This window comes from Calypte anna, chromosome 4A (genome assembly GCF_003957555.1).
Source record: "Calypte anna isolate BGI_N300 chromosome 4A, bCalAnn1_v1.p, whole genome shotgun sequence".
Taxonomy (NCBI): domain Eukaryota; kingdom Metazoa; phylum Chordata; class Aves; order Apodiformes; family Trochilidae; genus Calypte; species Calypte anna.
Window position 1 is genome coordinate 20,217,349 of NC_044248.1, and position 121,896 is coordinate 20,339,244.

The 121,896-nt window shown below is 38.3% G+C and overlaps 3 protein-coding genes and 1 long non-coding RNA gene across 5 annotated transcripts; 2 read left to right on the forward strand and 2 right to left on the reverse strand.

Moving 5' to 3' along the window:
• Positions 1 to 16,013: 16,013 nt before the first annotated feature.
• On the reverse strand, positions 16,014 to 19,635 carry FGF20 (fibroblast growth factor 20). Its single transcript, XM_030450028.1, has 3 exons — positions 19,077 to 19,635; positions 16,654 to 16,757; positions 16,014 to 16,259 (listed from the first exon to the last, which is right to left on the reverse strand). Exons 1-3 carry the CDS (start codon positions 19,633 to 19,635, stop codon positions 16,014 to 16,016), a joined length of 909 nt encoding a protein of 302 aa, XP_030305888.1.
• Positions 19,636 to 25,345: 5,710 nt separating this feature from the next.
• Positions 25,346 to 72,450, forward strand: MICU3 (mitochondrial calcium uptake family member 3). 2 transcript variants are annotated; one of them, XM_030449906.1, is made up of 15 exons: positions 25,347 to 25,660; positions 37,861 to 38,014; positions 41,751 to 41,782; positions 42,632 to 42,710; positions 45,672 to 45,719; positions 46,208 to 46,290; positions 50,683 to 50,754; positions 51,926 to 51,964; positions 55,185 to 55,280; positions 60,128 to 60,228; positions 61,521 to 61,689; positions 62,494 to 62,602; positions 63,524 to 63,681; positions 66,574 to 66,648; positions 69,943 to 72,450. In XM_030449906.1, the coding sequence occupies exons 1-14, from the start codon at positions 25,379 to 25,381 to the stop codon at positions 66,640 to 66,642; spliced, it is 1,491 nt and encodes a 496-aa protein (XP_030305766.1). In that variant the 5' UTR covers positions 25,347 to 25,378; the 3' UTR covers positions 66,643 to 66,648; positions 69,943 to 72,450. The 2 variants fall into 2 exon arrangements, with proteins under 2 accessions (XP_030305767.1, XP_030305766.1); XM_030449907.1 differs by lacking the exon at positions 55,185 to 55,280 and having other exon boundaries at positions 25,346 to 25,660.
• Positions 72,451 to 74,837: 2,387 nt separating this feature from the next.
• Positions 74,838 to 80,119, reverse strand: LOC115598292. Its single transcript, XR_003987552.1, has 3 exons — positions 80,045 to 80,119; positions 78,164 to 78,283; positions 74,838 to 74,930 (listed from the first exon to the last, which is right to left on the reverse strand). It is a non-coding gene; the product is annotated as an uncharacterized LOC115598292 (long non-coding RNA).
• Positions 80,120 to 80,291: 172 nt separating this feature from the next.
• On the forward strand, positions 80,292 to 116,310 carry ZDHHC2 (zinc finger DHHC-type containing 2). Its single transcript, XM_030449985.1, has 13 exons — positions 80,292 to 80,483; positions 91,596 to 91,622; positions 93,956 to 94,050; positions 97,425 to 97,545; positions 98,441 to 98,510; positions 100,050 to 100,082; positions 104,391 to 104,511; positions 105,229 to 105,361; positions 107,729 to 107,855; positions 108,142 to 108,234; positions 109,450 to 109,559; positions 110,023 to 110,100; positions 112,929 to 116,310. The coding sequence occupies exons 1-12, from the start codon at positions 80,318 to 80,320 to the stop codon at positions 110,061 to 110,063; spliced, it is 1,137 nt and encodes a 378-aa protein (XP_030305845.1). The 5' UTR covers positions 80,292 to 80,317; the 3' UTR covers positions 110,064 to 110,100; positions 112,929 to 116,310.
• The last annotated feature ends 5,586 nt before the right edge of the window (positions 116,311 to 121,896 follow it).

Sequence of the window (121,896 nt, forward strand, 5' to 3'; positions counted from 1 at the left end):
GTGGCCTCATCCCCAAAACCCATTTAGGCCCATACAAGCACTAATTGGTGAAAACAACCTCTGGCATTGTAAGCATTGTGTGCAGGATAGTCTGAAACTCAGGAGGAAAAAATCTATTATGACATGTGAAATGAAATTTCATTTAACTTATTTTTTTCTTCATGTCTTCAGAGCAAACCTTATTTACTTCATTAGTTCACAGTTTTCTTTAGATATCATCAGTAAGATGAGTTTTTTTCTGGCTCCTTGGCATATCATCTGTTAACTATATTATAATTCTACTAATTAATAAAGTTCATCTTTTCCTATTATTATAAATGCTAGTAATATTGAAGTTATATCCTGTATTATGCCATCTACTTCCAAAAGAGATGACAAAACCATGAAAAGTTTTCATGTAATTTACAGTTATCTCATTAGATGGCAGTGTAACATTCAAAACAAATGTTTATTTTTATTAGTATGTATAGTATGTTCACCAAAAAAAAAGTGAGCTTTATGTTAGGTCATAAATCTAATGTTTTTCTAAAGACAAATCTACTTTTGCATTTTGGAATGCTCAAAGCTAACATCTGGAAGCGTATCTTAACATTAAATGATAAGTGTTGATAACTGAATCAAGATATTTTTCTTCTTGCCAAAAGTTTGTAACTTTTTAATAAATATTATATACTTTTATCATTTAACTTTTAGGGCCTAGTCAAGAAATTTGTGCTGCAGGAGTCTATGCATTGAGAGGAATGATTTTTTTAAACAATCTTTATATCTGTTCTATCTTTAGGTCAGCAGAGGCCAAAGTCAGCTCCAGATATAAGTTTGGAATTTAATATGTTTTCCCCAGAAGAAAGAACCTTTACAATGCCAAGGATCATTAGGGAAATATTCCTCTTGTATCACAGATACCTACGCTATGTACCTCGTACAATAAAATCTGATTTGTGCTGATTTAAAGTCTTGCTATCTTACTTTTCAGAAAATATTATTTTTCTAGAACAGAAAGTATATCTGAAGACTTTTTTTTTCTTTCATATTTCCCTTATATTCCTTTCCTGCCTTGATATATCTATTAAGGAATAAGAAGCGTTAAAATAGAAAAAAAAAAGATCTGCATTAAGGGAGGCTAAATCTAAGAAAGACATCATTAAAGTAATTGACATGACTGGTGGTGAAGTAAATCAAGTATGTTCATATACCTAGTGAACCTTCAGATTCTCCTGTATTAACAATTTTTAATGTACCAAGGCAGCCAGTCTTGGAATGGGTTTGCAGAAGTGGGAACTGATAACTTTCTGGTTCTGAAGAAGCATCTTGTCTTGAAATCAATTTAATAATTCTCACGTGAGTAGAAAGCACAAGACCTCTTCCCTAGACTACTACTTATTGCTTACAATTTATTCCCAGCATGATAGAATTCATACATTGGACCTTAAAAGCTTTATACATGACAACTCATAGTACTGAAGGAGGCACAGATACCTTCCCTGGAACACGTTGGTTTATTTCAAATTGGTGACAAAAAATATCACCTTGATGTGATGAAAGCCAGCCTTCTATTGTATTCAACTGAGTAACATTGTTTTGTATGGAAAAACACTATTAAATACAAAAGCCATATGCAAAGAGGTGCAGAAGGGTATTTTTTTTACCTAGTGACCAGGTAACTGAAATGACTTATGAAATTCAATATAAAAAAGCACATGGAAAAAGCTATTTCACACAATAGTGGGCCCTGAACTAGGAAATAAAACAAAGAAAAAAGGTCTTAGTGTTAGAGAAATTTCATGTGTTAGAACTAGTGTTAGAAGATTCCATGAAAATAGAATTCATCTCTGTTCTCTGGAGTGGTCCAGAAAAAACAGCCAAGGAAAATGATAGGGCTTATATTACATTAATTCATTCTTAGAACACAAAACAAAACCCACCCTCATACTACTGCATACCTGTAATAAACCTATGTTATTGGTTTAGTAGACAGTTTCATCACTGATGATAAATAGAGCAAAATTAAACTAGAAGCTGCAATTAGGATGTTCAAAGATACCCATATGAGGCATGAGTCCAATGGGGAGAGAAAGAAAGAAAGAGAGAAAGAAAGAGATTAGGAAAGATAAAAAGAGAGATTTCCACACTGAATGTGTAATTACATTGTGGAAAGCACAGGCAGATTTAAGTGGTAAAATTTTACATAAGCTCAGAGAAGTTTATACACATAATCTGAAGACAAAGAGCATGTAAAAACATACATCTGAATACAAAGGAGCTGGAGGATGGAATATGCTGGGCAATTGTCACTATATTTTTGTCTTGGTCCTCTCTTCTGTCCTTTACATCTGGCATCAGACATTAGATAAAACACTAAGAGATTAACTAACAGACCCTCTGTTCCAACCTAGTACCCTTGTTCATAGGCAAAACACTTCATAAAAATTATTCATGTTGTATGTAAGCTTCTCTTCATGAATCTAATTGTTCTCAAGTGGCACATCCTCTAGATGACATCTCTTTTTTTGCAGTTTTTTTTTCCTGAGAATGAATTCTGCCACTTTAACATAGCAGACAAATTTCGCCTACAATGTATTTTCAGCATCTTGGGTAATTCTAGCCATGCAGAGCTATACTCTTATACCTTTTGGAAACCAACAGCATTTCAGTCTTGCTGGGGAAAAATTGTAGTAAAGAACTAAACTAAATCTTCAGCAGATCTTTATTGTCAGCTGCTCTGATAGCAGGAGAACTTCTGGGAAAAAAATAATTAAATAATTATTAGTTTAAAACTGAAGTTTACATCTCTCTTCATGATATACATGCCACCAGCAAGTTTACTGATGTACTGTTTCTTTTGATTGTATTTTTCAAGGTTTCAGACCTAGTACTGCAGGTGTCTGACACAAGACAGCAACCTCCTTACTGTTGCACTATCTTCAATGTACAGAATTCTCAGGCAGTATGCTAAAGGGAACTGCTTTTGCCACACAGTATTCCTTGAAGAATTTCTGGTTTTCAAATAATGTCTGATGTGATAAGAATTTTAAGAATCTCTGATTCTTTAAAATTTCATCTCTTCTTCTGGAAAGGGATACTATGCAATTGCCATGTCCTTCACTGGCATTTACCCTGAAGGCTAGGGAAGCATTTCTGTGAAAGGTGGAGTTCTGAGGCTACAGGGGATGTTTTGCAAAGCTCCACTTCATGCTCGTTGTTATTTTTGCATAATATCAAATAGAAGAGAAAGGATCATGCCCCCGTACTCAGCATTGGTGAGGCCGCACCTTGAGCACTGTGTTCAGTTGAGTATTGAGTTGCTTTAGTTCAGAGAAGGACAACCAGGCTGGTGAAGGGTCTGGAGAACAAACCTTATGTGGAGAGGCTGAAGAAATAGTTAATGTTTAGTTTGGAGAAGAGGAGGCTTAGAGGAGACCTTATTGCTCTCTACAGCTGCCTGAAAGGAGGTTGCAATGAGGTGGGTGCTGGCCTCTCCTCTCAAGTGAATAATGGTAGGATAGAAGAAATGGCCTGAAGTGTGACCTGCTGAGCCTCTGGGATCCTCACAAGTCTATGGGACCAGACAGGATCCACCCCAGGGTGATGAAGGAGCTGGCAGAAGAGCTTGCCAAGCCCCTCTCCATCATTTACCAACAGTCCTGGATCACTGGGGAGGTCCCAGATGATTGGAAGCTGGTGAATGTCACACCAATCCACAAAAAGGGATGAAAGGAGGACTCAGGAAACTCCAGGCCTGACAGCCTGACCTCAGTGCCTGGCAAGGTTATGGAGCAGATCATCATGGGGGCAATCACACAGCACCTACAGGATGGACAGGGGATCAGACCCAGCCAGGATGGGGTTAGGAAGGGCAGGTTCTGATCTACCTGATCTCCTTTTATCATCAGGTGACCCACCTGGTGGATGAGGGGAAGGCTGTGGATGTGGTCTACTGGACTGCAGCAAGGCCTTTGACACCATCTCCCGCAGCATCCTCTTGAAAAAGCTGTCAGCCCACAGCTTGGACAGGGGCACTCTGTGCTGGGTTAGGAACTGCTGGAGGCCCCCAGAGAGTGGTGCTGAATGGTGCTGATCCAATTGGCAGCTGCTCACCAGTGGTGTCCCCCAGGGATCAGTGCTGGGCCCAGTTCTGTTTAATATCTTCATTGATGATTTAGATGAGGGGATTGAGTCCACAATTAGCAAATTTGCAGATGACATGAAATTGGGGGGGTGAGTGTGGATCAGCTGGAAGACAGGAGGGCTCTGCAGAGGGACCTGGACAGACTGGAGAGTTCGGCTGATTCCAGTGGGATGAGGTTCAACACGGCCAAGTGCCGGGTCCTGCACTTTGGCCACAACAACCCCATGAGGAGCTCCAGGCTGGGCACCGAGTGGCTGGAGAGCAGCCAGACAGAAAGGGATCTGGGAGTTTGGATTGACAGGAAGCTGAACATGAGCCAGCAGTGTGCCCAGGTGGCCAAGAAGGCCAATGGCATCCTGGCCTGTATCAGGAACAGTGTGGCCAGCAGGTCCAGGGAAGGGATTCTGCCCCTGTACTCAGCCTTGGTGAGGCCACACCTCGAGTACTGTGTCCAGTTCTGGGCCCCTCAGTTCAGGAAGGAGATTGAGGTGCTGGAGCAGGTCCAGAGAAGAGCAAGGAGGCTGTGAAGGGATCCAGCACAAGTCCTGTGAGGAAGGGCTGAGGGAGCTGGGGGTGTTCAGTCTAGAGAAGAAGGAGGCTCAGGGGAGACCTCATCACTCTCTACAACTCCCTGAAAGGAGGTTGGAGCCAGGGGGGAGTCGGGCTCTTCTCCCAGGCAGCTACCAGTAAGACAAGAGGGCATGGACTTAAGCTCTGCCAGGGGAGGTTTAGGTTAGATATTAGGAAGAAATTCTTGACAGAGAGGGTGATCAGGCATTGGAGTGGGCTGCCCAGAGAGGTGGTGGATTCTCCATCCCTGGAGGTTTTAGAAAGAGACTGATGTGGCACTCAGAGCCATGGTCTGGTAACCACGGTGGCAGTGGATTAAGGGTTGGACTTGATGACCTCAGAGGTCCTTTCCAACCTGGCTGATTCTTTGATTCCGTGAAGTATTTAAGAATTTAAAAACTGTGAAGGTGAGGCACTTCAGAACATGCTCTAGTGGGTGATACGGATATCGATTTTCCATTTTATTCAGGAGAGGGGATATTTACAGTTAGATGCAGTGATCTTAGAGGTCTTTTCCAACTGTGACAATTCTGTGATTCTGATTGAATTTTCCCATCTGACTAAAACTGTCATGTTTTCACTGTTTTGGGTTTTTTGGGTTTTTTTGCCCTGTGCTGTACACCGGTATAAGCATAACACAGATGGGACCATAAGATTTTGCCTCTGATAAAAATATCTCTTTGATGCCCTGTCTTGGTTTTTGCTATACTTAAAATGGCATGATCATTTACCCCTCTGCTTTTCAAACTTCATTAAGAATATAGGATTCTCTTAATTTAATATTCTGCTTCACTTTATCAGTAAGTTGCACAGTTCCAGGAAATTGGAAAGCATCAAAATGATGTTATCATTGGGCCCTTGGGAGCAGGAAGACTACACATAATGTGATGAGATAACATAAGTCTGCTAAAAGTAAAAGGAAAGAACACAGGCAAAATAAAATAGTTATCTCAGCAATGTTAAAATATGAAAAAAATATTGTTTTCCAGTCATTTCCTGTGTTTTATCATCTACTGTGCTAGAAACTGGTGGGGGTTTTTTCTATAATAGCATTAATTTAGCAAGCAGAAATTTAACTTTTAAACTGAGGTGTTTAAAAATAAATCCAGGAATATTATTATTATTTACTATTATTGCAAAAAGATGTTGTAGATAGTGTTTTATGAGTCATTGAGATGTATCACAAGTGGCTAGAGTTCCCAGTGAGGCTGAAGCACTCACTAACAGCTCTGCAGTATGTGTCCTATCATGCCTTCATGCTGAAATGCCTTCTGGCAAAATTTTTCTTGTCGTTGGACACAATCAGATATTAATTCAGATTTGAAACATAACATTCTCACATTCATGTTTATCAGTACAATAATATTTCGATTTTATAACAATTTATTGGAAAGAATATATTTTTTAAATGCTAGAAAACCCTTAATGTGCTATAGAGCCATCAAAGTGATTTAGGAAATTTTAAGTGTAAACTGTAGACATGAAAAGCTGCAGAGGTAAATATGAGTACATAACTCTAATAAAATGTTTTATCTGTGAGTGAATGTACCAGACCTGTACAGAACAGGTAGTCGAAGTCTTTTAGATTTTTGTATCATCAGTCATTGGCAAAAAAAAAAAAAATGTTACAACCAAAGTTTCATCAGCATTTCCTAACAAATAAATTCATGCTCCCCATTCAGTTTGTTGAGTGTGAGAAAAACACTGCTATGTTTGCCAGTAATCATCCTTGTTTGACTATAAAGCTGGCCAATAAAATACACAATGCTCAGGGATATGAAAACCTGTATGTAACACAAGAGGCCTCAGGTGCCACAGTTCAGAGAGAATGGAAAGTGGTGTGTGAGTCTACTGAAAGTTTTAAAAGAAAAAAGTGTATCTGCTTTTTAAGGACAGACAGCCAATGAGATCTGCTGCAAACCAGAAGGTTTCTGATGCTGCTTCCCAGCTATACACCAAGGGCTAAATGCTAGCAAAACAGTTTGATCTCAGACTGCTGCTGCCTCCCTTCCCTGCACACACAGCTTTGCTGCTCCTCACACCCCCAGTGTGCTGCCTGCACTCAGGGACTCCTATGCACTTCCTGGCCTCACTCCTTCATCAGTCTCAGTTGCTCCTCTTCCCACAGAAGCACATGGGTGTCAGTGCTGTAGCCACACTGGGTGAAGGATTTGGCATCTCTTGGGAGGCAAGGCAATTGTTTTTCCCTCCCTGGAAGTGTTAAAGGCCAGGCTGGGTGGGGTTTTGAGCAACCTGATCTAGTGGAAGGTGTCTCTGCTCATGCAGGGATGTTGGAACTATATAATCTTTAACCAAATCTCTCAACCCAAACCACTCTGATTCTATGAGCCCTTGGGATCAGGAAGAGATGCTTCTTTTTAAAAGCAGGGTCAGTGCTTCAAAATCCAGAGCTGCTTCTGATAGTAAAGAGTAAACAATGCAATACAAGCATCTTTCTCATCAGAACAGTCCAGCTCTCTCCAACAAAACATGAGATATTGATTGACAAAGGAGTTCAGGCTATAGTTCCTAAAAATGTGACTGTAATTAGAAAGACTTGATTTCCTCATTAAGCTGAGCATGGCTTGTGAAGGGTAGGTAGGAGCCTGTGTACACAGAAGAAGAATGAATGACTGACAGATCAGCTTTTGGAAGCCATCAGTCACCTATATGGAGAGCACAGTTTGTACAAATATGCAGGGACATGGGACTGGGAAATGTTCAGAATATGTTAACTCCATCCTGCCATTCTCAGCACTTGGGATCTCTGTCTATTTGTGTCTCAGAAAAGCAAAAGCAGAAATGTTAGCCAATTATGATTTGATTAGCTGAGTATTCTCATATATTTCCAACAGACTTAAAAGACATTAATTTCCTGCTAAACTGTATATATATATACTTTGTGGTAGCATTAAAAATAAATGTTATACCTCATAAGTCAGTACCAACATACATTAATTGTAATAGCATTAGACAGGAATTTTGTACAGAAAAACAGAACACAAGCCAATTTCCTTCTCTTTCAGCTGTGTGAAGGAAAAGCTGAACAAAAAAATAAAGTTCAAATAAACTCAAAGATCAAAAATATATCTCTTTTGATTAGTTTTCCTTTACTATCAGATCTCTTCTGCTGATTTGAATAGGTTACCTAGAAGAAACAATGTATGAAAGCCTGTCTTCAGATCTCTGATAGGAAATCCCCTCTGCAGCAATAAATATTATATCTATGGCAGGCAATTGGCAAGCTACCTTGATCATGATAGTCCCTGGCTGACAATCACACAAAAGTGAGACCAGAAAGTATATCTTAAATGTTTCAGCACTTGGATTTTCCTAACTACTCCTTTCAAGTTCCTTATGAACAACTTGTATATAGATCAAAACATGCTAATTTCATCATTGCTGGCCAGCATCATAAAAGAATTGTATGAGAACATATGGGCACACTCACCAACATTTTAAGCAACCAAATCTTTCATATAACTATTGAAGCTTCTTCATGAGATAAAAGAGTTTTGCTGTTTTGAAACAATAGTGCCTCTTTTTTTTTTTTAGATGAAAACACATGAGAGTTCTATGTGTCATCCATCATCTGTCTCCTTTTCATTTGAAATGCTGTCAAAGGGCTGCCTAAATATGTTAAGATAGCAAAGGCTAGTGCACTGCATGACCAGGAAAGTTTTGGGTTTTGACCCTGAATGTGCAAATGTTCCAAAGCAACAAGAACAAAATATAAAAAAACAGTTCCTGTACCTGGTTATGAGATTTACCTTATTTCTACTGTCTTGCAACAGACTTTGAAGGAGCATTGATAAGCTTCAAATGATCAGTTCTCAGTGATGCTCAAGAATAGATCAATCCTAAAAAGTGACCAAAAGAAAGTAAGAGAGGGTAAAAGCACGAAGGCAATACAGACTCACCGTATGAAAAATTGTCAACAGAGCAGATAGAATGGCTCATGGCAAAGGCTGCCAATGACCTAGAATTAGATTAATTGAGATTTTCAAGGTGTATTTGTCACAAAGAAAACCTACAGAAACATCAACATATTCCTTATTCCAGTTGTTTGCCTAGGATCATCATCAGAGTGGAGAGCCCTTCACATAGCTGAGATTAGCAGACACATTCCTAGATAAAAAAAATATCTGCTCATTACTGTAAACCCTATTCAACTGAGGCTATAGGCCACAAGACCACAACCACTACACAATTGTGTGTATCTTAGTCCAAATTTTTCACTATAAGTCAGGTGCGATGTGATGGTTCTTGAATACAGCCATGAGAGATTTCTAATTTTGTGAAAAACTTTATACTGCATTTTACAGTGTTCAGCAATCACAAAGCACAAAACTCAACTCAGGGGACTCTATGATTTCTGAATAGATACCCTTGGCACCCATGACCAAAAAGAGAAAGTGCAAATGACAAGATACTACGCTACACAGAGTTTAGGGATTAGTGTATGACAGTTTTGAGTTTAGACATAAAGATAAAAGCATAAAATTAAGAGCATTTGCTGACCACTTGGTGACTATGAAGTAATGGATTCCAGCTCACTAAGGAAAGTTCAGATAATGCAGTCTTCTCACAGTAAAAATCTACTGACTGTTTAGTCAGAGAGCAATAAGACTGTAGTGCAAGTAAGAGTTTACTTTGATTGGTTAGAAATAGTATTAAAAAAATTATCCATAGTGAGTAGCTAAGGTGGTTTTTTGGGGGGGAAATAAAAAAACAACAAAAACCCAGCCTCTGATCTGATCTATCTATTAAGAACTACAATTCTGAAAGTTTGACTGGAGGGTCAGCAGCACAGCTTTGTAGAACCATGGCAAGGAATTTACTGAGCAGGTAAAAGCTACTATCCAACATTTTAAATATCAAAACCTGCTCTAAATCCTACCTAGAATACATTACTCTACAAGCATGCAGCCAGTTATTTGTGCTAAAAGTTACCACAGGTAACTTTAATAGGCCCACTCTGCAGCAGGTCAAAGTTCTTGACAAATTTACATAGTTATATATGTTAGAAGAATTTTCTGCATTTATTTAGCTTAAGGATTAATTAGAGATATAATCCCCTTGGAGGTGGTGAATTTGATATATAAAGACTTAGATAGTCCCAAGGTTGAATAGATAGAGGGAAAGGCAGAGCAAAAAGCAGAATGAAGCTCTGACTCTTCATACTGTCATTAGATTATGCTACTTTTCAGAAAGAGTGGACAGCCAAAGTGGTGCTAAATCTAAGAGAAGAAGACAAAGTCTTATACCATCTGAAAAAAAAAAAATTCTGGCTGGAGTTCAAAACCTGATAACCAACCTGATCAGAAGGCTATTTAGTAAGGAAGAATTGCTAATTGTGAAAATCATCTTGGAATTTGCAAAAAGTCCTGAGACCATTCTCCTTCCTATCATTTCACCTCCATCATGTTCATGCCAAGCTCCAGCCAACTGGCTTCTATGCCTCTACCCACTTTGAGACCCATGTTCAAGTCTAAATCACATTATAGCCACTGGAATTAGAGGTGGATGTAAAATGAGTAATACAGACAAACACGTTCCCTGGAACAACCAACCACTGAGACTTCTGCCGGAAGCCAAGTAGAGACTTGTAATTAATGTGAAAAGCATCTTTCATAAATATATGTTAGTGTAGATATGTATAAATGACAGATGGCATTTGGGAAACAAATGTGACTTAACTAGAGCTCTATTCATAATCAAGTAAAAGTCATGACTTGAATATACCCACTAAAGTAGATTATGTGGTTTGTGATATTTTAAGTGTGAATATAGTATGATTCATTTTTCCTATAATTACACAAAATATATGAACTAGGACTTTACCACAGTAGGATATTTATTAAGCTCATTCTCAGAAGGTGGCCCTTCTAGTGCTCTTACTCCTTTCCTTATGAATTGCATTTACCAGAGATTTGCTATATAAAGAGAAAAACACCGGTAGCATCTTGGATGTGTTCAAAATACAGAGAGCTACTTTCACCACTGCTTTAATTCAGTATTTTCTTTTTTTCCTGAACTTCCAGAATGGTTCCAGTGTCTGATCATGTTGCAGGTGAAGTAGTTGTTTTGGCAAGCTGCCAACCAATTTCTGTTTGAAACTTAATATCCCCCCCGACTGGCAATAGAAATTAACTGTTTGACCTCTTCCCTGTTTGGGGTTGGTTTTGGTTTTTTTTCCTACTTGTGCACAACATATTCATAAAGATGTCACAATTAAGTATGTTCCACCTGAGAAGCTTTTACACCTCTCTGGTTTTCTGCCCATGAATCTCTGACTATTAGAAACCCACACAATATTGTCAAAACTTCTTATCAAAAACTTAATTAAAACTAACCCCATAAACCAAACTTGCCTGATAAACATTTTGAAAATATATAACAAACTCAGGGTGTTCTCTTTCTCTAGTACTACGTTCAATGCCTTGTACTGAGATAATAATATGTACATCCATATGTATGCTGACACCAAGTGCAGGAACAGCAAGGATTTCACCACAGCAGCTGAATATGCCCATGGAAAGGAAAGTGTTTCAGCAGAAATGTCTGACAAAGCAATACAGACCTCTGGGAAGCGTAGAATTCCACCTCTATGTTCTTCAGCACCGTGAAATGTTTGCTTCACTTTTCTGCCTCAGAAATGGAAATAACTCAGAAGAGAATTGACCCCCCCATCCGGGGTTCTACAATGAATTCCCTTAATATACACCTGTCTTGTTCTGAATCTCTTCCCCATGCAGTGGAGACACAGTGCAGTCTGATCTCATGCAGCCATTATGGTCATATAAGTTGAGTCTTCAAATGGTTGCACTACTCAATAAACTCACCAAATAATTGCAATACTTTCCCTCACATAAAAAACAAAAGGAGCAAATGCAGAGATTTCCAAAAAGCCTCCTTAGTGATAGTATCTTCATGAAGTGTGGAACAAGATGAGCAAAATGTGAGCATCTTACCACAGTGTCCTCAGGCTTGGTACAGTACATAAAGGCTATACCTTTATATAAAGATGTGCCCATGGCATATACAGAAAAAGAAGTAAGACAAACCTAATGACTTGTAATGATACAATTAAAACCATGGTAGTAAAGCTAATAGTATAATTATGTAAACTGGGGAAAAAATATTATCACACTTGTACCTCACAACCCAGGTAAATACCTGTGTTTAAGTAAAACTTCACTGTTACTGAACCAAGATTGGATGGCTGCAAAAATGAGTTTAAAAAGCACACCAAGAAATAAAAATCACTGTGAATGAAAGCTAGTATGAAAATGTACTTGCTAAATGACTCTCACATGTCAGAAAGCAGATTTTGCACAATGCTGGAGTGCTATCACAGTGCATGGCTATACCAGTGATGTGAACTTTCAGACGGAATCATTGAAGCTGCTGTCACTCCTGAAGGATAACACCAATAAGCTTGAGACACAAAACAGGCAGATACAGACAGGACCAAATTGCTCCATGCAAATATTGATTGTTCAGATCAATGTGTCTTTTTATACTAGCTGCCCACTTTTTCTGAGTAGATCAGTTCATCCCATAATATACAGCCACTTTCAGAGGCACTTGTATTCTCCTGTCTTGTAATTATTACAACTAGAAAACTACCACAGAAGACTGGTAAAAATTCTACCTTCTGCGTTCTGACCCAGAGCTCAAAGACTGCTCAAAGTAGCAATGTCACTTCAAATATGCCCAGAAGTCAAGGTTATTCCTGGATTTCATAAAATCTTCCATATAGCTGAAATATTGTTTCTGATACAACTTGGAAAAGAGAAAAAAAATGTGAAGAAATACAGAACTGGCACGGAGCACTCCATTTCCAGCCAGGTGAGATCAAAGGATCAAGTTTTACAGATACTGGGAGGATCAGTAGAAAGAAAAAGTGGAGCTGCATCTGCTATACAAACCACGTAAAGACTGTGAATGGGTCTTCCCTGGAAAAAAGAAAAGCCAGAAACAGGGCAGCCAGGCATGAAGGGATTTATTTCAAGATGTGACATTTTCTCTGCTTTCAGAGATTTCTCCTGAACCTTGAACAATGTCATCTCCTTTAGATTACTCTCATTGCCTTAAAGCAGCCCACAGCTTTCGGATTATTAGGGTTATGCAGAATGTAATGGATGGTAAACTAGATCATTAATTCTACTGATTAAACAGGACCAAGCCTCTCACTTGGGCTTTATGAAGCAAGAGTGAAAACCACACACACACACAAAAAAAAAAAAAAAAAAAAAAAAACACACAAAAAAAAAAAACCACAAAAAAAAAAAAAAAAAAAAAAAAAAAAAAAAACACAACCAAACAAAAAACCTGACCCTGACATCTACTGACAACTAAAGCTATTGGTCTAATGACATGAAAATAGATATTTTGAGGTGTTGTTTTTGCAACCACTATTTTCAAACTAGAAAAACATTAATGTCATCTGAGGATCATGATAGACAGAATGTAATAGGGTGAAAATAAATGCTACAAGGAGAAGTTTTAGCTATATATTCAATTCAGTCAGTGCTCTGGACTATATCATTATCTATGGAAAAAAGAGGCACAATAACAATACCAAGGACTATTACAGTCCCTGCCTTCTTCAAAGTACTTTTGAGGTGGCTGGACTAAAATAAACTACTAATCCAAAGAGAGATAATTCTTTTATTGGTATGATTTAAACATGGAGTGGTTTTGCCAGCAGTGCATAGAAATTGTGTTCTGAGCAGCAGCCACTCTTTTTTTGCACAATTTTCATGAAATAAATTACATTTCAACAAGCAGAGGCAATTTTTTTCTGTTTAAAGCATAGATTTCTGTGTTCAGCTATTGAGCTGAATAGCAGGGCTGAATAATAGGGCTCAGTGTCACCCATAAAACCATTATTTTAGGGTAAGCTGAAGTCCATTACAACATTATTTCACTAAACCGCATTCTGTGCACTGTAGATCTTCCCCTGCCTGTTATTCAGAAAATCTTAACAAATCCATTAGCCCTAGTAAGTTACTTTTTGCCAGTCACAAAGTGCTGAAACACCTTTTTCTTTACCTCCACTCAATTTCTATTTGTCAGATAGTAAAATCATTTTGTCCACAGTCCACCAGTAATCTATGCTTATCCACATCTCATTACAGACTGGAAGAAGTTCTGATACAGGTGCTTTATATACTGATTTTTTTGGTTTTGTTTTTGTTAATACCTTGATTTGATAGCAAGTATCCATGTGCAGTACTTGAACCATTTATCTTTTCACAAAAGAGGAGAGGCTGAGGGAGCTGGGGCTGTTCAGCCTAAGGAAGAGGCAGCTCAGGGGAGACCTCATTGCTCTCTACAACTACCTGAAAGGAGGGTGTAGCTGGGTGGGCGTTGGTCTCTTTTGCCAGACGACTTTCAACAAGAGGGCATGGTCTTAAGTTGTGCCGAGGTTTAGGTTAGATATTAGAAAGAATTTCTTTATGGAGAGGGTGATCAGGCATTGGAATGGGCTGCCCAGGGAAGTAGTGGATTCTCCATCCCTGGAGATATTTAAGAAGAGACTGGATGTGGCACTCAGTGCCATGGTCTAGCAACCGCAACGGTGGATCAAGGGTTGGACTCGATGATCTCTGAGGTCCCTTCCAACCCAGCCAATTCTATGAAACCAAATTCAAATGACTTATATTGAGCTGCAGCTCACTGGAAGCATTGGTACCTGAAACAAGAAAACAACTCTGGTAGAATACAAATATTGCTGTCCTCTCCTGCAGTTCTTTTCCTGGTGGAGGTGGCAATCTCCTAACAACAAATTTCAGCAGGTTTACTTCAAAAACCTGCATGGTCTGACACCAACTTTTGGTATTCTTACGGAGAGCAGAGAACTTCCCTTCAGCCAATGTACTGAAGAGTTTGTGCTTCACCACTGACAGTCCCAAATTAAATTAGTATAAGCTACTGCAATCTACCTGTTTTGTAGCTGTAACTAGCCTAGAGACATCAAAATTTACACTGAGAATACACCCTAGAGGAGAATTTATGATAGGCAGTGTCTTTAGGCTCCTCTGTACTCATTAGAGAAACAACTTCTACTCCCAGAAGCTTTTTATTCAGCAGTGTCAGACTTCTTACTCTGATACTGTTTCCCCTTAAACAAATCAATAGGGAATGTCATTAAAATATCTTGTATAGAGATGAGAATTATACACAAAAAATTTAAATAATACAGACAATAGTAATTTGTGAGATAGCAGTTATATTAGGAAGAGTTTCGCAAATAAACAAAGAAAAAAAAGAAAAAAAAAAAAGAAAAAAAACTAACAAAAACCCCCAAAACATCAAGTACACTGTGATTTGAATCCAGATTCAAATCCTCACATCTGTTGCAGGTTTGAAACATTACACACAGAGTGTTTTAAGAGACTCTCAATTTAAAAATGACAGTAAACCAAATAAAGTGAAATATTTTTTAATTTCCTTTTTAAATGTGCACTTGAATTCAATACAGATCTGTAAGGCACTCTCATAGGTCAAAAAAATTTTAGAATTCTTTCCAAAATAAGGATAGTCACAAGGCAATGGTATGTGCATAAAATAAAACCTTATCTGTTACAGATAAACAATGGCATGTGAACATGTCCAGGTTTTGGATGCATAGCAATGTAATGTCACTTCTGTACCATGACACTACTCAGAGTAAATACTGGCACTGTAAATTAATTCTTATTAGGGTTAGGGTCTTGTATTCTCTTCATATCCCAGTAAAAAATAAACTCTTTAATAAATAAATATATAAAATAAATATATGCTATCTGGAGATGTATAAATAAGTCCATCCTGAAGAAAAGTTCCAGCTCTGACTATGATGCATCAACATTTAAGGTCCACTACTGAGGTGGAGCCTCTGCATACACAGTTCTCAGGATTTATTGCTATTTTACAGTCCACTTCTTTCTGTTTCTTCCAGCTTTTGTGTCATCCATGTGATGTAGGTAGTTCTTTGCTAATTTATGGACCACAGGTAATCCAGACAATATTGCCAATAGTTTGTTACTTTTTAAAAAGTCACATTCCAACTCCCCTATGAAACCACACTCCAACTCTCCTCTGGTTACTGGCTACCAAACAGTCCAGCAAGCTTCCAGGAGGCTGGTACACTCTCAGCTTTTATTTTCTCTGCTAAATCCAAAGGTCAGAAAGCCAAGGCTTGCCTATCACAAAGTAGCTTCTCCCAGTTGGGCATCCTAGACCTCTGCAGGTTCCTCATCCTGGTATTGCCATGGAAACAGGGGCAACAGCTCAAGTATGGTTTTTCCCAAAGTTGCCTCCTTCCTCAGCTGTATCCTAACACATCCTTGTACAGTTCTGGAACTCTTTCAGGATCTACAGGCCGGGGCAGGAAATGTGTGAATTTTTGGTGTCTTTTGGACCTTGCCCCGTCTCTGGGAGTACCGTCCTTGTTAAGTGCTACAAAGTATCGACGCCCCGAATCTCCGTGTTTGTACACATTGGATGAGTAAGTGTTATACCAGTTCTCCTCAAACTGTTCCCTGAAGATGCATTCAGGAGTTAGTTTCTCCTAGAGAAAGAAACAGCAAAGAAAAATAAGTCAAGCTGTCACTTGGCATCTGAACACACATGAAAGAAGTATGATAAAACCAAAGTCTTTTAGGCTGTTGTTTGAATATCTGGTTTAGTTAGCTATTTTTGTCATAATTTAAGTGAAATGTTTCTTTTCAATTCTTCCCATCAAGGACAGAGAAACTTTTCCCACCACATCTTTAGTATCCAAGGCTATATCATGTACTTTAAAAATACATTATACATTTCAGCAGTGTTTTAATAGCTAATAATAATACTTAAAAAGCTAATTAAAAGCTAATAATAATACAGATAGCTGCTTGAGGGCTTTGCATAGTGATAAGTGAATCAAAACCTCAACATGTATGAGCTGACATCAAAGTTGTACTTACAGAACCATAGAGTTCTCCCTTCTCATTCATTCCTAGGTAAAGGCCACTGTCCACACCTCTGATACTGACCAGTCCCACTGCCACACTGATGAATTCAAGGATACCTGAACATATAGAAGAAGAAAAAAAAAAAAAAAAAAGTGAGAGAGATTGCTTTAAGTCAACTTGTAACAAAAATCAATAAAACCATCCAAAATGTAGCTGAAAGCCAATGAAAAATGTACATAACATAATATATACAGTCTCCTTTTTTTCCTGAAATTTCAAGTCTTGTATGGAAATTTAGTCAACATTCCCAGGAAAGCAGTCTGAGAAGCCTCATCTAGGAACAGGAATGCTTCTATCTAACAAAGGTGTGTGTATGTGAGTGTTGCATATGAAAGGATTTTATTAAGCACTGAGACCAAAGCCTTCAGTACTATGCAGTTGCAATCTATAACTATTATACACTATTTGCTGAACTCCTTTCTCAAACATTGGAAGATAGGTTTGAACCACCTGAAAATATACTTCACTTTCTCTATAGCATAATCTTGAAAAAACACTTCCATTATTAGATCATTTGAATGGAAATCAAAGTACAGATAGAAATTTTATATAACAGAATCTACCCACAGGAAAAAAAAGTATTTCCCAGCCATCTTATCTAGCACATGGGCCCACACCTCTTGACACAACTTACTATCTTCAGTGCAGGCTTTTTATGTTCATGAAATATGCTGTTTATTTGCTCATGTTTGGACTATAGCATTATTTATATTACATTTGCCCAAAAATGTAATATATATTAATAATACAAAGTATTCAGGAGATGAGGCACTGTATGAAGCCTGAAGCTGGCAAGACTATGCCAACATATTTAACCAATTGATATGCAGAGATTACAGTACATATAAAACATGAAAGAAAGGGAATGTGTGAACTGGCTTTTTGGGAGTTGTTAGCAATGTAAACAAAGCCTTAAAAAGGGTTGTTCTAGAATCATATCTAAGATTTTGCTGTGCAGCAGCAAAACCACAAAACATTTTAAAAGATCTGAATCTAAGGTAAGTGGTTTTAAATAGTGCATTTTATTTTGATTATGACTTTTTGTCTATTTGCTGCATATATGATTACTCTTTTTCATTCAGGACCATTTTTCACTCTCAGACTGTCTGGATGGACTGTCGGGACTATACAATAATTTAAAATGGTTTATATTTTAATTGAGCCTTGGCAGGTTTCCTATTTTTGTTATCAAGCAGCAGAGAAAAGAAATCTCTTACAAAGAGTAAGCATTAGAAACTCTATTTCATGTAAATTATCCTAGTTTTCCAGTTCCTTAAGCACAAAGTCCTATAAAAAGAGGTGGAGATATTTTGCCTTTCTGGTATAATTTTCAAAGCCACCCTTTTTCCAAAATATAATAAGCAGGTGATCCAACCCACAAAGCAACCACATCAGACATTCCTGCCAAGAACAGTGGTAGAATAAAGGAAGAATATTTCTCAAAAGCCTAGCAAATGTTTGATCTGGGGCTAACTTTTTTTCTTTTCGAGCAAAGATTTATTTCATGTTTACACGCTGTAGGAAATCTTCCTTCTGAGAAGAACTGTCTGTTTAACTACTGCTCTTTCACTTTTGAAAACATCCATGTGTTATAAAAGCAATTAAGAGCCACTCCAGCACATTGTTTTGACTATAGGGAGGATGATAGGAAACTCTTTAATCACTTTTTTTTACGACTGTTCAATCAATACACACAAAACTCCTACAAAGCTGTCAACAGCAGGTCTGTCCAGATGTCCAGTTCCTACAGCTGCTACTTAAGATTTGCTCTTATATTACAGGAATTAGTTAGTTACATTTTGGGGTTGTCATCATTTTGGTTTATTAACAGAAAGTTGATTGGAAAGCACTTTAAGTATTTGATCAAAGAGGCATTTTACACCCCTTTGCTTTAACTTTCTGTCCGGCAGAAACCAAGCAGTTTCATGCAGCCTAAGGTTCAGCATGCCCAAGTCCATGCACGATACTGTCCTAAAGACTCAGGATGCTTCCTGACAGTGAATATAAAAAAGAATGGGTCACTTTCAAACTTTCCCACTAAACCTGTATGCCTGCACTTTTAAGCTCCCAGAATAGCCTGAACAAGGCCTGCGAGCCAACCTCCTGGCTGGCAGGAGATGTGCAGCCCCCATGCTTTAAGGCCGAAGGGTTACGAGGGCACCAAGACGTCCCCCCCCCCAGCATCGCACCTCCGCCCCACGCGTGCGACTACTCACGCCCAGGGTACACGCACACGCACATAGGTACACACACACCACGCAGACAAGCACGCACTCATCCACCCGCACCCCCGTCAGCGCGCACAGGAGCGGACAGCACACGCACACGCCCGCGGGCAGAGCGCGGCCAGACCGGACCGGGCCGCAGCTGCCTACCGAAGAGGCTGTGGTCCTGACGGGTGCCGCGTACGCTGCCGTCGGGCAGGATCTGCAGGTGGAAGCCGGTGCGGCAGTATAGCTGCCGCCGCCGCAGGATGCCCTGCAAGTGCGCCAGGTCTGCCGCTGCCGCCGCTGCCGCCGCCGCCCCCGCCGCTCCGCCGAGAGCCGCCCGCTCCGCCGGGACCCGGCGATCTCCGAGCAGAGCCGGGCGCTCCCCGGAGGGAGGCAGCAGGAAGTGGGCGCCCACCGGCTGCCCCAGGCCGTCCAGGCCGCCCAGGAAGCCCCCCACCTCGGCCAGCGGAGCCATCGGGGTGCGGGGCGAGCGGGCTAGGGCGCAGCGGCAGAGAGCGGCTGCCAGCCTCTCCCGGAGGGCATGTGGGGGTGCGCGGCAGGGCCCCAAGCATGGGGAGCCGGCAGGGCCGGACCGAGCCAAGCCGTGCCGTGCCGTGCTGAGCTGAGCCGAAACGAGCCGAGCCGTGCCGGAGTTAGCCAGGAGGCAGGTGGTGTTTATACGCCCTGCGTGTGTGTATATATATACGGCGGTCCCCCCTGACATATGCTAATGAATCCCTCTGCGGGGAGGCTGCGTTTGAAATTGTAAACCAGCTCCCCCTCTCTTCGCACCTTCCTCTGATCTGAGATGACGGCGGGGAGGGAGCTCCGGGTGCGCACCCCGCGCCCCGCCGCCCGCAGCCGCTCCTGCGAGCCACGGGCGGGGCACAGGCGGGCCGGGGGGGAGGCAGGGGCGGGGAGCGGGGGTGCAGCCCTTGCGCTGAGCGGAGCGGGCAGCGAGGGGCGGGCAGCGGGCAGGAGGGAGCGGGGCCCGGGCGGGGGCTGCCGAAGCATTACGTGGACAGGTGCAAGGAGAGGCAGGAGGGAAGGAGGAGAAAGGGTGTTACCTGAGGGTTAGACCTGCCCAGACACACATGAAAGAAAAAAACTAAAGATCTGACAGTTTTACTCCCTGTTTCTAAAACGCTAATAAAATGTACATGCATTACCCTTCCCTTTTATCACTTCAGCTACAAGAAGGGGAATTTCTAAAGAAATTGGCATAGTCAGGGAGGTGTTTTCCCCTCTGCAAATGCTCGCTCATATTTAATTTATCATTAACATGACATGGAACTGATCTATAGCATTTGGATGTCAATGCAACATCTTGAAAACATAAATGGGCAGGCCCATAGTTTGGGATAAATATTTTCAAAACTTGCAGAGAAGAAGAAAGAAAGATTGAGAGATGGCTCACCTAATCCTGCTTGTTTGGTGTTTTGCATTGGGCTCGCCACCAAAGTCTGTGAGCACACCAAATTAGCAATAATATCATCTACTGAAAGACCTTGGTTGTCCTTCTACATACTTTTAAACCAATTTAGGACTTTGCTGTCCTGTTCCAGATTAGCATAGACATTTTTTTTCATCCCTGAAGTACAATGGTTTATACATGCAAATGCATTGGTGGAATACCTGTTTGTTATCAGCAAAGATAGAACAATTAAAACTCAAAGCTTGACTTTTGCCTTCATTCCTGCTTTTTCCGTAAAGGCCAGAGAATTTTAGGTCTCAAAGTACATGACCCATCAGCGCTGAAGATGCACAGTGTAGTTCCTTGGCAATGTTAAAACATGGTAGTAGAGTACAAAATACAAAGTTCTTTCATAGCTAATTCTCTCAAAAGTTTGATAGAATACTCAGTCGTTTAAAGTTTCTTTAAGACAAAAAAGTTGCAGAGAATCATGAGAGATTAGTTCTCCCATCTTGCTCCATGGTCTTTTCAGTCACAGTCTAAATCTGAGAGATCAAATGGATTTGACTGCTTGGCTTTACTTGCTATGGAGAGTAGAGGGCTAATTAATTGGCAGGTGCTTTAAAGCAGGTAATGCTACACCTTTTCATCATTGCAGTCCTAAGTACTGCCCCTGTGTGCACCTGAATTATAAAAAGGCTGCTTTAAAGCAAGTGATTTACTGTGGATGGATTTAAAACTGAAAAAACTAACACTAAATACAATGATCAGATAAATCACCTCAGAAGAGAGCAGAGGCAGACCTGCTCTGGAGGCAGTTACAGATAGATGTTATTTTACCTTTCAGATAACAGGAGCTTGTCATGTGGCGGGTCCCAAAAATCCACCATAATCGAGATTTCAAAGCACATCTGTGTAAACATTATCACATCAGTGTAAAACATCAACCAATGAGCTTTCTCTTTGAACCAAGTCTTCTTAATTGCAGTGCTAAATCAAAGAAATAGATCAAAGTTGAATAATCTATATGGCACCTATTTCTCAAGTAGCCTATGCACTGATTACTCAAATGCACACAAAACGTTTGAAACACGCATCAAATATTTTTATTGACATTACTGACAGGTCCAGATCACACTGTTCTCCACAGATGCTGAGTTGCAGGACATGCACTAGTATGGTACAGCTAAGTGAAGGAGGTATATTCCTCTAAGCCTAAAGATGGTCCAGTAAGGATAATGTCACCAGGTCCAAGCAGGACTCTCCAATCCTACAAACAGTAGAGGGGTCTTCTGGTTAGGTGGTACCACTGCACCCTGTAGGTAAGAGGGGGTTTTATTTAAAAAATCCTTAGTCATCACACACTGGAAGACCCTTATGGCTGTATCTTTCCTGTCACATAATGGAAACATTTAACACTGAGTGGAATATGTAACATTGATCTTTTCTGAGTGGTGTCTTTAATGTCTGGGCACTAAAACGGATATACTGTTCTATAAAGTACCAGAAAAGAAACAGAAAAGATAAGAAATTTTTTTTGTTGTTTGCACTAGTCATGTGACAGGAAAAGATAACACTAAAGATTTTTTTTTTTTTGCACGTTCTGAGACTATACCATGGGAAGTTAAATAATTTTGAAGAGTGTTTTTACAAGAGTACATAATTTAACTTAAAGTATACAGTGCAATCTAATCAACTCTACGTATACTTCCTAGAGACTGCACTCTCAGTGTCATTGAACAAATACATATGAGTAGTCAAGTTTTTATTTCCATAGCAAGCAGTTAGGACCTCTATAGACAATATAATTACTGCCTTATAATTATAATTACCTTTCCACATGTATCAATATTCAAATGCCTCATCTGGTAGTTTTTATATTAGTTCTGTAAGAAAATCACCGGATAAAAAATGTATTTATTTAAATTACATGGTTTCTGAATCTGCATACAAAAGATGTGCAGACAGTATATGTTTTTTGACTTGCTGCACAAATAAACTGCACTCATGTTCCTAAGCAAATGCCTCACCAGGGAAGTCTTAACATACCCAGGTGTAAGTAGTTACAGATGTTTTGAAGTGAAAAAAGGATTAGCCTAAAGGTGTTACTGAAAAGTCATTAAAATGTGGCTAACCAATTTCAGGGGAAGCAATGTGAATAGGAAGATAACTCATGGCTTATGTCTACACTTTAGGTGACTGATGTGTCATATAGCAAACAGGTTTACTTGGGGGCACTACTACTTTGGCTTCTTTTCCAATCAAATGGAAAAATGAGACTATTTTTAAAAGATAGTTGTATTGTTGAATGATGTCTCCTAATGAGGCAACTAGAACCTAAAAGATGCAGGAGCTGTGTTCTACAAGATTTTTCAGATTGTATACTTAGTCATGTAATTGTAGGAGAAATGCTTGAGTTTCAGTCATGCTAAGCATCTGAGACTATTGTCTTGACATCCAAACATTGGTCTTTATACTGGCCTTTTGTCATTTAGTACAGAGATGTAGCTCAGATTTGAAGACAAGACTTTTGGTTGTGAAGCATACATATAGAGTATTTATAAATAAAGCAGTACACACAAAAAATGAACAGAAGTGATCGTTTTTAACAGACAGCAATTATGAGCTCAAGGGAATTACTTGAGTTATTCTGGAATATTGAAAGGAATACAATAACTCATAACATCATTCACCTCAGATGCTTGCCTTTCCAGCCATAGCTCTGAGTTAACTTGACCTTGGCCATGCTTACAGTCATATGAGTTGTCACATTGTCACTTGACCAACATGGCCACACTTCTTCCTTGATATAGTATCATAACCACTGAGAAGTTTCTTAGAAATTGAAAATGCATGGGAATGTCAGAAACCTTCTACAGTGAGTTATGATTTTATATTTTCTGAAATCTTGTTAATAATAACATACAGTCACAAAAGATTTTGGATGAAAAAAAACAAGTAAACTCTCTGAAACTTGGAAAGAATATAAATAATTTATATTAAGAGGAAAAGAGTGAGGCTGCACCTGACCATTGCAAATAATGCCATAAGGTGTGCTGTGATCTGACATCTTTGTGTACAGCTTATTAAGTTTCAAGGTAACATAGGTGGCAATGCAGATTTTACCATAGAGAATGCCATAACATGCCATGCCTGACAAGGCCTGTTGCCCACCAGCACCAGGCAGGGACAGAAGAACCTGCACATTTTTAACAACTGGTCTTTAACTAGTGCTTGGCTAGGCTAAGGAGGGTGCCTGGAGCCATCCTAAGAATACTTGTCAGAGGAGATCTGGCTCACAAATGTCTGTTGTTTCCCAACGAAAAGGCCTCAACACAAGAATATAAAAGGGTAGGAGACAACACAATCTGAGATCATTATGCAATGTTACATGGACAAGACAAGGGGCAATGGGCACAAGTTGCTCCTGGGGAGACTCTGCTTGAATATAAGAGGAAGATTTTTCACTATGCGGACAGTCAGACATTGGAATGGTCTCCCAAGGGAAGTGCTGGATTCCCCCACTTTGGAAAGTTTGAATTCTCAGCTCAACGGGGTGCTGAGACATATCATACAAACAATAATATTAGAAGGGTTGGACCAGATGATCCTTGGGGTCCCTTCCAACCTGGCATTATATGATTCTGTGATTCTATGAAGAGCAAATAAGCTTGAAATAGGGACCAGGAGAATCCCTCTTCTCTGGGAACTTGAGGTGCTGTGAGAGGTACTGGAGGGAGAGGTCAGGTGGACCTGGGGAAAGCAGAAGTTTCTAGACTACTGGTACTTAGGGAATCAGGTACTTAAATGTGGTCCCAATGCAACTATGCAGTAACCGATTAAACAGCAGGCTCACTGAGCAACCTGATCTAGTGGCAGATGTCCCTCCCTGCCCATGCAGGGGGTTTAGAACTGGATAATCTCTCAGGTCCCTTCCAACCCTAGCCATGATTATCTAGATCAAAGAATGGTAATGGAAAGCATTACTCTGTCTTGGTATGATGTTTAGCTCCCTGTTTCACATTTAGTTTCTAAAAACTGATCCACATGGGACAAAAGTGCCTCTTATGGACACTTTACAGCACAGTTCAAAAATAATGGAATAGTCCATCAAGATATAGTGAGCTTTCAGGAAATTTAAAAATCAAAATATTTAACTTGCCAAATGTCAGTATAATGGACACTGCTGTTGAATTTCACTTTATCTGAAACAATGATTTTAGTTTCAGTTGCATATTGAGTAAGCACCAAGAGACTGGGAGGCTTTGGAAATGGGCTGGGATATTACCAGATTTTACAGGACTGATGGAGTTGCAAAAATCTTAATTCTAAGTAAGGATAACTAGGATCAATTGATGCCTTTAATAAAGCCTTAGAAGTAAAACAGCGAGCAATCTTGATGCTGCAGTCACCTCCAGCCTTCAGGATTTTGTGTTAAACGAGGTGTGGTGGGAAGCTCTTCCTTACCCTAAGCTACGGCTTCCAGGTTTCTGCAAATACTTGTTACTGGAGGGTGTAGATCCACTCCCCTGGGAGCAGGACTACGAAATTACAGGGTTAGGCTCTGGAACACGGCTCTGAGCACACACAAACTGCAGCGAGGCCCACGGACCAGGTTCAGGTTCAAAGCATCACACTTCGCAGGCACTTTCTCTGACACTGCCGGATTCAGCTCCGTGCCCGTTCTCTACATTTGGTCCAACCACTCCGTATCTCCGCTACCTTGCCTGCAGCCCGCTACGTCCCGCTGCCTGCTGCTGCCTGTCCCGAGGGCTGGGCGCGACGCACGGTTGCTCTCGGAGACAACCCGGCGGTGCCGCCTGCCGCACTCAGGCCAGGACCCGGTACCCCCACCCTCGCCTGGGGGACATTGGTCGGGCTGCAGGGACGCAGCACCCGTTGGGCCGGCGGTTCCGGGTCGGCGGTGCCGGTGGTGCGGGGCGGGGACTGGAGGGGGCCTCTCGCTTCCCCACCCCTGCCCCGCTTCTCGCGAGGCTTCTGCCGGCCCCCCCCGGGGGCTCCGTCCGTCTGGCGCTGGGGCGGAGCGGCGGCCATGGCCGCTCTGCGCACCCTCTTGCGTTGGCGTCGCCGTTTGGGCCCCGCGCCCGGTGCGCAGCCGACGCGGAGGCTGTGGGCCGGTTGCGGGACCGGGGCGGCGGGGCTGAGGCGCTGGCGGCGGGAGCTAGGCTGGGCGGCGGGGGGAGCTCTGGTCGGCTACATGGGGTACCGGCTGTCCGACCGGCGGCGGGAGCCCTCCCGGGAGCCGGCAGCCACCGAGCTGAGCAGGGCACGGGCGCTGCTCCCCATCCCCGTGGCGGCCGCTGCCAAGGAGACGGTAGGTGTGAGTGCGCCGCGTCCTCCTGACCGAAGGCCCGGCGGCCTCTCGCCCCCACCCCGAGGCCTCCTTCCCTCTCTCCCTCCCTGCCTCGCTCGGCGCTGCCCGGTGCTCCGCCGGGCGGTGTCAGGTGGCCGGGTAGCCGGCGGGGATGGAGCAGCGTCGCTCCCCGCCCTTTCGCTGTGGAGATGTCGCTGCGTGGCGGCGGCGCGGGCTGTCTCCCAGAGGTGACCCTGTGTGGAGCCGGCCCTTGGGCTGGGAGGCCAGGCAGGCTGAGCGGGTAGGGCCCCCGGGGGCAGAGGCAGGAGTCTGTCACCTGTCCTGTATCGGGAGAGCTGTCACTGAAGCGTCGTGGTAGGCAGCGTCATTGCAGGCCTGCGCTGCGCCTCAGCATGTAAACTGTGGGTTTCTCGCTCAGCTTTTCCCCTCTAGAGCTGCCCCAATCAAGTCTTTCTTTAATAGAAAATGTTATTTTGCAAATTGAGCTCCTACTGATAATGTAAACCTCAGCTTCTTTGTATGTAGTACTGTTATCTTTCTAATATGAAAACTTACGTAGAGTGAAAGGTTTATGCAGAGCTTCATAAGAAGTGATGGTGTGGCACCTAGTGCAAATAAGTAATGCTTCAGTTGTACTAATTTGGTAAAAATGGTGCTTGGTGAACTATGGGTATCAAAAGTAGTTGATGGGGACCTGAAAAATGAAGTTTCTGGTGACAGGGAGGAACTTCTACACAGTGCCAAATGTAACATATGGTAACAGCAGGGGTGTTTCAATAAAAAATTAGGTAGTTTTAAAAACGTCAATAGCCATGGTTAGGCGTATGTTAAGATGGTATCTGCCAGGACTGGAAATGTGTGGTGCAAACGGCCTGATTTCTGTAGATAAAGTTTATCTTATGTATGGAAGAGGATCTACATTTTTGCAATGAAGACCTTGAGCTTTAGGATGAATCCTGTTATCCCTTTTGCCCAGTTGTTAGCCACAAGACAGATTATGTTGGTGGCATACTTTATGAAGGGAAATTTAGTCAGATAGTTTTCATTATCCAGTTATTTGTTGTCTTGCAAGTGTTACTATGGCCCAGAGCACCACACACAAACTTTCAGCCTTTCAATCTGTTTTGATTTGGCATAACTTTACACTGTTTTAATTACTGAGTCTTAGTTCTCAGTCTTCTTTCAAGGGAAATATGGCTGCTGCAGCCTTGTAAAGTCAATAAATTTAGTGTGATGTGTAACCCTTAATTTTCACACACCACTCTAAAAGTGTTGAGGTTGCAGAGTCAGGATTGAGGTTATATTTGAATAAATGTTTAATAAAACTTATCTTCTGTGTATAAGCAGGCTATTTTTCAAAGGCAAACACCAGGGGAAAAAAGAGAAAGAAAAGGAATACCATACTTGGCTTCATGTTTTTATGTGGAAAAGGGCTCTAATTAATTAATTTTTCCATTTACACAGTAGAAAATTTGAAATATGTCCACTCAGTTTTTGTGGTCAGACTAAGTGCACAGGCTGACATCTCGGAATGCTAACTTTATGTTGCAAGTTTTTGGTTTTGAACAAGTGGTCTCACTGATTTCAAATTGCAGATCTGAACACTTGGCATTCTTGGAAAAATTTTTCTGGTTGAAGCTCCCCAGAACTTCTAGCTGTAGAAATTTTGGTCTGAGGTAGTGGTTTCCTGTGCTTTTTTTTATTACTGACTGCTGTGCTGGAGAAAGGCTTGTGTGACAAAAGGGAGAGACTGTAGTTTGGTTTTGAATCTAGCCTGTGAACTACCAAAAGTACTTTGACCATGACCTCCACCTGTGATCTGTACTCCATTTATGTGACCTGTGGTGAGCACCAACTCTTCCATTACAGATTTCTGAAATACCCCTAGAGGTGTCTTCCAAGGGAAGAAAAGGATGCAAATACTGTGTTCAAATCATATTGTATGGTATTCATAGTATTCTGCAATGATACTGTATAGTAATGTCCTTTATTGAAAAGCTGAATTAATGTTGCCTGAGTGACAATAGCTTTTTGAATTCCTGATTTTAAGTGCTGGGCTTAACACCCTAATAGTGTCTAACAGTTTAGAAGACATGGTAACCTTTGAAGTAGAAAACTGTTTCATGAAAAGCCATATAAGTGTCAGTGTCATTAGGATCAAGGTAGGAGCTCTTGGATCTGCTGCAGAGTGTGTTTAGATTAATGTCTGGAGAATGACTATCTGCTGTTTCTATATACATGAGTTTGATTAAAATGTGATGCACCTCTTGCTAGGAGGCTTTTAGGATTCTGTCATGTACTGACCAACAAGAATGATGAGGCTCAAGTATTGTGGGATCTTCTTCATCTACTTTTGGAAGGTCAAGGAGAAGTTGAAGGCATTTCTGCTTTATTCCTGATGCATAAATTTAACAGCGTTTCTTGGGGCTTTCTAGGTTTGTCATTCCCCCTCTTCCCTTGGCTCCCCATTTCATTTCCAGTCTCAGTCTGCTTTTCATTCTACCCAGCCAAATCATGCAACATCTTTTTTTTCCTTCCTTCCATTCAATCCAGACTTTTCTATTTCATCTTAATATTTTCATTTGCATGCTGCTTCTTTATTCTTCTGTCCAGCAGGATGCTTTCTCCAGATAATATTTTCTTGGAATATTGGAAGCATCTCTGCTCTCAGTTTATTGCTATAGAGATACTGGTGGAAGCAGTTGCACAGAATGTTTCTTACATCACCCTGATCTGGAGTGACCATTATTGCAGGTTGAAATTTTGGGGTACTTGGCTAAGAAAAGGAGTATTTCGGGGTGGCAGTTTGCACAGGCTCATAACTTACTTCTTATCAGAACAACACTAAAAACACAACAGCCCTGACACTGAAGACTATTGTGACCAGCCTTTGCAAATCCTGAAATCTTTTCCTTTACAAAGTGGAATTTTAAAGAATTTTAAAATGTTCAAATGTGAGCAAAGCAAAATATATCTCCTTCCACATTTTTTGTTCCATTCAGAAAATCCACTGTGAAATATTAATTGATAATGAATAAATTCATTTTTCATGGTTAATACATGATGAATTTATAACTGAAAACAGCATTATAATGTAAAATATTCAGATATTGAAAATTTTCAAGAATATTCAAGATAGCTTTGGCTGTCTAATCCATATTTTTGGGGTTTAACCCTGGCCAGCAGCCACCCCACAGTCCCACACAGCCACTTGCTCACCCCCTCACTGTAGAATAGGAGAGAATTGGAAGGGTAAAAGTGATACAGCTCATGGTTTGAGATAACCCCTGGTTATCTGGAAGAAGGGACACATTACACCCATTTTTAAAAAGGGTACTAAGGTGGACCCTGGGAACTACCAACCTGTCAGCCTCAACTCTGTGCCTGAGAAGATCACGGAGCATATTCTCCTAGAAGGCACATGGAAGGTGATCCAAGACAGCCAAAATGGCTTCACTAAGGGTAAATCCTGCCTGACAAATCTAGTAGCTTTCTATGATAGGGTAACTACATCCGTGGACAAGGGACCTGTACTGTTTAATAGTTTTATCAATGATATAGACAGTGGCATTGAGTGCATCATCAGAAAGCTTGCAGATGAACCCAAGCTGAGTGGTGCTGTCAATAAGCCAGAGGGATGGGATATCATCTAGAAGGACCTGGACAGACTGGAGGGGTGGGCCCAGGTGAAACTCATGAAATTCAACAAGACCAAGAGCAGGGACCCACACATGTGTCAGAACAATACACACTATCAGTGCAGGCTTGGGGATGAGGTTTTATAAAGCAGCCCTGCAGGAAAAGACTTGGAGTGCTGGTGGATGAAAAGCTGGACAGGAGCCAAGAGTGTGTCCTTGCAGCCCAGAGGTGAAAAGCTGGACATGGGCCAACAGTGCATGTTTGTAGCCCAGAAGGCCAGTGGCATCCTGGGCTGCATCAAAAGAAGCGTGGCCAGCAGAGCAAGAGAGGTGATTCTGCCACTTTGTGCTGGTGAGATCTCACCTCCATCCAGCTCTGGAGCCTTTAATACAAGAAGGATATGGACCTAATGGAGTGGGGCTAGAGGAGGACTATGAAAATGGTCAGGGGGCTGAAACTTCTCTCCTAGGAAGACAGGCTGAGGGAGGTGGGGTTGTTCAGCCTGGAGAAGAGGAGGCTCTGGGGATACCTCACAGCACTGTCAGGAAGGCTGGAGGTGGACTGTCTGCAAGAACTTGTAGTGATAGGGTGAGGGGCAATAGTTTTAAATTAGAGAAGAGCAGTTTTAGATTATGTTAGGGAAAAGTTCTTTACCAAGGGAGGTAGTGGCAAAATGGAACAGGTTGCTCAGGGGGGTAGTTGAGGCCTCATCCCTGGTGATATGCAAGGTGAGGCTTGACATGACTCTGAGCAACCTGATGTAGCTGAGTATGTCCCTGCTTACTGCAGGGGGGTTGGACTAGGTGACCTTTAGAGGTCCCTTCTAAGCCAAATTATTTTATGATTCTATAAAGATAGTTTAACAGATGAAGCAAAAGCTTCATGAGCAAGCAAAGCAAAACAAGGTATTCATTCACTGCTTCTCATCAGCAGTCAGGTTTCAGCCTTTTCCAGGGAAGCAAAGGCGCCATCACACATAAGGGTGACTTTGAAAGACAAATGCCATCACTCTGAATGTCCCCCTCTGAATGTCCTCAGGACCAACACTGATGATTACACAGATGGGGTGGGACACCTTCCCATTCTTGACCAGTTCAGAAATGAGGGACATCATTTGAGAGTATCTGAAAAAAACCTATGAGGCTCTTACATAAACAGCGTCAGAATGTTCTGCAGATCTTTCTCCCTGTCCTGTGAAACAGTGGGAAGCCTGATGAGCAACACACTTGGGAATTTATATACAGGTGAATAATAAGAAGTTTCCATTTGCTAGAAGTGTAAGCTATGGTACATATCAGCAATATGGGGTCATGGTGTGGGAAACTTTTTGAACAGATAAGTGTCATGTGGTCTGTACAAATATTCTTGCTTGAGCAAGCATACTATTGGAGATGTGCTGCTAAAGAGTATGATTTTTTACAGAAGCAGCATGAAGCTAAGCTACCTATAGGATTCCCTTTTCCCAGGTGCTTTCTCAGAACAATTCAGTCCTAACAACCAGGGGTTTATATGTGATTACTTGGAGCAACATTATAATAACACAACAGTTTTGATTTTAGCATTGCTGCTGCATAACATTTCAGAACAACAGTAAAATTCTGCACTCAGAGCTGCTTTTTTTTTTTTTTCTGTCTGAAGGTTTTGGAGAACTCCACCAACAGACAGCTCCTTTAAAGTCTAGGAGATGCTTATGTAGAGCAGGAAGCTCTTTGAAAGAGCTGTGACTTTGATACAGATTCTCTGTACTGACAACTGAGAACAGTATTGACCCAAGAATAGTCCTTATCCAATATACTTCTTATGAAGTGTTTACCTTGTCAAAACAGCTGTGTATTGTGGTTTTTTCCCAGAGGAATACAGAAATTTCAGAAAAAACATAATCCAGTGTCAGAATTCCTAAGAATAATTTAAAAATATAATAATATTTGTCTTCTGGTTCCTTGCTTCCATGTTCCTTACTTCCAAAATTCCAGTGTCATTTGTAAATCTTATTAAAATGGTCTGGAAAATACCAGTGATGCCTCTGTGTTACAAGATCTTTTCTAGAACCATGTTGTCATTGTGTAAAGGTAGTGAATTCCAGGTCTTTATTTTTATGAAATATTGTCTGCGAGTCACTTCCTTCAGAGGTGATGTCCCCATTGAAAGGGAGACAGGGAGGGGCAGACACAGGATATGGACTTTATCACATTTCTTGAAGGCACACTCATTTCCAGGAAAAGGAAGCTGCATAGTTTGGATGTTTCCAGAGGTTTTTTTTTTCTAATATCTCAGCAGTACCGTCAAACTCTCTCTTTGTGAAAATACACAAAAGGTCAAGTTTGTTTGTAGCAGCACTTTTCGAAGTGGATTACATCATGTATTGCCAGCTCTGTGAAATGAAGAACGGGGCTTTAACTCCAAAAAAGTAAGGCAAGCTCCCCTAGGGAGGAGGCTGTCCTGCCTGCTCAAAGAAGATGCCCTTCCACAAGGTGCATAAAGGATCTTTTTTAAAGAAACTGCAAAAGCGTATTTCACATCACAGGTCAATTGCCAAATGTAGGAAGATGGTTTGCTCTTTGGCTGTTGACATCTGAAGATCACTGTCATGGTCCTTAAAAAGAATGCTTGCCAGACAGCTGTAGTGAGAGGCACACTGAAGGGGAAGTAAGTTTTACCTCTCAGCATTCATGCTGTGTTCCTTGGGACATGAGAAAAGGATGATACGTGTTTGAGGGAGACAGATCCAACCATTGGCATGTTTTAGTCTTATGCAGTGAAGTATTGGACCTGTATAGAGGGATATACACCATGACTGAAGCTTACTGAAGAACTGCTAGAGGTTAAGTAACTTCCTTGTGAAACTAATGGAAGAAGGACTTTTGAAAAATATTTTAGCATAGTAGTTATTTTGGAGGTTTTCTGGAATAGCTGTGCTTACAGATAAACTTTGTCAAGGTTTTCCTGGATTTCCTGTAACAGAATTTTATTTAACAAGGCCCTTTTTACAGCATTTTAAACACATTCCGTGTTCCTATACTTGTAAATGTTTTGATACAATAATGTCCTTATCTTAGTGAAGCAGAATCAACTAACAGAATTGTTGGCTGCACTACATCTAAGTAGTCTGCTAGAAATATAACTTCTGTAAGCATCAAAACAGTTTCGTCTGCTTTGGGATTTTCCCACACTGGGAACTTGACGTTTAACCTTTTGGCCACCCAGCATGAAAACAAAATTCTGCTACTTTTATCTACATGGGAGCATATTAAATAAGCCTGAAGTCAAATATAAACGAAGGAAGTACGGAACAGCATTGCTTTGAAAACCTTTTTTATTTTAATCATTTGCACAGATTCTCATTGATGGAAGACAGATTACTTTGCAAGCAAAAATTCAAAGAAACTCACTCACTTGAAATAAATTAGTTAGAGATTAAACTACTGTAACAACATATTTTTGACTGCAAGCAAAAGGGACTTTTAGTAGTAGATGTTGGCCTCCTTAGCAAAAATAGTCTCAACTTTATTTCAGTTGGAAAAGCAAGAGAGTACTGATTTGACTTGGAACACATCAAAGTTGTGGGGTTTTATGTGATACTGTTGGATCTTTTTATCTTACATGCATGCACACACAGCATGTATATTTCTACCTATGTGTTTTGTAAAATATTTTGTATTATTTGTAGATATCCTCAGAATCTGGAAGTTGGAGTTTTTTCTGTGTTTTGATAATGAACTCTCACAGATGAGTTCTGAGGAGCCTTATGAGCTTGAAAGCATCAGTTTTTATAATTTTCAAGAGAAAAAATGCATCTAGAATTTCATAGAATCATAGAATTGGCTGGGTTGGAAGGGACCTCAGAGATCATCGAGTCCAACCCTTGAACATTTAAGCATATCTCTATGGGAAACTAAATCTTTTGTCATAGAATAAAACTACCATGTTACTGACTTAATGTAATATCAGAGTTAATACTTGAGTGTTTCTTCTGTGTTTTTTAATAGAAAGGGTAATGATGTCATGTGTTATCTTCTGCACTTTACTTCCACTGAACCTGAGCCATATCATTACCACTTATGGATGTTTTCAAATAGTTTGGGGTCATAACTACTGCAAAAGATTAGTTATTTTAGTGTAACTTTCTGAGCTTATTTCCTGTGTTAGGCCATGTCCTGGCACTGGATAGTTATTGCAAGGATTTCACTGGAAGGCCATACATACTGGAAGGGCATGACAAACATGGGGTCAGGAATGGAGGTTAACCCATGCTTCAGGGAAGTTTGAGCAGTATGTGGAAGCCTTTGGTGAGAGCACCAGATTTTGGGGACCTTTTGAATTTTCTACACTGATAGACACAATACATGAAAGATTAACCCACAATGACAGTGAGTTTTGAACACTAGTTTTGCTCAATAGATCTTCTTCACCCAAGTTTTTGCTGTGAATAGAGGAAGAAAGTAAGAAGAAGTGTCATGCTAGAAGAGGGTCTGCACAGAATACTTTCAAAGTTGATTGAATTAAAATTGTTGAGTGCCCATAAAAATGACTTTCATCTAAAGGGCTGCTACTCTGTAAGGCACATGGTGGTGTTATTGTACCTTTGAGGGGCCCTCTCTAAATGCAGTATTTTGAGAAAATAGTTTTTAAGGATTAAGGATTAAGTCCTTGAAATGTGTTCATGAGAGAGCATTATTAATTTATTTTCATTTCTACAATAAATATGAAAGTTTGGAGGCTTTTTCCAGATATTTTAGACTGTCTTAATGAAGGCTTGCAGCACTGATTTATAGAAGAATCACACATAATAAATGCAATGCTCTTCATTCAGAGAGTTACCCTGCCAAATTACTAGATTGTCTACAAGTTTATTTTTACTTACCTTCTTTTGATAAGATAATGTTAAAATGGACTTTCTTATGGGAAATGTTTCCCTCTGTTTCCTTTTTCTCATGGAGGTTGGCATGTAAGTGCAGAATCCATTTAATCCATTTTAGAAAGTGCTTTGAAATATCTCCCATGTGAGAATTAGGTATGTGTATATACATTTCTGTATTGGGGAACAGCAAGAAAATGGGCCATTATTTTAACCTAGGAGGTTAGGAGAGTCTCTTGGTTTTGCTGAAAGCAGACGGAAGCCAAGACTGTGAATAAAAGCGTCCCAAAAAGGTGTTGCGTTCCCTCTGCATTGCTTCTGCACAGGGGGACAGGGGATGGGAGGTGAAATAGAGCAACAAGGTACCAGAGTTCTAGGGAGGAAGGGCAGAAGGATGATAACCATCAGCTGTTTGATTACAGCTAATAATCCTGATTTTTTTTTAAACTAGGAAAAAGATAATATAATGTCCATGAATGCTGATGGTCTTCTACCTTGACTGGTTTTATTCACTTCATGAGTTGCGAACTTGGCAGGATGAAAATTCTGGCTGCCAGCTAGCTTCTTGGTTTCACCTATGAAGTGTTTTTTTTCACCCTAAAAGTTGTACTTGTAAAGTGGGTTGGTGTCCTGCTATGCTTAAAACTAAGATAATACTGCTGCTGGGAGATTTCTGAAATTCTGTGTGAAGAAAATGGCCCTGTCCAGTTTTCAAAAGGCAGAGAACCATGACATAATACAAGATCATAGCAATTTGTAGGCAGGATTGCCAGAAGGATTAGTAAACAGAAGCATAAAAAAATCTCCTCTTTTGTTTGTCAAAGAGATTTACTTTCATGAAAGTTTTTAAGAATGTTGATAATTACAGAGAGACTTAGTCTGGAAAAAAGTTTCTTTTGAAGCTTCAAATAGAAATTGAAATCTTCTTGAATCCTGTTCCTTCCCTCAGGTATTATTCAGCATCTGCTTTCTCTCTGTCTTGTTCATATGTCCATTGGAGCTGACACTAATGCTGATACAATAAGATTGCCTAACGTGGACATAAATATGAAATGAATCTATTTAGACCAATTGGTATCACTAAGATTCTCATACTTGCCTCACTGAGTTGTGATCTGATGACGTTAGGAAAAACAGGAGGTGTTCCATAGTTTTGTGTTGAGATGAGTTTTTTAAATTAATAAGGAGGTGCAAATTGAGGTCATAATTTGGAAGGGCTCAGCTTTTCATTGATTAGTTCCTAATAATTAAAGTTTTTACACAAGAAGATTAAAAGTTGCTGTATGTTACATAGATTGGTAAGCAGTAATGGAAGAAGGAAAGCTGTGGATAAGAAAATTAGACAAAAATAACATTACTCCCAAATTTGGTTTTGTCACTTTGCTGAAGTGTGTGCCTGGAGTCTTCTGCAGCCTCCTTCATATTTGGGCATGTAGTGCATGAATCAGTGATCTAATACACGTTAACTCCTGTGTACTTTTGTTTGAAAATACATTTGGTCATCAGCAGAAACAACTTGTTTTGATTATTTCAGGTGAAACCCAGGAGTTAAAAAAAAGTTGTATTTGTAAGAATAAAACTATGCTTAAGCCTGCAGTTTTCTGATCACTTGAAGAAGGTGGAGCCTGCTGCTGGAGCAGGTGATATTTTCTTTTCTGTGAGCTGCAAATTCCTGTGCTCTAGGTTTTGAAACAAATAACAGCTCTTGTGGGGTAGATCCAGGCACTTTCCTGGCTAAAGAATAACACCACCAAGACAAAAAGTTCTCAGTCACATCAGGTGCTTTGTCTGGTGCTTGGAAAAATGAGCATAAACTACCAGAGGGTGAAATACTGGCATTGCTGTATAATCAGAGGAAACTATATTAGCTAAAACGAGGTAGAAATTAAGGGTTTTATTCCTGAGTACTGGCATGAACTAAGTTTAAGCATGTCTTGAAAATTCCATGTTTGTGGTATTTTATTTTATACTTAGAGTACCCTTGAGTACTTAAGATAATGTTGTAATATGTGTCTGAGAATTTAGCAAATGCTTTTGTAAGCGTCTCAAGCACAGTATTAAGCAGAAGTACCTGAGACAGCATGAGTTTCTTGAGAGCATAGAATCTCAACATGCTCTTCAAATAGTAAGTGATCAAAACTAAGATGATGTTTCTTGAGTGATACATTATCTACAGGTTCTCCTGATCATGTATGATTGATTATGACTGATTACAATTCATTATACATACTACACATGTAGTACGGCCTTGAAGCAGTTTCTTTTCTGAAATTGACTTTCCAGAAGTACTGCTGTATTACTCATGCTTGCTACCTGCATGTATTCAAAAGCATGTTTGTAATAGTGATAAAATAACATGTATATCAAAAACAAGATAGATTATATTGCATTCAAGTACAGGGATAATCAGTTATGTTGTTACAAGCTCTGCCAAAACAATTGAGTTGTGTAAATCCCACATGAAGGCATAACTTGAATGCCACTGGACTGCTGAAGGATATAGTAGGACCATAATATTTAAACAGAGAGATAGGACACAAATATTTTGGCTTGAGCAAAATCGGTTATGTCAGAAGAGAATACAGCTTTTTCCTGTCATTCTGAGATGAGCGTGTAAATCTGGCTGGTAGGTGTTGTTTTTTCCTCCCCATATTTAATTTGGTAATCATTTGAAAACTATAAAAAAGTTCCCATATATAAAATGAAGAACTTGTAAGTCTTCCCTTACATTGTGTTTATACGTAATTTTTTTTTTTTTCCAAAGCCAAAGTGTTTGGCTTTTCTGAACACATTCACTTTTGATGCAACTGTTTTACAAACATAATTTCTTAGCTATGACTGAGTCCATAACATTTTGTTTCACTGTGGTAGTCTTACAAATGTTTTATATTTAAAGGACTTTGTTTAGAAAGCAGAAGGAAAGTGAACCTAGATTTTTGACTGCCTTTGCTCCTAATTGCTGAAATCTGAAACCTATTCTTAGAAAGGCTTTGGAAAACCAATTTCCATTTCTAGTTGAGGACTGTTATCCTTTAGAGAACAGAAACTGCAGAGATCTCCCAACTTCTCTTTCTATTGAGATGCTTCTCTGAAAAGCAAAATGTCTTTGGCTGTTTTTATAGTTTTTAAAAGAAAACAGACATTAGTTAAACCATGTACTACTTGTTGCCTTTCATTAGGCAACTTGAATTGGGATACTTGAAATAGGAGTATCCACAGAAGATTTGTACTGGAGTATATTAAGCAGGTTTTTTCCCTATTGTTGTCAACAGCTGCACTCTACACTAAAAAGCAGTATTAAAAACGAGCTATTCCATTATCTTCTGGAAATGCCAGTCAACTGAAATAATCTTAGAAGAGTTGTTTAAAAGATAAGTGATAAAATTACATAGCCTTCCTTGAGCTGAAGTGGCTCCTTTTTCTGTGATTCGGGAGCCCAGGTTCTCTTTGGATAGTTGGTTGGTTAGTTTGCTTTTTCCTGAGCTTGAGTAGTGTCAGTAATTTCAATACATAAAGATTCATTGCTACAATTGTAGAAGACTGTAAAGCACAGCAGTGAAGTCCTGATTGTAGTTTCAGCTCTTACCATACAAAAATATTTGGCTGCATTCGACTTCATGAATTAACATCTTTACATTTGCAGTTTCTTTATGGTGAATGACAGTGGCAATTGTAAACCAAAACTTTTTTCCTTCTGTCTTTGCAGGTTACAGAAGAGAGATCAGACCTTGAAGATTTACACCTTTATGCAACTCCTCGGGAGCAACGGTTTCGTACGTTTGCCAGTTTAGAATTTGAAGGACAGCTGTATATGACTCCATATGACTTCATTCAGGCAGTCACAAGTGATGAACCCAAACGTAAGCAGGAGTTTTATATTCATAAAATTCCTAGAGAAAATGCCAGTGACATATGCTACTTTTCCATTTGCTTTTCATCAGTACTTCTGTTTCTGATTGTGGTAAAAAAGTTCTGCATCTTCTAGAATTTTTTTAGTGGGATCCAAGTGCATATAATCAGTATCCTGGTTGTTATTAGATTGAAAACATCTGTATACTAGTCATTAGTTAAGCATTATCTTAGAGGCCACAGACATCTCAACAGGCATGGAAGACAAGAAGTTTATTTGTAGTATTTGCATTGATAGTTAAAGTTACATTTTCTTTCTGAGTGAGCCAATGTCACTGTAAAACTTTTAGCTTCTCTGTCTAGTTTCTGTGTAAAGAAGCAGGCAAGATATGAGTTCTCTAAATTAACATTGTTTGCCAATTTTTGCCATCTTAAATTGTCATCTACTGTGGTGTTTGGTTTTGGGGGGGGGGGTTTTTTTGCCCTACAGAGATTTTATAACCATATCATAGCTTTCTAAATAACATACTTTGAGTAAGAATTTCAGTCCCCCAGGGGATCCACTTTCTGCACTTAAAAGTTGCCAGACTTAGCACTGTGTGTTAATTATATTAATGAAAAATAAACTGTACTTTAGTTCACTTAATGTAGAAACTTTTCCCTAAGAATCAAAGTGACTAAATAGTAAGGTGATCCAATAAGTAAGGTGATTTCTGATCTAGTTTGATTTCCTGGCCCCCAGGCTTGCAGTGCATGGGTAGAAGCACACAACTGCTGGGGAAAGTTTTCTTTGCTCAGGTGTGATATGTATAATAACTCACCTTAGGTCTTTCTTCCTGAAGTCTACACCACAAAGGTAGTATAGAGAAGAGTCAAGCAGCTAAAACAGGAGAGCTTAAAGCTCTGTGCAGATGCTAGATTTTGTTTTCTTCTTTGTTCTCTTAACAGTAATGAAACAGAGGGAAAGAATTCAGTCCAGGCACAGCCATGATCAAAACTTCTCTAACTTTTGAATAAAAATACAATCTCATTGTAAGAGTGAAGACAGAAGATAGAGTTTAGGTGGTGAAAACTTGCAAAACTTTGACACTCTTACCAGAAAGCAAATCTTTCTCTTTTTTCACTCTTCTGTTAAAATAAAGGAAGCAGATTCATTATCACAGAAGTTAATAAAAATACACATCAGCACTTCATGTCTTCTTCCTCTGCCCACATCTCCAAGTCTAGCTTTTTTTTGTTATTGTGGAACTGGGTTTCAGCATGTATGGTCATGAAGCGTTTGTGCCATGTACTGGTTAAACGTTTTGTTTTATCTCCATTTTAAGGCAGTTGAACTGGTTTGACCACACTGTATGTATGGTTTGCTGTTAAGGTTTTACTGTGCTGATGAAATTTAAGCTTCCTCCTCTCTCACTGCAGGTATTCATTTTTAAAAGCAAAATAAACCAAAAAAGAACATGACCAAAAAGTATTTAAGGTCGTAAGAATGGTCTGCTCATCTCATGGCAAAGTAGAAGAGATCTGGAATTGAAAAGTGCTGGCACCCTTCTTAGTTCAGTATAGCAAACCTCATGTATATCAAAATCCTTCCTGTGCTGTCCAGTTCATCTCTGAGACCAAAAGCAAAACTAACCTGTGTGTCCTTTAGGTTTATAGACAAGTATCAGAGATTATATGACTGAGACAGTTATTTTGAGGGATAGCGTAAGAGGCTGTAACTAAATTGAAGTGGATGACTTCGTTCTAGTGGAAGTCATGTTGGCTGGGTCAGAAGGCTGACAAATAGGAAGGAACAGATGAAGCAGGTGACCTGCAGGTATTACCACTTCCAGTTCCTGATCTCAGTGTTCATGTCTACATTTAGTACTGCAGCTTTGTCAAAGTACCACTTTGTTTTGATTGGGCAAGTCTTAATTTTCTCTCTTGCTCTGTTGAGGTAGGAAGTTGAAGGAAGGTATTTTATAAATTAAATAATGAATTCTAAACATTTTAATTTATATTTTTGCATCACTTTGTAAAATCAGTTGCAAATTGTAAATAATTGGGTGTGTTTGGGCTGACATAATAGAGCATCTATATTTTGCAGAATAAAAGAAACATAAACCTCGGGGTTTATTAATGGATGAAGACTAGAATGGTCTTGAGTTTTGTCAAAAGGCAAGAATGCCCTTTGAAGAGTATTAATAGCAGCTCTTTATGTCTGCTTTATAGCAAAGCTAATAATACTAGACCTGAATGACATTTGTGATGGAGTGAATGCATCTATTGTGATAGATTTACTTTGGAAATCTTGTAAACCCTACAAAAGTCAAGAGGTTATTCACTTCCTTTTTTGATTAAACTCTAACTAATATGGTGAGAGTATATACTCTTTCTTTTACAAAATGTAAACTTTTACTCCAGGCAGTTATTACGAAAACATAAGACCTGCTTAAATTAATTTGGTGCAGGCTTTCATTTGGGAAAATACAATATTTTTAAAAGTCATGCTTGATATGTTTTTACCCTCTGAATATATGTTTATATGTTTAGAAAAACAATTACGAGAAGAGGAAATACATTTTGTTCTCTTTAACTCAAACTATAGTAATTTTACCCTAATATTGAGATGTAAAAAGTATGTATGTACACATAAATCTTCACTCGCTTCTCTAGAAAGAAAATGTAGACATGTACTAGAAAGTGAGACTGGGAAATTATCTGGTTGGAAAGTTAGATATATTTGTAGGCATAAATATGTATATTGATTTGTATAGTAAATGAGGTTGCTTTGGGGGTTTATTTGAGACATTACAAAATTAAACAGAAAATTGTATGTATTATTGTAATCATTTAATAGAGCATGGAGTTCATAATGAGTAAATGATTTTTCTAATGCACACAGAATGTTTTGCTCTATTAAAATGATCCCAAAATGAAACCAAAAATTTTTGAACTTGAATACATCCTTTGCTGTTTTCTGTACCACTGTGAATTCTGATTTTCACAGTGCTTGAGCTTAATACTGAATCTTTTTAGTTCTTGGACGCTTCTGGACATCTGTTGTCTAATGCTAGTATCTTTCTCTGCTCCTTGAGTCTGTCATTTTAGGAATTAGGAAGAAAAAGTCTGCACAGTCTTACTCATCAGTTTTTAGTGTTAGCAAGTACTTCTGGTTCTGAACTGGAGGCTTTTTTCAGCTCCTCTCTTAAAAGTACTCAGAAAATATTGAGGCCAACAGAGGCTATAAAAAGAAGCATGAATCTGAGTTACTAGGAATAGCTGTAGGGAATCCTAGCACCAAGTGGATTTTCAAAGTTTTTATCCTGCATTTGCTTTAAATGGTCCCTGAAGTAATCCCTGAAGCAAGGGCCAGAATCCAGGTCTCCCTACAATCTGCACTGCAATGCTACTGACACTAAATAATTATATCAGAATATTGGTGCCTCTGATAACATGAATGAACTCTGTTTTCTGTTCAACAATTTAATGGTGTATTTTGTAGGTAGAACGTTTTTTCAGTCACTAAAGTGGAGCTGAGTTAGAAACCATATGTCTGAATTGACTCTTTAAAGTTAGGAGTTTAGGTATGTGTTAAGCTATTTTTTTAATACCATAATTATTTGGAACCAGGTTGGAGATTAGTCTCATGAAGAAGGGAAAATGCCTTTTCTTTGGCCAGAAAACTCAGTATAGATGCAGTCTATTTTTAAATCTGTATTGGCATAACTAAATTCTGTGTATTCATAACTTTCTCTTTTGTTGCAGGTGCTAAAAAGCGGCGATCCCTTTCAAAGCAGGTGGGCAGTAATTTCTGTGCTGTCTTTTATAACTGTAGATTTTGATACAGTTACTTTCTTTCATAGTGTAAACATAGCCACAGAAAAAAAAAAGAATCTTTATTCAATCTTTATTTAGAAAAACAAAAAAAATGAGATACTTTAAATCTTCTCATTTTTGTCACTTCGGACTCGGCTGAATCCAGAATGTTAAAGATGCTTAAGCAGCTGTGCCTGTTATGCTGCAACTTACTGACTTTCTCAAGCCTGTGTCAGTTCCTTCCTCAGCCAATATACTTCAGTGTCTAAGTGTAACAGGTGTATCAAAAGCTGCTTGAAGTACTTAAGCCACTCTTTACCTTTTGTGATGTTCAAGTGCCTTTTATTTTGTTTCTTTTATACATTTACATTTACAACTACTAAAAGACTGTATCTGTGTTCCTGTATTTTAAGTACATTTTTATTTATGGGTGAAGTTTGCTTTAGTTCAGGTTGGGTGTTTTAAAAGCAGTTGCTTGGAGCTTGAATGAAAACCTTACTGAAATCCAGGGGAGCTTATCCTTGGCTTCAGTGAATGTGAGCAGTGGTGAGTAATTTCAGCAACAAATACATTACATGTCTCTCTCCAACTCTGCAGACACTTAGTACTCCTGCAGATGAGGAGTTCATGGAATAATCATGTTTGCAAAATTTAAATATGTGCTTGAGTGTTTCCACAGTCATTGTGATAAACTGAAGTTAAATTAGCTGGTAGATTTGCATGCAGTTCCTTTTCCTGTATATTGATTTCCTAGCATTTATTAATAATCTGTTAACTACTTTATTAAATATCTAAATATATACTTTTATATTTTAAAATCTTATATTTAGGAACTGAATCAGATCCTTATGGAAACACCACCAGTTTGGAAAGGATCATCCAAACTTTTCCGTAATCTTAATGACAAAGGTGAGGGCTTTGTTTATTTTCCTGAACCAAATCATTACTGGTCTTATATCACTGAATAAGCATTTTCTACACAACACAATGCTATATATTCTTTTCAATTCTGCAGATGAAGGCTTTGATATCTTCTAAAATTTACACTCTTAGTAAAGGGAAGGACCAGGAGCTACTCCTGGTCTCCTCTTAATTTCTTCTTTCTTAGTAAGTTCTATCGCTTGAAAAACAAACAACATAGGAAAAAAAAACCCTGTGATAGCTTGTGTACAGACATTTAAAAGCTATTTATTTTAAGTAATTGGCATATACCTTTCTGTATACTCAGAATGGCAAATGTCATGTGGATTGTTTTAACTATTTTTTTAAAGCAACCGCAAGTACTTACTATAAAATAAAGACACCTTATGAATGCTTAAAATAAGCATGCAAGCATAAAAATTCCAATCAAATTTGCACATGTAATTGATGAGTCCAAAGGCAGTGTGGGTTTATTAGAGGAATAAGTATGCACGTTCTCTTCTGGGCTCAAATCTCTGGCACATGGAAGCAATCACTTTTTTTACCTGAGACTGCAGCCAGAAAATATGGTTCTTGTGTCTGATAAAGTCATTCAGTAAGCTAGTGAAAGAAATGGGAATAGAATTCAGGTCTTGCTAATTCTAATTTAGTGTTTATTTAGCACATTATATGAAAACTCTAAGATAATTGACTCAGCTTCTTGAAGCAAGTAGTTAAAGCCTGTATCCATTTATTGTGCCACAGATTCATTTAAATCCAATGAGCCACACAGATTCATGCCAGTTACCTGAAGTTTTGTATTTACGTTTTACCCCTGAGTGACCTCTCTCTCTTCTTTCTTATCTTAGTGGAAGCTTTTCTTTCTGTTCAGTCCTCTCTCTCCCATAACACTCAGAGCAGTCAACCAGAACTATCCCTCTACAGACACAATGCACCAGTACAAACAAAAGAACACTTTCAAGGCCTTTTTCTATTGCTGTCCATACCTGTGATGGACTACTTAACAATTGCTCTTTCTTCCTCTGTTTTACAACAAAGAGGGTGTCATCAAACAAACAAAAATACATATTTACATTTATTGACTTGCTATTAAAGAACATTTTACATCACTGAATGAGAACCTTTGAGGTATCTGATTTCTTGACAGCTGCTTGTCCAAACAGATTCAACCAGGCCTTTGAAAACTAATTTCTGCAAGCTGCTCTATAAAAACAAGGAGATAAAGCATAGATCTTGCTACTTAAATGCCTGCATTTAATCTTTGCTAATCATCAGAGCTATGTGTAAATTGAGAAAAAGGGTAGGTGGTGTTAAAAATGTTTAGTAGCCTTCCTTACTAGATCTAGCAGTTGTAAAATCATTCTGAAGGCTTAAGTTTGCTCTTGGATCAGCAGGCAGTAAAATACCTTTTTTTCCCATGAATGTGGGCAGCATGGAGTTGGAGTGCGCAGCATTCAACTGGGAAAGGTTGAGGGTTTTCATGGATCTTCTTACGTGATTTGGTTCCAAAGACCATTTAGTTTACTGACTTTCTTACATGTTGCCTTTATATTCCATCTCTGTAATATCTGTGGAGATCTCTGTGGTTGGTTATTTTGGGAATGGGAGACCTGATGCTCTTGAAGTTGCTCCTCTTTCATGAGAGTTGGCTTTTAGGGAGGAGTATTCTATGATCAAAGGTGTGGGGAGACATTTGAAAAAATCCAAGAGAAATATAGGTGAAATTTTCATATCTTCTCTTTTCAAGGGACAAACGTCCCTCCTAGTATTAGTTCAGGACACAACTAATTCAGAACTTTTTGTTCGGTAAATATTAGTAGAAAATGCCAAAGTTTCTTACTTTGTCAGTGTGGGAAGTGCTTATGTTAAATGTGTTCACTAATTGTAAAATCCACACAAATGATACAATGTTTTGAATTTTAGTTGAATAAGTCTTTGGTGAAAAAAAATCATATTACTGTTCACATAGTTTGTGTCATATTCAGTTAAGTCAGATTTTAAAATACATTTAAACATCCAAATATGTTTTTCTAAAAACTTTTGCACCTGACTTGGACTGAAACCAAGGAGTCAGACAGTCAGCAACTCTTGAAAATCACAGCTGGTAGACGTTTTTTATCTCATGCATCTAAATACATTTCATTTTTTTTTACTCTTTTGATATAATCTTATATTATGGACTGACTTTTGGTTTTGGAGGACAGACAAAATTCGATGGTTAGAAATCAGGAACCAGTTTTGCTAGTTTAGCCTCAAAGTTCATTAGAGCTCAAGGCTTTTAGGGAGAGCTGGAAGTCACTGTTTTCAGTTCTTACTAAACTGTAAGATGCTTCTCTTCATTGGTACTATGGGCATTCTGCAGGGTTACCTTTTTACCCCAGAACTGGAAAAGCAGATGTGCGGTTTATACCAAACATAGTACTTGGATATTGACTTCGGCTCAAAATCAAATTTTGCCTTAATCACCTCTGAAGAGAAAAGGAAGTGTCATTCCACACTGGGATTGCCTTTTGATGTCCAACAAAATAAGAGAAGCTGAAAATATATTCCTTGGAGATCTTCTGAATGTAGAAGATGACATAGTACAAATGTCTCTAAAAGACATTAAAATATTTAACAAAGTTTACACATTCATATTTAATAAGAGTTTTAATATAAATTTCAGGTTATGAGCTGTTCTATACTGACTGTAGTTATTTATTTGATATATTTCATGTATTTTTCCCCTAAAATACTGAAAAACAAACCTAAATTAAAAACCTCACCCTAGAGATCAATATATTAGACACATAACTTGTAGAGCAAGTTGTATACAGTCACATGAACAGAAGTATGAATATACTTATGCACATGTACAAAAATTCTTCTTATACATAGATTTAAATTTTCAAGTTTAGGATATGTAGACAAGATGACACTAATATGTCATAACTTTTATTTTGTCTTCAGGTGTGATATCTTACACAGAATATTTATTCCTCTTATGTATTTTAACAAGTAAGTAGTTATGGAGAACCCAGAAACTTCCCTGTGAGTGTCTGAGCTCTGAATGTATTGCTGTATGTTACAATACTTTTTCTCTTTTCTCTTCTCTTCTCCTTCTCTTCTCCTTCTCTTCTCCTTCTCTTCTCCTTCTCTTCTCCTTCTCTTCTCCTTCTCTTCTCCTTCTCTTCTCCTTCTCTTCTCCTTCTCTTCTCCTTCTCTTCTCCTTCTCTTCTCCTTCTCTTCTCCTTCTCTTCTCCTTCTCTTCTCCTTCTCTTTCCCTTTTTCCCCTTTTCCCTTTTATTTTCTCTCTAATGCATATCTCAATAATGTATCATGCATCTCTATGTCTATTTGAACCTCTCCTGTCCTACTCAAGTCTTGTGTTATGTCTTAAGTGTCATCCATAGCATGCATAAGCAACCATCAAATAATATCTGAACATTTTGTATTTACTCTCTTTTAAGGAGATAAATAATTGAATGGAGGGGGTTTTTTTGCAGAGCCACATGCAGGTTTTAGAATTGCTTTCAACATGTTTGATACTGATGGCAATGAGATGGTCGACAAAAAGGAGTTCTTAGTGGTGAGTATATTTTCAGTTTTTTAATATTTCGATGATATCATTAATCATGAGAACATGAGCTATTCTTAACTGAATGTAGTTTATTTGCCAAATGTAATATAAATTTTGACTAATAGCTCTGCTTTATAGTGCAGAGGTGTATTGTATAATGATTTTGAAGTTCAGTTCCAGTTTTTATTCTTTTTAATTTCTAGTACATTTACAGATAATTGGACTATTAGAGTAATTTTAAATATCAGTCTTCGACAGAATTCTCTAATTTTCCTGCTGATGGAGGCACTCGTGAAAGAAACTTTTTCTGGAATGCCACTTCACTTTTTCTTTTATTCTCTTTATAATCCTAGGTGATCTGAAAACATTGACTAACATAATGTGATTCCATCATCTGGTTTGGACAAGATTTGTTATTAAATAAAACATACTGTACCTATATCTAGTTCAGAGCATGAAAGCCATATGCTGAAGCAATTTGCTAAGCAGAGATTCAGTAATTTCTTTTCAAGGAGAATCTTCCTTATAGAAAAATTGACTTTGAGTTGAATAATATTCATGATCTTGTAACACTTGGCAGGACATTTAGAAATTGGCAGGAGTTCCTCATAGCCGTCTCCTCCAGTCATGGAAATAAGGCCAGCAATCATTTGATAAACTGGTCAAAGGAAAAAAATGGGAAAATAAAAGAAAAACAACAAAAAAATCATGATTCAATTAAAACAGAATGTGGTGGAATAGACTGACAACTTTTTTTTTTTTTTTTTTTTTTTAAAAGGCTTCCATTACAACAGCTAAATGGAAGGAAATTGAAGCAGGAGGCTTTGTCTTTCAGAAACTGATCCTGAAAATTAAATCAAGTATATAAGGAGGGAAGTTAGGACAACATTTAATTATGGATATTGCATCTTTCTTTCTAAATATGCTTTTGTAGTCCTCTTTCCCAGCCTGCTTTTTATTTGTTCTCTATCATGGTCCCTGGTAAATATTTCTTACTATTCTTTTTCTTTACTAGACTAGAAGAATTTTCAAACATTAGATATACTGCTCTCTACCTATTATTGTATTTATCAAATTTGTACGATTAAGCTTGCCTCTGACTCTGCTTGGTCACCATGTCAGTGATCCTTGAATAACTGGATCAAAACCTGTAAGTCAGAATGTTAGGAAGATGAACGTAGATAGTTAGATAACGTCTGTGTAAGTAAAAGTAAATACAAAAATAGAAGTTGATTCAGTGATACTGGCTCCAGAACATACATTTGGCATCTGTACTCACCTTGCTTGGGTATGCATCATCTGTGTGCCTGGAAGAAGTACACTGTAAATGCTGTCATTTTGCTGCATTTCCAAAATACTTCTCCATTGATTACACTCAGCTACCATAAAATTGGTAGTTAATATAATTCAGTTTTGCAAATAAAAAGACTTAGCACATGTTACATGATTCTTGAAGAGAACACAGGGTGGAGAGGTTAAAAATACTTCATTTTTCTGAAAACAGCCTCAGTGTTTTTGTAAACTAATTCCATGGTGTTTGTGCTTTCCTCTTTGCTTATGTCATAGGGGTGAGGTCAGGGGACAGAAGGATTGTGTTGCCTTGTTACAGAGAGCTTGGTTTTGCTTCTTTCAGCAGTCAATCTCATTTTCCTGTTTCAAACAATGTTCCTATGAGAGTGCTCCTAGATCCTTTTCACATTCACTTTTCTACTGGCTGGTATCCCATAGCACTCTTTCTGAACAAAAGATCCATTTCCAGAAGTTTAGCAAATGCTTTAATGGTGAGTGCAACAGAATACTACTCCCTTTGCCTCCGTGGAAGGGGAAATTCATCTAAGGATGCATTACTTTTTTTTTTTTTCTGTTTTTTTCAAGTACTGCCACTCTTATACTTGATTGCTTGTCGCTTAACTTTTAACAAGGTTTTTTCTTTCTACTGTTCTCTATTTATTTGCCTTTTTTCTTTCCACAGTTATGGCTTGCAAAACTATGTAATACTTTAGGTCATCCATCTAAATCTCCTATCATGACTGGTTTTTGTTAGCATACAGTACAGTAATTTGTGTCTTACAGGTTTTTATAACATTGAACAAAACATACCAAGGTCTGTAAATTGATCCCATACTCAGAAACAGTTACAGTGACACACACAATATTCTGGTCTATATTTGGCAAGTCCAGGACACAGTAGTCAGTTTTGGAAATTCATAAAATGTTATTTATACATGCATTTGCTATTAAATGCTAATCATTGTATTCATTAATTTCAATTCTCTCATACATCTACAGCAGAGCTTGCTGATCCCTTTTTTGTCGTCACCTGCCTTCTCTGAAATATGGTGTTCTGAAATTAAATCTGGAAAATTTGCTTGCAGAATTTATCAGACACACTTATCTTTCGCATTCCAATCCCTGGGGAGCTCTGCCTGCATTTCATTACAGTATCAGGTTTTTAGTGGACTTCTGGTGGGTAAAATCTGGTCTTTTAAAGGACTGCCACAATTGTGTCTGTATGCTGTGGTGTTTGGTTCTGAAAATACCATATGCTAGGTAGAACAGCTTTATAATCCACAGTCTTTATTATTTTTCCAGCCCACTTTGAGATTAGCAAACACTACATGTGGCAGTGCAGTATTTTCATAGGCAGTTTTTGTAAGTTTACTGGCAGAGATACAGATGGCATCATAGTTATTACTGCTCTCCCTGTAGAGTAGACATTGATGCTTTTTCCAATGGTTTGGGAATATTAATAATTATTACTATACATAAAAATATCTTAAGAACAGATACTTGCAAAGAAGGGTAAGTACAGACCAGTTATTACTCTGAAGACTATAATTTCAAAAAATGTGTTTTAAGTCTTGTATTTGAGGTTTTCTCAGAAGTCATGTTTAAAGTGCTTATTGTAGAGAAAGTTGTGAAAGGGGTGTTTTACAGGACCTGAAGGTATTCTTTGAACAGACTTGAAAAAAAAAAGGTACTTGATAAATTACACGTGAGTAGCAATTTTTTGCTGCTGAAGGGGAATGTTTCACCCCCACCAGGTGTTTTCACCCCTCCTTTGTGCCAGCAGGAGTAGGAACTTAACTGGTTAGAAACGAACAGTATGAAAAATAGATTGATCCAGCTGACTACATAGCCACACAGATACTAATTAGTGCCCAACAAGAAAGGATGTGCCTGGAGGTGGTGAAAAAGGCTGGAACTCCCCCTTTTTTTTTTAATTTGGTTGAATTGTAAACCTAAACAGGATGCTCTTAGTATTGTGTTCCCAAATAGAATTAATAGCCTTACTTTGTGGAAGAAATATTTCCTTTTTCCTTTCCATGTGATGGTTAAGGCTGTTAAGCTAGAATCCACTGGAGCACCCATCATCCATCCTAGGAGTCATACACATCCCACCTGAGTCTTTCCTGCTAGGACCAGAGTCCCTGTGCAGCAGCTGCTCCAGGGATGTGAGGAGTGCCCCTTTCCACTCCTTTCACACACACAGTCTCACTGGAGTGGGCACTCTAGGGTGCTTTTCTTTTCCTTAGGTTTGGCACTAGGATTCCCAAAGCAAAATCTCAAGTATCAACTCTTATAAAACAATTCATTCAGATGGTGCAATGGAAAAACATCTTGAGCTGAGTGCCTGTGGAGAGGGCCCCGAAACAAAGAAATCCCTGGGCAATAAATAACCCTCATGATTTATGCACCCACCCCTCTCACACCCTGTACGTGTTCTTCATGCACCTTTTTAGTCCAATGGTGATTCCTGGCCTGGGGTCCAGCAGCTTATTGGATACTTTCTCTGTCTCCAGGCAGACTGTTAACTGGTGGAGCTGCAGCTTCTGCTGGCAGCTGTAGCCTCCTTATCTCCTGGTTTGTGCTTCTTGTGCACCTGCTCACTGGCAAAGAGAGCATGGGAAACTGAAAAGACTTAGGTCTTGGATAAAGTTTTCTTGGCAACAACTAAAACAGTGTATCAATTTTATTCTCATGCTAAATCCAAAATACTGTACCGGCTACTAGGAAGAAAATCAAGTTTATCCCAGCTGAAAGTGTATGTAGGTGGAAGTCAACAGCTTCAGCATTGCTAAGTAATGCTAAACAAATGGGATACCAAAATCTCACATTATGCTGTAACAGCTCCTGCAGCATAATGCTAAATGATTGACTATGAGCAATTCATTCTGTTTAAAACTTACTGAAGCTTGAGGATTGGCATTTCTTAACAAAGGTCACAGAAGGAAGAAATATCTACGATTAATGATTGAATATCTACAATTAATAGTTGAAACATTGATCTTTTAGTGAAGAACTACACTTTAGTAGTTTGCAGAGTTCTTCACAATGGATGATTGATATGCATGTGAAACAGCCTGAAAACTAAATAATACCAAAATGTTTTGGTTTTAGCTACAAGAGATTTTTAGGAAAAAAAATGAGAAGAGAGAAAGAAAAGGAGATGAAGAAAAACGTGCAATGCTGGTAAGTAAAATAGCTGCATCTGGTCCTTGCTTTGTTTGCTTCAATTTAAAAGAAAACTTTGCATGTATATATTTCATTAATCACTTTCAATTTCTTTTTAAAATACCATTAGATATTTTTAAAAGAATATGCATAACTTTACATATAGAAGAAAAGCAATATTTAACCTAAACAGCAGTTACTGAAAAAAAATGTAAGCAGTCTACAGAAAAAAAGAATTAATGTTCAATTACTGTGTTATGTATTACAATGGTAGTATTTCCATTTAGAGTCTATAAATCTTAGAAAAATGGAATATTGATGACCCACTGCTACTGTCTGTCTGTGTCAGGAGCTGTACTCCTGCTCTTGGAACTAACTGATGCTTGTTAATGTGTCATTTTTAAAACAGCTGAAGAAATGTTACAAGTGAACTTATATTTTATATTAAATACTTATATTATTTTATTAAATACTGCTTATGACCAATGCAAAATGGTTTTAGTTGTGTATATTGTCTGAAAAAAAATTTGTAGAATATTTAATACTTGTCCTTACATAATGTCAAATTTGCATTTCTTATGTGTGTAAGGTAAGCCAGAAATAGACAAGTCTGTGGTGGTTTGTCTGGAGGATAGAACTGGTAGCAGCAACTGATTTTACTGTTGAAGAGATTAAAGTCAGGAACAAGTCCCTGTCAAGCCCACAGCATATATATGGCAAAAATTCCTTATGATAAAAAAGTGTTTTGACAGCTGTGCAGAGCTTCTCACTGTGCCCCTTATTCTTTTGGAACTGTAGATGCTTTAACTCAGATCTTTGTGTCTGAAAACATAGGAAGTTTGAATTAAAAAATTACTACTTTTTAAACCTTCCCTGAGTGAGCATAGAAGGAGATCTTTTCTTCTGACACAGAGAGACATTTACTTCTCAACTTTTCAAAACTGTATGTCAGTTGTTGAATCTCTCACACACTGTTTATTCTGACAGAAAACTTGCATGCAAAAGAAAAGGTTTTGGAATAAACCATGTTTTCCTCACAATAATTTTTAAAAACAAACAAACAGATTTAAGAATGTATCAAATAAAGATTTGCTTGTCTTAACCTGCTATGTTGTCTTTTTTCTTCTTCTTCCTTTGGCTTCAATCCTACATGTGATACTGGACGTGGTCCATTTTTGCTGTGTGTCAGCATCTTCAACTTTATGGATATCACCCCTCTACTAGCAGTGTATGTAATTTAATTATTTTTAAATTATGCAGTCTTCACTTGCGAGATGAAATAATATGCTATAAGGAAACTTACTCTCTTTTTCATTGAGTACAGTCCTTCTGCTAATCTGTAAAAAAGTGATGGATCTTTGCTTCCATAAGCGATTGTACATGATTGTTGCATGCGTTATGAAACAGGAGAAACATTGCCCTCTCTGTTTACTCTGTTTATATAAAATGAAAAAACCTACACATTTGCAAGGGAAAGGACAAAACAGATCTTAAGAAATTATACACTTGTTTTTAATTAATGTATGTAAATTAGATGATCCTGCATGAGTCATTTGATCCAGGTCTGCCTTGCCTGCCTGTATATAATGTGAAATAATTATTACTTCACAGTAATTACTCTTTGCCTCTATCATACACACCCCCCACCTCCAAAAAAAAAGAAAAAGAAAAAAAAAAAAAAAAAAGAAAGAAACCAGGAGATAACTTTTCTGGTTTTGTGCTTCTCACACAGCACAAAAATATGAGAACTTTCAGTGCTGAACTAGAAGAGGTTTTTACAGAAAATAATACTTATATTATGTAGGTGACAGTAAACTTATTTTCAATCATTTTTGAGGAATGGGAGAGAGAATCTTCAAGAGAGGGAGGGCTTCTGGGTTTTTTAGTGCCTTCATCATGACGTGATTAATTTTTGTATCACAACAGAAGTCAAGCTCTTGTAGAAAAAAAATGATTTGATGTTACAATACAAGAATGAAAATTGTTTGAGTAAGATTATTGGGATACTCCAAGTGAGGGAAAGGAACCTACAAGAATTAGATGACTAGAGAAATCCAGATGACTAGTGAAAACTGTTGCTTTATATAATCATCTGCAGCAATGCACAGATTTATTTCCTGTGAAGCTAGCACATACAGTTTGGGCAATATGCAGGAAGGAAATGTGTTGAAGGAAAAGATGCAGTGACATCTTGTCAATGCTGCAGTGTAGAGAGAATATGTAGTAGGAAATGTGAGGCCACAGGTTTCTATAGTTTTTAGATCAGGCTTTAGTGCAGTGAAAGATGCTGTACAGTGGTTGCCATATTCCTGCTTTAAACAGAAAACAAACTAGTTAGGCTTTCCTACTCCTAAAATAAGATTCAGCTTTAGTTAAAAAATCTGCCTCTAGACCCAAGCCACATCCAAACTCTTCATCAAGTTGATACCCAGGTGTGTAACATCCTTTTCTGCCCTCATCCTTTACTGGAATGGAGATCTCCAGAGAAGGGATGCTCAGATGTGTAGGCATTCACAGTAGCTGAGAAACTTCCCATGCCAGAAAACTGAAATTTTGTGTTTCCAGTTCTCTTACTGAAACAAGAAGCAGAGCAGCCTTTTCATTTTCCCTGGATGTCCTTGGGAGTTAAAGATAATCAAGATCAAGGAGGTAGAATCCTACAATGTCTGAGGTGGTCCAAAGTGTTGTTTTAGGCCTTTCTCTTCACTTCATACTTTAAAAAAAATTTAAGTTTTTGAGAAGTGCCAAGGTCTATAATTGATCAAGCAATGTTTTAAATTGTTAAATATTTTTGTAATTTCACTTGCCTAGGTTAATTCTTGTCAGTCATGTTCTGGTGCTTTCTGCAGTTGTGTGTTAAGGCTAATTCAGCATGTATTGTGTGAGTGTTTTCACTAGCCAAATGCCAGCCAGAACATGATTGTATGATGAGATGTGTGTAAGGAAAATAAAGTGTGCATGCCCAGGAGTACTAATTCCAGTGGCTACAGTAAATCTTCAGTAAGAGGACAGATTCAGTGACTACTTAAAATAGATACTTACAGAATTCTGTGCATAGAAGAACGAGGTGTTCTTCATTCACAGGACCCAGTAAACAACAAAGTGATAGAGAAACTTCTAAGGACCTCATCCTGTATGCAGTGAAGTAAACAAATTTGATTTTGCCAATTTAACCCTGAATAAAGTTATATATGGGAATACTTTGGCCACGACCTAGTTACTGTTTCTCTGTAATACAAGAAAGATAAAACCAGAATATTTAAAAAGCAAGCATAATTGTAATATACCAGGGTATAAATCTTATTAGTTTGTCATGTTTTTTTGATGACAATTTACAGAAAGAGCTGAGTTGAATTAATTAGTGAAGTACATAGTAGGAGTTGTAGAAGCACTATGAGCAATGTGTCAACGTAATGTGAAATAGTGACAATAAACCCTCAACTTTGTACATTATTCTTTATTATAACAGTGTGGTTCTACACATCACACAGCAATGTAAATCATCAAAGAAAACCATTTGTGGTAAATAAAAAAAAAATGGTTTTCATTTGTAGTTAGAAGATTAAACTCATTCTGCCTTTGTCTTGTCTGCCCAGATGGACATGAGTGGCAAGCCATAAGAGTAGGAGACCTATTTTAGATAAACTTGTAGGGAAGAAGGGAAAAATTCAACTAGTTGCAACAACCTTAACCCAAGTTCAGATAATCTTCTTCTGTCTGTAGGACTTCCCCTAGAGTCTTTGGGTAGAAAAAAAATAATAAAATAAATGCATTGCATAAATCTCCCAAGACTAATTGCAAGATAGAGGAAGGCCTGTTTCAATAACATGATTTTTCAGGCTTCCAAAAATGAAACATTTCAGAGCAAAAAGGTAAGCATATTTTCCTTGGAGAGATTAAACACTTTTCTGCTTAATCAGGGTAAGTTTGATCATGATATACATAGTGTTTTCTTGGTACATGCGTTGCAGTTGAAATTGGACTTACTAGGCCTGATATTTTGCATTTCTTTATTGGATGAAATTAATTTTATATAGATAGATGTATGGTGATACCTGTATTTTGACCAATGAGACAACAAATTTCATAAGTGTATAATTTTTTTGTTTGGCAAAACAGAATTGTTAGAAAAAACATCAGCAAATAACTGAGTTTAGATAGACATTTTCACATGTAATTTCAGTAAATATTTTCACTTTGCACTTTCTCTCATTGATTCTGGGGGGGGGTAAAATGCAGTCTCTTGGCACAGCCAAGTTATGGGTAGTATGAAAATAGAGCAGTGATCCTTTTGTTTACAAAGTATCATGTAACTGGGTAGAAATTTCTCTGTAAAAACCAAAGAATCACTGTGCTTCTGAAGATCTGTTGGAAAACATTTTAAAGTTTGTAAGCAGTTTTGTTGTTCTTTGGTTTTCAAACAATTGTGCTTCTTGAAACTTCTGCAGGTTCTTAAAACTGAAGGAGATGACCTTGTCCCCAGAAGCTATTGGGATACTTTGAGACGTAGCACAAGCCAAGCACTCTTTTCGGACCTTGCAGAGGTATAAGACAACCTCTGTCTCTGGTCCATAAACTGCAATTTTATTTTATTTGTTCTGATTATTTTCCTTGTTTTCCACTTTGTTTCTTCTCTTTCTTTTTAATTACCTTTTTTTAAAAAGCTGAAAGTTTTCAGATGGAATCGATTTGGTTCTGTGCAGTGTGGTAATTGGAAGTTGTAATTTCCAAGTGAAAGAGAAGTTACCTTTTGAAAGAGTAGAGAGATCAAGTTCTCTCCAGTCCTTATTATAAGAAGCATTTTCTAACACTAGTGGAGACAATATTTCACAGTTAAAGATGTAATTCAGGAAGTCTTTGTCATTTAGTCTTGGTCCAGGAACACAACTTCAATGAGATTTGAAGCCCTTTAAGCGTTTAATCTTGAAGTCCTCAATGTGCTTTTTGTGTATGTTACCAGAGGTGATCTTTGCAAAAACAGAATAATGCAAAAATTGTTTTAATTTTGGAGTGAAACCAGGAAAGTTCTAAGGTAACCAAAATATTAGTCAATCTTTATTGATGTTACACAGTCATTACAGTGGACTAGCAATATCACTGAGGTGTTTGATTTCCATAGTTTTTTAGATTCCAAGAAGATTCTTGTTTCATGCTCTGCGTTCAGATAATAAAGACATTTATTTGTGTTGATCATTTAAAAGGTTCAGAAGACTAGATAATTTAGGCTTTTCTGTGTCCCACACAGTGAGGGTGATTGCTCTGCTGTTGGTGGCATTAAAGGACATACAGCAGCTCTCCACTATCTCAGGTCCCATGGTTCATAAGCAGGATCATAATGAGAAAAGAACAAGGAACTGAAACAGACCTCCAGGGTAAAAGAGTCTTTTTCTTTGCTTCATAAGCAGTGTGTGCTCCATATTAAAAGCAATTAGTGTTTTGTCAGTCTGCAGAAGCTGTTGAATAACCTGAGGACTTGGATGGACGCTTTCTAATTTCCAGGCTAAATTTGATCAAGATCCCTTTATACAAGTCTGTTGTCCATTAATTTTCATGGTTTTTTTCTTCTTGAATGTTAATCTTCTCACACATAGTAGTGTTTTCAAAACGCAGGTGAAGGTATCAATTTTAATTATCCCAGGCTAATTATAACACATTATTTGCTTTTTCTCTTTAGGTAGGCCCTACATTTCCCAAGCATCAAATAGGCCTTTTCTGTACCTCTCTTAGCGTGAGTGTATTTGCCTTTGAACAAAAGGGATTTTTATATATAGCAAGATTCATACTAATAATAAATTCATAAATCTTGCAATAAATCAGTATACCCAGTGTTTCTTTCCTTTCCATGCTTTTAAATTTATGAGTAACTGAACTATTAGTCCAGTTGTTAGTCCTTGTTTGTTCTGCCAGATTTTAAAACTCAAAACGTCAATATTCTTGTGTAGTCAGCTAAGGGAGACATCGAGGGAACAGAGGGCAGCTCTATTCATTGACTCCTTAAGGAACTTGAGGCACTGAAGTTTCTGAATTAAGTGCCTCTTAATCTACACTTAGCTGGCATTATTTCAGTCCCAGGTATAGATGAACTTAACTTTGGTAATGTCTACACACCTTTAATTTGAAGAGCTATTTTTTACATCTGATGCCTCAGACTGGTATCTGTAACTAAAGTGTAAATTAAATTTAGCAGCAACTATAATAAATATTGATTTAAAGTATCTGTAAAATGTATAAAAACACACTCTGCTCACTTGTAAATTCTTTTATGAAGAAAAATCATGTCCTGCATTTAGTCTTAAGACAATTTCCCAGTTGTCATCATAATCATCTTTATCTTGCTTGGGTTAAGTTTGATCTGGCTGGCTTTCATCCATATTCTTACCTCTCCCTAGCACTCTCACATGGGACTAATATTATAGTCATCTGCACTAAGAAAGTGACAAAAAGCTAGATGACACTGGAGTCTGTTGTTTCATACCATAGCCTCTGAGACAGCCTTGTGTAATTTGAAAAGGAGAGTAAATAGAGTTCATTGTGGGAATCAATTTAGAAGGTCTCTTTTTGGGGAAAATAACTTATTGATCACATCTGGTTTATTTCGAAGACAGTTCACAGTACTGTTTCAGCTATTCCTGATTTTGCAACTATGCCATCCTGTTGGGATATGCTAGTTATCACTGAATTCAGTTTATGGGCTTATTCTTAAATCATGGAAATCAGTAGTTGTATCGTCACCTGAAAAATCAAGAACTTGCAGTAAGAAATCTCTTATGAATTCAAAGCAAAATATGCATACTTCATTCTCAGAATAAATTGCTGCAAATGGACCATAGCTCATATGCATAACTTAATTTTAGTCAACCTGCTTACATCAAAAGCTTGAACTTAATTTTTCAGAATATAAAAGTAGACTTACTGCTCTAAGGTTTAGGAAAAGAAGATACTGCCACTATGCAGCAAGCCACTAATGTGACTGGAACACTTGTCTCTCCTATTTTTATCTGCATTTGTATCATTTTTAGTGTAAAGGTACAGAGGAACAAGGCAGGGGTTTTATTCTCATTCCTCAATGACTGCAAAATATATTAGAACAAAATCGTGGCTTATATGTATTTATATGGAAATAGTAATTTCATTTTCACTGAACTGAAACACAAATTCATTTTATTTTGAGCAATAGATACAAGTTTTAAATTATTAAGGCTTTTGTTCTTATCCTTGCCCCTTAGAAGAGAGACTTTATTTAATGCTATCAGTACAGAAGAAACACAGGAATAATTTTCTTCTGCAGAGAAGCATACTGGGTTGAGTTTCTGGATAAGGATTTCATTTAGGGTTTTTTCATTCAGTCAGGCTGACCAAATGGGAGTTGTGAAAAGAATTACAAGTTGTATTTTTTCTTTAGCTATGTTCTTTAGATAGGTTCTTTAGATATGTGTGAATGCAACCTCAGTCTAAGGTTTTGAAACATTTTTGCAACATGAAAGGCTGTAATTTAACATTTGATATCTTTTCAATGCACTTGAGGGAAAATGTTTGAATGTGCTTAGGGATTTAACTGCTTAAAAGACATAAGAAATCAGGGTATCTGGATTTCAGGATATTGTGTCCTGCAGTGGAGGACAATGATATTAAAAGACAAATAGTGATTGCTTTTCTGAATTAGTTTGCTCACCTGAAGAGCAGAGTTGTCTTAATTGAAGGACACGAAGTATCTCTCTGCCTAGATGTATTCTGTGTCAACTTAATTTCTCCATGGAAAAGAATATAAGAATAAAGAGGAAGCTAGACTACATGAAATATGATCTGGAGAATCCTAAACTTAGTGTACTGAAGTATAGAAAAGCCTCTCATTTCTTTAGTTCTTGGATGTTGAAAGGAAAGGATTTGTGTTGTTATGGCCCCATTTTTTTCCTCTTGTTGATGCATATATCCTCTTAATGGATATTGCATTTTACATTTTTACCTGATCTTTTACATGTATGTAAATTTGAAATTAATATAGTGTTTTTAATTTATTACTAGTATATCTACATATCAATATGAAATTGTTTTTCGTGGTACCTCATCTTGAACTACTGCATTTAGAGTGCCTCCATCTGTTAAAAACGTATGGCCTCTTCAGGTATGAAATAAAGTCACACTTAAAGGACCTGTATGTTGCAGGTTTGGATCTGCAGATAGTTAGAGATCTGTATAAACAGTTTTCAGTTACAGTAAATCCCATAGGTGTAACATCTATCAGTATGATTCTAAACTAATATTGTTACATCTCTCAAATACTTACTAGGCTTCTGTACTGTTTGCAGTATAGTTTTCAGAGATGTTTCCACAAAGTTATTGCCTTGGATGGTAGCTTTCCTGGGAAGAGTAGAGACTACTGGCTCCCACTCTTTGCTTTTCATTATCACTTGTCCTTGTAAGAAAAGAAAGAGCTCAGACAGAAGGCTTTTCCTAGCCAGGTGCAGCAAGGAGACTAAATATGTCACATTTTGAATTTTAAATATTGGAAAATGCATGTTAATGTCAGAAGGACATGTCCATCATAAACTACTGTTTACCAATATTTTAATAGCTATTCTGTATATCAAGAATTTCTTCATAAAAGACAAAATCAGTCATCAATATCTACACACAGATGATAGTTACTTCTGTTTATATGTGTGTCTTCCTACTTATAACTCTTGCTATTAAAAAAGGTAAAAATTATGTGTCTTCAAAGTTGATAGTTATTAAGGAAAAGGTATTATTACATTTCAAAGGTTCCTGTCTGATGCAGAGAGCACATACTCAGGAGATTAGGAATATTGTCAAGAGACTCAGTCAAAATGTTAGTAATTTCAAATTTTCTGTTGTTTTAAATATATTTGAGCAATAAAATGTGAACTGCAGTCATATGCAATCGTACTCTTTTCTAAAAACATGACTTTTAGAAGTTTTAGTGGTTTTGGAATACTATCCTGTACTTAAATTTGAAATATAAAATAAGAGTAGATGAGAGAACAGCCTTTTAATTTCTTTGTAGTTGCATAGTAGAAGGGAAAGGAGACTGTGTAAAAAGGGAGTTATTTTTATGGTTCACCTCAACTGACTGGAACTTCTTTTTTCTTGAGTTTCTGGTTTTATTTTTCATGCTTCTTTATCGTCAGTGCAGCTTCCATTATATTGTATTGTTGTGTTAAGTGTTTTCTCCTAAATGCAACTAACCAGCTAGTGCTATTTTGTGTGAAAATTGCATGACTAAATTGATTTAATGGATTTTAATACTAAACTCTTTAAGACTGTAAACACAAACCTTTAAAGAGAAATGTCTATCATGATGATAGGCATTCTCAGATTATACTTCTGAGCTGGTCGAATCATGGCCTTTAATTTTTTTATTCTAACATTTAAGCGTGCTGATGATTTTGCAAGTTCACTGTCAGATACAACACTGCTTGTACACTTTTTTGGCAAGAAAGGAAAGGCTGAACTGAACTTCGAAGATTTTTATAGGTGAGTCTCAACTTTATTAATTCCTTGTAAAAATACTTGCATACTTGGTCTATTTAATGTCTGTTATATTGCCGTACATATAGTTTATGCAGATATCTATATAAATTGTGTTTTCTTTTTGCTACACAAAAAGCAAAATAAAAGAGTAAGTGGGACAAGAGTAAAGCATCCTCTATTAATGCTGCTGCGTTTGCATATTTTGTTAGCACTTGTGTGTGTAAAGGGTTTGGGGTGGAGACATTGTACCCCAACCTTGTTCTTATTGCTATGTAGGAATATCTAGTGAAAATGTCTGTCTATTGCTGTAAGACCTTATGAATGCTAAAGAGGTCAAAACCTTGTAGATACTTTCATGACAGATCCATCAAGTTTCATTCAACGTGACTTCACCAACTCAAAAAATCCTTAAATTATGAACTAGTGAGGGAAATACTGTTACATGATTTCCTTGCAATTACACTGTAGCCTGGATATACTTTTGATTTTGGCTCTTCATAGTTCTTAGAAGTCAAGGTATATATCAGAAAGGAGTATTGCAAACAACATGTGCTGAATGGGAGCTCTTGGGAACCTGTAACAGAGGAGTGTTTGAGGTTGTGGTTGACAATTGGATGAACATGAGCTCCTGATGTGGTACTGTGACCAAAATGCTAATTTCATCCTTGGTTGTGTAACTAGGACATCAGATAGGATCAAGGAAGTTACATTTTATTTTTATGTATACATCGTTTAATAGTTTTTCCAGTTTTGGTGTCCAGACAATCCTAAATATACTAATAAAATGTGAAAAGTTCAAAGGACTACCATTAGAATAGTAAAATATTTTTTAAAAATAAAAAATAAAAAATTTAAAAGTTGTGATTGGAAGGCTGCAAGAGCTTGTTAAAAAGAGAAAGATAAGATTTACTCACAATTTATAAGCAGCTATATGAAGAATAAATTTGGGGATTTCATGTATTACCATGATGAAATTCCTAGTCTAGCATATAAAAATGAAGATCAGCGACCTACTGAAGAAGAAAAAGAATCAAACGCAAACTAGAAGTAACTTAAAAATATAAAGTATTGAGTCATTTTAATTTTTACTAATACTTCATCTTTGAGTAAGATTGGTGTATTGATTAGCAAATATGTCATCAAAGGCAAGGGATTTATCAAATTTATCATCAGTGCTATGAAAAGGGAAAAATTTATGTAGTGGTATTTGGCTTTATATTCTGTGAGTCTTTTAAGGACGTGAATATAGAAATATAAAGTATTCATATTTCTTCATGTTTATGTTTGTGCTTTAGGTTTATGGATAACCTACAAACTGAGGTTCTAGAGATAGAATTCCTTTCCTACTCTAACGGGATGAGTACCATCAGTGAGGAAGACTTTGCCCATGTTCTTTTGAGGTATACAAATGTGGAAAATACATCAAGTTACCTGGAAAATTTGCGCACGATTCCTGAAGAAAAGGTAATAGTTTAGTGTCACGACCCACAAGGTGGGTGCAGCACTTTCACATCTCAGAAAGTGAGCACAGGTCCCTAGAAGTGGGGACCAAACCAGGAGAGGAGTCAATAACTTAGACTTGTGTTCAGCAGGATTTACCTAGTAATATTTTTGAAGTTTAGACAACAAAGCCTTATGTTAAATTAAAAGTCAGTTCAAACAACAAAAAACAAGCAATGAGGCATGGAAAATTTTTTTTTCCTTACTTCTCTTTTACTCTTCCTCTTCAGAAATAATATGGACACCTGTTATGTAGTTGTTTTAAAGTCCTCATAATGCATCACTTGTGTAAAATTATTGTTGGTTATGTGGCTCTTATTAATATCTGAAGAAACAGAAAACATAATAAAAACAGTAAAGGTCATGAAGTAGCAAGACCTTCATTTGTATAACAACAAATGTGTTGTCAGAAGTGTACCTGAGAGAAATGTACTGGCAGCTATGCATAAAGGATAATGAGTCCCCTTAAAACTAAAAGTAGGCCTCCAAATAGGGGAGGAATACTTAGATTTAACTGTATTTTTGGCTGCTTTTTGGGTGAGAATTGATGTGTCTTGCAGTGGCAAACAGGAAAGACATCTTGCATTCCTTAGAAGACTCCAGTTCTTTACTTCATTGGCTTTCGGTACAAAGTATTTTTTTTTCAGTCAGTGTAGTAGCTGTTCTTAAATGAAGTAGACATACTTAGCTGGAAGGCTTATTTATTCAGTTGCCATCACTACTGATAATTCTCATGGAGCACATTGTTCTTTTTTTTTTCTTTTTTAGGGTATCACATTTGATGAGTTTAGATCATTTTTCCAATTCTTGAACAATCTAGAAGACTTTGCAATTGCAATGCAAATGTATAATTTTGCAAGTCGTTCCATAGGTCAAGGTAAGTATTTATATTTTTATAAAAATCTGTTGATAACTATCCAGAACTGTGCACAAAAATGTAAGGTCTCAAATAGAAAGCTAAAAAGGCTAGGACTGCAGCTTTGAGAGGAGAAGACTCAGTCATATTATAAGAGGAAAAATTACAAAGTCAGCTTAACATGTAAGTCAGATAAGCTGAATGCAAAACAGTTGGTCATCACATCCTACAATAAAAGAGTTGAGGCACCTGATGACTCCAGTAAGAGGTCAGTTTAATGCAAAGGAAGCATTTCTTTACACAGTGGGCATCCTAGGCAAAGGCTATAGAAGGAAACCATGTGAGAAGGATTAGACAGACTTTTTAACAAAGCAGCTAAGTGGGTGCTGAAAGAAATAGGCAGCTATGTACTGACTAAAATCCTTAACAACTTAGGTGCTTAGGGAGTGTAAGGTGAATAATGAAGTGCAAGGTAATATATGGAGTGGTCAGATGTGTGTGTTCTCCTCAAGTAGCATTTTCATGAGTGACAGAGTACCACCAGCACAGTCCTACCTCACTTGGCCTTACCAAAGGAGTATACTGTTTTCTCTGTGCTCTACTTCTTAGGTTCTGTTTTGTGACAATTAAGTAGATGCCATCAGTATGTATGGAACATAGGTTTAATTACAATATGATTCTCTAATTTTGTTATTACTCATATTATGTGGACTGTTATCTTTTGTGTAAAATAATTGATACTGATTAAGCAGTATGGTTTTATATTAGTTTACATCAACTTGGTTTAGAACTTTGAAATTCAATCCCAATTTTTTTTTTTTTTTTGGGTGCTTAAACGTGAAAAGTCAAGCTAAGGGTGTACTCATATTTCATAATATGTTGTCCAAAAAGTAGGGTTAAATTAATGTATATTATTTTTCTTCTGATGTTCTTCTCATGCAGATGAGTTCAAACGTGCTGTGTACGTAGCCACAGGTCTGAAGCTTTCACCACATTTGGTAAACACAGTGTTCAAGATTTTTGATGTTGACAGAGATGACCAGTTGAGTTACAAAGAATTTCTTGGCATTATGAAAGACAGACTCAATCGAGGGTTTAGGGTAAGGATTCTGATTTTTATAGTTACATTAGTTCACTTTACTACTTACCTGTAACACCAGCAGATTTCAAACCAACAGTGCTTGTGCTTAAAGATGTGTGTTTTATAGATATACTGAAGCAGCCTGTAAAATAAATTCATGGTTAAATTCTTGATTTTTTTGTTAGAAATAATTACAGAGAGGACATAATGTACCTCTATAGCACACAAACCAAACTGGTGATGAGAAATGCTCTTCATACTGTCATTTCTTCTGTATTGTGTGATTGCTAGACTGGCATCAAGAATTGTAACAAGGGTAGCAATTAGGTCTTGGTTGTGTTCAGGGAAAGCAAAGTTTGTGTCTCTGAAGCTCAGAGAGTTCAGTTAAATGTCAACCATGGGCTTTTCTTAAACATTATTTAAAATACCAAGGGTTGATAATGACTTGGAAGGAGTTGCAGCGGAAAGTAGTTTTAATTTTCAAATAAAGAATTACTGAAGTGGTTCTGAACAATGCATTATTGTAGTTCAAAGTTGCTTTTGATAATTTAACCCTGTATCTAATATATTAAATTACAAGAAGCTAGAGGGCAGGAAATTATATGCAGAAAATTTACATAGCAAACACGCTTCTAAAGTGTGCTTTGCCTTTTAAGTAAATATATAGTAAATATATAGGTCCTGCTGCCCTCTTCAGGTTCTGTGTGTTACCAGAGAATTTTATAACAGCAGAAAATTTCTTAGAGTATGATCAATTAAAAGTCACAGTTTTTCTTTACAGAAAAGGTAAGGCAGGTTTTAACACTTTTAACTTAAATTATATTCTTACTGAAAATCTAATTCCTTAGACATAAATCTTAAACTGTATTATAGTTCTTGAATTCATATTTCAGTATGGTTTTTCCATAACAAGATATCAGGAATTTTAGTTAGCTTCCTAAATATAGTTTTAGAACTTTCTGTGTAGTGATGTTGAGTCTAACAGTTTACTTGTTATTTTTGTAGTACTATGATTGAATGTAAAATGTGGCTAAAACCTCTTCACTTGTAACAAACGTATTCCCTTGTTGGTCCTCAGTTCCTTTTCTAATGGTGTGGGAATGATGATTGTTTCATAACCATTTCAAGGTGTTCAGCTGTATGTTTTATTTGTTTACAAATTTTAAGTGTGCACTGTGTGTTAATTTAACCAGAAAACAGTCTGCTTACTAAGTAATTCTTGTAAATGTAGCACATGTTTCTATTTCACAAAATGCATGACAGAAATCACATATAATCCTTAAGAATCTATCATTCAGCACTATTCAGTCTTGCACATGTATCTTTCTTTTGCCTGGGCCACTATAAAATGTGTACTGTAAAAGAAAAACTGTAAAGAATGGCCAAGGATGTTTAGTAGAATAGCATGGTTTTTCATAAATTATATGTCTTAATATTCATTAGATATATCTCCTGGATTGCATAGGAGATGATTGTGATTTGTCCTATAGTTAATCTATATGCAAACATGTCTACATGCAGACTTGCTAGGTTATTCAGAAAAAGTCATTCTTTTCACTAGTCAGTAGTATTCCTAGACAATTACAGTACCAAATTTAGAAATTACAATTTCCAGTAAGTTTTTGTGTCACACAACCTTGATTTTTCCATTAAGGTATAGTAGTAAAAACTATGCAAAAAAAATTGCTTTTTCATTTTATTTAACGTTATCCACTCACCCCAATCTTGGCTTAGAATGAAGAAAGCACATAGGAACCTTTTGCCCAGGACAAATTGGCAGAAAGTGTTATTAATTATTCCTCTTGTTTGTACATGAAAAGTTACAAAGTATTTAGTGTGTCCAGAACAAATAGAAGTTGACTCTCTTATTCCTAGAATGGGGAGGGCTCAAACTTTCTCTTGTGCTAAATAAAAACTAACAAATCACTAACATTTCTTTGTTAATAACTGTTACAAAACCATAGTAACATCAGTGCCATTATAAAAATAAAAGAACTTTGTAGCTTCTGCTCATGCAGTATTTTCTAGCTACATGGAAATTTTTGCTTCGAGATGTTTGAATCTGTTTATAATTGTAAATGCCTGATTTTAATGTTAAATATCCTAAAACTAATGTCTGCCCAAATCAGTGTAGTCTCTGATTATCACTCTAAAAATAAGTAGAAATAACAATTTAAAGTAGGCCTGCACTTGAAGTATGATTTTACAGTTAATATCTTGTATTTAGTAATGCAGCTTTTTTTAAAAGTTGTTTTATTAAAAGGATTGTCCAAAAGAATCTTAGGGACATCACAGAGGCTGGTCAGAGACTGGGACCAGTCAGTACCCACTAGTTGTGTCCTTTTTAAAAGCCCAATCGTAAACTTAGGAACTTGAAGAAGTACAGATACTACCCCTTATAGAAACATCATAAATATTAATTTTACCGTATATTTTAGATAATTTTTTTAAAAGTAAATGTCTTTAAAAGTTAAACAAATCTCTCTCTTTCTGGAATACGGTATTATAATCTGAACTATTTTGGTTTGAGTAGTTTGAAACAAACTAGTATTGTTAAGCTGCCATCAAGTGGTCAGTTAGAGTATTGCCATAAACTTAAAGACATTAAAAGCTTTATTTTTTGATACCTGTTTGATTTAAAATCGTGGTTTCCTTTTTTTTAAAATTTAAATATATATAAGAAAATTCCCTTTCCTTTATAAATTCCATTTTTAAACTGAAAGATTTGGAACTTAATGACTAAATGATAAACATTTTACCTAGCACATACTATACCCTCCAGCAATTCATCACTTAAAGCCATTTTATTATTTTTTTTTTTAATTTTCATGATACTGTTGTCTTATGCTTACCTCTGGCTGCCTTCACATGTTGTCTGTATCTGGGCACTTGTCCCATTTCTGCTCCACAGGGCTACAAACCCATACAGAGATACACTACATTCAAATCCTGCGTGAGGAAGGAGCTCTATAGCAGATAAGTGACGGTATGTGTTAGCCACCCCCTCGGAGTGTGCTGGCATGCTTGCAGGAATGGCTGAGTGTTACACTGTCACTGCTTTGTCTCCTGTTCCAAAATTCAGGAATAAGTTATCTGACTTCAGGTGATGTAATAGCTGCAAGTTTCACGTTGTGGTTTTGGCTGGAGCAACTGAATTTTGTTCTGGAGATGGCAATGACTGACTGGCACTGTCACTGTTCTGTAAGCCAGCTGCAATTTTGTGCTATGTCTGACATAGGGAAAAGTATTCTTTCAGAGTTTCTGTTGCTGTTTTCTGTCTGTCCTGTGACCACTTTTCAAATGCTTTCTCAGGTACCTATGGCTCGTAAGTATTTACCAGTGAAGATTGTAGAGTCAGTGGCTTTTTTTTACAGTTGGAACTTGGTTCTTCTTTGGTTTCTACAGTTACACTTTTGAAAATAGCAATGCAGTTTTCACTCAATTAATGCTGTGCCAGCAATTTTCAGAAATAAGCACTATGCCCAGACATGGCCACCGTGGCTGTTTCTGAGTATCCACAACATGAATATTCATTCTTACAGTTAGGTTGTACTGTGGATTTCAGTGGCACAGCGTGCCTTGTATCTAAGTGCATGTCAAAATTTTCTTAAATTGTGAACTTTTCAAGACAGGGGACAGTTCTTACAGGAAAACTGGCAAAACATTACACAGTCACAATGGTTTTCTAGTAATTTTTGTGCAGGGTATGTCACCAACTGCAACAAAATGCAGTGTGACAAGAAAGAATCCTATAAAGGCAAATTAAATTAGCTTGGTGACAAAAAGAGAGACTGTGGTAAAAACATCTAGTTTTATATACCCAGACACAAGAGCTCTAAACTCAGGCAACAGGTTAATTCATACATCTGTTGAGATGGAATAAACTAGGAAAAAACTACAGTGAAGATCTATAAAGGGAGGATTTTGTTCAGCCTGTGTAAAATCATTATCAATAAAAAAAATTAAACCTGAATAATGGGGTATCTCCACTCCACACCAGGAGACAATCCAGACAAACCAGGTTAGTTCTCAGTGTCCTGACCTGGCTACAGGCAGCCTCCCTGACAGCTCAGAGGTTGCTGCTGCAGCCTGGCTGGGCACTGGGCAGGTTCTCCTGTGTCTGTACTGCAAGGAGAAGAGAAAAAGCATGTTAGCAGGGAACTGCCAAACAGAGCTGAGAGGAGACCTCTGCTGCAAATGCCTTGTGGAAGGGTTACCCAGGACATTTATAACAAAATCCTTTCAGAGTTTTATTTCCAAAGAAGGATGCTAGAGGCCAGCTTCAGGAGGGATTCAAGTCTATCAGAAAGTACTGTTTGTTAAACTGTTTGTGTGCTCCGAACCTGTAGTGGATACCTAAGATGTAATTCCAATTCTGTTCACTTCTAAATTGTTGAAAGTATTTTTCTTGAAATTCTTACAAGTTTTGCATTAAAAGAACTATTTTCTATATATTCTGAATGTTGTGGGGCTTCCACACTTTTGATTAAAAAATTTTTGGAAGTAACAGTTAATAGCTGCAGGCAGAGTCTTGGGACTGATTGAACAAGGAAATTTAATTTTGAGAAAGACATGAAATACTCAAGCATGGATTTAGAACCTCATTGCTAGTCATGTTTCAACAGTAAATTACTGTCTTCTGAAATACTTTATTCAGTCAAGCAACATTAAGATTTGTCACATAGTTAATATTTTGAAAGCTTTTAGTATTTTGAAAAACTTTCCTAACATTCAGCAGTTGAATGCATCTATCATAAGAGATAGTTTTAAATTAGGAACTAAAGTTGTTTCTTCCCAGTTGAAGAAACTGTTTCTTACCTCTTCTTAAAGCAACTAAAGTAAATCATCTGGGAACTATGATAGGCACAAATGACTCATCCTACAAAAGTAACAGAAAATTAGTTGTTTGACTGACTAGGACCTTAGAAACATACCTGGGTACAAAAGGAGGCAAATATTCCAGTGAAATGTGAAAGTGTTGAAAGAGTATGAGGACAAAATGTTCTTTCTATGGACTTGTTCCATAGAGAACTGAGAGCAGATACAACAGCAATGCAAATGTTAAAGTACTTCAGTGTTTCTTTTACTGATTTTCATTAACATTTCTTTGAACCTGTTTCATGAAGTAAATGCATATCCCAACGCACTGCTTAATCAACTCATGTGCTTTCCTTAAATAATGCAATGCATTTTGCAAGTTACACATTTTTTTCATAAAGTTGACTAAATTATATGTTCATGTAAGTATTGTTTCTAATATTTTCATTTTAAGTCTGGATTATATACTACCATGGATTTGTTTTCTGAATATTTATAACTTCTGCATAATGTTCTGTGCTTTTTAATCATACAAGGTGAGTAGTAAGAAAAAATAAAATGTAGGCTTCACTCTCTGATGGTTGGTTTAACACACTCCCAACATCACAATATTTTTAACTTCTTCCTTCAGTTCTAGCAGAACAAGCTATCAGACAATCTCTCACTTTGACATTGTAGCCATTTGCCTTCAGATACTGGATTTAATTTCTAAGACAGAGATTAAAATTTAAAGTTACTTGGGAATGCTTCCTGTCTACTATTACAGTTCCTGTTCCTTATTACCCTCTTTGCCCAGCTGAATGAATATTTAGCCCCTCTCCATCTTTCTGCACTTACTATCAAAATGGGCTTAATAAGTTGGAAAAGCAGAAGAACTAATAAGATGCAGTGGTAACTACAGGCAGCATAGAGTCCAGTGGATCTCCCAGGCCAGCCAATACTCCTCTCCATTCAGTGGCTTATTCAAATCAATGAATTACAGTGCAGTTTAGGACTGAGGTATCCTAGCATAAAGAAGCTTTCATATAATCTGCCTGTTTTATGCTTGGCTTCTTTTAATGCCTCAGTTTCATGAAGATCAGTAATTTTCTATGCTTTTTATTTGGTGTTAGGGATGATTTTTTTAGTACAGTGAAGACATGAAGAAGCAAGAAGCAAAACTAGAGAGCAGGAGATACCTGAATAAAGAGGAAATCCTTTCTTACAGTTTTTAATATAGACAGGCTATTTGTTGAATGCTGTGTGCTGTGAGGTGAGGATGCATTCTGAATAGTTAATCTGTGTATGGATTTATAACCCTTACTATACAGAAGTACTTCTGAATCATGGAAGTGTTTGATCTTTGATGATTGAAGTATTAAAATATGTATCTAGTCTGTATGAGTCTGAGTAAAATTGAATGTAGTATTAAGCAATTTAGTGAACAATATCTTTCTCTAATTCTATGTTTTCAATTTCACAGGAGACTCCAAAGTATGGTTTGAAGGAATATTACTCTTGTGTGATGACTGTAACCAGTGAACACCTAAGAGATCTGTGGAAGCAATTTCGGAGGCAAGATATGCTGAGATAAATGCAGACAGAAGGATTATCTGACTAGAACTGACTAGAACTATTTCTTCCTGTGAATTTTAATGAAGAACAAACTAACCCAGGTGTCACGCTTTAGCAGTGGCCCAGCAATTGAACTGAATAACAGATGCTCTCTGTTACCCCCCTCCCCTCCCTGATAAAGAAAGGAGAGAGAATAAGGGAGAGAGCATTTTGGAGAATCTTCATCTGCAGTAGGAAACACAGGACTTCTTTTCCACTTCATGTAGTGATCAGTTCTTAAAACAGCTTTTAAGTATGGTTTTATTTAAACAACAAACTGTCACCTGATTGGCAGAAGTCTTTTTTAAGAAATGCATTTTTAATATTACTTTTTTTTTATTTTGAGATATGTTTGTGCATTTAAAAGAAAACAAAAATAAGTTTTACACCTGGGTAGGTAAATGTTATGGCAATTAAAAGAAACTGTCCCACATCAGCTTAAACTGTGAATTTGCTTTCAGAAGAACGCTGTTGAAAGTTGGTGCTAAACTGGGAATGAGAATACACTAAGTAGCATAACAAATATAGATGAGTTGAATGTATAGATTAAACTCTTAGAGGCTAACAAAGTTGTTACCTTAAAAAGAGTAAAGCTTTTGTGGTTATAATGTGAATGATAGGTATTTACCAGGAAAGGTACTGTATGGTCTATTATACTGTATGGTATAATGTCCAGATTTTCCAAGTCTTACCATTATCTTTATTAATTTATCCTTTAAAAAAATAGTTCAGATTTTAAGATGTCTTAAAAGCAGTATGTTGGGAAAAAAAAAAGTAAAAATATTCTAATTCATGTTTATTAACACAATTTTAATATTTATTATAAAATTTATTGATATAGCTGTAAATTCACTGTTATATCTCTAGTAGAGTAAAATTTCATGTTTTTCTTGTGAATAGTGCACTTTTATATGAAATAAGATGTGGCTCCAAGTAGAAATTATAGTTGTTTAATTTGCTACTCTGGAATGCAGTCTCTGAGAAATACATAAATAACTTGTGTTTGTGCCAAACAAAAAGGCAAAGCAGAGCATGAATGCATGCAGCACTACAGAGCAACACTCACTAAATAATATTATGTTAATATTACACATCAACTATTAGACATAAATTAGACCTTACAAAGGTTATGGAGACTACAGGCCATCAGTACCTGCTATGCCCTTTCAAGCTGTAGATTTAGGTGTTACTGAAGCAGTGATAAGGACATTGTTATGTTTGGTTCTCCTCAAATTTTTTTCTTTGCTACTCAGCAACAGTGGTTTTTCCATACTCCCTTTCAAGGTGATTATTAGGCACTGTGAATTAAACCTAAACAAAACGGAGCACGGTGTCTCCATGCTTGGACATTAAATAAGTTTGTATTGATTTAGGAACAAACTGCCCTGAAAGATTTGGAGCTGAATACACACACACTAAAACTAGTATCAATATATTGTTAACAGAAATCAAATGTTTGGTGAAGTCCGAAAATTAAAATAGAACCAAAACAATCACTTTTAATCTTTTATTACTCCAAATACCTGTAAACACACTTCTTAAAATTGCATTTAGTGCACGTGTTGCTCAAATACTGTTTTACATTACATATTAAAAGATGTACAGCATTCCTGTAAGTACACCTAAATTTAGAAATATTTAATTTCTAATAAGATATACCTCTTCTAAAAAATCAAAACAAAATGAAAAGGAAGTTGTTTTTTAAGAAATTCTACTCTGGGAATCTTGGGGGAAAGAATGTGCTAGGTGTGGCTTAACAGTTCAGAAAACATTTGAAGGATGCTACTTTAGTAAACATTTCATGATGAATACTTACCAGATTTCCACCTTGGCATCCTTAAACTAACAAGAAAATCCAATCAATTGGGACAAAGACACAGCAGAACATGGGTAAGCTTAAGTGCCTGTGTGATCATTTAGGGCATTAATTGTATCCAATGTATCATCTTGGTACACAGAACTGTCTCACTGCTTCTTGTCAGCATAAGCAAAACCCAATTTACTACTTCAGTGATGAAGGACAGAAAATGGGAAGAAAGGATAGGGAGTTACTGAAGGGGTTCCCCTCCTTCCTCTTCATTCACCACTGCCCATTCACAGTGACCCTCTCCTTGGAGAGAGCAGCAGCTCCATCATCATTTTGCTCCTCCACTGCCCTAGGCAATAGTGCACTTTGCTTTTATGGCTGGCTTGAGACAACTTTATCATTTTTCTATGTATTTCCTAACTATAGTCACTTATTATAAAATAGAATGTGAAAGTGTCAGATTAGGTTTTAAGAGTATTTTTCTCATATTTAATAGTAAGTTATTTAATATAAATGTGAATATATGCATATAATCCTGTTTATCTCAAAATAAATGCACTTGAAACTTTCTTTGCAGTGAATATGATTCAGATTCTTTTGACACAAAAAAATCTGTATTTTGTGTAACATGGATGTACAAGTGTTTTGAATTGGAGCATCTCACTATCACAAAAAATACACCTTTTTCCTTCTTTCGGTTGTTTCTTCAGAGAGCTTTGTTTTTCTTCCACAGAATTCTGTATAAAAGAGCTGGACGTGCAAGGACAGCCAGGTGAAAAGAAGGCAGGCTAATGGGACATGCCATCTGCTACAGTGGCACCCCTTGGTTAGGCAGCACTCACTGTGCTCCATAAAACCTTATTCAAAATCCATCAGATTTCTGGCAGCAGAAAAAAAACTGTGTTTGCTGCACTGTAATAAGTGGTAGTTGTATAAATGAAGGCTCTTTGTAAAACCAGCACTTGTTCTCTTCAGTAAGTGAAGAAAAACTGTAATAATACATGGAGGTAATCAGTGGATGCTTGGGAACTGCCACTGAAGTCCAGACCAGCTGTAAATTGTGATAAAATTGTAACTATTGAACCTGGGGCCCTGGGTAGCTTTGTGATGCTATCTTATGTCTGAGCTTTGGTATTTAAAATCTCCCTGGCAGTTTTCCTCCTTGCAGGTGTTGGCAGTAAGTGGATACAAATTGCTTCCACTACAAATGTGAGTATTGTGTGACAGGGAACAAAGTTACCTGCCTGAAGAAAAAGAAACACTATTAAAGGTTGAATTGCAACATAGTGTTGGTCGTGCTGCCTCATTTTCTATAGCTATTTTTGCACCTTTTTTTCCCAACTAAATGTCAGGGCAGGGATGCTTTGAAACAAGGAAAAAAATCCAGAGGAATTTTGCTTTTATTCAACATGGCATAATATTCTTTATGTAATGATGTGTTAGTCTCTTGTCCCACAGGACAATTTCAAGACAATTTCTAGGAAAAGAACTACAGATTACTACTTGCAGAAGGAAAAAAATCAGAGTAAAAGTTCACTATTCAAAACAATAAAATTAAAAAAAACTAAGTAGTTGTAATACCAGACTGCCATCAAATCAAGCCAAAACTAAGAAGAATATTTTCTAATGTATGTTAGGTCTGAGTGTACAGTATTTTTCCCTGTATGCAAAAATTCATGAAAGCATATGGCACCCTCAACCTGTCAGCAGATGGTGCCCTTGGATTGATTATGTTCTTTTTTCAATACACAGAGTAAAATCCATGGGGCCATGCTTTAATCTTGAATGGGTGACGCTGATTTTTGTCATCAGTTTGACTCAGATAATTCCTCCCATAGAGGAACATTATTGTTAGCTAGGAGTGTTCTGTAAAAATCTTCATGAAGTCTAACAAATATGTGCAGAGAATTGCTTGGGATCCAGAAATGCCACAAACTGTTTAAAATCGGGAAAGCAGCTAAAGTAGTTCACCAGGCAGTGCTGAGTAGGGGGATGTAGTAAGGTGTTGCCCTGGGAGCTGTGCATTCTCATGCATGCACTTCCATGCCCAGGAGCACGTGTGTGACAGGGGGTGAGATGGCTCAGTTAGAAAACCCACCCATGTGTGAATGGATGAAAAGAGCTCCCTGTTACAAAAGTGCCAGGGACTGCGTATGAGAGGGGCTGGGGATATATTGCCTGAAGCAGAGGAGATAAAGGCAAGCTGGATTCAGAAAGACTTGAGCTGCTGTGCTACTTGCTGTCAAATTATACTTTTTGCCTGAGATAACATAACTTGTAACTTATAGAGAGATTATATCCTTGCACTTGGAAACTGCTCAAGAATACCTTGTACAAGGACCAGGGACTGGCATCCAGAAACCCCAGATTTGGGCAGATGCCTTGAGAGGCTGCCAAAGCATCTACTTTCTCTCATTCTGTAAATCTTTTTCTGTATCATTTTATAAAGACTGTGGACAAATTGCCCAAACTGGCCTACGTGGTACCAAATCAAACACTTCCATGGGAAGTGGAAAGAAAGAAATTTTGGCTGCCACTGCATTTTGTGCAGAGAGGTATTCTGAGAAACCCTGGCAGTAGAAAGTATGAACATGGGAAGGTATCTCATCCCTGGACAAGGATCAGATCTGGAGGTATGACCAAGGTGCTGAGTTGTTTAGCCCTGTCAAGGAACTTCAGAGCACTACCTGTATAAAACTGAGTATAATTGCCTGTTTAAAAAAAAAATTTAAAAATCAAGCTGTCAGATTGGTAGTTTTACATTTAGATGCATGCTTTTATTGTCAACCATTAAGCGGCATAACTTCTGCTCCAAAGGGCAGAAACCACTGGATGAAAACTCCAAGATTAATACATCAGGGGAAAATTATGCAATGAAAAAAAAATTATGCTTGTTTTACTGCTGCAAGTGACACTAGAGTAGGTGAATAATAAGCCCAAATATGAATTTAAACAAACTCCACTGAAGGCAGACTCTGACAAATAAAGTGTAGCAATCCAAGAGTAGCAACCAATAAATTCCAGGAAGGATTTCATTACTTGAAAAGGACCTAAAAGTGGAAAAAAAAAAAAAAAAAAAAAAAAGTGGCAGCAGTTAGGTTTGGGTATTCAAACAGTTGCAAGTAATTAAGTGCCTAGCCTAGGATGAAGGGAGAACAGGAGAATGAATACATCTGAGCAAACCACTCAGTTCAAATAGATCTGAGCTAGACTGGGACTGGAAAGGCTAATAAGCTGCTTGTGTCATGTAGCTGGGAGCCAGAAGTGTACACAGATGGTACTTGACTCCAGCTGGGATGCAATGTACATTTTTAAAGTGGTATCATAGGCCAGAGACATTGCAGGGAGATTTTTCTATGTCTGGTAATATACTCTTAAGACCCAAACATTAGAGAAGCAACAGTCAAGGTCAGAGAGCATCCCTGTAGAACCACTGGTTCACTTAGTAAGTGCTGTGTGTCTGTATAGCTGTATCTACAGGCGTTCCTGCTTCTAGCTGCTGGTCTGTGCATTGCTCTTGTCTGAAGGCAAAAAATGTATACTCCTGTCTCCTGTTGTCTCTCTTCCTTTTGCTGCTCCACTGAATATGTGGAACACGTGGTGAGGAAGAAAGTATTCCACCATGTCAGGTTGCTTACATACAGGAGATGTTCAGAGTCTATAAACTGTAAATTCGCAGTCAGATTCTCTGAAAAAATAATCTTAAACTAAGAGCACTTTGCACGTGCATTTATTTATCATTCACTGTATTCTGCATACACTTAGCTTGAGATTTTTTTTAATTGGCCAAATAATTCAAGAAATGCTGTGCTTAAATGATCATAAAATTACTATGAGATTATAAAATGAGTCATGCTTTATTGTTTTCTAACTGTTCTAGTGCAGTAAATCTGTGACATCTTAAAATGGTCTAATAATATGAAGTCTTTATTTTTCCACACTCAGTTGTAATTACAGTCTTAAGAGTTCAGAGTAATTTTATAGCTGAGGTGAGCTAGGTACACACACAGTATTTCCAGCTACTCATCATAGTCTAGGAATGTGAACATCTTATGGCCAGCCTTGGATATTAAATCTGCAGGAGCCTAAATGAACATGAAAGTAATTCCATGACAAATCTCTGTCACTGCAGTACTGTGGTATTCAAATTATGTATGCACTAGGAACACTGTTAATTTACATAATCACTTTTGTTACTTTTGTGGCTTATATTATGTTTTATTCTTATTATTTTGAAATGTTATAGATTTTCATTAATGCAAAATTGATCTTTGAAGAGAGTCTGTGCTAAACTATCGGTAAACTATAAATAGTTTTTCTCTGCTGTATATGAAACATCCTCCCTCTCTTGAGCTTTCCTTCTATTTTGCTGCTATTACATTATGAGAATGATTAGCAGGAACTGTTTATCACATTGTAATAAAATACATTCAAGACATCCATGTAACTTCATTAGACATGCTGTTCTAGGTGGATGACTTACAAACACCAGAATTCCCAATACAGTTTCTTCCCTCTAAAATGCTCCAAAATGTTCTTACCAGCTATGCATATACAGTGAGCATTACAGACATTCAGCATGATCCAGTGATAATTTAATTATCATAGAACTCTCATGTGAGCAATTAGAGACATGAGGTTGGTTCAACAAGGCAGAGCCCCTTAGACTTGATCAGTAGTTTTTAATCAGTAGTTCCTCCTCCTGTGCCAAGATTACTTCCTTTGGAAAGAGGCTGTTTGCACTCTCCACTTCTATATCTGAACCCACCTGGGATCCAGCTGTCAGGGCACATGGACGGAGTGATTGTCTGCTTTGTTAACATCATCTGAAGGAGAAGGAGGGAAGCCAAACATGCAGAGGCTCAAACTCAACCAAATGATGCCTGCTGACAACTGCAGGGAACAGCCCTGGTCAGCCAGACTAATTGACAGGGATAGGCAGAGCAGGAGGATGCTTGTTTCAGCGAGATCAGTTGGACAGAGACCTTGTCAAAATTCAGTGAGCTGGACCAGTGGGCAAGTCAGATACCATGGAGGAGATAAGAGGGCCTGGGATCTGGGTGAGGGTGTCAGCCAGGGAGGTTTTGCCTGTACTGAGCAATCTGCAACTGTGCCTGTGCCTGTGAGCATGGAGAGTGCAGTGGGTGGGAGAGGGTGTGTGTCTTCTCTAGTGAACCTCAGCCCCTTCTCTAGTGAACCTCAGGCCAAAAGGGTAGAAAGGGACTTGTCTGTCAGTACTTGTGTGAGTCCTACACGGAGGTGCTGGTGAAGTCCTTCATGCTACCTGATTCAGAGAATAGTCAAACATGGTAATGTTAGAAATGTATTCCAGAAGAGAGACTTTTTTGAAAAAATACACCAGCAATACCCTGCATATACCTTGCCTGACAGGAAAATCCGAGTGGTACCACTTAAAATAAAAACGTTTTAATTTGCCAAACACTCAAGCCTCCTCCACAAACACCAGCTACCATCAGCCCAGCTCCTGACATGAAGAAAAGCCAGTAAATTACCTTTGTTTTCTATCTATCCCTTGTGAACATTTCATACAAGTGTCAATAAACTGTGCCAGAAGTAACCTCTCCCATTGTATACAAAGACTGCCCAGTACAGTAATTTAGAAGATCTGTCCATGAATACTCAACAGTTTAGATTATCCCAGGATTTACTTCTGCCATAACACAAAGCTCCTTTGAATACACTCACTCTTGGGTTGTTCAGATATTACCAAAAATTTCTGCAGGTCGTGCCACAGAGTGAAGAGGAGGAAGAAAGGAACAGAATAAGAGGTTTCTGATGACCCATCCGGAGACCTGAGGGTTGTGTATGGAACAGAGAAGAACTGTGAGCATAAAAGAGAGCTGGAGAGCCCACATCCATGGGAAGAATCCATGAGCATGAGAGCAGGAGGGATTTGTTATAGCTCCCTTACCAAATGATGCTTCAAGGTAATCGGGAGGATCAGTCAAGTCAGGCTTTTTTGTCCCAATAAATTTAAAAGGAGTTTTGCCAGGTTATTTCACTAAATGGCCCAATTTTGAACCAGAATTACCCTGGTTTTGCAGTGAAGACTATGCTGTAATAATAATTATTATTTTAATTATTAGCATACTAAATAAGTATGGGAAAGCAGACATCTTAGTTCTTGTACAAGTGACTGTAAACTGAACAAGAACACAGCCTGGTCAGTGTCCCTACCTCCTACAAAGGGATGCAAGCCAACTTATGTATTTATTTTGCACACAGGCTTGGACAAGGGTGCAAGCTAATTTAGTATTCTTACCTTACACCTGACAAGGAGCAGGGGTGGAAGGAATGGTCCATTCATTTATAAGATATTTCACAGATGTCAGAAGTGGGATGGCTCACCTGCAAGTTTTCCTACCAGCAATCGGTGCAACTTCTGAAATGGAATAAACATTCTGTGATCAGGGGTTGCATTGGTAAGCCAAAATCAAAGGCCAGATGGCCAGACTTCACTGATAGTGGAGTAGAAATTTACACTGGTAGCAAGCGCTGTTTTTTTTTTCTCCACCCCTCTCTTCATTAGTAAGCAACATGCACCTACTAAGAAACAATCAGTACATGATGTATGACCCATTCTCACCTCCTCAATAGGTATAAAACTTGGTTTTATAATCTTTTTCCTGTGGGGGAGGAAAAGAACTTCAATTATCCCAGATGGTTTGATGGGCCTGAATCCTCTCTTGCCCCCAGAAGGAATGCCTCTTTGGTAAGATTTACACCTCCACCTCTGTCATACATTTACCGAAGAATTACTAACTGGAAATAGAATTTTTGCAGTGTGTGCTTACCAATGGTAATTCTGAACTTGTTTTGTCTGTTGCTTTAACAAACTGACAATCTTTTCAACTTTGTGAAACTATCTCAGTGCACGTCTATGGCTTGTAAACAGGAAACATTGACTAGATGTACCATTCATTAGATTTCTGCCTTTCTAATATATAATACATAATTCCCCATTATTCAGAATATTTTCTTATTATATTCTAGTCTTTCAGTGGCATAATATCTTGTTCACTCCTCTTCTTTAATAAGTATATATTCCAGAGATTGTTTCTCTGAGCCACTCACGATGACATAGAAGTCATTTTCTTGAATAGGAAAAGATGATTTTCTGCCATGGGATATATAATATTTCTCTCAGTACATCATTCTGTATTGGTTATTCACCCAGTTCACCATGGCTAACTGAAGCCTAATCCTTCCATTAATGAGGGAGTAGTGATTTTGCATTACATAAAACCACTGCAGCTATATGGACAAATTCTTCTTCTGCCTCTTCAATAAACATGATAGCAACTCTGTTTCATACTCTGGAACTTGACAGCACACTTACTGCTGTTATATTTTCTCAGTTTTGGTGGGTTTTTTTCTCGTTCACAGTCTGTTTCCTAATCAATGGCAGTTGTATGCCTTCCAGGTCATAATTACCTAGCTTCACGCATAGCCTCCCATGTGAGACATTATTAGAAGCCTTTTTTCCAAGTGCAAACACATTTTAATAAACCAGCCCTTCCTACCCACTGTGCTATCAATGCTCTGAGAGACTCTAGCAGACTGCAGGAATACTACAGGCTGTGCTTGGCATTTCTAATTCTGGGAGGATAATTCAGCAACGATTTGTGTGCGCATACTGCAACGCAGGCTGGATTTACTATGGCATTTCAAAGGCATTTCATTATGATGGCCATAATGTAAAGCCTTTTCGGGAAAGAGTGAGTCAGCACAACCCTACACCACCTTCTCTTGGCCCAACACCCACCAAGCGCAGGACCGGCCACCGGAGCCTCCCACAGCCTCTCGCCCGCTGTGGCACGGCCGCCTGCAACACGTTGTCCGTGATGCTCGACTCCAAAACATTATTTGCAATGGAGGCAGTGCTTTTCCTAACCATGTGTTCTAAAGTATTTACAAGGGCAGTTGAGGGCATTACCACCCTCCAGATGGGCCGGAGGAAGCTGCGCTGGGCACCGGGAGTTCAACGGGACGAGACGGCATTGGCGCCTCCAGCCACCGAACACCCAAAGCCTCCTCCTGCGTGTGCCGGATCCCCGAGAACCGTATTTCATTTCCTCATAACCTGAGCTGAGCTGTCCCGGGGCCCAGCTCCAAACTTTAAGGGAGTGCTTCTTCTTATTACCCACGGGAGGCGACAGGAACGTCCTCTGCCCCGCCAGGACGAGACGGCCGGAGCCAGACGGACCCCGCGGGGACGCTGCGCTCTCGCCTCCAGTTCTTCCCGCCTCTTCCCCCCCCGCCCCGCCCTGCCCCGGCCCTGTCGAGGGGAGCGGCGGGGAAGCGGTGGGAGGAGCGGTCCTGCTGGAGAGCCCTGTCAGCGCGGGAGGGAGGGATCGGGGCGGGCTCCGGAGGGGTGCGCGGCCGGGCCCCCCGGCCCCCGGCGTGAGCGGCCGGGATGCGGTGCGGGAAGATGGCGCCGCCGCCGCCGCCAGGAGAGGCGGTTGGCGCTTGGGGCAGCGTGCGGCGCCGCTGCCAGCGGCTGCTCTACTGGGTGCCGGTGCTCTTCATCTCCAGCATCCTCTGCTGGTCCTACTACGCCTATGTCACCCAGCTCTGCCTGCGTGAGTGCCTCCGTGGCGGTCGGGGGGTGCCGACGGGCTCCCGTGGGACGGGGGTGGGCGCCGCCGCCACTACTGGGAGAGCGGAGCCTGGGGGGGGTGTGCTCTGGCCGCCCGCACCCGCCGGGACGGGGCCGAGGGGCGGCTGTGTTATCTGATGTTTGTCGGCGCTGGGGCCGCCTCCGGGCCGCCACGCCCGTCCGCTGGGTCGGGGCTGCGCCGCTATCTGTGGTTGGCAACGGGCTGGGCTGGGCTGGGGGGAGCGGCCCCCTTGCAGCCAGAGACCCCCAGAGGGCAGGGGTCGTACCGGGCCTGCGTGCTGCCTTGTACACACACACACACACACACTCACACACACACACACCACACACACACACACACACACACACATACACGCACACACACACACCCTGCGACCCGGTGGCGTGTATTTTGCAGTTCCAGGCGAGGAGGGGGACCCGATGGCACTGGGGGTTCGCGGGCGGGAGTTTTTCTCCGCGGCGTGACCAGAGTGTGCACCCCAGCCCTCAGCACGGGACTGCGGGCTCCCTGGACAGGCGGCGTGAGCAAAAAGTTTGGGGTTTTTTCCCTTTGTTTTCCTCCCACTGCATGGCAGCACGCACATAGAAAAGCAGGTTCTCCTGTCAGCTAACCTGGAAGTGGGGACAGGTAACAGAAAATCCGCCACTTTTCAGTCATCTAGAAAGTGTAACAGACTCATTGGGTGGTTTCGGTTGGTGTCACGTTCTAAAGGCTGGAAACGGGAAGGTTCTTGTTGGATTCCACCAGGACAAAGTAAAGATAACACAGTATCAGGTGCAATTACACAGCTTTATTTAACAGAACTGGTAGTCATTAAAAAGGTAACTACAAAACGTAGTTTTGTAGAGAAATAGAAAGAGAAATGAGAAAGCGAAAGAGAAAGAGAAGTTAAAGTTAGAAAGTGAAAGAGAAAGACAAGTTAAGATATAATTAGCAGTCCTGGATCCAGCACTGGGTCAGCATACCAAGGGACGGTTGGTGTCGGTGGAAAAATACCCCCAGAGAAGCCCACCATCACAGCTTCTGTTATAGGCCTGTTTTGCTCAATCATTGATGAGTAAGAGTGGGTGAGGTGTATGGGATTGAACAACTCGAGCAGACCCCTGCCCACCTCTCCTCAAGCCCCAGGCCATATGCAGGCTGTTATCCATAGGCACTAGGCAGTCCTTTAGAAAGTTTAACAAGTTTAACAACAGGGAGACCACTCCCTGTGGGACCAGTCCCTTAAAATTATAATTGTAGAAGAGAAAAGAGAGAGGAAGGAAGAACTATACAGAAGTTATAGTGAAGTCACCACCCAAAGTTTGTACCTCTGGATCAAAGAATTGTTTCTTCTCAGCACAGTCAACAGCCTTCCCTCTTACCAAAGAATTGTCTCTTCTTAAGTCCTTCAGACTGTTCTAGACAAATGCATGACACATCCTGCACATTACAGTCAGAAAAGACCTTTAAGATCAAGCCCAGCCTTTATTCCCAGCTCTGCCAAGTCCATCACTAAACCACGTCCCTACCACACCTACACATCTTTTAAATATGTGCTGGTGATTGATCACGTCCCTGGGCAGCCTGTTCAGTGCTGGACAACCCTTTCAATAACTAAATTTTTCCTAATAAGCAGTCTAAACCTCTCCTGGCACAACCTGAAGCCATTTCCTCTGTCACAACTTCTTGATCCACCATTGGAATCTGCAGCCTGCAATCATTCAGAAGTCATCCTGACCATGCACCTTGGCTCTTAGACAAATAGTCATGTACTGAGATGGGGTGTGATCTGAGTATGTGAGCTGTCAATCCAGAAGGGTTTCTTGAATGACCAGCTCACTAGGCTTCCTTGAATTATTTCTGGTTTCTTTTGCAATCTGTCTTATAGAAAACAATATAGTAATTTAATTTTAGAGGCTAATGTCTGGTGTACTGGTGTTTGATGAGCACTACTGTAATAATAGCACAAATGAATACAAATTAGCTGTTGTCTCCCCTTTCCACTTTACTGTAGATGAGGTTTATGGTGACTTTGTTCATTTAGCATCTGTGTAAGGAAGACTGGTGAGGGAAAAGTACTTAAATCAAGCTGAATCCATTTTAATGCCTTATTACTTAGCCAGACCTCAGCTGTCTGTTCATGTTGAAAATCTCAGCAGTCTGGTACCTAAAGTTGGAAATTCTTTTTAACAGAAGACTGTGATAAAATTTTTGTTCTATGGGTGCTTGGCTAAGAAGTTGAGACATTAAGCAAAGAATGATTACAAGGCCTATCACCTCTGTTGTGGAGGGAGGTATCAGGACTTGCAGTGTGGTTTCTACATTGGAGGTGGGATTTTTACACCTTTTTTTTCACTAATAGTGTTCAAAACAGCTGGCTAGCTTTAAATGCTGCTCTTCACCCAGACACCAGAACTTGAGTTGCTGTGGCCTCACAAAAGGAGGACTGAAGTGTCTACCTCCACCAAAAGGAAGGAAATTCTCTAGAAAGTTGTGGGAGAAGTTGACTGAATCAGCCCTGAAAGGGAAGCTGTAAGCTGACAAGAGGAGGGCAAAGATGCTTTGGCAGAAAGTGATCCTATAGTTAACATCAGTCCTTATGTACACAGCCCTGTGTTGCTTACACAGTAGAGAAGCTTGATTTGGGCACTGCTGTCTGAGCTACTGCCTTTTTTCTTAGGTGTAATTCAGTACAACAGAGGAAGATTAGATTTGCACTAACCTGAAAGTAGGTACCTCTTGAGGAAGTGTCATGCTTGAAACTTGCTTCTGTAAAACTATGGTACTGTAATTCCTTGAGAACCACTCGAAGCAAAAGGCATGTGCTAGGATAAAAGAAAGGGGATCTGGGGGCTCTGCTAAACCATGTTTTATTGAATTCTTTTCTGTGGTGATTTTTTGTCTCACCCACCACCTCCTCCCCTTCCCTATTCTGCCTGGCACACTGGTTTTTTAATTCAGCTTCTGCTAATTCCATCTTTTATCTGTATCTGGATGTTTTCCCTCATTTTTGGCATATTAAGATAAAAAAACATATCGTGTCTTACTAATGAATATTTAGTGTAAACAACAGAAGGAATAGCTAACAACTCTGAGGATGAAAGCCAGCAGCAGGAATAGACTGTAAGCATTTCAGCACTTTGAAGGCAGCCTGTCTGCTGCACTGCTGATGACTGTGTGCAGGGAACAGGGTTAACCACAGGGGAGAAGGACTCAGCAAGGACTTTGCAAAGTTGTAAGTGGTTTATTTGAGCTTTAAGTAATGAGCAAGTGTTGCAGGTGTAGTATTTTGAATGTTTTCCTGCAATTTCAAATCAGTATTTTAGGAGGGACATTATATTTTTTTGAAAAAAGAAAGTAAAAGTCTTCTAATTTGATCCCTTTCATTCCTATAGCCAAACAGTTACATTTGAGTAGGATTTTACAAACAAGGAAGGGGTTTAGGAGCAGGAAAAGAAATACACAACTTTCAACTGTGTTATTCCCATGCCTAGAGTTCCATCTTTTGTTAGTTGATTCAGTTAAGTGCTTATACACCACAAAATGTCTGTTTTCTTCCTGCTGGCTACAGAATACTGGAATTAAATGTGTAAATGAATTTGTTTTAAAACACCTAATCAAAAATAGCTTCTCTCTAATCTAGTTCCATTCTGTTAATTTTGCCAGTATTGTCATCTCACAACCCCTGTCTGGCAGCAGCAGTTGTCTTTTCCCCCCAAGTAACTTCCTGTGTGTTTAAAAAAGGGAGTGTGTTTATGAAAACCTGAAGTTTATGAAGCTTACAGACTGATTGTTCTTCCCCTAGAAAAGATGAGGAAATAAATCTGATATACAGTGAGTACACTGAACTTCAATAGCTGAAGCTACTGAAAAATCAGCCTAGGATATGAAGAATACCAGTAACATGAAGTGTAAATGGAATTCTTTCCCCCAGCTGCTGCGTCCACATATCTGTACTCAGAAAATACAAATTGGCTTCAGTATACTGCATGCAAAGAATATAGTTGTTCTCATGTCTTCCTCCTTAGGTATGTCTCTAAATTGCATTACTAGTTATCCACTCCATGTGTTGGGTAAGGCAAAATCAGTAGTTATTTGTAGTTTGACAGAAATATTATTGACAACCCCAGATGTGAAGATCCTTTCTGGTTTTTTATTCTCTTGTGTTTTGTTTTCCTGGCAGTTTGTGATTTGGAGTTGCATGTGTGAAGGAAATGTGAAAATTTGGAAGTGCTGTGACAGATGCTTTTAGTGAAAATACTAACTGTGCTGATATTATCCAGTGAATAGAAATTGGTTGAGTATGTTTAGTTTTGATCCATTTTTATGTGTCACTGATTTTAATTCTAAGCATAATGCTCTTGCTCAGGGATCCCTGTCCAAAAATGCAGCTTGAATTTGTAATTCTGAAGAAGGAAATTCTGAAGCTGCAGTGGGACACTGGAGTGAGCAATAAGCATTTCCTGACTACTTCAGTGAAGGGAAAGGGAGGAAATATTGCCACCTGGTGAGTGATTTGCCTGATTCAGAAGAAAATAGGTGACTACAGCACAGTTCAAGAGGACAACAAGACATTCACAGTATAGTTATGGGAGCTCATAAACCACATCTTTGTTCTTGGAGCAGGAGTATATGACTGGGATCTGTCCACAACTACCTTCAGCATGGAACAGAAAAACATGGCATGACATCCAATTATTAAAGATGTTAATGATCATGAAAGATTTTTCCTGGAGGATGAGATTGATTTATGCTTAATTGATGTTCTTGACTCTATGTAACATCAGTTGAATGGAATTACAGGAGGATAAGAAGCTGCTTAATTCATGGCAGTTTAGAGGCAGAATGAATTCACACCTTTTAGGTATGGCACAGTGTCATCAGGGGATCAGAAGCAACAGAAATATGGAGAGAGAAGCTGACAGGGGAAAAAAAAGGTGGGGTGGGGGCAGAAGGAAGCTGAAGCCCAAGATTTGGTCAGCTGGATTTGAGCTCTTTGCTCAGTGTGATCTCCAAGAGGATCATAGGATTTATTTGGAACATTGCATCTGGCTGTTGTCAAATGCTAGTTAAATGCCATGTCTGTACATTGGCTGTTAAAGTAGCAAAGGATTTGGTCAGGCAAATTTGTATTTTCATGCTGCATTTTTCAAACACCACATTTTTTCCTGTTCTGAAATCCTGATTACTTTCAGAAAAGTTTAAAATCTGGAAGCTGGAGTGAAGCTGGCCTCTGAATTTTAGCCAGCAGTACTGCTGTACATTTCTCAGATTTCATTAAATTTCCTTCTCAGACTTTCAGAGGCAGCTGCCATTCTCTGCTTTTGAAACTGAAGGCTATTTAAAGTATGACTGGATATCTCTCCATATAGTGCCTACGTTTTGTGCCTTGAAATGTAAACCACGGCTTTAAGTTGAAAACAAAAGGTCTATGGTGAAGATGGAATTATTAGATAAGATTGTGTTTTCAGTTAAAGATTAAACACTACTTGATACATAGCAACTTGAATAGATGTTCTTGTCAAGATGTACTCTTTCTTTGCTAAAAAGGATCTGGACATACAACTTCTCCAGAAGTAGTCTTCACTCTTCAGTTACTATTTGTGAGTTGGCAAGTAAGCTGGAAGTTTGTAAAGGAGAAAGACTAGATCAATTTGTAGTCATACACACTTCAAAAGCAGTGATTTTCTGGCCTTACTTTAAAGGGTAGCAAATATTAGCTTGCATAGTGGGTGGACAGTGATGTGGTTTGGTGCAGAGTTAAAATGAATCATACATTCATAAATCTGAATGTATGTGTTAGTAATGACTACTTATATCAACCTTAAATGTCCCAGAAATATTCTTTTGTACTGAAGTGAAGTACTGGTGGCAAATTCTCCACTTTGTCACTCTGAATCAATGCAAATCACTGCTCTGTCTAGCAGAGAGGTAGTTTTTGTTGCAAGCAGTGGTTGGCTTTGTTTTTTTCTCCAAAGGACTATTGCAGACAAGGATAGAACACTTGTCACAACTGTAAAACACTTTAATGTGTACAGAACTGAGTTACACTGCATCTATAGATTAGTGTTTTACAGTTTCAAATGTGGTATAAAGATAAAATACATACTTGGTTTTGTGAATCAGATACAGGATGTTACTGAATAAATGTTTGAGAGAAGCAGCTGTTCGTAAGTGCTGCTGCAGTCTCTGAATCACACTTGTCTTATTTTCTCATTCCAAAGTTTTAAATGTTTAAAAAAATGTACATAAAATATGGAAGCAAGATGCTGTATACCCACTTCAATCAAAGCTCTAAATTATTAATTGCTTTCTCCAGTCTTGTTTTCTTCTTCTTTTAAATCTAACCATTCCATTTACTGCTTAGGAACTTTGATTTTGGGTTAAGAAATCAAACAAAATTTAATGCTGGAAAACCAGTGCAAATTTTTTAGATTAATTTTATCTTGCAAAATCTTTTGTGGTAGTAATGTGCTTTGCTGTGTGTCTAGCTTCACAGAGGCAGATGACTCCTTTATTTTTCCAAGGTTAATTGAGAATTAAGATTTCTAGAGAAAATAAACTGTAATTCAAGAAACAGAAAATCCTTTTCTGTCACTGAATAGTCTTATCCAGTGCAAAATGCCTAGAAATGTGGCTTCTCTTCTTACCAAACTAATTTGGTGATGGAGTTGAAGCAGGCACTTTTGAGGTACTGTGCTGCCTGTCTGCTTGCCAAGGAAACATTCCCAATGCTGCATTGCTTTCTACAAGTGAAGAAGACTCCCAGCAAGTGTGGGATGGATTCCTCAGGCTCCTTGGGATATCCTTTCCCTCCTGGACTTTTTCCTGTCTTTTGTAACACAACTTTCTGTCCTCATTCACTGCTGGTTTTTGCAAGCACAGGCTGTTTAGCAGCACTGGCTACTGAATGTGCTGTTCCTGTTCCTGGCTTCCTATAGCCCAGGGCAAGCAGGGACCAATATTTCTGGGTCAGGAAACTGGCATCAAGGTTAGACTAAGTCCTGCATATGGCCCAGCCTGATCCCTGATTCTGACAGGCACTGTCTGCAAGCTGTGTAATCAACCAGAAAGGATCTGATGATGTGATAGTCTACTAGTACTAAACTGTAAATGACATCCTGACACTTCAGCAGTGGAAGGCTTATTCTTAGTGAAATTGGCCCCTGCAGTACCTCAGGCAAACAGAGCTCTAACTTTTTAATGACTTCTGGAAGACAAGTCATGGTTTTATAATTATCTCAGTCTCTGAGTACATGGGAGTATCATTCCATTCCTCTCTCAAAGGATTTTACCCTGTTTTCTTCCAGATTGTAGAAACTGCTTAATGATTGGGATTGACGTGTCCTTGCCATCAATTTTAGTCATTGTAGACATAAATGCTTTTGACCCTTATTATTTGTACACTATTTGGCTACTAGTAAGTGAATTGGCAGCCTTTAAGCTGATATTTATTAATGGCAGAATGCACAGTCTGACCTACTTTTCTGTGCAGTAACAGCAGTGAGTATAGCCCCTTGGAACAGAAATGAGAAAACTGCCAGAAAGACTGGTATAAATGATTCACAGAAGATTATATTATCAAATACTAAATAGAAAAATAGAAAATGTGGTTTAATGAAGTATATAATGTATGCTGTTCAGAAAAGAGGGGAAATACCAGACATTCTTTGATCATATCCAAGATTAGAGAGGGTTTTTTGTGTTCAAAAATTATTTTCAGTGCACTTAAATAGTGTGATTTTCAGAATTATAAGCATCTTGCAGTTACCCTAAGAAGTATTTGTGTTGTGGTCTTTCTACAAATAAAGGAATTTTTAAGATCAATTTAAGGGGAAGTTTGATTTGCAATTTCCTCTCTGGTCCTATTGTATTGCAAATGTCTGTCCATTACATTCCTACACATCATTCCTTCTTCAGGGAACCTTTGATTTAAAGAGACATAAGCAGAGGGTTGTAGTGTTTCACGCTGGGCAGAGTTGCAGGTTACTGGAGAACTTGAATATTTCTCTGTGCCACCATTTGAGGGGATGTTTGTTAAGCAGCACAGGCAGTCTCATCTTGAACAGCAGCTGCAGTAATCATGAAAATAAAAGATGGTAAAATTGAAGATACCAGCACCTCTCTTCAGCCTTGCCTCTTCCTTTGGCCTCTTACAGTGGTTACAACCCAGGAGTATATGAAATAACTCTCGAGTTACACTCATATTGTAAAAAAGAGATTAAACTGACAAAATACATTGAAAAAACCACCTCATTATCACTCTGCTGGGATTGAGCGCTTGGATTTTAGCCTTCATGCTCAGCAGCTCCTGCCTGCCAGGAACATTTGGGTTTTGAGCTAGAAACCACGAAAGCTGAAAAGATGCAGGTGCAGATTTCATTTTTGAGGTAGACAGAAATTTTGAAAAGCTGTAGGTTTGCAGTCAAGTAGAAATTATTAAATTTGGATTTACTAGTTGTATTGGCTCTTACCCGTGGAAAAGTTAAAAGTCTCAAACAACATTAATTAATACTTTTCATCCAAGGTTAAGGGAAGGTTGGGGGGAAGATGACAACTGCTTTCACAGTAGTGTTCTATTCCGTTCCCTTGTTAAGAGTGAAAAATACCACAAATCATCTTGAAAGGTTGGTTAAGTGGATTTCAGTTTGAAACTTGAGATTCTGCAGCTTGTACTTGGCTGTGGCTTTTTAATTAGCAGAGAGTGGTTATTCCAAGAAGACTGGCAAAATTTCTGCACACCTTGCTGACCATACCAAGTGGAGAAAGACAGTCATAATTTGAGTAGAGACTAGTTTGTCCTCAGCTGAGGACTTCAGCACTTTTAAATTACATGTCAGCCCTTATGATCTGTTTTGTTTTGGTTTTTTTCTGGTGGGTGACTGTTTATTTACAATTCTGCAGTTCTTGTGCACTATAGTACTACAGCATCTCTGCTCCTCAGAGTCAAATGTGTAAATGTGTTCCCTGAGGTTCTCTCTAGCAGTTGTCTCGATGTGTATTTAGCTTATTAAGCTCTGAAGATTTCTCTTAGCTGAACTGGAAAGCTGAAGCAGAACAGTTTTCTTTATAGTGGCTTATACAACTTCTTTGGTGTCCTGATTTTTGTGAGGAACTTCCTAAACATAGTCATTTACTGTTTTCCCTCAGGTAAGGTGGTTGTGCATTCTGGTATAGCTACAGTCAAATCTCCATTTTAATATACCTAGTTTATAATTATGGAATTGTGGAGTAATTCATGTTTGAGAGGACCTCAGCTCATCTAGTCCCAACCTACTCATCAAAGCAGGATTAGGTGTTAGGTCAGGCCAGGTTCTTCAGGATTTTATGCTACTGAATCTTGAAAAGCTCCAGAGATGGAGACTGTATAGCATTACACAGGGCATGGACTGTTCTCATGGTGCAAGTTTTTTCCTTAGATCAAATCTGATCTTATGCCTACTGCCTCTTGTCTTCCTACCCTGTGCTGTTATGAAGAGCCCAGCTCCACCATCTCAGTGCCTCCCTGGAGGTCCTGTTAGGTCCTCCTAAAGCCATGTCTTCTCCAGGCTGAAAAAGCCCTGGCCATGCCCTCTGCTCAGAGGGGTCAGTGACCCAGCCCCTACCACCTTGGTTGCTCTCCCCTCAACTTGGCTTTTTGTTGTTTTGAGAGGCCCAATGTTCTGGACATGTCTAATGAGTGCTGCAGGAAGGGGGATTATCCCTTCCCTTGGCTGACAGGCCATGACCCTGCTGATGGCACCCATGATGCTGGTGGCCCCCTGTGCTGCCCAGCTGCCTCCTGTTCAGCTCATTGCCCACCAGAACTCCCATGGCCTCAGCCACAGAGCTGCTCCAGCCCCACATCCCCAGGCTCTATGACTGTGAGGGATGTTTCTTTACAGGATTTGGCCTTTGCCTTTCCACATTTTGTTAAGGTCCTATTGTCCCATTCCTCCAGCCTGCCTGGGTTTCTCTGGATGGCAGCTCTGCACAGGAGTGCCCCAGCCTTTGTCCTCAGGGCTGTCTCATCTGTAAACCTGATGACTGTTCACTCTTCCAGAGCATTAGTTCAGGTGTGGAGCAGCACTGGCCCCACTGTACATCCTTGCATTGTGCAAGCTTTATTTAAATAGTGACTTTCACTCTATCAACAAATCTGAGTTTAATACATCAAATTAGGATGGTACTGCTGCTGGGCCTTTCAGTAGGAGTTGCCTTGTGCCTGCTATTTAAAGACCAGCCTTGTGCAGCCGTTTTTGTTAGGAAAACAAGAGCAGGTAAGAAGTCTGTATAGCTGCTGGCCTCTTGTGTGCAATTATAGGTGCCAGTATATTACAGTTTGCAGACTATTTATTGGGATGGATAAATGTTTGATGGATTAGTTGAGGGTGTAAAGTGAAGAGCACCATGGAGATTTTGGCACTTAGGAGTTTCTGATCTCTCTGATATATCTGTTGTGGGGTGTTTGGTTTGGTTTGTTTGCTTGTTTTTCTTTTTTAATAATATAACTGAAAGTGAAATATATAAAGAAAAAATATCTATTCTCTTTCATAAGTGAGGTGACTCCACTGCATTGCCCGACATACTTGTACTTTTCACCTTTTTTTACTCTCCTCAAGTCCTGTAATCCATCAACAGTTTATTAAAGGAAGTGCAACTTTTGTCTACTTTTTATATTTATACCTTGGAGATCTAAGGTATCACAGAGTATTACTGGCAAGGCCAATTCTGGACTCTGAAACTTCTGCCTCAAGAAGAGAACATGCATAAACAATAAAACCTGTAAAAGCACAGATAAAGAAATAACTGTTCTTCAAAACTGGCTTTTCTTGGGTTAAATTTGGGCAGCTTTAGGTAGCTGGAGGTGTTAGTTCTCAGGAACTAAGCCTGGGAAGGGGAGCCAGAAAACCTTAGAAGTAATTGGCATTGTCTACTTATTCTTGTGATGAATTACACAGCATAAAAGCTTGAGTTGATGGCCTGAAGCCTGTACTGTTTGATGATTTAGTCTTCCTTCTTTGGTTGAAAATCAAAACTTAGAAGTATTTAGCTATATAATTTGCTATTTAAGCATAATTTTTACTTTTCTCCTTTTTTCTCATTTTTCAGTGACAATGACAAATATTGGAGAAAAAGGTAAGATTTTTATTAGCTGTTTATAAGTGAAATTTAGATAACAGGGTGGATTAGTACTCTCCTAGTAGAAATACAGTACAGATACAGATCTAACCTGTTATAGATAAGTGTATTTTTTGTGTTCTCCAGCTCCTTTTGTTATCCTGCTGTTCCTGAATATTGCTTTAGCCCTTCCAAATAGAGATGAGAAAAATTAGAACTTTTTACTCCTCTTACTGGCTTTCTGAAGTGTCACTGAAATAAACTTGATATTCTGTTTGTAAAAATTTTCATCCATAACAAAGAAAGCTCTAGTAAAACAGGACTTCTGAAGATGAGTGAGGACTTAGTGCAGAATGTGACATACTTACATGGGAGATGATGTTTTTCTGCAGTTTGTTTTGAGCCAGTGTCTTTGAAGACTAGATACCTAACCTTTTTAGAAGATAATAAAACCACCTGATTAGTTGTCATTAGAATTCCGACCCCAGGGCTGTAACATGTTCACATTGTTTTTCCAGATGTTATTTTAATGCTACAGCACAGCATGGAAGCATGAAGCTTGGGGCTGTAGAGATTTTGGAGGAAGGTGATGGAGGTTAGGAAACAAACTGTATGCTTTTTATGTTTTTGTAGTTCCAGTGGGTTTTATTAACTCATTGGTGATTTTCCCCCTATTAGAAGAAGTGTTTGCCAATCAAGAAACATTTGCTTGAAAATCTTTTTTCAGCCATCTGCCCCCTCATGAGAGTGCCCAAGTGTGTCTGCAAACTTCCAGCACCTGCACACTTCTCAGTTTCTTGCTGCTTCATAGAGCTGGGAGTAGGGGGAATGATACATGTCGAGTGTTTTGTTAGACATTACTCACAAAGCATATTAGAATTGTAATCAAAATGCATTGAGGAACACTAGATTTCCCTATTTTGAGCTGCTTAAAGCCTTATTGAGCTTCATGCCAGGCAGAAGATATTTACTCTGACTGTACTTCTGACCTGGGTGTTTTCAGGAGGCAAATGAGGCTCAGCCCTATTACAACGTGCCATAAATTTCTAGGCTATTATAGTTATTTGTAAGTGGGTTTTCTTCAAGAAGGAGTATGCCATTTGAGTTTGTTTGCTTTATTTTTCTTTTCAGAAAAACTGTAATACATAAGGATTTCTGCACAGAAAGCTGTAGACTGTTTTCTGTTTAAAGTAAAATGAGATTCTTGCGTTGGATTCTCAACACCCAAAGCCCCATTGAAGCAGCTGGGTAGCCCAGGGTCTCCAGTGCATCATCCATGTGTTATGGAAAATTCTCTAGCACTGGATAGCATTACATATACACATATATACATATATGAAAACATGATTGTGTAGTGAAAGTACACGTTTCCCTTTATGATGTTTTTTGATGATCATATGAATTTACAAAAGTTGTATAAAGACTATTTAACTATGTAGTTTCCATGTAACCTTGAGCTCTCTATGATCTGAGTTCATCTGTAAAGCAGGGAAATAATATTTTTCACTGTTGCTGTCCTAGCTGTTTTTTATTTGCTGCTTCTCTGCCCCAGGAAGAAAAATCCAAAGAAATACTCTTTCTTGGGCATTAGAGCAAGGTAATCAGAGGATACAAGTTTTGGGTTTAATATTTACTGTAGTAAGTTGTATAGTACAGTGAGTGCTTTTAAATGGAAACACCAATCTAACCATGCCAGACCTTTTGGAAAAGTTAATGTTACCTACTGTATTCTGCTAACAAACCTCAGCTTGGTAAATGTTAACTGTCATCTATTTAAAAATATCATAAGAATAAATCACTGGCTGTGAAGAGCATAAAGCAGTGAATGAACATTTGAAGTTAAAAAAGCTGCAGGTTTTTAAAAACCAGCCTACTGCCCTCCCTCCTGAAAATCCAGTAAAACGAAATAACTGGTTATTTTTACTGCTCAGGTATTTAAGCAGATCCACTCAAAGTCACTCCTCACTCCAGTCATCATTTTGATAACTATACTTCCTTCTGGGGGATGTGGGGTTTTTTTTCTTGTTTGGGTTTGTTGCAAAGCTAGCAATCTCCCTTTTATAAAGCTAAAAACAGAGACACATCAGGATTTAACAGGATTTAACAAATGCATAAAGGGAGAGTGCTTGGTAAATGATGGGCTCATAACCATTCCCCTCAGTCTTTTGTAACACACGAAGCCTGTACCTTGACTTTCCCCACGGTCTGTATTTGTCTCACATGAAGTCGCAGTGCAGTCTTTGTTGCAAAGCTCACATCTGTTAAAGTAACACCTGTGATCCGTACAGCATCCCTTTGTAAGTACTATAATATCACTGGTCTGTATTAATTCTGTTCCTTTTTGATTTTAGTTGTGTGCCTGGTTGCTTACCACATATTTTTCATGCTGTTCGTCTGGTCATATTGGAAAACAATCTTTACTCTGCCAATGAATCCTTCAAAAGAAGTAAGATAAACTTAAATTTTGTTTCTGAAATAGCCTAGTCAAATGCCTGATTTTCTAGTTGTAGAATAACTTAGTCTCTGATCTTATGTAGTTTTATACTGTGTAGAAAGATGCAAATGGTAGTTACAGCTTCTTAATAGGGGTAAGTCAGATTGCAAACAGTGTAATGACAAAGACAAAAAAAATACACCTTCTCTAAGTTTTGTAATAGGTTTTAAAAAATTAGATAATATTTATGATATTAAAATTAAAAGAAAAAAAACCCCAAAGCCATCTCCACTTGAAAAATTAGCATTATTTGACCTAGAATCTTAAATATTTGCATGGGAACATAATACTTGTATGTATTTCCCTGTGTTTAAGACTTATGTTGCCTGCCAGCATCTCTGTGTTGTCTTCTGAATTAAAGCCTCTTCCCAATTTGTTTTGGTATGAAGGAACTTGAGGGTTGTGGCACAACACATAACAGGTAAGCCGATACTAGGAAGCCACATCTGGCTAAGCAGGACTGGGAGATAGTACAGAACAGCTGCATGGAAAAGAAGTCTGGGTCAACATATACCCCAGAAATGTTACAGAAGAAGGATTCAGTTGTCTTGGAGAATTTTAAGATACAAGTGACCTTAAGATAATTGCTTTTAGTATAGTATTGGGTTTTTTTATTATTTTAATTTCACCAAATCACAGAGTTTGGTAGGGACTTCTGAAGATCATGTAGTCCAATCCCCCTGCAGAGGAGGTTCACCTAGAGCAGGCTGTGCAGGATGGCATCCAAGTGGTTGTTGAATGTCTCCGGAGACAGAGACTCCACCACCTCTCTGGGCAGACTTCCAGTTACTGTTACTCTCACAGTGAAGTTTCCCTTATATTTTGGTTGAGCCTCATGTTTTCCAGTTTGTGACTAAATTTCAAATTCTTTCTAGCATTAAAAAACAAACAAACAAACAAACAAACCCAAAACAACCCCAAACCTAAAAAAAGGACAAAACTTGTCAATAGCTTTGATGAAAATCCTCCCCATGCAGTTTGGTACAGTGAACAAATTTTTTTTGCCTCTTCCATCCTGTCTCTATAGTAGCCTCAAAATCCTCACCAGGTGCTATGTCACACAACCTCAGACAGAGGAATCATGCTATGGAGTTTGAAATATCCATGAAGCCAATTCTTATTTTGGCATGGGCTCATAATTCTAGCTCTTACAACTAACATGTGAACACAAAATCAATAGCTTGTTATTTCTACTGTGATGTGCAGAGGATCTTTTCTGAACAGTTTTCATTTACTAATAAGATACATAATTGTGGAAACAAGTAGATAATTCAACATAATTGGCATCATCCTTGAATTTCATACTGCAGTCTTTCCAACAGCTTAGGGTGGAGAAGAGTGAATAAATTAAGAACTTTTTCATTTGGTAATTACATAGCAAAATATATGCACACATACAGTGACTGTAGCGATAATTGGAATGGTTTTCAAATCACTGGGATGAAGCCAATGAAAGGCTTCCAAAACATTTTGACAAATCCTTAGTAGTTATAGTGAGATTCCAAAGCCATCATACAGTGCTACTGGAGAACTTCAAGTGGGATAAGGAGGAAAACTACTGAAGGAGGATAAAAAAAAGCAATGCGTAATGTTTTTGTGTTTTTTGAATTTACACAATGTTGCTGCCAGTAAGTGACATCTTTGTTGTTCCATGTCTTTTTTTCCTAATCTACTATTTTTAAAATTTAATTAGGGCATTTTTTAATGTTAAGCTGCTGCTTTGCTTCCAGTTTCTAGGATGAAGTCTGTAAATGTAAATAATGTTTTCAACATAACTGAAGTGACTTACCAACTATAGCAAAAGCTTATTTGAAAAGGCAAAAACAGATAAAGCTTTGTGTTTTGTTTCCATGAATACTACAGCTGGTGCAAACCACACAGTCTGTGTATTTCTTTTTAATCTTATTTAAACTTCTTGCACATATGAAAAGCACTAAAGTTCCAGCTGCAGTTTCTCCATAAGAGGCTTTGGGGAACAATGCTTTAATATGTGCCATCCTATACCTGTGTGTACCAGCTATATACAAGCATGAAGGTGGGAGAGAAGATGGTTTCCCAGGCAGGAAGGCTTTGTAGGCTTAGGACTACTCTGAGAACCAACAGAAAATGATGGAACTCTGTGTACACCAAGCAGGAAGCACTTAAAAAAAATTAAAAAACCAAAACCCCAAATAAAAAACAAAACAGTATTCTGAACCAAATTGGTATAAATCAATTTAGGTGTTGGCAAGAGTGTCTTCTAGCTAGGGGAAGAAATGAAAGGTGACCTGGGAAACTCAAGCTAAACAGTGAACCTCCAGATTCTGCTGGAAGATTGTGAGCTTTGTCAGGAAGGTAGAGTGGTGGCTTCTCTATGGAGGTGAGAATAGGCTTCTGTTATGTTTCTGTCTGCTTACTTAAGTTTACATCACTTTCATTTCGGGGGGAAAAAAAAATTGTAGTGACCAGCCTGTCTGTACACATAAATGCTATGCAGAGACAGGTTAGACACAGCCACTCATCCTGCCAAATACAGACCTTTTTTCAGAGGTGATTTTGTATCCTTTTCCTCTGACAGAGGTACCAAAGGCTTTTGCATCTGCCCATTTCTAGAGGCTGCAGCAACAAGCTGACTGTGTTGCTGGTTTGCAGAGGAATTTAGAAGAAATTTGTATTGCTTAATATATAGCGTGAGTCTGCTTGAGTAATTTTTACCCTCTTGGCTCATACTGGAGCATGTTTTGTTACTGCAGCTTTGGGCAGTGATAGAAGCTGCCCTTTTATGCAGGCATATGTTAAGATGTGGTTATTCTGCCATACAGGACACCCATCTCTTCCTTCTCTTGGCCAGGCTCTGAAGTAAAAACATCCTAACACCTGTGTTTAGAGACCAGCAACTCTCCAGTGGCAAAGAATAAAAAAGGAAATGCCAGGCACCAGATGAGAAATAAAGCTGTCTGTTCTGGTGTTACTAGTAATGCATTTTCTGTCAGCTGAAGGCAGACATCCCCACTTTCTATTCACTAGCTAATACTTAGTATTACAGAAGTAAATTATCTGACATTTCAAGGGAATGGTAAGCTCTTGATCCTTCTCTTGAAGTGCATCCCTTATTGCTCCTGGAAACATTCATCATTGTATCAATACCAAATTAGAAATAAATTTAATTTTGTCTTCAGTTGTCATAAACTAAATCAGTGGTTTTAGGAACACTGGATTATTTTGCTGTAATACCTAATGCCAACCCATCTTTATGTAATTAATACTTATTTCTCTTTGCATCTCTATAGATACTTATTTAACTTGAAATTTTCTAACATATCTTTTGATTTTAAAAATTATTCCAGTTCCATCTATCATATTCAGACAAGGAATCCCTAGAGAGGGAGCCTAGAGGTGAATCCCAGCAAGAAGTCTTGAGACGGGCAGCAAAGGATCTTCCTATCTATACACGGACAATGTCTGGAGGTAAATAGGTGTTCAGGAGACCACTGAAGGCAGGTGTCTTGATTACTACCTCAACTAATTTAAAAAAAAAATTAAGGCTTTGGATTGTAGAGAAGAACTGATTTTCATACTTCCTAAACTAACAAAGTGACCCAAGAATGTAACTTTAATGAAGCTTTACACACTTACATGTACTCAGTGGAAAGGTTGTTGGAAAGTAAATCACTGCAAACCATTTAGGATTTTAAAGTGGATTAATAGTGCCATGTTAAATGGTTGCACACTGACATTAATGAGTAGCTTGCAATACTATCAAACTGCAAAAAAAGGTCTGTAGAAGTCTTTAGCTACATGGGTTAAAAAAAATTTCAAAATTACTCATTATTCACTATCTGCATGTCATGTATAGATCACAGTAAGAAACCATGACTGGTTTATTTACTGGTTGTTCAGTTGCAAGAGCAAAAGTTCTTTCAATCTAAGAGTTTGTGAATGCTGGCTAGCTGAGCAAATCCAACAGCTAATCTCATATAGTAAATTAAAGCTGCTAGAATAATAGCTTAAAATAGCCATATTGTTAAACAGTCATTGAAGGTTTTCTAGTCTAGTGAGGGTTTTGTGGGTTTTGTTGGGTCATTGGTTGTTTTGCAGAACAGAGGTGTTTGGAAGAAAAAAAACCCTGATTAGCATGATTAGCAGAGATTGCAAAAACTGAACTTTTTTGGTTCCCTGTGCTAGATTCAGCATTGCAAGTGATTGAACAATGCTTCAGTATTTGCAACTGCTTGTGATCATGCAGAAATGTTTTTCTGGGGCTTCTGCTGGACTGAGTTGCTTGCATTTACTGTTGTGTGGTCTTTAGGAATGAAAATGTTTAATTTACATTGGGATGTAATGTTGGAACTTTTTTCTTTAGCAATCAGATACTGTGACAGATGCCATCTTGTAAAACCAGATCGTTGCCATCACTGTTCTGTGTGCGACAAGTAAGAAAATATTTTAAGTTCTGAATAAATTGTTTTTTTTCTTGACACATAAGCTTTTAGTTTATATGCATAGATTTTCCAGTTGTAACATTTTGGCAGAGAACCTTTTTTTTGACTCCTTAGATTTTTTTCAGGTTTACTTTTTAAAATTTATTTTGAAGGAAGTCTGTGACTTACTCTGATTTGATTATTTTCTTGATGCCAACATGGATTACTAAGTCTTACACATTCTTTATGAAATGGTTAAAAATTCTAAATATTAATAAAGAGCTTTCCTTAAGAATGCAACCAAAAATAGCTGATAAACAAAAATTTGCTTCTCTTGTTAGAATCTGAATAAAGATCACTATCCATCTCAGTCTAATCATGATGTCACTTACATCTTACCCAAGGTAATAAGCTTAGTATCCTATTTTTCATTGGATAACTTGCAGGTTATTTTTATTTAAAGAAAGAAGCAACCAAGCATCCCTCATTTTAATGAAGCTGTAAAATAAAGTTTTTGTTTGTCTAACACAAAATAAATTCACCTCCATATTTCCCAGAAGCCTAACTGTTTCCTAATTCAATCTTTATTTTGGTTGTTCTTCTCTATGACCTTTCTCCAGTTAGCTTGGACGTCTGTGTGTTTCTTTACTCTTGCTCTTGTTTCTTTACTCTAACTTTAAGAGAAAGGGCTTCCTCAAAGGCTGATTTATTCTTAGCTTTCAGGTTGTTTCAAATATTCTTCAGCTGATAATGCATTAAGCCTTCCAGCTTAATTGTGAGGCACAGAAGACTTTCCATTTGGTCCAGCAGAGGCAATGAAGGAGTAACTGAGTTGAGTGAGAAAGAGGATCTTGGTTGAGTTGTATGGGATGGTGGTTGCAGAGTAAGACAGGAATGCTCTCATACCTGAGCAGGGCTGAGGAAAAGAGAGACCTGTGTTATCCTGTGAAATGCCAGTGAAATTTGCAGAATGCCATTTATAAAGAGATTTTGCAGACTATCTTAACTTTATCCTTACGTTGTAAAAATTCGCTTGACTTAATTATATCTGATTCTCTTCTGCATATTTTATTATGGAGAGTGATTAATTACAAATATGTTTGGGATTTTTCACACAAGGTGAGTTCTTGTCCTGTGTCTCTGCATATTTTTCTATAAAAGAATTAATGTCTGTGCAAATAAATCTGGTTGCATCACTAAGTATATTATAACTGAATTAGCCCAGTTTCTAAGTCTTTATCAGAGACATAGGTTTTTCAACTATTATTTTTAAATACTTCAGAATGAGAACCAAACCCTAAAGCTCAAGATACAGATGATATTTACTTAAATCACTAAGCTCTTGACAGAACAAGCATTTTAAGTTTGGGTTACCTACCTGTATAAATTGAAATAGACATCTTTGTTAAATAGATTAGATAACTGACTGTACCTCTGGGTAATTCTTAACCTGTATATGAATAATTTGAACTTGATAAGTAACTGTGTTTCTGACTTTTTGTTTTTCTTTTGCCTTTTGCAATGCTTGGAACTCTGTTGGGTTTTTTTAAGATGCATTTTGAAAATGGATCATCATTGCCCTTGGTGAGTGTACTACTGGCTTTCTTATTTTCTGGTTTGGTAGAATAAGCTCCTGTTATGACTGTGATGCTTTCATATTCCAACATTTAGTTGCTGATGTGAAGTTACTGGTCTTGAAAGACTGCTGGAGTTTAGTGTTTGTCCTCTCTTCCTAGTTGAGAGAAGTGGAAAGAAGTTCAGTACTGTTCTTCCTAGACCTGGGAGTTAGGTAACTCCCTGTTTTTACACCCTTCCTGTGTTTACAGTTAGGTTGAGGGAGACTTCTGATCAGTAAGAAAACAACTTTTAAGAACTGCATCTTTTTCTCATGGACTTTGAGTTTGAGTGTTACTGCAGCTTAGTTGCACTGAATGATGAAATACTGAAGCTCCCAGGACAGCTTGAGTGGGCTCACTGGAAACATCCAGTTAGCTCTTTTGTTTTATGGCTACTTTGCTTTCTTGCTTTTTTTTTCTCCCCTTTCCTCCCCCACCCTTCCTCCTTTTGCTGCCACCTCGGCCTGTGCAGTGGTTGTGTTTCCTGTCTTTTTTCAGCAACCCATGGATCCAGTGGGCAGACAGGAGGTATAATTAATTTCATGTCAGCTTGGCAGCTATCTCATGGAAGTAATTATAGATAATTGTTTTAAAAGATCCAAGTTAAGAAGACTGAGTGGTAGATAGCAGTTCTTCACAACATGAAACTGATCAGAAAAGAATTTCCTGTGTTGGACAAACTGAGTGCTAGATGGTTCTAAGCAGCTGGTTTGACCTTCTTAAATCAACTGGCAGGGCAGAGAAGACTCTGTCCTTGGGGACAAAGGTGTCACCCTCTGTCTTGGCTTGTCCTGGCTACAGCCTTTGACATAGTGTAGTTTGACTGAAGAATCTCCCCTTATTTTGCAGCTGCATGGTAGATATAATTGAAAGAAATATTTAATAATAGAGGTTAGAGTTCCCTCTGTGTATTTTCTTGCTGTAGGGATATCAGCATGTGAAACTCAATGATGCTTAGTGTTAGTAGTGTGCTTCTTAAAAAAAAAAACCACAAACAAACACACACACAAAAATCCACAGATAAAAGTATTAAACAATGTACAAATTTCTTATAAGAAAAAAGGCTGTTGCTTTTTTCAGCCTTCTAGTAGCTATCCTGTAGAAAGCTATAAGAAAAATAGCTGTCAGGCTATTTCTGACAAAATATCAGTGAAAAGTCTCAGTAATCCTGTTATTATTCAGCATTATACACACTTCTCATAAGCTTCATGGTCTGTTTGGGATTTTTTGAGTTGTCTTGCCTTAGGACAGTGCATGAAAATGGAAAACAGGTATTGCCTTGTTTTATTTTTCTAGGTTGAGTGAATGTCCAGAGTTCCTTCCTCACTCTGAAAAAATTAACCGTGTGAGAGTGACAAGAGAGTTTTGAATTATTGCAGAGATGCTGCTCAAACTTCATGGGTTCCTTTAAGGGAAATATCACGTGGCTATTTCACCAAGAAACATAAGGTTGAAAATTAGTATAATGGGTGGGATTTAGCACCCCTGAAAAAACCACCAGGTCCTGCTTTGCTTTTCATGTTGAGGTTTTTTGGTGGAAACCAAGTTTGGCAGGCAGGAGATGGGAAAGAACCATGTGTGATGCTTATGGAGAGCAGGGAAACAGTAATGAGAATTACTATTTTAATATTCTGCTAGAAGAAGGGTTTCTGGAGAGATGACAGGTAAAAACAACCTGGGGGAAAGTAAGATGAAGCATTTGGAAGGTAGTAAGATGGCAGTCGTGTTGTAGCCCCAGGTCAGCTGCTCTCTGCTATTTTCGGAGGCTTTATTTTGGCTGCCGCTCCTGTGCCAATGGAAGTGCTGTGACACATGGAAATATTTAATGCTAATTGCTCTCTAACTTAAACTTCAGAAAAGGTTTAAGAGATGCAGAAATAAAAGCACTAGTGATTCCTCTACTGGTGGTCCTGCTAATCATATTATAGATGGAGCTGAAGGCACAAATGCAATGTCTCGAGCACAAAAATATTATTTGGATGTAACAACATCAATATTAACAAGGTGCATGAGCAACACCTTAGGAAGCATTTAAAACCTCTCTCCTCTGTCTTTTGGGTCATTTGAAAAGAATTTAGCATCTCATTAATTCTGTGATGCCTTTTTTTAGCTGAGCTGCATCACTTTCAGTGCCTTCTAAGTTACTGTTTTGCCTGGCATTTTCAGTAAACTCTTGAGACAGAAAGAATAGACTTCTTTTTGTACTTTTGGTTTTAATATTACCTGTAATTGAAATTTTAACCTGGAATTTTCTTTTGTATGAATGTTTCACTGCAGTAGCACACTATTATTTAGCAAGCAGTCTGCACCTTTATCCATTTTATTCTTCCTCAGAATGTTAGACTGTAATTCTGACCATCATTCCTGAGTCTTGCAATTTGAGACTACATAATAACAAAACCTTGGTGTTTATTTTCTCTTTAATCTTCTGATGAACTATCTCAGTAAGAACTTACCACGCTGGGGCCTCATCAAAACTGTGGGGAGTAGGATAATTTATGAAAGTTTTTTTTATGTATGTACCATATGCAGCAGTACAAAAGAACAATGAGAAATAAATCTGCCACTCAAGAAGTGTCATCTCTAGTGAATAACGTTTTGCTAGTTATTTCTCTCCTCTTTAAACAATGTCATAAAGTAGAAACTGTCATAAAAGAAATACCATGAAATTAAAATAGGGTTATCATAGAAACCTTGTGTCTGAATTGCTTGTAGTTTATCACGGAATTGCTGACTCTGGCATATTTAAAGAAGAGACACTTCACTACTTCGCTATGGAGAATTGTAATTTACTTTCCAGTAAGAATCATAATGAGCTTAGAAATGCATCTGTGGATTTTTGTCTTTTTTTTTTTTTTTTTTTTTTTTAATTAGAACAATCTCCTGTGAGTCCTTCCTAATCACAGTTAGTATAGACGCTCAGTAATTGCTGCATGTTTAAAGAGTGATGCTAAGTTTGCCTAGCCAAGGTGACATATTTTGTAAAAACTAAGCTAAGAAAGCAAAGAAGCCCCTTATCCACATTAAGTATGGGTAACACTGAAAGTTTATTTGATGTTTTAAGGTTTTACCCTGTTCTGATTACCATGTGTGCTGCCTTTGCCATCACTGTCTCCCTAAAGAAGCAAATAGGTGCAACATCTTGTGCTATGCTTCTAGAAGCTGAAGTTGACACTTTCCATGCCTTTTTTTTTTTTTTTTTTTGAGATTTATTTTTCAATATACAAGTGCTTTCATGGATGTAGTCATCTCTTAAGCAGCTGATCTTTCCAACAGCAATATCAATTAATTAAAGAAGGTACATGGAATATTTTTTAAACTCCTATGGAGGGTTATGTGCAGTGGTAACTTGGGCTTAGCTTCCTAATGCAGCCAGGTAGAAGACAAAGGAAGCTGCTTACCAATAATATGACCATAGGCAGCACTCCAGTATTTTTCATCTAGTGGATATAACATCAGAACACATTTAATGGAGCTCTGAAATTCATGATACTTAATACCTGGCCTCTGGTAGGAAGCTGCTGTGGTACTAGATGCCTCTCTGATGATTCTGTATTGCTGCTCATAAATTCTTTAAAAATGAGAAAGAGGTGAACTTGTAGCCCATAATTTAAAATGTTAAAATGAGATTTGTTTTAACATTTAGATGTGTATTTAATAGTTCCTAATCTTTTTTACTTGCTGTCATTTTGTCTGTCACTGATGTGGAACATTTTCTGTTTATTCAACAGTAGTATTTCCCTCATTTTATATAAAGGTCAGTATTTTCAGGGATCTCCTCTGAATACTCTGAGATTGTTACTAATAAACTTTACACTACTATGTAATTATTGAAGGAGGATGTGGATTAAATGTGACTGCTTTTAATCTCACAAAATTCTATTGAGATTCAAAATCTTTGCTAGTAACTGCCCCAGTTGATGCGTGCAGTGAATCTAATGGTAAAATACGAATACTTTGGCTGGGAACATTTATATCTGCTGGGAACAGATTTCATACCAAGAGTCAAAATTGAATTTCAGTAAACTATTGAAGTCGTATTATTTGATAAAGTCCTTCAGGTTTGTTTTTTGTTTTTGGTAAAAACTTCTACATAAATTTGGGAGATGAATCGAAATATATTTCAGTAGCTTGAGGCATCACAGAGAGGAAGTAAAACTTGGTTTATATTCTGATATTAACTTTTTGAGAAAATATGTTTAATTTTAAATTAGATTAAAGCAGAGAACATAACTTTCTTTACATTCCATTTTTATGTTTACTGTTTTTTTATCAGGGTGAACAACTGTGTAGGATTCTCCAATTACAAATTTTTTCTCCTCTTCTTGGCTTACTCTCTACTGTATTGCCTTTTCATTGCTGCAACAGATTTACAGTATTTTATCAAGTTTTGGACAGTAAGTACATACTGTGTTTAAGTGTATGAAGTTACTGCTGTGCAAGAAGTCTAAATTCAAGGCTTTACATAGTAATCTTTTGTTTCCTAATAGAGGGTACAAAAGTTCATCTAATAATCATAGCCTTCTGTTTATTTTTCTATTCTCTGTTAAAAAATTTCACTTATTCCTATGCTATTTTGAAGCTGCATAGAACAAGTATGCAATTATTTAGGAAACATTTTTCAAGGGAATTTCAGTTACATATGGCTTATGTTAACTTTCTTTAATACTATGCCATGAAAAAGCTTCAGAGAGATTTTCTAATATTTTAATTATGATTATCTGGTTTCATAGTTTAGAATATATTACCTTCTTAGATGTGCATTATTTATACTGCTCTCTGACTACTTTGGAAAGGCGATTGAAACAAGATTTTTTGTAAGATAAATTATTCGATCTCTTTTAAAACAGTTCAAGGTTCAGATCCAAATTATAGGTTCTTGTCAATACTTCTACTTTCTCAAGCAAGGGCCTATTTTTTTAACATAGATGCTGTCAACAACCAAATTGCATGGTCATCTGTACAGTGAAGGTGTGTAAGTCATTACTCAGATGATTGGTACATAGTAAATTTGTGTCTGCACTGAACTTGATTTGACTGAATAGAGCATTATGAGTAATCAAATTAAACAGCTATTTCCCCAATTCCAACAGTGTATTTTTTCTTGTTTTTAGAATGGCCTTCCGGACACTCAAGCCAAGTTCCACATCATGTTTTTATTCTTTGCTGCAGCAATGTTTTCTGTCAGTCTGTCTTCTCTCTTTGGGTATCACTGTTGGCTTGTCAGCAAGAATAAGTCTACATTAGGTAAGTAGTTTTAGTGCTTCCATCTTTGACAGCAAAAAAATAAATAATAGATGCATATTATATGTAGGAGGGTAATGGAGAAAATGTGCAATCTTCTGCAGGTTACTTGGATCATGGTTAGAAGTGCCCAGGTGTGGCAATGTCCAGTACTGACCCCACAGTTCTACAGCTCTCTGGAAATTCTGTCTCTTCTACCCAAGGGGCCAAGCTAATAATGAACCTACCCTCTTTCCACCCATCCACAGCTTGTTAACAGAAACTGATTCGATTTTTTAAAAAACTTTGTAATAAATGTTAGACACCCTGATGCCTGGTCACACAAGCAGAAGCAAGGTCTGCCCCCAGGCCAGAGTCCTCTGATGGAATGTCCCAGTCAGGGCAGGGGCTCCATGCTTCACACTTGCCCTGTACAGCATCCAAATTCCTCTTTTCAGTTCAGCTAGAATTTTGTTTAAAACCTCTAAAAGGGATAGTTATTGATTCCAAAACTTAGCCTGTACTAGAAACAATGAAAAGGGGGAAAAAAAATTGGAAGGTTGTGTCCTGGATGTTGTTAAGTTTTGATCAACATGAATGAGCACAAAGAGCCCATGTCAGGAAAGTATCTCGTGCAGAAGAGCAGAGTTTAAGGCAGTGCTTCTGTCTTCAGTAGGAAATGGATGCAGAGATCTGAAAGGAGGTTTCACACTTGTGAGTCCTAGCTACCACATAATCATGGATGCAGAAAAAGGACTCTGTGTTAGAAGATAATTTTTAAAAAATCAGAAGATGGCCTGTGCCTCTACTATGGGAGCTTATATATAACTGCATTGACTGTCAGTGTCAAACCAGGATTGCTCACCACTGGGATGCAAGTATGGTTACAAAACTTAATCAATATTTGAGTCCCTATTGTGCACTATGTCCTGGACTGTAATACCAATTTTCAATATATTTTTTAAAGGTACTAAATCTCTAAATGCTTTTCTGTTGATACAAGCTGAATGTAAGCCAATGAGTTGATTTGTTTTTCCTGGCTCTCTTGGGATTCACCAAGATGAAGATGATTAATGGCAGACTTTGAGTATATGTCATTAGAAGAAAGCTTATCTACTTCAAGATTTCAATAGAGCTTGTGGGCTTCTTCATTATAATGAAAAATCATCTACTTAGAAATAAGTGTAGAAAAAATTGTTCGGTATAATTATAAGTAGAGAAAAGCTTTATTAATGATGCTTAAATAAACAGAAATAATTTCGTATTTTGTTTATTAATAGTTCTAATCATATTAGTGCCCCCCCAAAAATGTTTGAAAATAACCATACTGCAGTACACTTCTAACTCAACCTTTCTTGGTTTTTTAAAAAAAATCAAATTCCATGAAGGTAAATACCATATTTTCTGTGCACTTAAGCTAAGAGAAAGATTTGTTTGTCTCTTCTTCCCATTTTACTTCTGAAGAGTGCTTGGTGTGTGAAACCCTGAACATGCAATGTTTTGGTAATGAAGCCATGAAAGCTTTAAGTGTGACTGTGCTTACTTATATCATCCTGTCCTAACATGGACATCCAAAAGAGTACCTCTATTTCCCTTCTTCCTTCTTTAAAAGACCTGGTAATGCATACAACATGTTGAAAGTAATTTTCAGCAGTTCGTAGCTAAGAGTTTACTCCAGAAGTACAATCTCTGCATGTTTTCAGCATGGTTTGTGTGAGCTATACTGGACATAGTTTGCCTACTAAATATAGCCAATTAAGAGAATTAAACGGCTGTCAGTCACTTGGTGGAAAGTGAATGAGTTTTCTGCTTCAGCACTTGGCAACAATGAAGCTATATTTAGTTCTCTTCTCCAGAAATTTAGGTTGGTCATCCATGGAGAATAATCTGGGTCTACAAGTAAAGCTCTTCCTTTATGCAGCTGTAAAAACACACAGTATTTTCATACCCCAGGATGTGAAAATTGTTTTACTACTACACTTGTTTTACTACTAAAGTGTATTAAGCTTTTCTTCTTTTCAATTTCTTTTCCTACAGGAAACCCTTTACTGGGCTTTTATTTCTTGAACACTCCCTCTGGTTAACTCACTGAAATCTTCATGCAAAACATATCACTTTTTAAACAGTGATATGTTTAAACTCGCTCGTCCTTGCCTGGATTAAGGAGGAAGGTGGAGGATATTTCCACCCTTCCTGAGCTGTAGGACTTCTCTGCATGCACAGGGACTGCGTGGCACTGATGTGGCTTTCATGAGTGTACTGCCTTCCTCCAGCTCTTGGCAGCACCACCTTTCCTCTTGGATGATGGTATCAGCAGTGTAATTCCCTAAAAAGTGGTGTGAAACACACTATCTTGTGAAAAAAATTAATTACTTTTTTTTTTCTTTTAAGAGGTATTCAGAGCTCCCATATTTCGTCACAGAACAGACAAGAATGGCTTTAGCTTGGGCTTCAGCAAAAACCTAAGGCAGGTGTTTGGTGATGAGAAGAAATACTGGTTGCTGCCTGTGTTTTCAAGGTATGCTTCATTTTTAATGCTTTGTTTGCAGAAATATTTTATTTATTTTGTTGGAGGAGGGGATGTTGATGGTTGGATGCAGTAATATTAGAGGTCTTTTCCAACCATAACAACTCTGAGATTCTGTGAAACTGTTCTATTATAAGGTTCTACACAGTTTGGGGAGTTGGGTTTGTAGTTTTGGGGTTTTTCTTTACATATAGTTTTCTAAAATTAGATGTGGTAATACTCACTTAAGGAAAAAACAGCTCTTTTTTAACTATGACACTAATTTTGAATTTTTCAGCCTAGGGGATGGTTGCTCCTTCCCAACTTGCCTTGTTAATCAGGATCCTGAGCAAGCTTCCACACCTGGTGGTCTTAATTCAGCATCCAAAAAGTAATTACTTTTTATTACATATTTCATTATTAGCTGATATTTTTCCTGTGCACATAATAAAGAAAACCACATATAAGATACTTATTAGTAGTAAGCAAATTAAGAGTATCCTACTAAGAAATACAAGTCAAATTTTAAACAGCTAAACTGTAATTCAGTCCATCTTCAGACTTTTTATTTAAATTTATGGAAATAAGTTTGGGATCTTCCCCCTTCTGTATGCTTTGTCTCAGTTCAGTGACAGTCCAGGACCTGAATTTTCCATGCCTGCCTAAAGAGTATCAGTAACCTCCTGTTCTGCATAGAAATGAGAGTTAGTTGGTCTGCCTGGATACAGATGCATGACCTTGCAAGGCTTTGGGGTGAGGCCTGATTCTTTAGAGCTGGTGAAAGATGCTTTGCATAAGGGAGCCCCCGGTTTCAGCACTTGTGCCAAAGCACAAAAATCTGCAAATTAAACACATTTTGTTTCTGATGATTCTGCTTAACCTTCACTGCTAACACATCTTTAAAAGTGAAAAGTATGCAGATGTCCCTTAAAGTAAATACGAGAGCTTATGATATCATATTGTACCTTTTTTTGCAACATTTATGGTGTGTGGTAAGTACAGTACACTTGAGTGTGTGACTAAGACATGATAGTGGAATTGTATTGGCAATCTTTTATTCAAAAAAGAAACACATTACCTTTCAGTTAGCTGTTTACTGATACTTTAAATCTTATTCCAGTGATCCAAAGCTTATATCAGGTTTTGGACATGTTCTCTCCACTTTATCATGTCAGGTTTGTTGTAGTGTATCATGGTTTAATGCTGGCCTGGCAATTAACCAAATGACAGATGCTCTCTATTTATCTCCTTCCACACCCTGATAAATAAAGGAAAGAGAGTGCACGAGAGAGACTTTCAGGTTGTAAACTAAACTACACAGTGGGAGTGAATGTGCAAAAGAGTGCATTAGAACCCAAAGTATGTGTATTAATGAATAACAACTGTCAAAAGAAAAATCAGAGTGTCTCCCTGGTCTATGCTAGGGAGCTGCTTCTAAGATACACTTGCATCTGTAATGCATGTAATGATAGAAGAGCAGTGATTCATCAGAAAAGCAGCAAGGTAAGGTAGGGAAAATCCTGGATGCAACAAACTTTGTCATGTGCTGTGAGGTAATGAAAAATTATTGCAGTTTACTACAATGTTCTTTTTACTGGCATTACAGTGAGAGCCACCTGTTTCCTGCCAAGCCACTGCGTGATTCCCAGAGCCACCTTCTTACTGATACACCATCTTGGTCAGAAACCAGTGCACAGACTGAAAAGGGCAAAGTTGGTAAGAAATTGGTTTATGCTGAAATAAAAATTTATTTCGTAATAAATTAGTTTTGTAGGATATGGAATAAAAATGAGCAGGGCCACTTGGTTTGTACTGATGAACCAAAATTTATGAAGCTTGTTTTTAAATGCATGTTTGTAGGAAGTTCCATGTGTCAAGCTGCTGTGCCCTGCCCAGTTAAACCTGACCAAGAGATACTGAGAACACCAATAGGTGCTAATTATCTTTTTGGCTGAACCTGATAATTAATTATTTTGGGGAAAAACCACTTATGAATAGGTGTTTTTATTGTTATGACAATGCCTTGTAACTTGTGAAAAGCTGTGTAATGGTCACAGGACTGGAATAAATTTGGTAATAGTGGAATAGCATTAAGATGGATTGATAGTTAAAGGTTGTATAACTGATGAAACAGATATGAGATCTTTTCCTGTGGAAATGTAATTTTTTGTCTTTAAAGGTATGAGCAATCCTGCATTAACCATGGAAAATGAAACCTAATGTCCCTTAAAAGAAACATCTGAATATATAAGGAAAGGTATGTTAATATTCTCTGCACTTAATATGTTATTCCATTATTCCTTACCCCAGGAAGAAAGCACAAAAGGATATTACTAAAGCAGTTCCTATCAGTTTTCAACTTACTTTTTTTTTATGCCACAAAGTAGCAGCACATGAATTAATAGTTTTTAAATAAACCTCCTGGTTTAATCTTTATACCCATTACTTTTAGTTAATATTTAAAATATTATTATTATTGTTATTATTATTCTCTTTCTCTAGAAAGATAATGAAATTGTGACTATTCCAGCTGTCCAGCAAATATTATAAAGCTAAACTTGAAAATGAAGCTTGTTCTTAACACTGAATACAAAAATCATCATAGGCTGGTCTGCTAAAGCAGGTAAAGGTGTCTGTTAGATGATGAAGGAAAAAAGACTTATCTGTAAACAATTAGCAGCCTGTTGTTCTGTGTCAGGTGCTGAGCTGCATCCTATTTAATAACAAAACAGTGCTGCCTACCGAAGAGGAAAGTTGTCCATATGACTTTCGAGCATTAAGTCACCTGTTATAAAAAACAGCTGAGATTTTTTTGATTTCTTGCATTGATACCTTGGAAAATTGTCTTCTCAGAAAGCAGGTTTGAAAAGCAGCTGGGATATATATATTCTGTTAGGCACATAAAAGGAGGAAATCCTATTTACTGGGTTGGGGAGAATTAACACAATTTATCATTATATTCACTCCAGTATTTGGAGATTTCTAATTGCATGAAAGTGCAGTTATGAAAACAAGCTATTTCCTATTTAAAGGTGGATAAAAGAAATTGACACCAACCCTAAAAATTCCAGCATACCAAATAATGTAGTTTTCCAAGAACATTAGAGGAGCTGTTCCAGCAAGGTGATTTCCATCTCTGCTACTGGAAATACCCTTTCAGCGTCCTGAAGAAGTGTCTCGAGAGCATGTCCTTCATGTGCATCTGATCTGACTCATGGACATGTCAAGTTACTCTCATTTACTCCTGAAGGAAATGGAAGGCCTGGAAAGCCATCAGAGAACTGTAGTGGTTGTTAGTAGGGGCATCAGGCATGGTATTGTACTGTCAAGGCAGATGATAGAAATGGTGGGTGTTCAGCTACAACATGTGGCCTGTAGTTGTACCAAAAACGTCACAGAAGCTCAGTTGGTTTCATCAGAGAAACTAGAATCTGATCAGCCTTTACATCCTGGTTTTGTGTTAGGTGGTGAATGAAGTCACAGATGGTTCCAGGTATAGCTACATGCACACTTGCTGATGGTGTGAGGTGTTGAAGTGTTGAAAGTGTGGGTGTCACATGGACATCGCTGCAGATGAGAAAATGAAACTCAGCAGGTGTCTGCAGGTTTTACTGCTCTATGTTGCTTTGATTTTCTTTTTTTTATTAGAATCTAAAAATGACGTTTCTAGCCCTTCCTTCAAAATCTAAAATGATGTGCTTTTGCCCTCTTTAATCCATTGGCTGTTTCAACAAAATAATAGTTTCCAGAAGAGAATAAATTATTCATCTCCCGTTAGTTTGATATCTTCCATGTCATCACTACTCAAGACTAAAGCATTGGAGACAGGTTTTAAAGAAACAACTGTTTATATTATGTTACAAAAATATCATTAATTGCAACTCGTTTTTTCCAGTTTGAATTCTACTTTCAAAAGTCCTAACACTTTGTTTAATTCATAACTTCTAAACTTCAGTCTTTCTTTGAACAATGTGTACTTTTTATTGGTACTTTGTTATTCAGATTATTCTCAAGGTCAGACCTGGTCTGTGATTGTTCTCAAAATGCTGAAGGTGGGTTTTTTTTTAAGCTGTTTAGCTTGATTAACATCTCATGCTCTTTTTCGGTTCATGTTCCAGTCAGGGACAGTACCATTTAGATTTTAACATTTAGATTTGTGTTTGCAGTCCAATTACCCTTCCCCCTGGGCTTTAGGTGGTTTCTTTTTTCTGCTTTTTGTAAGTATTCTTCTTGAAGTGCAGCTTTTTAGAACCACCTTCAGAGGAGGTTATGTTCCAAAGACTACACGTAAAGCCATGTAAAGAGACTCCTGAAAGTCAGTTTTGTCTCAGACTGATGCTTGCTCATGGCATGAGCCAACTTGGTTGTACCCTTAGCTCTGACATATTTCTATGTGGCACTTATAGAGATATCTATATCTGGAGATATATATAGAGATATCTATTATCTGGAGATACAGCAAAAAAGCTACATTACTCTGTGCATGTGTGTGTGTACAATGTTATAGTACTATTATTTTGTAACTACTTGGCATCTAATTTCATTCTTTTACTGTCAGTATTTGAGTTTTATTCGTTCTTATGGAGTGAATAGAATAGTAAAGATGCTGATGTCACTACAACAAAAAAAGCCAAGTAATTCAACTTTAATGTGAAAAATGCAGTCCACAGACCTTGCCAGGATGTTAGTAATTTGAATTTCTGTTCCAACTGAGGTTATGTTCAATATCCTGTAATCCTTTATAGTTAATCAGAAGTTAATTACTGAGAGTGACAGATACAGTTTATAGTAATGTAATAGAGAATTAGTTTTTAATGATGTAGGTACCTGAAAGTATATGTAAAAATAACTCAATTTTATAAACTGGTGTCCTGATTGCTATGTAGTCAGTTCTTAATCACTCTTATCCTAAAGTGGACAAGTAACGTAACTGGGAAGGTCCTACTGTGTTCTTCTTCAGTGTGGGATTTTCATTCAGCTATTGTTCAGTTTTTCCTTTGAGTTGATGAGACCTGTTGCAATAACTTGATTTTTAAATATTCTTCAATTCTAATAATCTATTTTGTGATTTATGTTCTGTTCCAGTTCAAGAAAATACTGTTGTTGAAAGGAAGGTGTATTCTTCCAAATGTCAGCCCTGTTGGCCAGCTGCTCCTGTCTGCTCCTCTGTGGATGTGCTCAGAAAACAAATTGGCAGATGATTAGCTGTCTCCATGTCACTGCTTGAAACATGAAACTAAACATACTATTTCTGAACCAGATAAAGAATATTTCAACTTAAAATTACCTGTTTTGAATGAAAAGGATGCTTTTGAGTATTAGGAAATGAAAACCAGAAAAAGGGAGTCATTTTACTATTGTAAACAAACAGTGACAGGGTTTACTTTGATATTCAGTACAAGAAAAATGTGACTTCCTTACAGTTCAGTCCATTTTCTTGCCTTGGTTTTGAAAATTCACCTTTTAATTCAAATTGCTGTTAAGTCATTGAGTTGAAAAATCAATTTTTTGCACTGCTGACTTAACAGATATGAATAATTTTGTGGCTTCATGAACTGTATTTTCTTTTGAGCGCTTGATAAGCAATCTTTGAAGAGGACACCCCAGTGAAGTGTCTAACTAGTTCTGGAAGACCTCATTGCAAAAGCTCCATTTTCCCTCAGATTTGCTTTACCAATAGTTTGACAAGATGTGGTGGGGAGAAAAAGCCTGATTTGTTAATTGAATGCTACAGTGGGACACTGGTAAGTGGAGTGATAAAAAGCCTGTGTTCAGCTGGACTACACCAACATGAAGCTGGCCAGCCCTGATGGGAGTGGCACAGGCCAGTGCAGTACAGTGGGGATGTTATTGTGCCCTTTGGAGCCATTATCCCTGTTGGAAAACAAAGGTTAGCACTTCACTGATCCAAAAGGATCTCCATTTTACCAAATCCTAATTTCTCAATCAATAGTTGTCTCAGATTTTTTTTTTTTCACTTGTTCTTTAAGACAATGCCTTTCTTACTGCACAACCAAAAAGCCAAGCTGCTGCATGTAGGAACCCTCCATCAATTCAGTTACAAGCTGGCAGCCTTCTTAGGATCAGAGTTTACTGGCCAAATAATAGAAGATGCATTATCAACTCTCAAAGTCTAGGAAGTTTCAGCAACACAGATCTAATTGTCTCGTGCCTTTTGTATACACTACATTTATGGTATCAGTGTTTACATCTAGATGCAAATTCTTATTCTGAAAACAACTCCAGGAGGAAATTTGTTACACTTTCTAGGTGGCTGGATAAAAAACCTAGTCCAAAAAAAAATTAAAGTGAAAAATGCTCAGACCAAGCTCAGTTCAGTTGAAGCAGGAAAGTTTTTCTGTTATGGAACCTGGGTCACTTAGCAGGCTGGTTCACAGTGTAAAGATTCCTGTTGTTTAGAAAACAGGCAGCAGGACTCTGTGGTGGATTTCTAAAAGAAAAAATTGTATCATTAGCTCTTCGACAGGCAGGTAAATTTAAAATTTGTCTTTCCAGGGTTTACAATTTAAGTGATAGCTGTTGGAGCACAAATATGGGGTTATTTTGGGTTGAATTTTTTTTCATTTTTTTTTTTCATCTCAAAATTCTACCAGCCTGAAAACACCTGTTTCTTGCCAGAAGTGCCAGAGGATGGGTCCCTTGATGTAGAATACCTTTTTTAACTAGCATGAAGGTAGCATACAGTTTACATGATGCCTGCAGACATCTAGCAACCAAAAGTTTTTCACAGCTATTTATTCAGTGTTGTTCTGTCAGCTTACCTCGTATTAACATTTGTTTAAAGGTTAACTTGTCAAGGGACAAGGGGGAGAGGGAAAATATATATTTTTAACACTTCAGGTTCTCTATCTGTATAGTCTTGTTTTTTACAAAGTTAAGTCACAGGGTGGTTTGTCATGGAGCATGCATTTGAAAATATCAAGTACAAAGTTAAACTTCAGCTTCAGTGTTAACTTGCTCCATGTTTTTACATAAAGGCAAAGTATAGATTTTTTCCCCAGCAAAACTCATTCTGGATCACTCCAGTATGGAGGTCAGCATTGCTGACTGGGTCCAGTGCTCTGCAAGCTCTCAGTGAGGTTTGGGGATTGATGTAAAGAACAGAGAGGGGTAAGGGGTCACGTAAGGCTTCTCCAGGTCTCATAAGTCACACTCAGAAAGCACAATAGCCCTACATAATCTGCAGTTTTGATGTAGCCAGAGGCTGTTCCTGTAGCAGAAAACAGATGAAGGAATGGGAAATCCATGCTGAGGGCAGAAAGAGAACTGAGGGGAGCTCAGAGGTTCAGCAGATCTGAGGCAGAGGACTGTAGCTACACTGCTCTCAGGATGAGTATGAGCTGTGCCTCTGAAGAGCAGTCAGCAGGAGTGTTCCTGGCAGTTCTGGTTAGGGTGCAGACAAGGGTGAGCTAATCATGCTCCAAAGTATAATCTCTGAGATGGCTATATTTTTGGCTTTAAGCTCTCTTAATACTTTATGTAGCAGAGTGGCAAATGGGCTTTTTGACATAGTGTCACTGAGCATTGATGCTGTTACAATGCACAGGGGAGACTGCAAAGAAGTAAGGGGAGCAAGGACACCGTGTTGTTTGTCTGCTTGCACTGATTCTCCTTTATATTCTTGCTAAGCACTTTACTGCAGCCTTCTGTGTAATTTCTGTCTTTTAAAAAAAGACTGCTTTTTACCTATTGTACAGTTACTAATGTACTTTTTTGCTGAAAGAGTAACAGGCCCTGGTATTTGTCTAGCAGTGTAACTGCATTTCAAGCTTCAGTGGAAGTTGGGTATGTTCTACTGACTCCTTAGATGGGCCTGAGTCCCTAATGACAACAGAGTTCAATTTATTTTGTATACATGTATGCAGTCATATGGCTTGTAGCCCCCCACATGCACGTAACAAGCTTTCTTAATTTGTAGTTTAGAACAAATCCAGTATGTGTCTGTACCAGAAGTGGCCCACACATACTCTGTATCTGTTGACTGAGTGCTCCAAGTCTTCAGAAAGAACTATTTTTATTAAGAAAATGGAACACTTAGATGTTGTTGAGCTCTCCTCACTAAGAATTAAGACACAGCTCTTGCTATGCACTTTAGTTCTTTAACTTGGGAGAAAAAACACTCTACAGTTCAAGTTGCAGATCGAAAGCTCTTTAGTTACCTACAGCTATGGGCAGGTAACAAAATTAGCAATTCTTTTAAATTATTGGTGTACTTACAGTCTGTCTTCAGGCAAGACTTCCAACACAGTTGCAGGAAGCAAACTTATTTTAGTGCATGGTGTGCTGTAGCAGTTGTTAATCCCACATTTGGACTGAGAGAGTTCTTGCCCAGATTCAGTTGAGTGGTATGGTGGATGCAGGGGGGGAAATGTTTCTACATAAATTTAGTGTATAACTTTGCTACTTATTAATGTATTGCTCATATAAATAAATGCTTCATGTTCAGCAAGTCATGCACAGTTGTCATTGACACACCACCTTCAGTTTTACTGACAGTGTACCTGAACAGCAGAACAGCCCTTACCACTGCTCTGGCTTCATTAACGACCTGCCTGCTGTAAAGATCTCCCTTCACCAGAGATCTTGACTTTTTCCAGTTAAGTTTTCCGTCCCTACTTTAAGATCCGCAGCACCTCACAAAGCACCTACAATGTGAAACAGGGTCAGGAGGAACAAAATCCTTTTTTGGTCTTTTAGGGTGAAACACTCCCATCCTTATACTGGCAAACACAGCTGTGCTCTTCTGGATGCTGCTGAAGGTCAAAAAGGTGGAAACTTGTCCTAAAAAAAAGAGGGTTCTTAAACCCTCCCTACTTTACAGAAGAAAGTAGCCACAAGGGTGAGAAATACTCACTGGAGTTGTCATCCACAGCTGTATTGCTTCCTGAGGGCTCTCCAGTCCCCTCCATGCCTGATTTCTTCTTATCTATGTGAGCTTCCACTCCTTAGTCTCCCCTCAGAAAGTGTTGGGCCCAACTCTGGTACCGAGAGAAATGAGACTGTCTACTTGGGGACCTCTTAAACATGCAGGAACAGCTATGGAAAGATGAAAGCAGCTTTCACCTGTTCCAGTTCAGACATAACCTGATGTATATGCTCCAAGCTTCTCCCATTTTTTGTTTAAAACCTTATCATAAATATTTGTACTGAACCCTACACAAACATTCACAACCAAACCAAGAAGATGAAAAGAAAGGACACGCTGCTGGCTGTACGGGTGATGGGATGGCTTTGTTACCTCTTCACTTGCTGCTATCACTTTTTCATGAGTGACCTGGTAAGGCTACAAGAAAAGCAGCAGCCTTCTGGGGTGAAGTTTTGAGCAACTGCCATCTGACATAATCTTGCCTACTTTCCTATTGCAGTTTTGTTGGTTTTTTTTTATTTTTAAATCTCCCTGGCTTCCATTCCCCATAGCAGTCCAGATTGGGAAGTCTTTAATTGGAAATGCACTCTCAAGATCTACATCCTCTTCCTCTTGGTCCTTTGCAAGGTTTATTGTAGATTGGCAATTCCTTTGTTTCTTCAACTTAATGGCACCTGTGGCAGGAGCAGTTCCCCACCCAGCAGGTTTGATGGCATGGGTACTGGGGCCATGGTAGCTCACTTGGCAAGAAGCACAGATACATGTACAGAGAGGCCCCAGGTATGTGCCCTAGAGACCTGAGCCTACCAAAGCCCACCTCAGCCAACAGCCCACCTAGAAATCCCTCAGCCTACAGATGGCCCCAGCCCAGATGTGACCTGTTATAAAATGGAGCTCTTGACAGAGATGCCCTTTGAGTGGTTCTTGGAGCAGCAGGTCTGTCACCAGAAGCCTTCCCTTTGGATCAGATACCATACAAAGTAACTTCCCTGGGACTGAGTGTCCTTGCCTCATAGGAGAGTGGTATGTACCTTATAAGACATCATTCTAAGCTTAGATTTAGTTACACACAGTACAGTATTAGTTCCCAGCTGGCATCCTAAACCTGAAAGGAAAGTGCGTCTGCCTAAGAGCTTATATTGTAAGATCCCTGTTCCATTTGACCATTCTACCTTTTTCTCAGACCATTAAACTGATGTTTGAAGTTTGCCTGTCTCCCATATGTGTGACAGCATCCATCACCTAAATTCAGTAACTTGCACAACCTCCAGGATTTGGGGCAGTGATTACATGCTCAGCCTAGATCCCTGTAATCTCAAGCAGATGGGCCCAACACTTTGATTGCAGCACTCAGAGGAGAATGCTGTAAGCCCTGTCCCCTTTCCCACCTCCTGCCTGCTCACAGTTTAACTGATTGGCATAACTGGAACAGACCCAACACTTCCTGACCGTCACCATTTCATGACGTAATTTTCCTCTCTTTTTGTTTTGTTCTGAAAACAGAGTAATTTTTGGCTCACCTAAGAAAGTGCCCCAGTTACAAAGACAAAATACAGTGTATAAAAACCTATGTTACAGCCTGAAAAACAGGAACCTTATTTTCAGTTATTTTCTCTATCATTTCCGAGACAAAACTGTCCAGCACTTCAAACACATACAACAGAAAAGCAGTAGCTTGGTGATAAGCACACTAACAATTAACCTGCATATAAAACACCACTGTAAATACTACCAATACACCCCAGGGCATGCAGGGGGATGACAACTGAAGGAAAGCAGGGAGCTTGTGTAGCTCAGCTATTATGAGATAAAAGGGAAATAAAAAATACTGCCAACTGCAACTATGGCTCTGATGTGCTACCCTGTAAAAGATAAAGAATGTTCTTTGAGCTCAAAAAGTTCAGCTGTTGCTAATTTCTAACTGATGCACAGAGAAGGGGAGTGTCTCCACCCTCCCTCCTTTTCTTGCATTATCCAACACAGTTAATTGAGGCAAGTATCTCATAAGCACAGGGAAGAGCATATGCAGGGTAAGAGAATTCTCCCACTTCAGAGGCAGGAAAAAGTCTCATCTGTGCCAGCACAAAAAGGATGAGACAAGCCTCTGCAGAAATCAGATCTTCACATTTGGCATCAATGAGCACATTCCATTCCCAATCCAACACTCCTAAAATAACACCAGAGAATCCTACTCATTCCTCTACCATACCTAGAAGACAACAAGAAAAAAAAAATAAACAAAAAACCCAACCGAAAAATCTCCTATAAACCAACCAAGGTACACTTAAGTTCAGAGATACCAGAAAAAACTCCATGGTAAGAATGGGAAAAGCACACTTCCTCCCTGGCACCTGGGATCACCCAGCACCATGAGGGTGAGCATCCCACAGAAACTGGTAAAGGGAATACTCTGTTTCAACTGTACATATAATTGCTGTATAGAGTTTGTGTTGTCATTTAATTATATTGCTTTATCCCTTTTCTAAATCAAAGTCCCACACAACAAGAAGTATCTAACAACTATCTACAACTATCTACAACAACTAAGCCCTTCACAGGTAGAAAGAATATCTAGGAGAACTGGACTAGCTCACTTTTCTGCCAGCTGATTTAGTTAGACCTTCACCTATTTTTCTAAGCGACTGCAAAAGACTGATTACACAAGAGTTTTACGTAGCTGAACACATAGTACCACTCAAGATGATTCAGCCAACGTGATTAAATCCAAGATATCTTAAGCACTAATACTTACAGACTAGAAAATTTTACTTACAACTTTTAAGTGAAAACACTATAATAAATTTATACTATCTGAGCTTTTATGCCAAGGACATCTTAAAGAGGTTTGATTCTGCAGCTTTGCTTCTGAAGTACATCCTGTTCCTAAGGCAGTGTTTAAGGCTGCTCATCCAGCATGAAAATTAATACCCTCAGAGTTGTGCAATTAACAGAAACACAACCTGTAACCCAGCAGAAATAATTGTCAACTGGATTTAAATACAGCTAAGCATACTTGTTATCAACCAGCTCCTCCCACTGTGACTAATCATTCAGACATTACTCAGAACCACTATGTTTGCTCTCTGCAATTGTTCAGGCTCCCTGATGGGGAGATGGAATTCCCTCTGATATAACTTTAAACTAAAGAAAACCAGATAACAGTAACTGATTCCTCAAGGCATATTTTCTCCTTTTAAGACCCTAGCATTCCCCATTCCCTGAAACTGGAACCAACCATCTCTCTTCTTTTAGCAGAACACAGCACCAAAACAGCACAAACCCACCTGAGAGGACAAAGCATGGACCTGACACCCATCAGGCTGCCTGCACAAGTTCAATCTTTCAGACCATGGACTCTCCTCCAGGTGACCAATAAGAACATGTACCTTGTGGGTGGAGAGCACACACACTCATGCCTCATCTATTTCAGACACAAAGAACAAGTGCAGTTTTATGCAAGCATGCTCTAATTTCAGACTTAGCACTGGAAGGGACCTGCAGTCATCATCCAGTCCAATATATGTGCTCAAAAGAGGGTGAAAGACACCAGCTGGTCAGAAATTATTTCCTCCTCATATATCCCAGCTGACAACTTCAGACCAACTACTTATCCATTTGATGTTTACCATCACCTTTCCAGGGACCGAGATGAGGTTTACTGGTCTGCAGTTCCCTGTGCCCTCCTTGAAGCAGGAGTGGCATCTCCCATCTCTTCACCTTCTCAGGAAACTACCCTTATCACTTGTGACCTTATCAAGATAATGAGAATGGCACTATGACATCAGCCAGCTCCCAAAGCACTTACGGGCACACCCACTCACATCCTCTAAGCTTGTTCCTGAATCATCCTCCTACAAAAAGGGTAAGGCTTCCTTGCTCCAGACTTTCATAGGCATTTCAGGGATCTGGGATTCTTTAAGTCTTTTGAATAAAAACCAAAGCAAAGAATGCACTGGGTAGCTTGGCTTTTTCCATGTCCTTTGTCACTAGCTCTCCTGTCCCCACTCAGCAGTGGTCTCACACTTTCTAGTCTTTGTTCCCAATGTCCCTGTAGAGGCTTTCTTTGCAGCTCTTCATGTCCCTCACAAGATAAACTCCCTTAAACCATATACACTCAGTGCCACCCATCCCTGCGTACACTTTTCATTCACTTCCTTTCTATTTCTGAGTTTAGTCAGAAGTTCCTTGTTTGTCAGTGCAGGATTCCTGCTGCTTTTGCTTAATTTCCCATGTGAGGGAATGAACCATTCTTGAGATTGAAGTAACCACTCAAGATGATTCGAGAAAGTTCTTGGATGTCAGATATCATAGGTGACCCATAAATTCATTAAGGAAAAAGCCTCAGATAAACTACGTATGTTCTAGAATTATTCTGTTCCATACCAAAGATCCTTCTTGCCCAGTTTCAGTGAGCAAAGGAAATAAATGGTTTAAAAAACTTGACAAAACATAATGTTCCAGAAAAAGACTCCTGAGATTCCAGGAGATGAAAATACAAGTGCTTAAAAAAAAAAAGAGATCAAATATAACAAGTTTCAATACTGCATTTCTTCTGACAAACCTACTCAAACAATAGCAGGTTGTAAATAGATTGGGAGAAAGTGTAGAGCCTTGGAAAGAGAATTCTTGTCTCTGAATGAAAAGGTGAGTGTCTAGACAGCTGGAACTGTGCCTGCACATTTATTTTTGCACAAAGCAATTAAAGCTGTCCACTTTGGAAACAGATTCAGATTTCAGGCTCTGCAGTTTACTACTAAGAGTCACACACATTAAGAAGAAATTACTTTCTTTTTCTAATGTCTACAATTCACCATTTAAATAACTTCTTAATGGAAACTAAATCTAATTTGGCCACAGAAACTGAATGATGCACAGATGTCTCCCCATCTGTAATCAAGTCTCAACAGACAGATCATATGGATCAGACCAAGAGTCCTGCAGAATAAAGCATAATCTTAATTTCAGGTTCATCAGTGGCTTCTGAAAAAAAGCTTTTCTTCCAGGAAGAAAGAAAAGTAGTAGAACTGCTTAATATTTCATGAGATCTTTAGGCTAGTGATTATGTAAATTAATGCAGACTGCATGCTCATTAACAGCAAGGACACAAGATGCAGACCCATTATGCACCTTTGGGTTTAGTTTCATTCAAAAGGAGTCCAAGCTCTG

Excerpts from the sequence above, each read along its gene's own strand:
- FGF20 (XM_030450028.1), bottom strand. The coding sequence starts at position 19,635 with ATGTCAGGGGGGACCGCCGTATATATATACACACACGCAGGGCGTATA. Across the intron at positions 16,758-19,076 it reads TCAGGACCACAGCCTCTTCG|GTATCCTTGAATTCATCAGT; the intron begins GTAGGCAGCTGC and ends CTATATGTTCAG. Across the intron at positions 16,260-16,653 it reads AGGGAGAACTCTATGGTTCT|GAGAAACTAACTCCTGAATG; the intron begins GTAAGTACAACT and ends TTCTTTCTCTAG.
- MICU3 (XM_030449906.1), top strand. The coding sequence starts at position 25,379 with ATGGCCGCTCTGCGCACCCTCTTGCGTTGGCGTCGCCGTTTGGGCCCC. Across the intron at positions 50,755-51,925 it reads AAGAAAAACGTGCAATGCTG|CATCTTCAACTTTATGGATA; the intron begins GTAAGTAAAATA and ends GCTGTGTGTCAG. Across the intron at positions 51,965-55,184 it reads ATCACCCCTCTACTAGCAGT|GTTCTTAAAACTGAAGGAGA; the intron begins GTATGTAATTTA and ends AAACTTCTGCAG.
- ZDHHC2 (XM_030449985.1), top strand. The coding sequence starts at position 80,318 with ATGCGGTGCGGGAAGATGGCGCCGCCGCCGCCGCCAGGAGAGGCGGTT. Across the intron at positions 98,511-100,049 it reads CACTGTTCTGTGTGCGACAA|ATGCATTTTGAAAATGGATC; the intron begins GTAAGAAAATAT and ends GGTTTTTTTAAG. Across the intron at positions 109,560-110,022 it reads GACTGAAAAGGGCAAAGTTG|GTATGAGCAATCCTGCATTA; the intron begins GTAAGAAATTGG and ends TTGTCTTTAAAG.